Here is a 139,001-nt window from a genome sequence, read left to right as displayed (position 1 = left end):
TTACGGCGCTGTGCCTCTATAGAGCGCTTCATTGCTTCTCTTTTGCTAAGGAGTGTCTGAGGCCTTAGAGAAGTAGGTCGTTTATAATTCTTTCCACGATACATGATGATTGCGTAACCCTTGTTCACTCTTTCAACCCCCACTAATATTCCACCACTTTCTGCCTCTAAGGTCCGTGCTTCTTCGTGAACAGTTTCAAAGTTTCTCTCTTTAGATATTATCTTCACAAGTTCCCTGTACTTCCAGTGAAGATGCATGTTCTCAATTGTTCCATCAAAAACCCCACGTCTACCTGAGTATGGAAGAGAATATGCTTAGCAAGGCCCACTTCTGTATGATATTTCAAGCAGTTTGCATATGCCCTTCAGTTTAGTCTTAAGAAAGAAAAAATTGCATGCCGTCTGAGTTTAAAATAACATACACTAGATGGCAAAACTCACCCATTAGTAGGAAAGCCTTCATTCTCAGGGCAACCTTCCTTAGCATATATCTTTCCTCTTCAGTTATACCCTCTTTATCTATTTCAGGTGCTTGGGTGACCTCTGCCTTCTCAAGCTCTGCTAGAAGTTTCTCTGCCTCTTCTTTCTTTTCTAATGCCTATCCATGAGAAAGATGCTGTGTGTAACATGAAAAACAATGGGACAAGAAAGTAGCCAACTGTAGCACCTTAACAACTCATACCATCGACAATTTGACGCTAGTTCTCTTGATAGTTGCCTCTGTGGACCTTAGCTTTCTTTCTTCTGAGAGGAGACCCCTTTCCTCGTCATTGGCCCCATCAAGTTCACTTTCAGAACCACATTCTGTATTCCCAAATTTAAGCTCCAGTGTGGTTGTTGCGGAAGTACTATGTTTTGTCCTTTCTTTCTCCCCATGAATTCCATGCTTCCTCCGCTCTTCTATTGCAGAAGAAACCGCAGGTGGCAGAAAATCTTTTCCTCTGTATAAGACAAAAAATTCCGAATCCCGGGAAAGCAGTGATCCTCCTGTCAGCCGCTGCAACAATTGTCTTTATTTAAAAGATGTCCGTAAAGATATTTTATCCAAATAAAAATGTTATAAAGAATAAAGTTCCACAAGAAGTTTTCAAATGAGTAGACTGACTCAAATATTATCTTTGCATAATAAATCTGTTTAATACAGTCGAAAAACCAGAGTGGTTAAGTCAACGGATTTTAAGATGCTGCCTAAGGTGCCCAAAAATAATTATTTTTATCTCGCTACCGGGAAAAACAAACCAAAGAAGACTCCATTTCAGTATGAAAAAAGATGACTTGAAGCCACCAAATTGATTCTTTTAAATACAACACCAAATATTACTTATAGAATGGGAGAAAAGGGGGAGAGGGGGGGCGCGGGGGGGGGGGGGGGGTGGGGGTTGGGGAGGGGGGAAAGCGCAGCTGAAATTAGAAATATAGTCACATTGATTGCACTTTCTTAAGATAATTTGGATGCACAAGCTTTAAGAAGAGTTGGAACTCTTCCAGAGAACCAAGAATTGCAAAAACATAGAGCATCATCAAAAAACTAAAATAAATGAAAGGCCATTGCTGTATCAATATGCCAGATATTGAAGCTCTAATGACTCTGAAAATTCCAAAATGAACATGGATTGGTCAATGTGAGAGAATGCTCCTCTGTAATGAAGCATCAAAATGTCAACTGGCACTGAAATAATGGATGGGTTATCACTCATTGGTTTTTCTGTCACGTATAGTCCACTGCCTAGCCACAGATCACTGTTGAAGCACTGATAAATCATTTGAAACCTGTTATTTACCAGCATTCTGAGACAAAAAAAGTGAAGTTTTATAACACATGGAAGAGATTGAACATGTGTCAGAAGGAAGGATACCAAAATCAGTAACCATTTTCCTAGTGTTGCTAGTAGAGCCGTACATTAACAAAAAACTTTTTGACAGCATATCTGTCGGAGATTATCCTATTAACCTGTTTGGACTGTAAGTTTTTCAGTCATTAGCCAATCACATAAAATGACCATGAATTATGCATCATGAAACATATTTTACTTTTAAGAAAAAATATTATGCATCAAACATAATTAAGGTAAGAGCAATTTAAAGATATTAAGTTTAAAAATATTTCCACATCATTACCAACCTTCAGCTCTTCAGCCATCATCTCACTATTAGTGTTCTGTACTCCTCTCTTAACAGCAATTTTGGCAATCTCACATTTCTCCCAGAGCTTGACAATGGAAATAGCCAATCCTTGAAGATTTCTGTTTCTGCCTGTTAAAAGGAGAAAAGTCAGTAAGTTTAGGTTGACCAGCTATAACCGTTGTGGTATCAGAAGCCAAACTCACCTAACACAAAGTGGCATGGCAAGGGTCGACCAAGTCTTTTTAAAATGGTCATTTCATCATTTGTTAATATAGGCTTCACACCATATGGAAGAAGGCGGAAAGGTCTCCTGTATCCAGGAACAATGGCAGGTAGAAGATCAGCATCAACAGGAAGAGGGTCATATCCCCACCAATCAGTAAAACGTGGGCCCAACCCCTCTAACAAGCGATCAGCTTCTTCTGCAAGCTGTGCCTCACCTGGCAGTTGAAATCGTACTCGATTTGGCATACCAACACCTTGTATTAATTTTGGTTGAGACATTTTTTTGGTAGGACTTGTTGCAGCAGATTTTACATCATTTATGCTGGATGAGTAGCTCTCCTTTTTATTATGTCCTCCATCATCCATGTTCGAATCCAGTAAAGCATCAGCCGAGTTGTCATTTTCCAAAACCTCATCCGATAAAAAGTAAGGATACTTATAATTGGCCCCCCTATACAACACTATCTTACTTCCAGACCTCCAAACAACCAGACCTCCAGTTTTCCTCTGAGAATGTCAGAACAAAACCAAATTCAGACAGCTACACGACATAAACCTCATATTCTAACAATTTAATTGTGGATATCACAAATCTAACTAAAGTGATTATTGCATGTCAAACTCAGTAAACGCATACTGTGAAATTCTTTAATGATCAAAACAAAACCCCATCCGCATTTAAACAGGTAATCAAAATATAAATGAAGTTTTGTCATTCGAGATAGTCTCTCTACAGCTTTCACTTCCTCTCAAATTACCATTAACCCTGAGGAAGACCAAATACTTAATTGGCAAAGATGCCACTCTACACCCAAGAATACTAGCTAAACCCCCTACATTCCCACATCGCCTACCGGAACAAGCTCTGATTCAATCAAATTAATCTTCAGCCTGGACACCGCTTCAAAACATAAAATATAAATAAATAAATCGCTTTGATTTTAATTCAAGAATTAACAGATCAAATCCAGTAATTATAAAATATTTAACAAGAAAGAGTGTCCGAAATTCCAAGAAAACACATTGCTTGTCATATCACTAGCGTCGAGTTATTCCAAAAACTTAGTAAAGTCATAGAGTCGGTACTCAAATTCAGAATACTATTCCAATAACACGTAAAATCACCAGTTAATAAAAAATCATCATTATCATTTAATTCATATTTCAACAGTGCTCAATTCAAATTCAAAGTCATAAGCAAATTAAAACAGTGAACAATCCAAAAGGGAAAAATGGACCTAACCTCCAACAAATCATGAGTCCTCTTCATGTTCAACCTACAAAGATCCTCGCAAACGATCTTGACGACCTCGGTCTGCCGCCACCGCTCGTGAATACCGTTCACGATACCTTCTGTGACCCCGGCCTTCCCGATCTTCAGCTTCTTTCTCGTCTCAATCCCGATCCTCCTCAACCTCCTCAGCTCCTCCTCACTCAGACTCAGCTCCGCCAGCGTCGGCGCACTCTCCTCTCCCTTCCCCTTCCTCTCCTTCCTCTCCATCACCTTCTGCACCATCACCTCCCTCCTCAGCGCGTGGTATCTCGTTATCGCCGTACCAGTGCCCGGCTCCGGTACCGGGTTCTCTGGCGTGGACCAGCTCGTATCCATTGTGTTCCCGACCCGGCGTCTCGGCAACCGGTTGGGCAGAGGGATGAATATTTCTCCAGCAGAGTTCTCATTTGGGCCTGAACCTGGGCCTGGGCTCGGGGTGTCTTCGGTGAAGCCAAGAGTGCGCAGCTTCTCGGCGATGCGTTGGATGGCGGATTTGGGGAGGGTTTGGGTTTGGGCGTCGGAGGCGGAGCTCCGGATGAGGAACTTGGGGGTTCTAGGGAGCGGTGACGGGAAGAAGGTGAAGGGAAAAGGTGATTGGTCTACTGGGGGTTTTGAGGGGAGCGACGGGTAGAGATGAGTTACAGTAAGAAACATTTCATGGGGCAGAGGCAGAGGCAGTGCTGTGCGAGTGAGGATGAGGGGGGTGTAAGGCTTTGGGTTTAAATGCGAGCGATTACCGACTGTTTAACGGATAAACGACCCACTTCCTATCTTTTTATCACGTGAAACGTGCGTGCCCTTCTTGTCCAAAACGGATTTTCATTTCTAATAATTTGTATCCAAATTGCTAGCAAATGTGGATTTATTGCATAAATTACTATCGACTTAAACAGCAAAATTGTTGAAAATCTCAATCCTTTAAAAATAGCGTTAAGACCCTAGTAGCAGTAGGCATTTAATTTGACCGAGCCTTTCAATTGTAAGCTTATATTCTTCCGATTCTCAATAACTAATGTCATATGCTCCTACCATTTATTATAAAAGCTTAAACTGATAGAAAAAAATAAATTTAATTATTTTTTTAATATCTCTTAGGCGTAAACTCAAACTCCATTTTAAACACTTGAAATATTTAATTGAAATAAGGTAAATGACAAAGTTAATGTTCGAATTCATAACATTTACCTCTGATACTATATTAAATTACTATTTATCTCAAAAGTTTAAGCTAATAAAAAAATAATAATTATTTAATTAACGCTTTAACAATAATCACATTGGCAAAGTTTGACGCCATGGTTGATTCATTGAAGGTGTTATTTACCTCTTATTCTGCTCATGACATGTATTAATTGGAGACTGTTACTGGTGTATGTTTGAAATATTCATTTTGATCTCTATTTTAGCGTCGCATATTTGTTCAGTTGAGATGATGTCTATTTTGACGGTGATGATGAGGTGAGTTCTCCATTATATTTCAATTCTGAGGTTTTTATACTTTACCATTGATGGAGCGATTTCAGGTTAAGAATAATTTGCTACCAGCAATTTCTTTAATGGCCAAGCTCTGAACGACTCTATGTATTGTAATGAGGTCCTGTAAAACAAAATTAAGATTAGAAGGTCTTCAGTTGTGATCGAAAATTTCTTGATGTTTAAGTTAGCATCTTTATTTAAAGATAAAAAAAATAATAAAAATTCGCCTATAATTATTCATGAACGTATTAAGTGAGATATGCGAAAAATGAGACGGAGTGAGGGTGGATAAAGAGAGAGGTGTGAGAGTGAGAGATATACAATAGAGAGATAAGGGTTGTAGGACTGGAAGACTTAGAGGGGGGAAGACGTGTCTCTCTCTAGGTCTCTGTCAGAAAACTTTTTTTTTTTTTTTTTTTTTTGGAGGAAGGAGAGAGAGATCTTCGAAAGTTTGACCGATGGGAGTTTTAGTAAGTGAATGATAGTTAGAGGTAGCCAAAGGTAAAAACACGTACTCATCATAGCAAAATGTAATTACCAAAAAAGAAAAAAAAAAAAAAAAACATGGAAAACACGAAATTCTGTACACCCAACCCCAAAAAATACCTCTAACTAGTCTGTACACTCAGGGGGTACCTTTATCTGTAACGCTTATCATCTTAAAAAAATGGAAAACTTTACTTTGCCTATTAAACTTTCACTCAATTTTATAAATTTTTGAACTTTTAAATATTTTATTTTGAACTTTGAATTTTCAATTACTTTTAATTAGAATCAATCCATTAATTTTAGCTGTTAAAAATATAAAAAGATCAAAATGCCATTGATTTTTATTTATTTTTTAAATAAAAAATAGTTTTAGAAGTTAAAATTTTATACAAAAGTCAGGGATATAAATATTATGTAACGTTTAAAATCTGAAGGATGGGTCTACATTGAGAGTAATTGAAAGTTTAGGAATCCAAAATAAGAAATTTGAAAGTTCAGGGGTTTATAAAATCGAGTAGAAGTTTAGAAAGCTAAAGTAGAGTTGAGATTTTCGGCTGCCTCAAGCATCAAACATGACCTTTTTTTTTTTTTTTTTTTTTTTTTTTCTTTTTTTATTGGAGAAGAGAGATATTAAAGGAAAATTCAAATTTAAGGTATTAGTACTAAATTTAGGATGATAAAATTCATTTTAAGTGATACCGTCCCTAAAGGGTTAACCTTCCACCCATAGGTTTTAATTTTAAATAAAAAAATAAATTTTGAGACATTAGAAATGAAATATTAACTTATAAAAATTTAACAAAAAGAACAGAAAAAAAAAAAAAAAAAAAAAAACAAAATCTAGCAGGACTAGGAAGAGAGAGATTTTTTTACAATTTTTTTTTTTTAATAAAACCATATCAAATTTTAACAGACACTTGTCTGACTCTTGAGAGCATAATAGCAGGACTCAGCCAAAATAGGAGCCAAAGTGAAATCTTTTCCAAAAAAATCATATAACTTCCTCGATGTATAGCCACGTGCCCTCATCCTGTGAGGTCCGTGTTGCACACAAGACTCGTTAAACTTGTGGCCAAGAAAACATAAAGAAACAGGAAGCAGAAAAAAATACAGCTTCACATTTTCCTTCATCGTGTCGGTTTTTCTCGCAGCTCTATCCGACGCAGGCCACATCCATGGCTTCTCTCTTAGCTAACGGTACTATTTCAAGCTTATCTCCCCAACCCACCTATGAATCACCTAAACTCCCAAAAGGGTTTCATCCAAGGCTCCAGAATCCGAAATTCCCAAACCCCAAAACCCCAACTTCAAGGCTCTTCAAGGTCCGAGCAGATGTCGGGTATTCGGGTCCAAGTTCTTCTTCTTCTTCTTCAGGTATGTCCTCGATTTCAACAACAACAACAACCAGTAGTAGTGAGAAAATCCAGGAAATTCTTCGTAACGTTGAGTACGACAAGAAATTTGGTTTTAATATAGACATCGATTCGTTTTCGATCCCTAAAGGGCTTTCGAAGGAAACAATCCGACTGATTTCTTCGCTTAAAGAAGAACCAGATTGGATGCTTGAGTTTAGATTGAACGCCTATGAGAAATTCTTGAAAATGAGAGAGCCCAAGTGGTCCGATAACCGATACCCTTCTGTTGATTTCCAAGATATTTGTTATTACTCTGCGCCCAAGAAGAAACCCACTTTGAATAGCCTCGACGAGGCCGACCCGGAACTCGTTAGGTACTTTGATAAACTGGGTGTCCCTTTGAATGAACAGAATCGATTGGCTAATGTTGCTGTTGATGCCGTTCTCGATAGCGTTTCGATTGCCACGACGCACAGGAAGACTTTAGAGAAGGCTGGTGTAATATTTTGCTCGATATCTGAGGCTATTAGGGAGTACCCGGATTTGATTAGGAAGTATTTAGGGAGAGTAGTGCCGAGTGAGGATAATTACTATGCAGCTTTGAATTCGGCAGTGTTTAGTGATGGTTCGTTTTGTTATATTCCGAAAGACACAAAGTGTCCAATGCAAATTTCAACTTACTTTCGGATAAATGCATTAGAAACCGGGCAGTTTGAGAGGACGTTGATAGTTGCGGATGACAGGAGTTTTGTGGAGTATTTGGAGGGGTGTACGGCACCTTCATATGATAGAAACCAGCTTCATGCTGCTGTGGTGGAGTTGTATTGTGCTGAGGGTGCGCAGATTAAGTACTCCACAGTGCAGAATTGGTATGCTGGGGATGAGGAAGGGAAGGGAGGAGTTTATAATTTTGTTACAAAGCGGGGCCTTTGTGCTGGGGCTCGCTCAAAGGTATCTTGGACCCAAGTGGAGACGGGGTCTGCCATTACTTGGAAGTATCCTAGTGTTGTTTTGGAGGGAGATGATACTGTTGGTGAGTTCTATTCGGTAGCTTTGACGAATAATTATCAGCAGGCAGACACGGGGACAAAAATGATACACAAAGGGAAGAATACTAGAAGCAGGATTATTTCTAAAGGTATCTCGACTGGGAATTCAAGAAACTGCTATAGGGGTCTTGTTCAGGTTCAGTCTAAGGCAGAGAATGCCCGAAACTCCTCTCAATGCGATTCCATGCTTATTGGTGACAGTGCAGCTGCCAATACCTATCCATACATACAGGTATTAGGATTGATTTTTCACACTCATACTAGTATTTTGTTTCATATTTTGTTCGATGAAGTTATAACAACTTATGAGTCACATAGGAATAAATTACTCCACCTAGGATCAGATCATCCTGGACAGGATGTTTGTATTATCCTGTGATTTTATTTTGTTTCATTTTTTCATTTCATGTTTGAAGAAGTGGAGGTAGTTAAGAATTTGATATCCTTACTGCTCTGAATGTTGGGGCATCTCTTTCGATAATTACTCAAGGTTCCTGCCAGGGACATGGAATAGAGATTTATTTCCAGGTCCATAGCGCAGGGTGGTCTCAGGAACTCTTTATATGAATTCATACCTCAAAACAACAGAAAATCGGAAGTTATTTTACCATATAAGCATTGAATAGAAGACAAATTAGAGCCATTAAGCTATTAATCTTTACAGATGTGCATAGTAGCTTTGGTTCTTTCTCATTTTCTTCCCCTTTTTCATTTTATATTTCATGTAGTCTTGTATAAACCTTCCATTCTGGTCTTGGGAGGTCTGAAGCTTATGATGTGGTGTGCTGACCCAACCAATTATAGTCCTTACATTACGTGTTTTCAGCCTATTGTCTACCCCAATTATGGGTCATACACCTGAAATGTTCGTTGAAAGTGCATCTGACTTTGGACAATTTTTTCTTATTCTTTTTCTCCTGGGTAGGCAGCATACAATTATGGAGTTATTATAAACTATCAACGAAATAAAAGAACTGAGAAAATAGAACCTTGTGTCAAGTATCAGTTCTGTAATTCGAATTTCAGTTTTTTTCCTGAGTAATTTGACAAATCCTTTGGAGGTTTGTATCATTTTCACTATTGCACATGCTGTAATAAAGAATTTATGTATTTATTTCTATAGGTAGCATTATGTGGTTTTTTTTTATAAGCATTATCAGTGTGATTTCTGTGGGCAGTAAAGCAAGATTTTTATTGACGAGATTTATGAAATTTGCAAGCTCAAGGAAAAAACAATTTGTAATCGGTGGAGGCTTTTGTGTGTGCGTGAGTGAGTGATGGAACAATGTTTTGAGATGGAAATTAATTCATTCTGTGCAATTTACTCTGGTTTTGAAATATTGCTGCTTTTGTATCAGAGGAGTTTCTCTCTACATTTATTGACCTCATAATTGGGGTACACTTTAACATTGATGCAGTTATTAGAAAATTGTAAAGTGCATGAGCTAGCAAAAACTGTAAAATATGTCATTGATTTGTTGCAAACTATGGAAGGCTCTTATTGAAGTGGAAAGTGCAAAACTTTTTATCTACTTGCAAAATTGTAGATTCAGATACTGTGTGAACTTTTTATGATATCTCTCTCTTTGAGATGACACGGTGAACTGGTCATTCTAGTCATCCCTTTGGAAAGGGCAGAAAATAAATAGATAAATAATTGAACTTAATTTTGGTAAGCTAGAATGGATTGATGGAATTATAACATTTCCATTAGTCCCCTCTAAATGTAGTTGCCACAATTTTCTTGTGTATACAATTGTGAGACTTCTTGTACCTAGAGTTAGGACAAGAGACAGAGACAGCTAGGGAAAAGTCTGGCTATGATGTGAATTACATTGCTAAATCATATTAGGAAAAATAGTTGTTTGTTTGCAGTATTCTGATAAAGTTTTTCCCTCACCTTCTCTCGTCTTCAAGTTATGTTTAGAGAGTAGAAGTTTTACACCGACTTTTTTTTGTGGGTATATATACTGAATGATTCGTTTGACAGGTGAAGAATCCCACAGCTCGCGTTGAACATGAAGCCAGTACCTCCAAAATTGGTGAAGATCAGCTATTTTACTTCCAGCAGAGGGGAATTGACTATGAGAAAGCCATGGCTGCCATGATATCTGGGTTCTGCAGGGATGTGTTTAATGAGCTTCCAGACGAGTTTGGTTCTGAGGTGAATCAACTTATGAGCTTGAAGCTTGAAGGATCAGTGGGTTAGGTAGCAGGTAAGGTTTTAGTCAAAAAGCTCATGTTTGTTGTTGGAGGGAATTTATGTCTTTTTGTCAAGAGGTTTTAAGATTGCAAAAGTCTCAGATGTCTTCAAGCAACTATTTGTATTACACACTGGGAAGAGTCTGGATACTGTGTACATAAAAATATTACTTGTTTGCTTCTTGTGTAATAATATTGTCTGTTTTTATATTAAATAACATGAAAGTCTTCATTTATAAATCTTGTACAGCCGTTTCATTGGCACTGGGTTTCAAAATTAGCAATGACGTAGAAGAAACCTCTCTGAAAAAGTGAGTTTGTGAGTGAGTTTCTTTTCAAGTCATTTGAAGAATCATGACTTGAGAGGAATGTCCTATTATCTACATTGTGGTATTAGAACTATCTTCATGGATTACCCATATAAGTTTTATCTTGATTCCAAATGGATCTTGAGCCTAGTTGCTATTGGACGGTGACGGTGAGGTTGAGGAGGATAACTCAAATGAAATGGATGACAGCGATGCAGAATGATCAGTTGGCTTAACATTCCTCGCTTTCTTGCTTGTAGCACAAAAGCGTGGATTTTTTATCTCACGTTTCTAATTTTTGCACTTTTAAATTAGGAAAAAAATGCAAAATCAGTTCATATGATTTATTTGATTTGCAATTTAATTTGCAATTAACTCCTTATAGTATTAGAATGAACTCAACGGTAAGCGAGATATGCCAAAAAAATAATTTAGTTCCTACAATTAAATTTTGTTCATTAACTTAACAAATTATGATTGCGTGAAACGTTAGAACCAATAAAATTGTGATACTTGTCATATTTAAGACAATGTTACACTAACGAAATCTGTTAAATTAGTGGACAAAATTTGACTCGAGGAATTAAATTATTTTTTTTACATACCTCAAAGACTTTTTAGTTTAGAGAAGTGTTAGAGAGCCAAACAAATGAACTCAAAAATATTTGGTGGGATTGAGCAAAATTCATCTGGATCCAGAATAATTCAAGTGGCCAATAAAACAGTGGGATCTTTTACAGTTATCCTAGCTCATACAATGTTGATCACCCAACACAACATTCTCGGTACTGGAAGAATTGAAACCTGAAGTCTTGACATATCTCTCATATCAACACAAACTTCGTAACTGCATATTCATCTCTTCAAGAGTAAATCATTATTCTTCCCATTTCCAATGATTGTTCTAATATGTCTGTGAATCAACCAATTTGGCATTGAAAAGCATATACATATTGATGGCACTGCTAGCATAAAGAGTTTACAATATCATTCCCTTCATCGACAGGAACTATACGAAAGTTGTTGTCGACTGACGGAAATAAAAATTTAAGAAAAAGAGATGCATTTGGCAAATTGAAGCTGTTGGCCAAACAAACAAACATAAAATTTGATTAAGGAAGCAAAAAGGACATGTCTTTGAGCACACATATACAAGACATCACATGAATCAACCAACATGCTGATTTTGAAGTGTATATTGTACATCCTCGGATTATTATCGAATAAACAATAATAAGGGTGCTTGTTATGAATACAAATTACCAACAACTTATTGTCTTTAATTATTCTTATCAGACGATAAGATGGAACAACTGTAACGACATAAAGAGTAATCATAACTGTCACATCTTATTGACAATGAATTGATTATGCACACTTCACAGTAACATCCAATGCACAAACAGATAAGAAAGTGGCAATTAGATGAGCATTCACAGAATGGAAGTAAGTTTGTTCCTGTACATGGCAGAGAGACATGTTAGGGAAAAGAAATGAATCAGTAAATATAAAAATAAGCACTTCAAAGCATATGAAACTCTTATCAATTCTGATGGATTATTTGGCAGTTGTTAGAGTGAATATATGCATGTTCGTTGAATAATATGGCAATTTTCTAAGAGTGTAAACCTTCTAGATGAAGGCTAGGCGCTATAACTGTCAGAATATTCTTGTACAAATGTCTAAAAATGAAGAATGAAGAAGAGACTACTACGTAAGAAGAACTCCATTTTATTTTCCTAAATTTTCCATTTAAAATTCATAGATTTCATTACATGGTATCAAGAACAACCGTGTACCAAATAAATTCTTCTTCTTCCTTTTTTTTTTCTTTGTTTATTTTCTTTTTCATTTTTTTCTTTGTTCCGCAACAAGTTTGAAGGATCTTCTTTGTTGCATCTTTATCACCATAGCCATGTTGGTTGAATGACGTTGGCGTTGCCACTGTTTCCTTCACTAAGGCTGTGGGGATGAAGCTTAAGCCTACCTCATTTGTGCCCTCATAAGAACCTATGACATTGATTATTATGAGACATTCTCTTCTGTTGCAAAAATCTCTTCTATTGGATTTTGATTTCTCTAACAACTAATCTTGATTGACTTTTGTATCATCTGGATCTAAAAAATGTTTTTCTTCATGATGATCTTCTTGAATAAGTATATATAGAGCAACCACTCAGGTTTGTTGCTTAGTGTGCGTAAATTGAAGAAAACACTAGATGGTCTCAAGCAATCTCAATGAGCATGGTTTGGCAAATTTTCTGATGTGGTGATGGGAGTTCAGTCTTCTTTAATGATCATTCAGTATTCCATTTGCATACAAATGTTGGGTATTTTCTTGTGGTTTATGTGGATGACATTGTGATTACTCGGGATGATTCTCGAGGTATTGCTAGAATAGAACAATATTTGCAGGAGAAGTTTCAAACCAAAGACGTAGGAAAACTTCGGTATTTCTAGGGCATTGAAGTTGATCGATCTCCAAAAGGGGTTAATCTATCTCAGAGAAAATATGTGCTAGACTTGTTGGAGGAAAAAATACTTTTGGTGCTCATTCTATTGATGTTCCTGTGAACCCAAATCAGAAACTTTGAAAGATGATGGAGAATTGTTTGGTGATCCTAGCAAATATAGGCGACTAGTTGAAAAGCTGAATTATCTTACTATTATGCAGTCAATGTCGTGGGTCACTTCATGGAAACACCTAGAACTTCAAATTGGGATGCTGCGATTTGTATTATATGATATCTAAAGAAATTCTCAGGTTTTGATATTCTATGTAGGAAGAAAGGACATCTCAGGGTAGAAGGATTTCACTGACACAAATTGGACAGGATCCCCTTCCGACAGAAGATCCACTACTTAGTATTGTACATCGCCATAAGTAACCTTCTTTCTTGGAAGAGTAAAAAACAAACAATGGTTGCTCAATCTAGTGCAGAGGTAAAGTATAGGGCTATGACTAATATGACTAGCGAATTGACATGGTTACGCCATTTCCTTTAGGAAGTTGGATTTTCAGTTCCTACACCTATTCCTCTATATTGCAATAACCAGGCGGCTATGCGCATTACTTCTACCTAGTGTTCCACGAGAGAACAAAGCACATTGAAGCTGATTGCCATTTCACTCAAGATAAAATATTGATTGGAAGTATTTCTACACCTTTCGTGAAATATGGAGATCAACTTGCTGACATGTTTACAAAGTCTCTTTGTCGTGGTCAATTAAAGTTTATTTGTTCAAAGTTGGGCTTATATGATATATATGCTCCAGTTTGAGGGGGGGTATTATGGTATATATATGAATGTATGGAATAATATGTAGTTTCCAAAAAGTGTGAGGAGTGGTATGTAAACCTTCTAGAAGAAGGCTAGCTGTCTTACTGTGGTGTCCTCCTATAGCTGTCAAAATATTCCTGTACAAACGTTTATAAAAGACTGAAGGGGGTACCTAATAAGAACAACCCCATTTATTTTCATAGATTTTCCATTTCAGTTTCATAGATTTCATTACATAAGTAAAGAAATTAGAATAAACTTTGTAGTATTTTCGTATGTGATTGCAATTGCAAACATGATATCATTGCTCTAGTACTCACTTTTTGGGATGCAGGTACTCATCCACCGGTAGAGGTTTTGGACCACCAAACCAATCGATCAAAAATATATTCTCGATTTCTAACTTGAAGAACTGGAAGTTGTGATCCTTAGGCCAGTCTGCGAATATATATATGAAAAAAGTCAGTATAGTTAGTTGCAGAAAGATAGAAATGGAGAAAAGGTGGCATTGGCAACATGTCAAAGTGACTGACAAACCAGAAGTGTCGCTAATGTATAAATTCTTGTACTTACCCTTCATCTCCACATGCTTTGAGAACAAGGAACTTTTAGCAAATTCCGCTTCTTTGGATTTTTTATCAACTAGCTTCAACTGAAATACAACGGAGGGAAAATTTCATCCAAGTTATTCAAAATAAAAACTCTTTCTAGTAAATTCACCAAAGGCCCCTTTTTTTTTTTGGAAAGGGGGGTGGGGATAAGGTGTTGCTAATCAATCTGAACTAGTTGTGTGTATGGTAAATAATTTACAAAGACAATGCCATAGAATAGCAAAACGTTTCTTCACATGCTTATAGACACAATATTCTATCAACTTCAACAAGATTTAATAACTTATATTCCACATATATTTATTTTCCTACATGATATTCTATGGAAGTTTATCCAAAGCTGTCTCACAATTGGGTCGCAACACTGTATATGTGGTAAGATTTCCATCAAGTCAATGAGTGGTGTCTTTTTGATGAGCAAGGAATAATGCCTGTTGTGGCCAGTTTTCAGAAAGTTGGATCCTCTTTCAAATGACACGAGTTATTATAAATTTTATACAAAATTAACAAAGCCTTATCCTAGCCATTGGAAAGAGACAATGACTAAAAAAGGCCATTACCCGGTGTTGGTCCTCCCATATGAAGTCAATTTGCTGGTTTTGATTACATGCAAGTCACCCTGAGGTCAAGGGATCAGGGGATGACAGAGAACACCCTAATGGGCATTTCTTAGAGTGCAGCACATGTATAACAGAATGTTGTTTGTGCTAAATACTGCAAATCCTGTTCATTTGACAAGTGATGGAGACTAAAAGGCCTAATAATTAGACAACAAATGTTTATCTTAGTAATTGCTATCTTATACAACATGTTTAGCGTCCTTATTTTTTTCTTGTTTGGGGGGGGGGGGGGGGGGTTAGTCACCTGGTGTCCAGTTCTAATACTTGTCTATATATATGTATCATTCTAAAGTCAAATGACTCAAAACCAAAAGAAAAGAGAGAAAAAAAGAAGTGCAAACGGGAAACTAGAGCGACAAGCAACAAAGTTACAATTAATGTGGCTGGTCATAGATTAAATTAGACAAGTTTGATTTTGCAACAGACCTTGCCAGTAAGTGTTATTTTTGCACAGGTGGGATTCTCAGGGTCTATCTTGCCGCAAGTTCCAATAGGGTATTCACTAATCGTGAATGAAGCCCTCTCGTCTTTCATTGCATCTTTGGCAGTTGGATCAAGAGTTGTCAAGTAGAAGTATGGGATGCCAGTACCTTTTTTAGGTAGCCCATCACTAAATGAAACTACATTCCTGCAACGTATTTGATGCTGTTATATGACTAGTTCTAGATATGTGAGGTGGATGCAAACTTACTGCAAAGCAAGGTGTAAAACAAAAAAGAAAATGGAACTATGCACACTTACATATCAACTCAATTCAGATGATACAAAATTTTTACCCTATTTTATGCTATCTCCTGACATGAATACTAGAGGCAATGGAGTTTCAAGTTACTGGTGAGAACGGCATATGTTTTAGATAATGCATCAGGCAGAAATCTCACTCATACGATAATCCTCCGATGCATAATGCGTGACTGGCACTTGAAACCATGAGTTTTAAGGAATATCAAACCCCCTAAGACTAGCATCGACGTTTAACTACAAATGTATCTCATCACAAATTTAAATTAATATAAGTTGCAACTTATTTAAGATAAGCATAAGATAAGATTAATTGAAAATTCTTTTTTATTGGATCTCAAGCCATAAGTTTTCAAATCATGAACAACTCATTATGTATCTCATACGTGGAAAGACCTAACCTATTTCAAGCAACACGACAATAATTTCCAAACAAAGTAACTGAATTTTATGGAGCCTGAAAATAAGAAAAAGGCTTTCTAGCATGTAGAATTAGTAAAAGCTTACCCAAATGGTGCTCCTCCCAAATCACTTGAGATAGTACTGCAAAATAAAAATGAGAAATAAGCTTTGATTTCAATATCCAAACATCCTAGACTCCTAGTACAAATATCATATTACAAATTCACAAGTCCGTTGAAACAGCTGGGCTTTTGTGATCTAACGATGAAACAATAGAAAACTTCTTATCTTTATCTTTCTTTATCATACTTAAGAAAGTCTGTAAAAGATCTTAGTGTCTTCCAAACTAAACAGTGCATCAGCACTGTAGTCAAGATGACATCGCTAATGAACCATTAAATCAACAACTTGACTGAAAACTCCCTTAGTCCCATGCATTTTAAGTCACTCAATGACTTTAAGCTTGCACTCTATGTCTTCCAACACGACCATCCGAACTCACAGGAGCAAGGAGGTGAGAACCTACCCAAAAGACTTTGTTGCGAAGAATAGAATCTATGCCCAACAGGTAGAAAATTCGTGAAAATAAGAGAATTACAGAACATTTCAACAAGAAAACAAAGGAAACACAGGGAGTTAATAACAGAATACAGAATTCAAACAGAAAGCTGAACAACAAATTAATGGTAATGGCAAGTTTATTAATCAACAAAAGTCTAGCAAACAACTGCTTGCTCTCATGGTACCCTTTCGATTGATAATAAACATAAATTGACTTTTCAAACCGATAACTGCAAAACCCAAGAATTTCATCACCAACCAAATTGGGGTGACAATCACATAGCAAAAAAACCAACATACTAAAGAAACATAATCAATAAAAACATCGAACAGACCAAAGACGGAGCCCCAGAAAGAAATAAAATGTCAAGATAGGCATCTAGAGAGAGAGAACGTACTTTAAGACCCCCCATGAATTCTGAGAGACCAACCAACGAGCAGTGGCAGCAGCCTCCTTCGGGTCAGGTTTCTTGACTGAGAAAAACCGTCCCTGTGCGGAACCTTGAAAACCCACGAGAAACAAGACCAAGGAAAAGACATGAAGATTGCGAAGAAGGCCTTTGGTGCCCATGTTCCTATTTCCTCAGATACTGTACTCTGTACAGATTAAAGCACAATAAAAAGTATAGGAGGAACTGAAAAAACGTTTATACGCAAGAGTCTTTCTTCTCACTTCTCACCTTGGCTTTTCTACAAGTCTGTTGCCTGACAGGAAAAGGCCACAATTAGACAAAGCGGGGTTATATCCACTGCAATCGAGTGCAAGATATACAGGGTAAATAGTAGGCGATATATTGTGGCTGATGGATCTGTTGGCTGTGGGTTTTGGTTGAAAAGGTGTGGACTTTATAGAAGACTTTGCTCCAAATCTCTGCAATGGATTGTAGAAAGCGAACGGAAAAGGGACAACGCCCCAAAGTCGCGGGTCACCAAGCATGGCTTGCAGTTCTGTCTTTAATCCGGAGTTGTGGCGCTATCTTAGCCGGCTCGCCGTCCGGCTTGTACGATAAGGATAAAATTTTCAAACAATACAAGTCCGGCTCACGTGTACCGTCTGCATAAATGGTTAGGCATTTCTTTAAAATTGGTTCAAATCAATTCTTTTTAATTCGATATATAAAATTGTGATGTATTTTTTTAATAAATAAGAAACACTTTGTTTTTTAATAGTTCTAAAAAAAAAAATAATGTCACATATTACACTTTTATCATTTTGGAATGATTGGATCAGCTCTTGTTAACAATTTTTTTTTTTTTTTTGTTACATGTTCACACAAGGAAAGGAGCGGAAATTCAAACTAATGGCCTTCATTTCATAAGGCATGGTTCACAGCCGATTGAACTATCCCTTGGGGTTGTTAACAAAAATTTTAAAGGGCGATAGACACTTAACATCACTCATTAAAAAATGGACAGAAATTTTCTCAAAATCAGTCTGGAATAAATATTTTTCAATCCATTTAAAATATTGTTAATTGTCTATAAACAATTAAAATGCACATTAAATTTTTAAGATCATTAATAATAATTTACTAATTTAGACTAACATTTTAAATGTTTATAAACATTTTTACAATATTTTAAATGCATTGCAAGATATTTTCTCTACTGACTTCGAAGAAATTTCTGTCCCCTCCTCTTTGGGCAAGCCACTGGGGATTTCAAAAGATCGCAATCCTCTATAATCATCCAAATCACCAAAAGGGTAACTTAATAATTATTCACCTACAAAAAGAAACTCATCGTTGTAGAGACACTCAAATAACCGAAAGAGCAGCTTAAGAAATAACCAAAAGGGTAACTCAATAATTTTTCAAATGCAAAAAGAAACACATCGTTTTACAAACATTAAAATAACCGAAGGAGTAACTCAATAACTCTTTTTATTCTTTCTTTACTTTTTTTTTTATTAGCTTATTAACTTTAAAATCCAACGTTAAGGCAAGAAGAAAATATTTTAAAAAGAAAAATAATTTTATATATCTCATGAAACTTTATAAAAGTTGCAATATATTAAACAAAATTCCCTTGCAAATCATATATATTATATATAACCCTTTTTTAGACTTGACTCGAAGAGGGTGTAGCAGTGGATTTTGTACAACGTACAATGAAATGAGAGATGGCAGCTAATACTTTTTCCAAAAGTTAATGATATTTTTGTTTTGGATTACATCTACTCATATACAGTAGTAATTATGGTTAATAACTTTGTTGGTATTTGGGTGTTAATATTTTTGTTTTTAAGTTTAAAAAAAAAAGACAAATTTAATACTTCAAATTTTGAAAAAGACTTAATCATCATTTTTGTTAATTTTTATCCATCATTTTGGCCTTAGGGGTGGTTCTGTCATCCCTAGTGGGGCCTACGAGGGTGGCTTCGCCTAGGGGGTGGCCGAAACCACCCCCAAGGCCTTTTTGGTCGTTGAGGGTGGCCGAACTATCTCAAGGTTCAGCCACCCCTAAACCGGCCTTGGGCCACCCTAAGGCTTTGTTTGGTAATGGGGATGGGGTTGGGCCAAACACTGTTCATCACCATTTCCCAAAAAAATTAACATCAAAACATTTTAACTTTTTTACTTTTAATATCAAATCATTCACTTTTTATTATTATTTAAATAAAAAAATCACTACAAAACAAAACTTTTTCACTTTTCCATACCACTTTTTCATTTTTTTTATACCAAACATTCTTACTTTTTTTCATATCAATCTACATCAACTACAGTGTTTAGGCCATCCCATTTGCCAAACACACCCCCTTAAGGTCAAATTGGGGGTGGCCAGCCACCCCTTGCTGTTAATTAGGATAGATGAAAATTAACGAGGGTGATGGTTTAGTGTTTTTCAAAATCTGAAGTACTAGATTTGTCTTTTTTAAAATCTAAATGTGAAAAAATAAAAACATTAAAATTCAGGTACCAAAAAAATTATTAACTATAGTAATTATAGTAGAGAGATGCTTTTATTATAATTTATTTAAAAAAGAAAAAAAGAGAAATTTATTATTTCTTTTTTTTTTTCTTGTGTGGGTTTTTTTAAAAAAAACACGCCGGAAGAAGCCCAATCCAATTACAAAAAAAGTCATAAATCCACCAAATCCACACACGATTTTGGATTTGGGCTGTGTTGAATATTGCTGAAACCAGGGACAGCATACGGTTTGCTAATTTATCGGAACCTGCATTGTGAATCGTAAAATCCTCAGAATACAACCGTAGGAATCAAAGAAAGTCATTCTGACCTTTCAACAACCCCAACCTCACCATCCCAGAAACCAAACGTCTGGATCAAGATCTTCATAGAGAGATAGGTAGAAACCCGGTAAAGAGAGAAAGTAAAAGAACAGAGAAATTCAACAATGGGGTGGTTCACGCACACCATGGCAGGTAGTGGATTCATTCTGATCGGCGCATGGGAAGCTCTCACCTCCTCAAATTCAATCCAGAATCTAGTCGAAAATTCGATTCCATCCTCACCTCTTACGTCTATTAGCGCGCCACCGCAGGCTTCATCGTCGAGAACCAAGAAGAACCCATCTTCCTCATCTTTGACCTTCATCTCCATCTCTGTCTTCTCCTTGTTTTTCATCTTGAACTCTATGGTCTCCTTCGTTGACGCGCTCAATTCCAATGACAAAGTCGGCTCGGCCCTCCAACTGCAAGTACTCGCTATTGGGTCGCTCTTTTTGCTGTGTTCCGTTACGGGTTTCTTGGTAAATTTCACGAATTTAATTCCTATGCCTCATTCGATGCTTAGTTTGATTGGTCTGTTCGCTTTCGCGGAAGAGTTTCTGTTGTTTTACTTGCAGAGAAAAAACACTAGTGGGATTGAGAACCGGTACTTTGATCTGTTGCTTGTACCTATAACTGTTTGTTTATTTTCAACAGTGATGGAATTGAAATCCCCAAAGTCAAATTACCCAAAATTGGCTCGTGGGGTTGGGTTAATTCTACAGGGGACATGGTTTGTGCAAATGGGTCTCTCTTTTTACACCAATTTGATCACTAGTGGGTGCTCTTTGCATGAAAAGAGTAGAGGGAATTATACAATTAGGTGCAAGGGACACCCCGAGTATCACCGGGCAAGAGCGATCGCCACGCTTCAGTTCAATTGCCATCTCGCTCTTATTGTGGTTTTGATTATGGGGGCGTACTCGGTTATTGTGCGGAAATATGGAGTTCCTCGCGATTTTACACAGTATAGGCCGCTTGGTGCAGAAATGCAGCAATTTACTTTGGATTCTGATGATGATGTTGTTGAAGAAATTAAGGAAGAGGACAATGTGGGGAAGCAGAAGGTGGGTGTTGTGGAATCGGGAATGAATGGTTACGGCACTCATTAGTGAGGTAAATCTTGTCGAATTTTGAGCTGGTGCATGTAATGTTTCAATTTCTCTCTATTTTGTGTAAATGAATTGAGATGGCGCTTTTACTGGATTTCAGTGTTGTAGTTTTGGTATAGTTCTATGTGCTTGAGTTTCTTGTAATGAAATCCATACATCATACCTTTTTCCCGTTTGATGTGATTTGGATACTAAATTGAGTGGTCTCTTGTGATTCATGTGATTTGGTATAGTTAGAACTTCTTTTTGAATAAGCTCATCTGAGCTGGTGCATGTAATGTTTCAATTTCTCTCTATTTTGTGTAAATGAATTGAGATGGCGCTTTTACTGGATTTCAGTGTTGTAGTTTTGGTATAGTTCTATGTGCTTGAGTTTCTTGTAATGAAATCCAAACATCATACTTTTTTCCCTTTTGATGTGATTTGGTATAGTTAGATATTCTTTTTGAATAAGCTCATCTGTTCCATGGATATTCAATTCTGCCATTCTATTTAGTGTTTAACTCTGTAGTTGGTATTATCAAACCAAAGACACCACATTTATTTCTGAGATGAAATAGAACACCTTCTTCTGTTGGATTTGTGAATTGCCATCAATTGAAGTAATGTTAAGAAACAAATTTTGCCAAAAAGGGATTAGATCCCGGTAAAACAGATCAGCCTTATTCAGTTTCTATGAGATACACAAAAGCCTTAAAAGTTAATGGATTAAATTTCTTCCATATTGCTGTGGTAGTCTTTATTGCTAATGTGGCTGTTATATTCAATAGCAGTTGGTTTGTCTATGACTATGTTGTTTGGTTGAATTGCTGGTTATCATCCATAAACATATTTTAGCATAAAAAAGTGAAACTTAATAAGGTAAGAGGAGCCACTTAAATCAGTTTCTTAAATTAGCTGTCCTGATAACAACACAATGCATTTGGAATAACAAACCAAATTGTTGGTTAATATCTGCATTCTGCAGCAATTAGGAAAGGCACCCTCAGAATCGCTGTATGTATGGCCAAGCAGTGGGCAGAATACTATTCTTTATGGAAGTCAATTAACAAAAATTGCTAAATGGATGTGCGTTTCATTTTTTAGAAGAATGAAAAAGGTGGTTATATTGCTTCTTATTAAAAAAAGAAAAGTGGTGGTCTCTGCTGTTTGTGATTTTCTTCTTGTGTGAAGGCTTCTGCTGATTGTGTTTTTCTTGAAAGTCTTCTTATTTGAGGGCTTCTATATTTGTTAATGTGTTTTGAGAGTATGTTATTTTGTTTTTGGGTTGGAAGGTGTTCTAATATGATGTAAATATAAAAATTGTTGAATAATGACCTATGCAACACTGGTATCCCATTGAGCTAACGTGGCAGTGAAACCCATTAAAAAAAAAATACAACTACCCTGATCAGAACCTACCCCAAGAGGTTATTGCCTAGAGATGGCTGTGCAATCATCCCAACAAGGTGGAGATGGTCGCACAACCACCCTATCAAGCTAGAAGTGGTGGTGCGACCATCCCATTAAGTCAAAAGAGTCCGACTGCATGACCATCTTATCTATTTAAAGGCGACCACCATAGAACCACTTTTATCATAGTATGAGGTGGCCACGTAATCATTTAATTAAGGATGGTTGCATGAATACTCTAATCTAAAAATAGATGCAAAGGGGTAACTCAATCGGCTGTGAACCACGCCTAATGAAGCAGAGGTCACTAGTTCGAATCTCTCCTCCCATTTCCCTTGTGTGGACATGTCAAAAAAAATAAAAATAAATAAATAAATAAAACTAGATGCAAAGCCTCCTCTCCATTTTTATTTTTATTTTTTTAAAATATGAAATCAACATTCATTGTTTCAAAAATAAAAGTAGATGCAATCCCTTCGTTCAGCCATTTTTAAAAGAAGAAAAAATAATAATAATGAATTAGTAAGGTCACGTCAAAATAGTAGAATAGTAATGTAATATTGATATGGTATATAACATTAATCGTCTTCTAAATAAACACAGTAAATACATGTATACATTTTTCAATTTTCTCTCGCATCAACAACTTTTTCAATTCAAAGCCCAGCTTTCAAAACATAAAAAGAACATATAATTGTGCCCTCGTCTGACAACTGGTATTTTTTACAAGATTTTTAAATTGACGCAAATTTAATATGAAATCAACATGTTAAAATTAATAGGTATAACCAATTTAATTAAATAAATTATATTAAAATTAATATATATACATATATATATATATATATAATTTTATATTTATATTTCGATACGACTGAAGTCATAAAAGCAAAAAATATTTATTCAACACAAACGGGTTATTATTGAAAAATATACCCATTTAATTTAAATTAAATAGATTAAAATTGAGGTATAAATTCTCATGTTCATGTTCATGCTGTGACTAGACAAATGCCCGACGCACAAAATTGCCGCCAATAGGCTCGTCTCCCTCTGGACCCTCTCCCGAACGATTTCCGAAAAGAGACTCGTCCCTCTAGCGATTTTACAGTTCTAGAAGATGGTGTCGCAGGCTCCGAATCTGGAGTGCCGGATGTACGAGGCGAAGTACCCGGAGGTGGACATGGCGGTGATGATACAGGTGAAGAGCATAGCGGACATGGGGGCCTACGTCTCATTGCTCGAGTACAACAACATTGAGGGGATGATCCTGTTCTCGGAGCTCTCGCGCCGTCGGATTCGCAGCGTGAGCAGCCTGATTAAAGTGGGGCGGATCGAGCCCGTGATGGTGCTGCGGGTGGACAAGGATAAGGGCTACATCGACCTCAGCAAGAGGAGGGTCTCCGAGGAGGACATCCAGACCTGCGAGGAGAGGTACAATAAGAGCAAGCTCGTCCACTCCATCATGCGCCACGTGGCCGAGACTATGGGCATCGATTTGGAGGTATACGATAACAGTTTTGATTGTTAGGGTTTTGTGTTTTATTCTGGTTGTTCCGAAAGATTGGGCAATTTTAAGAACAGAGGAAAAAGAAACAATCTACAGCTTCGGGTCTGATACCTATCTATTTGGTTTTGAGGAAAATTGAGAGAACATCCTCACGAAGATTTATCATATGACTCGTATTTAGTTGATATGACTATTGGTTTTACTTTTGGGGTTACTGTTTTGTTCTGCTTGAGTTCTCCCTTGTTTGATTATTTGCGTTCTGAGAACACTGAAGAGAAGTGACATAATAGAATTTGAGTATGCTGTTTTCTATGTTTCCTGAGCTTTCAAAAAAGAGAAGTTTCCCTCTACCAAGCAAAATACTTATAGGCCTGGATGTCTATGGGGGAAATAATTGGGGGAAGGGTATTATTGATTTAAGAAAGAGATATTTGGGGGTGCGGGCCTGTTGGGGGGATGTTTAATTGAGAACAAGGCAGGCAAGTTGTGAAGGTGGTCATGTGACATCCTGCTGTGATTCTACAATTCGATTTAATATGAAAGTGAAGGGCAATGAAATTGATACTCTGCCTACAAGTATTCTGGCTAAATTACCATTGTTTTCTGTTGGGGGCAGTTTCACTGTTGCATCACTTGCTTAATTGGTAGATTTCAATATATGGTAAGACTGGGCATCAATATCTATCGAGGAGATTGACACTTAGTTGGAATTAGAATCATTCTACTGCCTATTTTTTGGGTGGTTCTTTGTTGGCAACTTGCAGTTGCTTCCATGGATGCATCACCATGTAGCATTGACTATGCATTTGTGCAAGAGAGAATGCATTACTGGTTGAACCCATTAATGTGCACATAAGTTCTCCAGTTTTTGTTTAAGCAGTGAATTTGTTTTAGGATGAATTGCTGCTTGAATCCCTTATAACCAACCTGCCATTATGTGCATATAAGTTCTCCAGTTTTGGTTTATGCTGCAAACTTGATTTAGGATTTTCTGTTTGTTTGCATGTGTGTGTGGGTGCATAAAATACTCTGTTTATTGGGCGTACAACAAATTGTATTTTTATATACCAGCATGAGATCTTGCTCTATCCTTTATAATATTTTCAGCCATACCATGCAATCCTTTCTTATATTTCATAGTTGTTGCCAAGCTCCATAAAGCCTGAGATCTTTTTCTGGTTTGGTACTCAAGTATTTTCAATATCGCATGTCTAACTAAACTATTGACTAATGGTGGTGCTTACATATTGTTCCAATTCTTTTCATTGGTTATTACTAAATGGAAGTTACCTGTTTAGGATCTGTATATCCATGTAGGCTGGCCTTTATACCGGAACCGGAAATATGGTCATGCTTTTGAGGTAAGAATTTTCACTACTTTTGGAGTTAATTTTTTATCTTCTAAATTTACAGTTGGGGATCTAATCTGTTTCATGCGCAGGCATTCAAAGTAATTGTGACAGATCCTGATTCTGTTCTGAATTCTCTTACCCGCGAAGTCAAAGAAATTGACTCTGATGGAAGGGAGGTAAATTTTGCTGTGTTTAAGGTGTTATTGCACAATCTTCGTGTTGATGACTAAAGCCACTTTTCATATTGTTTTTCAGGTGACTAGGGTGGTTCCTGCTATGACGGAGGATGTGAAAGAAGCTCTGGTAAGAAATATTAGGAGAAGGATGACCCCACAACCTATGAAGATTCGGGCCGACATTGAAATGAAATGCTTCCAGTTTGATGGTGTTCTTCACATCAAGGTCTTATTTTTGTTCTTTTGTTGATCTGTACTTATTTTTAGACAAAAAAAATCTTTTTAAGCTATTTTTAAGTTGCAAAGTGCTATCCTGGTTACACATGTTCTAATCTTTGTCCCTGTAGGATGCCATGCGGAAAGCTGAAGCTGCTGGCAATGATGAATGTCCTGTGAAAATTAAATTGGTTGCTCCTCCACTTTATGTTCTCACCACTCAGACTCTTGACAAGGTTTTGTGCAAATCCTCACGAGTGTTTTATTTGATATTATATTTTATTTTTAGCCCTGTATCCTATACAAAATGAGGGAAATTTGATTGTTATTTAAACTAGTCATCTAATCAATACGGTGTGCATCTGTGTAAACATTACTTGAGGCAAGGGAATGTCTTGCTTCATTCTAACCGCTTAAAAAAAAATGGAAGAAAAGAATTCTGTCTCAGTTAATTTGTGTGTTTTAATGTTGCGGTCAAATATTACGATTTGGGTTCACTGGTTGTTTTGCTTTGTTACATTTTGAATCATTCTCTTCTTTTCATCCTTCCCCCTTACGCCAATGGGAAGTTCTTAAGATTACATCTTGTAAACATGCCAACTCTTTTACCAAGCTGGGTCAACCTTTTTGGAGCAGTTCTGTAGTATTCTACTGGTTTTTATTTTTTGGGTTGGGGGGGGGGGGTCCTTATAATTTTCTAATGAGATAGACTTCCTTTTTTGGATTGGCCAGGAGCAAGGAATTTCAGTTCTCAACAGAGCAATTGAAGTTTGCACTGAAGCAATAGAAAAGCAAAAGGGGAAACTCGTCGTGAAGGAGGCGTCCAGAGCAGTGAGTGTTGCTCTTACTTTTAACATTAATGTTGATTTTGCTATTTGTTTTGGACATCCAAAGGACTTTGAATTCAGTTGTCATCTTATAGAAGAACCCCAGAACTTGATGTATTTTTCTAGACACTGTAGCTTCGCAATGTTTTTGTCCAAACTCCAAATAGATTTTTCCATTCCCAGCAACTTGCTATTCTTCTTTTTGGGTTTAATATGGTGCATTAATATAGGTGAGTGAACGAGATGATAAACTACTTGCTGAGCACATGGCCAAGTTACGTGAGGATAATGAAGAAATTAGTGGTGATGAGGATAGTGAAGAAGAGGAAGACACAGGTATGGGAGAAATTGATGTGGAGAATGCTGGTTCTGGCATTACAGACTGAGATAGCGTAGAGAGTTACTTTTTTACTCTAAAGAGTACAACCAATTTCAAAGTGATCTGTCTTTTGAGGTATTTTGCCAATTTACCAACTACTTTTGTAGTTTTCAATTACGAAAGCTTATAATGTATTAAGTCAACATAAACAAATTGTGCTTATGCGGAAACTCTCTTGCATTTTTGAGTATCAGTATCAGGTTAAAATTGACATATATAGTCTTATATTCATACTTTAACATGTATGAATTGAGTTATATTCATACATGAATTACCACTCCTACTCCCAAGCATGCTAGAATCTTTGACCTTAATCAGAAGGGGCAACTTGCTGGAAAGCATTGCATTCCTGTATCTTAAGAGTGTTGTCTTTCTACATATATTTGTTTCTTTTGTTCCTAAACCCATCAAGGAAACATCGATCTTCTAGCGGGAACAATGCAAATAGGGTGGGGAAAAAAGAGAGAAAAAGATAGAAAATCCTTTTCGTTCAGCCATCCCGTTTTACGGCCTGAAACCGCTTTGATTCAAGTCTGGAATTTCAGAACTTCTTAGGTTTGCATACTTGCTAAAATGATCAAACTCGAAAAGGAAAATCTTTACTAAAACAACATTCTTTTTCAACACACCGGTTTTTTTTTTTTTTTTTTTTTTTTTTTTTGGGTATTGCATATTGGTCCCTAGCAATATGAAACTACAATTTCTAATTTTAGACTTCAACTTTTAATTTTACAAATTTATGATACGAGTATATATACCAACATTTTAAATTTAATTTTTCCATTCATTTTTCTCTCAAATAAATAACAAAATTATCATTCTTATATTAAAATTAAAAAAAAAAAAAAAAAAACTGGGATGGTTGGAGACTCGCAAGCTATTTTGAGTGTAATTAAATATCGTTATGCTTATCCTTCTCTCCTATTCATAAAACTCGTTCTAAAATGTCGAAGAAATATGGGTTATTAGCGATGACAACAAAATGTATAATTTTTGAGCTGTCGTTGATAATTTGGTTGCTAATTAAAGACCAAAATTCCCGTACAACTCTTGAGCAGAAATAACATATATAAGATAATATCATACGCAAAGCAAAAACGAATATTAACAAAGAAGGGTGTTCAAACTCAAAACAAAAACATCATTTACAGTTTTCGTTCTCCAATTCACTCCTACTTTTGTAACACTTGCACAAAATTACGTACAAGAGCAGGCTCAATGCACTTAACAAGGCTAGAAGCCAGTAGTATTTGTCAAGGCAAGCTTCATTCATGTTGTCCGAGAACCAGCTGTGCTTTCCTTTTGAACTGGTAAAGATCTCGACGAGTGAAATTGATATGGCACTCAAGAAGCTTCCCACGCCAAAAACACTTGTGTATAGCGCAAACCCCATTGTTCTCATTCTAATGGGAACTTCATTGTAGAAGAACTCCTGCATCCCAACAACAGTGAAAATGTCTGAAATTCCCAAGAGAACGTATTGGGGTAGCAGCCAAAAGATGCTAAGCGGCACCGTTTCTGACTGTGAGTCGAGATTTCCCATTTGTCTGCTCATCTTCAGCCTCGTTGTTTCGACAATTGCAGCAATCACCATGGCTATGACTGAAAGAAACATCCCTATCCCCATTCTTTTCATCACAGTAATACCCTTTTCATCACAAGTCACCACCCGAGTTATGGGGATCAGAATTTTGTCATATAAAGGCATTAGAAGAATTATAGACAATGTAATGGCGCTCTGCAGCGTAGCTGGTGGGATCTTGAAGTTGCTTCCAATGCTCCTCTTCATTGTCATGCCTTGTTTGGTAAAGAAGGTCGCAGGTTGTTGGAAAATTACAGCAAACATCAGAAGCATTGTCCATATGGGCAAAAGCCGCAGCACTACCTTGGCATTTTCATGTACACCATTTCTGGCCGGGTTCTCTTCCAACCCCTTTGTGCTGTCAAACTCTTCACGACAAAGAGGTTTCTGATCTTGAAGCCTGCAAACAAGCAAGAATTTTCATCAAACTAAGAGGTTTCTGTTAAACTTTGTTTGGCGGTCAGCCCATTACACAACTGATGTAGAATAATTTCAACAATCTCCCATTTACACATCGAGCCCTGCGTTGGAGCAGAGACAACTCGTTTCTTCTGTGGGCTATTGGGCTGAAACTTGTCGATTGAACCTGGACTCTGATACCAATGTTGAGAGGTCTTGAGCCTCTCTCAACCCTAAAAGTTAGCTCAAGATGTAAAGTTTTTCCTCACATTTATAAACTGATTACCGGCCTCTTTCACAACCGATGTGGAATAACCCTAACAAACTTATAAGAAGTCGATGAATTTAACACACAAAAAAAAAAAAAAAAAAAAAAACAAAACAAAAAAACTTACTCTAGCTCGACCTCATCAGATTTGTAACTTGATAAGGGGATTCCACAGCTCATAAATTTAGATTTGGTTGCTTTAAAAGCTTGAACTATGCTCTCAAAAGGCTTGTTGCAGTAGATAGCCTCATCCGCTTTATACATATACAGCCGGCTTCCGCCGGAGAAAAGTGCAACCGATGTGAGCATTGCTATCATGGGAATGGCAAATCCGAGTACCCAGCCAAAGGTGTCTTGGATGTAGGACATAAACGTGACACCCATGAGGCTTCCACTGCAAACGCCAAAATACCACCACTGGAAGAATAAACTCTTTTTTTTAGATTTCTGATCGTCTTTGCTGCAGGGCAATTCCTCATCCTCGTCAAGTTGATCTGCTCCGAAGGCTTGCAGAGACGGGTTGTATCCACCTTGGCCTATTGAAATTAAGTACAGAGACCACAAGAGAAGTGAAGACGACGACGTCGTTTCGTTCCTTGGAGACCATGCCAATGCCAGCGCTGTTGATGTCAATGCAATAAGCCCCTAAAAGTGAAAAAAAAAAAAAAAAAACATATATACATCATGAAAAAACAAAATATAATCATTTATGTGGATTAAAATTCCTGTAATTAGGGTGCTCAAACACCCGACTGAAATTAAAGGAGATTGTAAGGCTCACTTGCTTTTTCTTTTACCGATTAACAATAATAATAATAATAATAATAATAAAAGCAATAAAAAAGTGTTGGCTTTTTGTAAAGAGTAGTCTTTGCTCAAATGGCCAACCTTCTATTTTGATACCATTAAACAAAAATATCCTTGACATAACTATGAACCACATGCAGTATCCCTTCACCCCACTTGCAAAGATATGGTGGAAAAAACAGTACTGATTGATTGATAGTGAAATTTAACCATGCATAAAAGAAAACATATTTTTTTTATATCTACGAATATATTAATCAAAATTAATTAAGTTACCCGCCATCTTTTTAATTTATATCTGCGGCCCCATATGTGGTCTAAAATTATAACAACTTTTCTTGAATGAAAATTCATGCAATCATGCACGTACCATCATCAGTCACATTAATGCCATTATAATATCCTCAAAATTGTCAGATCGTGGGAGCTAATCTTTGTAATTAAATAGGCTTAATTTTGGTGACAGAGTTCTGATTAAAGAAAAAAAAAAAAAAAAAAAAGGATTTCTCTTCTTCATCATCACAAAAATAAATCTATATATATTAACGACCACAAAAAATATTTGGCCTGCGAATCAAACTCTAAAGGGGATAGTAATTTTAATTATAATTCAATATATAGGGTGGTGATGACTCAGGCTCCATCATCATAATGCTTCATCTAATCATCTCTTAAAGCCTCTAAATCATCAGCCACAACTTAATAAGACGAATCCAAGAAAGTAAACTTGCATTAATCTCCATTCATGCCCACAAATATCGCAGCAATAGCAATGTTACATGCATGAACAGCAACAAAGATCGATGAACAAAAAAAAGAAGGATTTATTATGGAAGATGAAAATATAGAGGATGGGGTGAGTACTCACAGCAACATAGAGGACAGCAGAGGTCAATATGGTGGAATAGCGATCCCAATAAGAGTCGGCAAGGGGAGCCACAAGCAATGGCAGCATGGAGGTAAAGCCGCACCAGCTGTTGACCGTTTTGGCCGCAGAAGAGTTGCTCATATTCATAACATCTGTGAGATAAGTCACTAGATTCGATGCCACCCCTTTGAATGCCAGCCTCTCCATGCCAGCTAGCACTATTCATTTATTCACCATAAAAAAAAACCATGGGTTAAAATCAAACACATATGAATAATTAATTAAATCATATAAACAAATAATTAATTACCTATTAGGAGAATGCATGAGTTGCTGAGCCTGCGGTTTGCTCTCTGATCTCCAGCCATGAGAGAAATTAGAAGAAAGTACTAGCTAGCTCCGGGATTGAAGAGGCAAAGAAGAATTTCTATTTTGTCATCTGTATGCAAAGTACGTAGCATCTAGTGATGGCTTCATCGACCAGGATGCAGGAGAAGCACTCATTATTGGCTGATAAGGGCGCTGTGTCGTCGTAAAGCTTTTCTCTTTATGGCCTTAATGGGACACTAGACATATCACTAAAAAGCTAAAGCTCTCCCAACAATGGTTGTATTATTTGACAAGAAAAAGCTAATCCCACTACCTTTTCATCCGTTTCCACATATGGTGTCACGGCGACGTTATCGAGAACGAAAACATGTCGACATGCAATACCAAACAGAACCTCATGCACCCAGTTTGATTCCGTGAGGCACCTCTATTATGTGCCACGCCTCGTTGCCACGCTGTATCTTTAACACTTGGGATGTGTACACCTGTAATTCCGCGAATATTTTTAAAGCTCGGAGCATAGGGTTCGATAATGTTGTAAACTTATTCTCGTCATATATGGAATTTTTTGTGCAAGTGAAGTCATGTAACGCCAATATGAAAACATGCAAATATATGTAAGAATTAAGATCACCAACTTGTAGTAGGAATTGTTTTCTTCTTCTTAAGATGCCTAGAGCTAATTAGCTCGATCGTATATGAGAAATCTCATCAAATTAATTGTCATTTACTCATAAAAATGGCAATTAAATCATACCACATAGTAAGTCATGAATTGGTCAGAAACAATTTCAATTTGTGTATGTATATATACTTTATGATTTTCATTTTCTTTTCAAGGGCAGATTCAACACAAGAAGAAACAAGAACACCAACAAAAATATGAAAAAGGGAAAAAGAAAACAAGTTACTCTTTCCACCTTGGCATAATGTGTTTTAAGTGATTGATATAAAAACTATTCAAAATATATCACATCAATCAATATAAATTATAAATGCGATAAATAGGTATACAAATTATTATTACTCAATGACAATACTTTCACTTTCAAGAGAGGATATACGCAACTCATATGACAAAGTTATATATATATGCAGGGCAGGAAAGAAATGATGATAATACTTTCACTTTCAACTTTCAAGAGTACTGGACGCAATTCATAAGACAAAGTTATGAGTAGGCCAATTAACACTGCAATAAATTTTTCGAAAACGACCAGAATAGGAAATCAAACTGCTTTTTTACTGTGATGAAGCCCCACTGAACAAAGACCCCATTGGATCACGGAAAACGCCATTTTTATCTTCAAAGAATCTGGTATCTGTGCTGTCACAATGTCATCTTTCCAACTGATAACCATGCATGATGCATCACTTTCCTTGCTGCTTTTGCCAATCCAATCCAAACCATAATAAAGAGCAGACACCAGCAGATAAAAAGCCAAATTACCCGAATGCGTTTCTGACTGATCATCCCCTTGCCTACGTTACGCTAATTAAGAAGTACTACAGAATACGTTACATGGAATGCCGGAGCAGACCACGCACGAACGAACACACACCATCCACATGCAAACACACAACAAACACGCTGTTTTTACACACATAGAGAGAGAGGAGAGAGACAAGGAGATCGAGAATAGCACTAGCTACACCAGTGCTAGCTGACGGGAATGGGCCAAATTACCAAGCTACCCCACAAGATGGACAGCTGGCAATCTTAATCAGTGAGCATCATGCCTTTTCCGATTCACCGAATCACTCCCCTAGCTTGGTGGTTTAGTGAGATGGATATCACTTTGTCATCCTGTGCCAGTGCGACACTGCGACCCCTTAAAAAGAACGTGTAAGAAAACATAGCGGTCACCGGTTCGTACACGAAGCCCACTTCGTTTTCGCCACGTAGAAGACAATGCTTCCCGCGAATTGTTTGGGCCTAGGTGGCATCTCGCTATTGGGTTTTCTGAAGACTGGAACCCTTTCGAATACATAGGAAGTCAGCATTGCTGTAGACACAAGTTCAGTGGACACGTAAGCAAGGAACACCAAGTTCGTACACTCAATATCTTTTATTTCAATTGGCCAGTCTTCTTAGACACAATCTATGCAATCTTCCAACCATGTAAAACAGATTATTAATTTGATGTGGGGACTCTCAGTTTCCTAAATTTTCTCATAAAATACTTTGGAGCAATAATGTTTTTACAAATTGACATGACAATTTACGTAACACTTATAATCAAATATAATTTTTAAGAAGTGATTATATTGTAAGTGTAACATGAATTTTTTACAAACTGGCATGATAGTTCATGTAGTACTTATCGATCATGTTAGTCTTAATCAAATTTATGAATTTGTAAAAAATTTATAGTAAAGATTGTAATACTCTTATTGTTGGGGTTATTCTACATCGAATGTGAAAGGGACTAGTTGTCACTTTATAAGTGCGAGTGAAAACCCCATCTCTTGAATCAACTTTTGAGATTAAGAGAAGCTTCTACCGCTGTGTATCTGAAATTAGTGTTCACCCCAACACTAATCAACACTGAATTTTGTCATGTGGTCCATGAAAATTGTATTTATACTAGAATATTCGAATATCCTTTTAATATGATTCATGTGAAACTACTAGCTTATAATAATAATAATAATAATAAAGTTATTTCTTATTAGAATCCATTATTTTTATTGACAAGTGAAGCACGCATATACTTAAACGAATTTAAAACTCAGAATCTGATCCAGCTACTTTATGCTCCATCGTATTCTGTAAAATGCCATTTGATATATATATATATATATATATATTTCAAGTTTTGCTGCAAATGTTTGTCATATTTCAAGAAGTTACAATTATACTAAATAGATCATGCATGGAGTGTTTGAGAAGCATTAAATCTTGTTAAGGAATTCGATTCATGTCAACATAACTCGCCATTATAATTGGCAAGCCAACTAGAGTATATACATTCTACTTTAGCAATGTTGCGTGAACAATAAAAGTGCTTCATTATTCCTCTCTGATACGGAAGTTTCAGCATGTTATTATTATTATTTTTTTTAAAAAAATAATAATTGTTCAGGGTATTTAATTAGATAATAAAAGGGGATGCTAACTAACATGGGTAATCTAAGGACAAATTAAGGCCTAAGGGCATATTGGATGTCAAACGATTAGAGATGATGAAATATGAATCCCTCGTATGCCGAGTGGTGCAGCTGGTGCACGCTTATGGTGCATGTCAAGGAATTTGGTTAATTAGGAGAAATCCTTTCAACCCAATTAATCTATTAAATAAAAAAAAAATTATATTTCTGTTAATTCTATTAAAAATGTATATGAGAGAATCATAGGATGTCAATTTAATATATTGGATTTGAGAAATTTAATTTCTCCAACCTAATTTGAAAAGAAAAATTTGTTCAATCCAAATAAAAGATGATCTTCTAGCAGGCTAAAGAATATTTAGAGAATATATTCTTTTATCATTGGGGGGGGGGGGGGGGGGGGGGGGGGGGGTGCGCAGAGAGAGAGAGAGGGTGAGAGAGTGATTTTGTTACCTCCTTTTATCATTGATCGTCTACAAATTTAGAACCGAGAAAAGCTAGCTAGCTTTGATCATGGAGGCCAGATAAGGAACTCTGTTGCTTTGACCTTCGACCTGTTTCAATGGTTGTTCAATATACATGGAAGTGATTATTTAAGGATGTTCCGATTCTAATTGACAGGGTGGAATTTTGAAAACCTCAATATTGGTGAACATTCACCAAAAAGTGGAACATGCAGTTGAAAATTGAAATTGCATGAGTAGTTTTGTTTCAAATGGCAGGCATATATCTTTCAATTCGTATGATGTCGTACGAATTGGTATGTTTTTGACAATATTTTGAGGGAAACAGAATCTTCTTCTCATATGCTATCACGTCTGACTGAACCCCAGTTTGTTGTGATGCATATTATTACGAGGGCTTGGTTTGTCTTCATATATATATATATATATATCCAAAACACCACCAAACTATTGCTCCCAGAAAGTTGAAGGGATCAATGCCAACTAGCAACTATTGTTGAAGGTCTTTGAAGTGGTTCGGCTGTCCCTTCAACCTTGAGAGGATGATCGGTCATCCCCAAAAGCTTTCAAAGAATGATTGGCTATTTAATGTACGCATCTCTATGTTATTGATTTTTGTATTTTTTGCTCAAAATCGAGGTCATTTGAAATTTTCAAGTAAACATTATGTACATTTACGTCACATACGCCATTTTCAGTTCATTTTAATGCCAACATCTAATGGATTGACCAAATTAATTGTAACGAATTGACAATTTTAGGGGGCCAAAGTGTCATAAAAATGGTACTTTGGTATAGCTTCCGTCTTTAATTTGCAAATGGTAGCTTAGGAAAATTTGGGCATTCCAAGTTCAAATTATGCACGTGTAGCTCACGTGGGCCTATTTCTATTCATTTTAATGCCAACAGCTAATGGAATGCCCCATTTACAATGAAATGATAATTTTAGGAGGTCAAGTATCATAAATAATAGTTTGCAAAGGGGTGTTGGTTTGAAGAAACTAAATTTTGTTCACTTAATTTGGTGTAACACACAATACTAGCCATGAAGGTAGATCCAAAAAAATCGTGGAATATGAAGACTTTTCAAATTTTATATAGATAAAAATAAATATTCTAGAGATTTTGAATTCCTAACAAATATCTTAGAAACTAACTGTTGAGAGAGCTGAAAAAGTGAAAGATTCAAGGATTAATAGAGGTATGATGATCATCGGCTGCCAGCTAGACTGAGACTTTCATAAATATAATCTTGGAAAAATTATACTTTACCTCCTAAAGTTTGAGGCGATTTGCAATTCGATCTTCAAAGTTTCAATTTTGGCAATTCATCCTCTCAAAGTTCCAAAATTTTGCAATTCGACCAATATTATCCCAAAATTTTCATATTGCTTATAATTTTTATTTTTTATTTTTTATTTTTTATTAAAAAACAAAAAAAAAAATTGTGGGTGCAAAAATGGCCAGATGGCAGCCACCCCAATTTTTTTAAATTTTTTATAAAAAATAAAAAATAAATAAAAAATTAGGGGCAATATGGAAACTTTTGGATACAATTGGTCAAATTGCAAAAATTTAAAACTTTGGGAGAGTGGATTGCCAAAATTAAAACTTTGGAGGTCAAATTACAAATCACCCCGAACTTTGCGGGGGTAAAATATAATTCTCCCTATAATCTTTAAAAATCATATTGCATTAAAAATAATATTTTGTTATCTATATATTAAAGTAATATAATTAACCTACAAAAATATTTTGCTTGATGGTTATGGTGTTAATAAACTTATGCTATATGTAAAATTTTGATACTTTCATGTTAACAATCTTGATCATTATTTATCAAAGCTTATCTTTTTCTTTAATATTACGTTTTTTTTTTTTTTTTTCATAACTCATTTAAGAGATCGTTGGTTTATTAATGATCTACACCCTAGAGTCTACTAAGAGAGCAAATAACTGTCCCCAAGAGGTAGCTCAATCAACTAGGACCACACTTAATGAAGTTGAGATCACTAGTTCAAATCTCCCTTCCCCTCTTGTGCGGACATGTCAAAAAAAAAAAAAAAAAAAAGAGCAAATAACTATAAGAAAATACTATGCTTTCGGTAGACCTTCATTTGTTAAAATTTTATTCTTCTGATTTTTGTTTTCAAACAAAGAAATAAAAATAAAAATCTCCCAAAACACATTAATAAATATACCCGAGGTCCATTTGTTAATCACAATTGTCTCTTCATAATTTTGAAAAATTTATCAATAACCGGTAAGTAACATATGCATATGCAAAAGGAACAAAAAGAAGCATGACAAAATTGAACGTGCCTTTATTAGAATAGAAGTCTTAAGAGGATAAGAAGAATCATAAAACTACACAAAAGTCATAACAAGGGCGGAACTAGAACTTTTAGTTTGGGGGGAGGGGGTAAAATTTAATTTTTGAAGGTCTATTTTAAAAAAACAAAAATAAAAATTTGGGAACCACCCTTTGACTTAGCTGCCCCCTCCCCCCCAAGCCAAAGGGTGGCTCTGCCCTTGGTCATAGGAGTTATAGTAATAACGAGAAGTTACGTGAGATATAAGTCACTTGAAGTAGAAGAATTTGTAACATGTGGATGTGGTGGATAATTGTTAAGGTCTAGAGTCTTAATAAGTGTACTTGTAACGTTACGTATGGTTCAATATAAATAGCTAAAAGACAATTCCTCCCATTGATTTAATGGGAGTTAAAACCCAAAACATTGTGTTGATAAAAAAATCTAATAGCCTTTCCATTGCACTCTACCATTTAAATCCATCTTAGCCTTTCATTACAACCATTGGAATATAGGCACTCCATTTTAATAGAAAATTGACTTGACGATTGTACATTTATTCGTCTATGCATATATTGTCTTCAAAGGCCAACCAACCAAATCCATTTTTAATATGGCAACTTGCCAAAAGACAATTACCCAAAAGCCACCACTGTCCACTGTCAAAGTAACTCTTCGCTCAACTCACAGCTTTTTGTTGATTCTAAATTGCCTTGCCTAGAGCCATTTTGCCTTTTATTCTTTCACCAATATTTTATAGGATAAAGTTTTTTCTCCCATTTAAGTTGAAAAAAATTCATCAAATTCAATCTATTAAATTAACATATATCTCACATATTTTTTTAAAAAATTCACATGCTTTAAGAACAAATATTGCATGCTTTGTTAATCTTATTCGATGGCTCTAATGTACTTAATAGGCGGGTGGGCTCTTTGGTAGGTGGGCCTCAAAGGCTTTTTAACAGTTGGCAATTCAATTGCCATTGAGCTCGAGGAGCCCCGAATTGAAGGCCTTATGTGCCTTTCGGCGACTGGATATGTCACAGACTCACAGCGTCAATTCGTCGTTCACCGTGGTCCATGGTGAACAGATCAAGAATTTATATGATGACAAAATAGATGCTGGAAAGGCCCTGATGGCTGCACAGATGTAAGTAAGCCCATGATGCAGCCATGGGCTTGTAATTGAGACAGCAATCCCACTCCCACTGTCGTGCGTGAACATGGGTGATCAAGAAGGCTGTTCCAAAAATCAAACACCCAGTACATTGAATACAAAAAACCCGTTTTCTACAAAGAAATGGGAAGAGGAGGAGGACTGATCAGACTTGGCAAGCTAGTCAATAGTCTCAATCAAGACCCAGAGAACAAGGCAAAGTCAATGCAGAAACATTCTCACTACTGATCACACATCTGACGGTTCTAATCATTCCAATCAGCCACCTGGTCCCACCCCTTGAATTCGAGTCTAACTGCTCCATTACTCCAAAGATTTTCTCACAATAACAAAAATCAGATTCAAACGCCTTTCTCTCACAAGCTTCATAACATCGTCCACCATGGCCGACCACCACCACCACCAGCAACATCGTCCTCACCGCCTCTCGCTCCCACCGCGCGGCGCCACCGCGACCACCAATTCCACCACACCCACCACCGTGAATAGACCGTACCCTCTCTACCCATACCCAACCTCAACCCCAACCCCAACAAAACACCGCCTTTCCTCCCTCTCTTCCTTCAACTCCAGAACTTCCACTTCCACCGAGTCCTCCCTCTCCTTCCTCTTCCTTCTCCTCTTCTCTCTCCGTTCCCTCTACTCCCTGCTCCCTTTCCTTCGCTCATCTCCTTCCTTCTCTCTCTTCCCCTTCACTTTTTTCGTCTCTCTTCTCTCCTTCCTCCTCACCCTCTCCTTCTCACTCTTCGCCTCCAATTCCTCTTCCAAAAACCCATTTAACCCGAAGCATCAAAGCCAAACCCTTTTCCCACTGTCCTCGATCACGCAATCTCAGCGGAGAGTTTTGGTCGCCAAATCCGTTCTTTTGGCTGTGGTTTTTCTTCTTCGATTCCAAGCGCTCAGATACTGTGGCACAGCGGCGATGATTCTCGCGGAAATGTCTGGCAATGTCGCAGCCCGGTTCATTGCCGAGGGGAGAGATCGGAGTTTCGGTGACCGGATTCGGTACCGGTCGTCTAAGGTTCGTGGGTTTTTCGCTTTGTTTTTCGGGCTGTTTTTGTTGTCTATTAGTTGGGATCGGATTGAATGCTTTCCATTTTCTGCTTCTTTGGTCGAGAAGTGGGGTGTTTCGGTGTTTCCGAGAGAGAATTGTGTGAGAGTTTGGCCAATGTTGCTGCCGTTTCTGTCTGGGTTTCTGGGATGCTACGAGCGTGTTTCAATGAATTGGGGGACGATTAGGCAACTGGGTCGGAAACGGGTTAGGCTGATTTCGTTGTTTTTCACAACAATTGTTCTTTTTGTACCTGCTGTTATTAGTATGCGCATGTTTAAAGCTGAGGGAGATAGTGTTTCCATTGGGAATTTGATTTGGCCTTTGGCAAACACTGTTGTTTTCGGTGTTCTTTTGAGTGAAAACTATAGTGATGAGAAGCTCGTGAGTTCTAAAGATTTTCGGAAGGAGTTTTTGGTTACATTTGTTTGTACTCTTGTTTTAGAGCTGTTCTATTTTCCAGAGCTCTCGCTTTGGGGATTGTTGAGTTGTGGTTTATTGCTTTATGTGGCTGTTTGGGAGTTAGATCCTGTTGATTCGAATTATCTTGAATTGGGGGTGGAGTCTCCCGAGTTATTTACTACCTCGATTAAGAAAGTTATCTGGCATATTTGGAGTGAGAGGAAGTCCCGTAAGATTGCACTTTTCCTTTTGATCAACACGGGGTACATGGTTGTGGAATTTGTTGCTGGGTTTATGAGCAATAGCCTTGGGTTGATATCTGATGCTTGTCACATGTTGTTTGATTGTGCTGCTCTGGCAATTGGGCTATATGCTTCATATATTTCACGTTTGCCTGCGAACAATCAGTTTAATTATGGTCGTGGGAGATTTGAGGTTCTTTCGGGATATGTCAATGCTGTTTTCCTGGTTCTGGTTGGAGCACTAATAGTTCTAGAGTCATTTGAGAGGATTTTGGACCCTCAGGAGATCTCAACTAACAGTCTATTGACTGTTTCAATTGGAGGGCTTGTGGTAAATGTGGTTGGTTTGATTTTCTTTCATGAGGAGCATCATCATGCCCATGGTGGATGCTCACATTCTGATTCTCACTCCCATTCCCACCATCATGACCAACATTCTCATGACCATGTTGGACATGATCACAAGGGATCCTCACATTCTCATTCTCACTCCCAATCCCACCATCATGACCAACATTCTCATGAACATTTTGGACATGGTCATGAGGGATGCTCACATTCTCATTCTCACTCCCACCATCATGACCATGAAAAATCATGCTCTGACCACAATGACCATCATGAACACCACAGTTATAATCCCAATGGCCGTGCTGATAATTGTAAAGATCACATTAGTGGGACAACCAACTGTAACGATCATCTTGAGCATGCTCACCAACATGACCATGATCACCATCATCATCATCATCATCATCATCATCATCAAGTTGACAACCATGTACATGAAAGCTTCCCCGATAGTTCTTCAAGAAGCTCATGTAGTCATTCCTTTGAAGGCCACAATGTGGCAGAATCTCATGGTCAAGGAGCAGGTTCCCACACCCATTCACACTGTTCAGATACTAAAAGTTGCTCCTCCACAGGAAATCATGGTTCCCAATCAAGAAAACTTCCGCCTGGTGGAGAAGAACCACAAAAACAGCATCGTCATGTTGACCACAACATGGAAGGAATATTTTTGCATGTTCTGGCAGACACATTGGGAAGTGTTGGAGTTGTCATATCGACCCTTTTAATTAAGTATAAGGGATGGCTTGTTGCTGATCCTGCCTGCTCAATATTTATTTCAGTCTTAATTGTATCTTCAGTTATCCCATTACTTAGAAACTCTGCACAAATTTTACTCCAAAGAGTTCCTAGGGTGCATGAGCAGGATTTAAAAGAAGCTCTAACTGATGTTATGAAGATAAGGGGAGTATCTGGGATTAGGAATTTGCACGTATGGAGCTTTACTAGCACAGATGTTGTGGGGACACTAAATCTTCATATCTCAAAGGAAACTGATAAGGCTTCTACAAAGGCACAGGTGTCACGGATATTAGATGGTGCCGGAATCAAGGATTTAACATTGCAGGTGGAATGTGTTGGGTAATTAGTCTAGTAACTTTTGACCTAGTTTTCATCGTCTTTCGAGAGTATTTACAGTGAAAGTAATTTATCAAAAAAAAAAAAAAAGAAAAAGAAAAAGAGTATTTACAGTGAAAGTGAGAAGTGATATGTCATGATCAACTTGTCATCAACATCTTTCAAATGTGCTGTTGGGCTTGTAGAGAAGCGCGGATCTTCAGTGCCAAGGAGTTGAGACAACCTGGGTTGGGTTTTGTAAGCAGTAGCAGGTGTGATGGCTTCTTATAAGATCATTATGTTTCTTTCCATCAGTCACAACAATGATGATTCCGTGTTCTTTTCAGTTGGTTAACATCCTAACTTTGAAAAAGTTATTTGCCTATACGATTATTTGGTCATGTGGAATTTTGCACACATGTGAAAGAACAAGCAGAGGATGCTGGATTACTTGGGAAACAAGCAGAAGATGCTGGATTTGTTGGGTATGTAACTTTTTGCTAGTATAGGTATACTTTTGTAGTTCATGTCCATGGATCGTTTAGATCTTACTGTTCTATTGATGTTGTAATTTTGAGTTGTGACACTCCTTTCATGACGTACTCTTGGAACCCCATCCAAGCTGTGTGGAAATATATAGTTTTTAACAATTTTGATTATGCATACTTCTGACTCTATTGAATCACCAGGAACCACTCAATATCAATATCCAATTCAATTACTAATCACATATAACAAACTGAACCACAAAATGTATCATAGAAGTTAGAATAATAACCAAATCTATAGAACTTACATTCATCAAAAGCACTTACCAAATCCACTTAAAGAATGTGAACCACATTCTCAGCGCTAAGCACATAACAAAGCAACCATAAGCTTTGCTGATTCACCAAAGGCCCATCTGGCCTTGGACCAAGCCAGGCCCACTCGAAGGGAAGGCCCAATATTGATTGATGGCCCCCCCTTGGTTTTCGAACCACAGTTTGAAGCCCAATGACTCTTCGGGCAGTCCCAAATGAGTACATCAAAGGAGATCTATACTTCTTGCAAGTCTTTGTATGGGAGTCTCCACTATCAAGAGGCTCCCTCAATCGAAGGATGTTACCTGTCTCAAGAGTCACATTACGAAAGGTTTTTGTGGTTTATGATACCTATGCTTAGCTAGCATGCCACAATTATGGTAATCATTTGATATTCTTTTCATATATTCTATATTCACCTTGTTTGGTAATCTTGACATATATTATGACGAAAACTTTACTTTTCTAAATTACCACGCCTTTTTGAAACCTTCATTTTTCAGGAAACAAATTATAATAATGAGGGCATTTTTGAGAGCTTGTGTTAAAAAAATATTACGTGTGGCTCATGTGACACAGTTCCCATCCAAGTTGATAGAAAATACTAAAACAAAGGGTTAACCCTTACTCTTAAGAAGTTTGAGGAGGTACTTACAAAATAATAATAATATATATAGTTTGAGGAGGTGGTGGGATATCATTTTTCAAAGTCTTGAAATACAAGTGCAAAAGTAGTAATAATTTGGAAGATAAATCTATTTTCCTCATTTAATAAAGAAAGACGTATAACGAAAATCTATAGATGAGGAGAGAAGAGGGGCTATGAAAAGGGAAGGAAAGCTTCTCCTTTTTTTTTTTTTTCTTTAATTGAAATGAGAGAGTTGCATGTAGCAGAATAAATGTTGGGAGATTATAACATACGATATATCACTAAATTTTTTTACGACAATTCAGAAGAGAAGACAAAAAAGAAATGAGAAAAGATGAACTCTCAAAATAACTTACACCTTTTAGAACCCAAGTAATTCTTTTTTTTTCTTACAATAACAAATTTTCCATTTACTTGAAAATTATTTTTGTTAACTAGTATTTTTTCTCCTAACCAAATAGTGAAAAATAAAAAAGAATAATTTTTTGATGCATGTGAGATGGAAGGACTAAATAGAAATAAGCCAAGTAAAATCCAACCAGACGACGTCGTTCTTCATGTTCGTTGAATCGTATATTAGCGTTAGAATCACCTCGCGTGGCAGAATTCATAAAGCTGTGTCACCGTCTACAACCCAGACAGACAGCTCGTCACACCCACTACCGTCTTTCTGTTTGATCACCCTCACTGAATTCGAAGACCAAAAGGAGGAAAAAGAATCCAAACTCTTTGACTTTAAGCAGCGTTAATAGTCCGGGCCCTGCATCATAGAAAACACCTTCAAATTCTTTGAAAGAACTGCATATTGAAGGCTACGACAAGCTAACTAAGAGTTTCGGACATGGAGAGCTCGGAGGAGAAGGTGGTCGCCGTGATCATGGTGGGCGGACCCACCAAAGGTAATAGCCTTTGATTTTCCTTGAATTTTTTTTTTTTGGGTATACAATTATCGTTTTTTTTTCTTTGTAGGGACTAGATTTCGGCCTCTTTCATTCAATACTCCGAAGCCTCTATTCCCTTTGGCTGGCCAGCCAATGGTTCATCATCCCATTTCAGCTTGTAAAAGGGTTAGTTTTTTTCTTTAACTTTCCCATTTGCCGTTGTTTGGTTACCGAGAATATTTGAGGAAAATTCATTGCTTTATTAATTTAAAAATCCCATCTTTATGCCCCATTTGGCTTTTACTGAGTTGAGAAAAAGCCAAATGGAATTTCGATAAGGAATATTAGTTTGTTGTTGTTGAATTGATAGGCAGGGCTGTTGATCTCTATGTTGTAGATACCCAATTTGGCCCAGATTTTTTTGATTGGATTTTACGAGGAGCGGGAATTCGCGCTATATGTGTCTTCGATATCCAATGAGCTGAAAGTACCAGTGAGGTGAGTAGTGCCTTGATTTGTCATGATCGTATGGTGGTCATAAGGGTTTGACTGTGTTGGAATTTGGATCTTCAAAGTGGTTTCTTGTTGATTGTGTTGAATCTAGGTACTTGAAAGAGGACAAGCCGCATGGTTCGGCTGGTGGCCTTTACTACTTCAGAGATATGATTATGGAAGACTGCCCGGTTTGAGCCACGCTCTTTCTCTCTCTTACTTATTTTCAATATGTTTTTTGGGTCCATTTATCAATCCTAATATTGTGTTATCAACTACTTTGTTGATCTTATTTCTGTAATTTAATTTTTTGAAAAAATGGTTAATTTATTACATGTGTGCTTTTGTCTACATGTTCTTAACGCATACTTTTGTGCAGTCACATATCTTTCTGCTGAATTGTGATGTTTGCTGCAATTTTCCACTGCCTGACATGCTTGGTGAGTTTCACACTATAAACTTTTGTTTTCAAAATCGTATGTGACATGGATTATTGTGGCGTAATTATTATTTGTTAAGTAATGCATAAGTTGTAGAGAATGTAATCGCTGCAATTCTTCTTTTTATCAGAGACCCATAGAAGATTTGGTGGAATAGGAACAATGTTAGTCATCAAGGTTGGCACATGCACAGAAGCAGAATTACTTGCAACATTACTCCCCAATCACAAACCTCTTCATTGGTTTTTCTTATTTTCTGGCTTTCTGTGCAGGTTTCTGCTGAATCAGCGCATCAGTTTGGTGAGTTGGTTGCTGATCCAATCACCAAAGAGCTGTTGCACTACACCGAGAAACCTGAGACATTTGTATGTGCAATGTGCAGTTTCTTTTTTAAGTGCTGTGAACTTAATTGTTGCTTGATAGCCTTAATGGCTTAGTTGTATTTCCTTCACTTCTGGCCGTGTTTTACTTTGGGTTAACTATTTTCATGACATGTAGGTAAGTGATTTGATAAATTGTGGTGTCTACGTCTTTACCCCAGGCATTTTTACTGCCATTGAAGGTGTCTCCACTCACATGGAAGACAGAGGTTGGTATTTATTCTTCACATCCCTAATTAGTTAGGTCTGGTATGCAGTTTTGATTAGCTCCTGTGTACTATAAATGTTCATCATTACAAGGCTCTGCATTTCTTGTTCCTCTTTTTTGTACATAGTATCTACTCTAAAAGCATATATAGTTTCATCTGCAGAGAGTTATTTTTTCTTTGGGTTGGGGCTCTACCACAAGTCAATTCAATTTTCATCATTTCCTTTCTCTTCCTCTCGCTATTTTAGGATACAATTCATTAGATACAGTCATACAGATATGGCCCACTTATTTGAGATCCTACCTTTATCTATGTCTATATTTGATCTTTCAGATCCTTTGGTTTAAAAAACTTTTATGAAAACTGGAGACATGTCATGAAGCATAAGTCAAAATGGCAAATGGTTATCCATAGAGATGGTGATGCACAATGTTCCTTTTCAAAACCCAAACGTGTGTTCCAAATTAAGAAGAAAGCATTGAAATTTTTGTGCTAAGAGTGCGTTAATTTTTTTTGGCATAAGTCACAAACAGATATCATCAGCAATAAATTTACATTTTATCTGATGATGAGAAGTGAGGTTACCTTGGTGATGGAATTGGGTTGGGAAACAGTCTTTACTTGAGCCCTGTGACAAGTATTATTGCAGTCAATAATTTTTCACATATCTGATTGTTTCATTTGGTGTGGGATATGCAAAGCAATTTTTCAATCCTGTTTGAATCTGAATGATTGTTTTGGTAACTGCAGCTAATCTACATCACACGTCCAGCTTTGAAGGCCTCCAATATGTGACAAGGTATAATTTTACTTCTACTTTTGATAATGAAAAACATAATTTTGGATTTTTATGTAACGATAATATTCAAAAAGTCAAAGTGAGAAATGTTTAGCGCACGTGCATCATAACATGCATTACACATTAGATGCATTGCAATGTAGTCTGATTGTTATATAGATGTTGATGTTGCTTGTATTGTTGCAAACATGACATGTTTTGAAGCTGTACTTTCAGTGTTAGTGGAGATTCAAAAATTTATACATAATTATGAGGATTTCCTTCTTGGTGCATGAAAGCAATATTACACTTCACATTAGAAAGTACCGGAGCATTGCTGTTTGAGTTTCATGTGTTGTACAGAATATCTTTATGACATAGTAATAATCCTTGCAAATTTGTTATTATTATTATTTTTTAACTTCAATGACGAATTTACTGAGCTATATATTGCGTTTTTAAAACAATGTTTCTTTTTTCATCTGTTATTTTTAAAAGCTGCAGTTCCTTTCTGTTAGTTCTCACTGCTGATTTTTGTTTCTCCTAACAGAACCCTTCCTACGGGATTTGTAAGACTGGACCAAGATATTTTGTCACCACTTGCTGGAAAGAAGCAATTGTATACATATGAGACCATGGATTTTTGGGAACAGATAAAAACTCCAGGGTACAATAACTGTGCCCATCATTTCCAATTTCTTTTCCTTTATGCCTAAGTTTGGACCACATTTGCCTCATTTTAATCTGTCTTTGATATTACAGAATGTCTTTAAAATGTTCGGGTTTGTATCTTACCCAATTTCGAATAACCTCCCCGCATCTTTTGGCTAGTGGAGATGGTACTAAAAGTGCTACAGTCATTGGTGATGTTTATGTTCATCCATCTGCCAAAGTTCATCCAACTGCAAAGGTAGTGCATCTCATCTTCTACCAAAATATGTATGTGCTGTTGCAGTACGTTATATCCCTCTCCATTAGAAAATGTAAAAAAGAATTAAATCTAGAAATAAGTAGGCTTCAGTAGTCAATTAGTTTATTTATTACAGTTCATTTCCAATGAAAATCCTATAATTTGATTCTTCTCAAGAAAAAAAATCCAATTATTTGCTGACATTTGAAGTGAATGTTCTAGGAGTAATGAAACAATTACCTTTACTGACTGGGGGCGAACCAGGAAAATGATAATTTGGAGGAAAAGAGAGGGAGGATCAAATATATTGTTATGTTTGATATTTAGTTATGCTTGACAAATTAATGTTTAAATGTATACATGATTACAATATAACTCAGAAATATAGCTTCCCTTATACCATTCCCCCTTTTTGCCCATTTAATCTCACTTATCTAATGTTTTATTCTACAATAACTTAAGAACATATTTTCAATTTACCCTCTCTTACGATTTCCATATGAATCTTGTCTGTTTCTTTCTTGAACAGATTGGTCCCAATGTCTCCATTTCAGCAAATGTTCGTGTAGGTGCAGGCGTAAGGCTTATAAGTTGCATCATCTTGGATGATGTTGAAATTAAGGTACAGGACTGGATATATAAATGAGCTAAAAGAAATAAATTCATAACAAGAAATTTTACCTAGAAGCTGGTGATGATGTCTTTTAGTCTTTGTACAATATTTAATGAAATGTTCTTCTCTTGACAGGAAAATACAGTTATCATAAATTCTATAGTTGGATGGAAGTCATCTCTTGGGAAATGGTCACGTGTCCAGGCAAGTCCACTGACTAGTTTTATCATCTTCTATACATAGCTTTCCCCAGTATCAACTGAGGAGGTTTATAATGCTTATTGTAGAAAAAAGAAAAACTTTCAGTTTATAGAAAAAATATTTTTTTGAAAAGGTTGAATAAAGGAAGCTTCATTTTAACCTTTGTGTCAAAGTTTACACCTAAGTTACGTTTGGTTTACAAGAATGGTCTTAGGAATAGCCATTCCATTCTTTGGTTGCACATCAATACCCCGGAATAGCTATTCCCAAGAATAGAATAACATTTTCTCGAAAAAAGCCTTTTTTTTTTTTTTTTGTTCTGTATTTTTGGAAATTTGATTCAGGTCCAATGAGAAAATTTGGACATTCTTCTCTTGTCACTGAACAAAGAATATGAAAGGTCATTTCATTCCAACTTCTTGCATTCCTAGTAATACTCACTTCAATTCTTAAGAAATCATCATTTTAGTGTACCAAACGTGCCATTAGATACAATTAAAGGCCGATTCAAAAGAATTGGTTAATTAGCAATGTTGTTATCATTGTCATGCGCTCAAGAACCTTACAATTGTCTCAGTCTTGTGCATATTAACAAACCGTCTAATCCCCTCAAAATTTTGACAAATCCATGTTGCCAACTGACTGGTTCAGGCTGATGGAGACTACAATGCAAAGCTCGGAATTACGATCCTCGGTATGCATCTTGTTTTCGTCCTATATTTGAATATTACTAATTTTCAAAGCAGAAATTCTAGTGTGCTTGGACCAGTGTTGATTTTGGTTCTTCTTTTATTGCAGGAGAAGCAGTGACAGTGGAAGATGAAGTTGTGGTGATAAACAGCATTGTTCTGCCAAATAAGACCCTTAATGTTAGCGTACAAGAGGAGATCATTTTATGATATTGAAGAGACACATCCCACCATGCCTCCTAGTTTTGTTTTCTGGTTTTTTTTTTTTTCCTCTTGTTTTTACAGTGAAACTGTATAATTGAGTTACAGGAACAAGTAGACAACATTTTTTGCCGGCCATGTTAATTGTGATGTCAGCTGATTGCTCATTTGTAGACTTGATAACTATTTTGAATGAAAAAGTTCTCTGATTTTTCTGCCAACTTGGTTTCTGATATCTGAGAATAGATTACATACTGATTTATCCCCTACCCGTCTCAAGTGAAATCTGATCTTGACTGAAGATTCATGTTCAGTTCAGTTGCCTCCTGAAACAGTGACATTCAAGCCCTTCTTGATGGCACCTTAATTTCGTCAATTGAAAATTTTAGTTGAATGAATCCATGCCATTTGGTTATTATCAAGAAAAAAAAATCGAATCCAACCTGTTAATTTCTTGTAGAATTCGCGATACGGGTTAAAATTTGTCGGTTTAAATGTCTTGCATTAGGATTTGGAGATATATGTATAAAGTTATATATGTCAACTTTAACACAACTCAGACAATTAAATAAGTCAAACTCCTCAATTTTAACCCGTTAATTTTGTGTAGGGTTCGCAAGTCATTTCATTTTCATTTAATGACTTTCTAACTACTAATCATCCACGCAGTTGTAAAATCATGGTAGTAATTTCTTTCAATTTAATGAGGGAAAAAACAGCATAAAGAGTTATCAGTATCGACATGATCTTTTTACTCTCCATTTATGAATGCTGGCCACTTCGACCTCAAGAAAAAATATATTCAGGGAAAATTCAAACATATTTTAGAGTATATTGTAGTTGCAAAAGAGGTAAAACATAGATGCTACTGTATCCGAGTACTTACAAACGAGTCACAGATACGAATTTCTATCATGTATCTAGTAACAGCAAATGGGCACCAAAAATATAAAGCCGAAATGCTTAAATCAACCTCCTCAGCAAGGGTAACCCACCCAGTTCATTGACAACGTCCTGCCACTTCTAAAAACTGTGTTCATTGACATGTTCAGATTTTTGAGTGAGATAGCAGACCATCGACAGTTCATCCCCCTGGAATTGATGGTGTTATATCTAGAATCATTCTTCACAGATCCAGAAAGAACTAGAATCAGCAAAATCAGTGTCTATTCATTGGTGCGGCCGTAGGTCCAACTTGTAAGCCTGTATTTCCATGGGGGAGATGAGGACATGTCCATCTTGGGAAACATCTCCAACCTGCTCAGAATATCCAAGAATATCTGTGTCTTCATGCAGAAGATTCAAAGAAGTTGCTCTCGCATTCAGTACTGCAAGCCCCTTGAATATGTAAAACAGATTCACCGGCTCATCAGCAACTCGAGTGCACTGTGATCTGCCCTTCCGACAGTATGAAGAATCCCAATGGCGCCTCTGTAAGATTAGAACGAACCTAGAATCTGCAAGTGGCTGTTGAGAATATTTTAAAGGCCGAGGAACCTTGAAGCTCACAATATGCAAGTCACATGGTAAGGGAGCAGCTAAAGGAGAGAAGGATCTGGGGGGTGGCTGCACAGATAATTCCTGCGGCTTCTTTGCAATGAATGCATGCAATGGATAGTTCAAATGAGCACCGACGCGATGAGAAAGAAGAGAGGGGCTTAAGGGAAAAGGCTTGGAAACTGAGCTTAGAGTGGAGGAAATGTTGGATTCCACAAGGATGTGGAAGACTACATTCATTGGACGATTATCCATCACTCCTTGCCCAAGACCACGTCCATCATCTCTTACCAATCGGCGATCAAGCATAATCTCTAACCATCCTTCTTTAAGGCTTGCCACACCCAATGACTGCCGAGTATGGACAGAAAATCGCTGACCATTGGATCCTTGCATGAATGCAAGAGAAGGCATAGGGTAATAATTTCCCTGCAATGGGATCTTATCATATGTTTCTCTGCGGCTCATCTGGAAGCCATTTAGATCAGAGTGAAAAATCTTTTTGTTATCAATATCTGTCTTGTATCTAACTATTAACTCCTTGTCATTAAAATCCTGGCCAAGAAGCTCAACATGATATTCCTTCTCAATGAGCAACTCTTGTATAGTGTTATCTCCATTATATAGACGAGTGCTATGGGCGATGGGGGTTTGCTCCCATGCTGTCCTGGGATAAGAGAATACTTCCTGCATCAAAGGGCCCTCCGTGATCACCATCTGCCCACCAGCTTCGATAATAGATTGTGCATCACCATTAGGCTTGAATAGGTAAGCCCCGCTTCCATAACTAGAGTACATACTGATTTCTTCACCCACAACATTTTGGGAACCATTTTTAAAGCTTATTTTCTGCAAACAACCGTTCCTGACATCAAAGTTGAGCGTTTGATGCCGGTTCTGGATTTCAGCTACATCACCTTCTGCTTTTGAGCAAGCATATGGAGTGGGACAAGATAATGAAGTAGACTTTGAGAAAAATTTGAGTCTTGCTGGTTTTGCCTTCTCACATCCAACAAAGCCATTAGCGATATAATATGTTTGCAGCCCCAGGGCAGGAACAGAAACTTTCCAGTGGACACGATGCCTCCCAGTAAAAATCTTGCTTTTGTCGTACTGCAATTCAGGAGAAATTTGGCTCGGAACACATGTCCAGTTAGAGTCCAAAACAGTAACATCTGGCCTGTTAACTATAACCATCACAACCTCTTCTCTTGTTTGCTCCAAAGGATTAAAAAAGACCACCGAGTGATACGTGCCTTCACGAGCATTGATTATCTTATGCACTGGCTGAGCATCATATTTAGATCTCACCTGTTCTGGCTCAAACTGAGAAGGGTTTTGATCAGATTTCTCGTGGCGGATACCAAGCAGAACTTCTATACCTTTAGACATGAAAAACTGCAAATCCTGCAAAGAAGTATGCATCCGAGATCCATAGTCCTGAACCACATGATCCTTAGCAGTACCAGTGACCCCATCATGATGCTGGAAAAGAGCTAAGTTTCTTCTTGCCGCTGTCAACTTGTAGGAAAACCCTGTGGGCAACTTTTCACATTGTGATCTCTGGCAATACCCAAGCAATAAAGCCATCATCATTTCCGAGGCACGTAGTGTTTGCTCTAGTACCCGATCAACAGCCTTGAAGAAAGGCCTTGAAACATAATAGCCACTCCAATAGTCCTGTTGCCTATCTGCATAGGTAAAGAAGTCGCCAGATAAAGAAGGAAAACCTCCAACCTGACCAGACCCAACCTCACCAGGAGCCGAATAATTTATTCTATCAGCCTCCTCGCGTAAGGCTTCAAAGTAGTCTTCCAAAGTACCAAACTGTGCCTCCGCATTTAAACTTGGATTGGAATTGATATGATCAAATAACATTTGGTAGTTCCTAAATTGGGCTTCTGCTTCGTCAGTGCTGATGTAACGGAAATCATCTCCCAGAGGAACAAGAAGTGTATTTGTCCGGTATAAGGTTGATTTCTTCCTATATTGATCTAGTAGTTTTTCTGCCCTCTCCTGAACATTTTCTCGATTGGTCTCCACTGGATGCTGTCCCCATGGGCAAAGTTCATAACTAAAGCCATGAGTTCGAGCAAAGTCAAACTGACAACAAATAGCAGGTTCTGGCCCACACGTATGTGGAATATCATATGAATAAAAGGGCATCATGTGAACAAAAATGTCAGTAGTTTCCTCCGTGTCCCAGCTCTGACGCCATATGTATTCCAAATTCTTATGCAGTGCAAGTTCCTTCTTCAGCTCATAATGGGTCCTCTGGATAAGCATGTTCTCAAAACCCATACGACGGAGAAGATATGCCATGGTAGGTGAGTAACCAAATGGATCTATTGCCCAAGCATTTTTAGGAACAACCCCAATTGTGTCATTCAACCACATATTCCCCTCTGCTATCTGATACACGAATTGCACAAAGATCAGAGTAGCAACTCAAAATGGGATAAGAAACTTGAGACTTATTCCTGAATGAAATATGACAACCACCCACACACACGGCAGATCAATTCCTTGACCATGGAGATTAGCTCTCAGGAACATTATATGTATAGTCCCCACCGTGCAAATTTGTGTATGGCATATTACATGAAACTGTGTTATATTGTACTTTATTAAAAAAAGAATCTGGATAACCAAACACACAACAGCATAGAACGTAGCAAACCACACTACAAAAACATAATAATACCCAAAACTAAAATGGTCACTACCCTCACCTGTTAATTGAGTTATGATGTATTAATGTTTCACATGACCTATCCCACAGGAGAGGAGAATTATAAGAGACTAGTAGAATATAAACTTATAACACCATAACAAAATAAATAAAAGGCTATTAACAGCAACATGTTCTCACAATGTATGAACAGTAGTCCAACAAATCCAGCATCAGATCATGAATAAATTAAAAGCACAACATAAAATCAAAAGAATGTGTTTCATAATTAATAAATTTACTTGGCGGGGCTCTAACTATCAAGTGATTCTTTCAAACCATACAAAGAGCATTTCAAAAAAAATAATAATATAATAACACACACACACACACATAGATATATATATATATATATATATATATATATCAAAGCAAACAAAATTCTAGGATTACCATTAGTAAGTCGTTACTCCTAGTGTCATGAAGTTAAAATACAAGTATTTTACGTAGGAATTAAACTCCAAAATCCAAATTTATGTCCATCTTTCCTTCTTAAAGGAACTTTACATTATTAGAGAGAACTCTATGGTTATCTTATCAAAAAATAGAGAGAACGAGGGGTTGAAAAAATCATTCCAGAGATGATTGTTTAGGCCCTTGAGGAATATTATGTAATGGAATATGTCAATAAAACTTTTTGTATACTTTATATGTACTTAGGTCTCTCCTTTTGCTAATAAAGATTTCCATATTACTAATAGTAATAATAATAAAAAGAAATATATGTCAACCTCAAGATACTTATCAAAAAAAAAAAAAATATGTCAACCTCAAGATGCCCTGAACAAAATGTGAATTACCTAACTAATCAGAACTGCAATTAATGAATGAAAGAACACATGTCCATGAAGAATGCTCAACACATCTCCAGTAGAAGAAAACCTAAGAAACATAAACAATTGTACCAACTATGATAGGAAAAGCTTTCAGTTTACCTGTTCAATGATGGCAAAATAATGTGAATTAGCCTGCATCCATAAAGAATGACGCGGTAAGTCAAGCTTCCAGTTCATTAGAACCAAAAAAGAAAGTATCTTTTCAAATATTAGGAAGAAAAAATTCATAGAACGGACAAATAAACTTCTCCACAATTTTAAGGTTATAGGAGTTCAAAATCAGAACTAACCATATTTAAGCACAGATAAAAGGCCATGAATATTACCTCATCATTCATTACCCAGCCACCTCCAACAATTTCAATCTGCCCATTCTTTACTAAATTAGCAAATGACTCTCTTTTGCTCTCTGAGGCATCCCTCCACCATCTCTCCAAATAAGACATCTCTTCCCATATAAATTTACGCCGAGGATCCTGCATATCCAAGTCCACAGAATTTTAATGAACCTCATAACTCAACATACTCTAAAAAGGGGGAGGAATTGGTTCAATAATAAACAAAAACCAGGCTTACTTTCTGTTCCCATGATATTGCAGTCCCAAATAACTACTATTACTAAGAAAATAAATTCGTTGTGATCCCCTAATATTTCATTTAGCCCTTAATAACAGCAATAAGTTCACTATCTAACAACGCCGAAGTATCAAAAACTAAGATTAACCCACATAAACCTCTTTGTCTTCCCTTGATCCCTATACAGAAAAATCCAAACAGTAAACCTTCTTGCTTATTAAACCTCTTTGTAACAGCAAAAAGTTCATTAATTACTTCACATTGAAACACACACGTCATAAACACATTTCAGTACAAAACCAACCAAAACATCAAAAACTTCGGAACCCACCATTTGATCCATCGATTCGACCACAATTCAACCCAGAAAGGATAAGAAATCAAAACCCACTTCACCTTAGAAAGCGTCTCAACAATGGTATCAAGTATGCGCCTGGACTGCCTCTCATAGTACTCCTCCACCGTGAGCTTCCAACCCGGATCGTTATGCGAATGGGGCACCACAAACACCTTCAACTTCTCTGAGTCCCACTCGTCCCCCTTGTAGCTCACCCTCCACCCTTGTTTCCATGGCCCACCATCGATATCCAGGAACTCAATCCTGTCGTACAATTCCTTCGTCGTGATGTCCACCGTGGAGCTGAAAACAGTGTCGTTCAAAGCGTCGGATTTTCGGTAAACGGGTTTCCGGGACTTTGGGAACCGCGGGGGCCGGGACTTGAAGTGCGACGAGATGGGTCGGGGCACGCCGTAGCGGAGCACGACGATGAGGAAGAAGAAGAAGGAGATCGTGAGGCCGATGGTGAAGAAGTGGGTGAAGATGAAGTCCCGGAGTGCCAATCGCCTGCGGGGCTTTCGGATGTGCTTGGATTTGGGGTTTGGCGGAGCCGAGAAGGGAAGAAGAGTTTGGGCCCAGCCCCCACGCCGGGTGCTGAAAGCCATTACCGTTGTTGTTGTTGTTGAAGAACGAGCTCTGTTTCTATCTGTGTGTGAATGTTTTCTGGGTGAAGTTTTCAATGTTTATGTTTACTCGAATGCATCCGATGAGAAATGTGGGAGGAGACTTGACTTGTCTTTTGGTAGAGCCAATAACATTGGAGGAGCCCATTTTGTGCCTTTCCTTTTCCAACTTCTGAATCAAGGAAATGAAATGGGCCGTCGGATCCTGGGATGGAGCCCATTCTTTACTGCCCATCTTTTTGGTGTTGGTACTTCATTTGTTATATATATATATATGTTTCATGAGATATATATTATATAGCATTGCTAATTTATTATTGATTTTTTTTCTTAAAAAAGAGAAGGCTGATTTAAATTGAAGAAGCAACGACCAAGAATACTAATAATTAATTCAAGGGCTTAGAAATGCAAATGATTTATGATGCCTGCTCAGGTGCAATGTTCCATCAGCATAGTAGAACAATGATGAGATATATAGCATTATTTTTGTTTTGAGTTTTGTTCTTTGAATAATGCTGTAAACATGTAATACTAACCCACCTTAAACAATTTTTGGATGGTCGGCTACACCCCATAACAAACTAAAGGTGATTGAATCATTCCAAAACATACTTTTGAGATGGTTTTATCACCTTCACCCTGATCACCCCAAAACATGCTTCTAAAAGAGTTTGATCACTTTTTTACCTTAAGAGCTAAAAATTGTTTTAATGTTTAGATTGTTTGTTAGTGATTTTATTTGTTTAAAAAGAAAAAAAAAATTAACAAACAAACCCTAGATTTTTTTTAAAATATTTCTTCAACCTTAAATTATTAACTATTATTGTAAATTAATTTTGGTAGATAGTGAGACACCTTACAAAATGAGTGTTGTTAGAGGTGGTACAAATTTTTTTCAAATTACCATGATAATTTATATGGCAACATGAAGTTATTTTCAAAACGACATTTCAGTTGATGTAATATTTGCTATATAACCGTTTCTAAGAAGTAACTCAATTGGGTAGAGATCACGCATTTTGAAGCGGAAGTCACTAATTCGAATACCCATTTTTTTCTCGTGTGGACATGTCAAAAAAATACTTGCTATATCAATTATTAAATTTAATTATAATTAAATTGTATGTGAAACATCTTATTAATTCATAAAAAACATATTATAATAAAACTTGAAATACATGTAAAAAAAAAAAAAAAAAAAAAACTGACGTATGTAATAGCTCAGCATTTTTCTCCAGGCCCACCATTTCATATGAAGCAACCAAAGTCGTGATTACCAACAATGCCCCGCCACCAACCCAGGAAGCAAGGCCCAAGACCAAGAGGGGCAAAACCGTAATCTAAAACTTGACCGCGCTTATAGATCTCAATTTGAATTCCCGCGAGGCAAACAACCATCGAATCATAGAAACAAGTTGATTTCATTTTCTAGTGGCTATTGCGACGAATGTCTTCGTTTGATTCTCAAGAGCCCGAAACAAGACCACCCGTTTACAGCCGCAAAGATAAGTCTCTAGGACTCTTGTGCTCAAAGTAACTACTCCTCTCTCACTCGCTTTTTTGTGTTAGATTTTGGTTCCAGTTTCTTTCTTTTTATCTAGTTTTAATTTTGGATTTTTCGTTTTATTTTATCAGTTTCTTGAGGTTGTATGGTGGAGAAGGCGTGGGACCGATTGAACTCGTTGAGGCAGCTGGCAAATTAGGTCTTGATCTGATCTCTCTGATTATTAATTCCCACATATTTCTCTCTTTTTTTTTTTTTTTTTTTTTTTTTTTTTTTGTGTAATTTTTTTGTTGTTTCGTTTAATTATCTTCTGTTTGGTTGCCTAGAAAATTGAATAAAAGTTAGTAAACCTATATGTATGTATCTATGAAGTCTGGTTATCCAGAAATGGAAAAACCCATAGGAACTAAGTACTTAGCGAGAATTGACTATTCGTGATAGGCTTTGTGTTCTTGAGTCATTGTTAATGAGTGTTAAAGCCGAAGATACTGAGTATTTTTTTTTCCATCATTTTCTCGGTACCCAAACAAGGCCTTAGGGTTTTTTTTTTTTTTGTTGATTGCATCTATTGAAAGAATTTGAATCTGCAGGAGTTGAGCGGCGCCGCATGTACGACGTAGTCAATATATTGGAGAGTATCGGAGTAAGGTTTTTAGTTTTGTTCAACGAATAAGAATAAGAAAAATTAAAAGACTTGGATTATATTGCCCGAGTTGATTTTTCTGTATTTGAATTTTTTAGATTATAGCAAGAAAAGGAAAGAACCAATACTCATGGAAGGGTTTTGGAGAAGTTCCTGGGATTTTGGAGGAGCTTAAGGTAAATTGTAAATGTTGTTTTGTTTCACCAAATTTTGATGCTTCGGTTGAAAACCATGACTTAATTTCTATGTTGCTCCCTTTACAGGAAGAGGGTTTGGGAGAAAAGTTCAAATACTCTGGTGTTCTCTGCAATTCAGTTAAAGTATGTCAGTATTCTATCTTGGTTTTCCTTTTAAATTTTTTTTCTTTCTGAGCTTTTTGAAAGTTTGTTTGTTTGATGAGAAACTGCAATAAATAATTCAGGTGTATTTATAGTGCTAGTATTTTCATTGATTAGTCTCTTACTCAATTTGGTCTTATACAAATTGGAGGTCTGGTTTTGTTTTTTCAATTTTTCTTAATTTTGGAATCACGACAGCAAAACAACATAAGACTCAGAGTTTAGACACCTTTCGTTTTCCTCATTTTGGTTGTTTGATATATGCTGATTAGGTTTCAAAAGATAACGAAAATAGAGTGTCTTCCAGTCTCGAAAATAATTTGGAGGACTATTCTACAGCATCATCGAGAAGCGGTAACCTCTTTTTCCTTTTTGTTCTGTGCTTTGAGTTTGCAAAGTAAATTACTAGCAACTGTACTCAATTTTGAGTATGGGATGGTTTAAAGTTTAAAGTAGGCATGATCCACTTTTACATTGACTAACTTGGCATTGATGTTTATTTCCTCTAGACAACAGAAGGGACAAATCTCTAGTGCTTTTCACTCAGAGTTTTATCAAGCTTTTCCTTTGTTTCGATGTAAGCCAATTTTTTAAAGTGGTTTTCCTTCAATGGCTTTTTCTTTTAATATTTGTTCAGTTTTACACTATTTCCTTTTTTCGTTAGGTGGATTCGATCACTATCGATGATGCTGCAAAGGCATTGCCGGGTGATAAGCATGATGCAAGGGCTTTGAGAAGTAATGAACCTTACCATCTTTATCGTTCTGTCAAAAGAGTCTAATAAAAATGAAAGAAATTAACTTAACACCAACTCTCCTTTTTGTAACACCTGTGCAGCAAAAGTTAGACGACTGTATGATATTGCGAATGTTTTCTCTTCCTTGAATCTGATTGAGAAGGTAAAAGGATACTGAGAAGCACTTTTCTAGTTCATGGAATGACTCCCAGTCATGGTAGTGCGTTTATCTTTCTCATCATTTCTCAGTTTTCTTAATTGAACCCAGATTTATGACCCAGTGAGTGGGAAAGCAGCATTCAGGTGGGTGGGATGGAAAGCAAAACCCAAAGATGGATCTGACTCTGATTTGGATCTAAATGAAAAAAAAGAGAATGTTTGGGATTGATATAACAAATTACAGTTCAAAGAGAAATAGGTTGGATTCTTCTAAGGTGGAGTCTTCTATAAATTGGAAGTTAAATCAGAAGGTAGATATGCCAATGCATAACAGACAAGGTGACTTGGAAATTGTACATGAGAGGATCAAATTGGAGCAGCATTCAAAACACAGCTCAAAGGGTATAGTATTTGGCCCTTTTGCACCTGAAAATGTGCCCGGTTTCAAAGATCCAGAGAAGAAAAGATTGATAGAGGTTCAGGAGAACTTGAATTCTACTTATTATCCTCAATATCACAACCAAGGTGATTTATATTTTCTACTTGATAAATATAGCAGCTCTACTTTTTGGATACATATCATAAATTAGTATAGTACTGAAGAAGTCTAAGAACAATTTACAGGGTTGGTTAATTAATGCGTCAGAGGTTCTTCCTTTATCTTATTCTTGTCTTCACATGTCTAGTGTTGATTTAACCAGTGGCAATTATCAAAGATATAATGAATTTACATATGTTCGTTATGGTCGTTGGTAGTGGCTCCATCCTCCATCCATAACTAAACTATATTAAGAAATGGCCTTCAAACTTGATTTTTGTTCTGGGTTTGCTTGGCAAAAACAAAAACAAATAAGGTAATTTTTTTTTCCTATTTTTTTTTCTTCTCATTTGGGAATCTTTTAACTGAATCAGGTGTCCACTTTTCTCTAGTATTAGGTTTGGAATATAATTCATTGGTACACTATTCTAAAATAGTGACTTTGTCATACTGTTTATGTTGGCAACAACCTGAAATTCTCACTGATCTGCCATCCCCTAATTGTGCAATATTCTATTTGTTCTATAATTGTAACTGGGGCCATTGTGTTTGCATGTTATGAGCACTAAAGTATACCTGTAACTGTTGCAGCAACTAAATAAAAGATGGATTTTGTTAATGGTTGTGGCAGCTCTGCATGACCTCTTTGCTCATTACATGGAGGCGTGGAAGTCATGGGTCGGAGAAGTTGCTGGGAAGCAACAGATGCAACAAACATTCTGATCCACATATCCATTTTTTTTTAACTGTACATGATCACCTACCTACACATTCTCAACAGTGGATTGCTTTTCTTTTTTACTCCTGTTCTCAATAAATAACAAGGCTTTTGTTGGATGTATCTTCTTAATGCACCCAGCTGGATGGCCATCACCTAATGTCATACACTGAACATCATAGGACTAATGTTTTCCTGGATGATGATAGTGTCCTTCTCAATTCATCATATTGTAAAACTTTCCTAATAATCTGTGGATATTATCCTACTTCTTATCAGGAATTGAATTTCTAATTGCTGATATTTCGACAGGTCGAAAACCGAATATTCCGGGAGCAATTGATGCTCCATGACAATCATTGGGGCTTTATTCTTGGCGTGGAATGTTGTTTTCAGACCCATATTTATGGGCAAATGTTGTAATGCCTTCTTGGTGTTAACACACACTTTTCATTATCGTACCATATGTACTATGGAGCCCTAACACATTGTCATTAGCATCCTTCCAGCTCTGAAGAAAGCAAAGGTGATCACTTGATGAGAAGAATGCAGCAATTGCAGATGGGTTTTGCAAGGTTCTTTCTGCAGATGCATCAGAAGCTAATAATTGGCGAGTTTTTGTCTTGGATCAACAGGGGTGCCTTGGCGATAAGTTATGGTAATCAACAGTAAATTCTGAGAGTACCCTCCACCTGATTATAGCTGATATTCATGAAGTCTTAAAGTGGCTATCATCATTCTCTTTATGTACACGCAATAATGATCACAATCGTCCCATTATTCCCTAGTATAACTATAAAAAATCTCATTCTAGTTTTAGATATTTTGGTAATTAGCATTCCTTCAGCTATGAGAACACGTGTTTCATGCTATTCACCCATGTGGAATATAACTTGCAGTTTTACTAAGATATAAATAATAAGAGTGCATGTTCACTCCGGTTAAAATAATAAAATATAGTCTCAAGTAAACAGTCTTTAAGGGGTAGTTTAATTGGCTATGAACTATGCCTTTTAAAGCGAAGATCACTAATTCGAATTTCCTCTCCACCTTCTCTTGTGTGGACATGTCAAAAAAAAAAAAAAGTTTCAAGTAAACGCCCTATTAGGTATCTCTCTTTCAGTTTTTAAATCTTAAATTGACTTCTTAAGTTTCTTAAAAATTTCAACTGAATCATTCTCTTATGTTTTCAATCCAACTTAGTAATGTTTGTCATTGTCACGTCAGCATTTTGATACATTATGTTAAAATAAATTCTAAAAAGAAAAAAAAAATGTTTTAGGTATTCTAATATTTCAAAACAGTTGGGAGTTTTTTTTTTTTTTTTTTTTTTTTTTTTGAAATCGAAACAGTTGGGAGTTAGGACCTACCAAAATGGCATTGTCGAGAATCTTTACTCGAAATAAGGAATAGGGTCATAGTCTTATAGATACTCTGATACTCATACTCATCTGGTTACAGTATCAATTAACAGAAGTTTTGTTAAAAATCAGAATATTTGTGGTGCTAAACAGCTGTGGTGGAGGCATCCGAGTAATACCGTCCACTTGCCACTTGGTGGTTGGTCCACTCCCTGAGTTTTGTGGTTTTACTGAAAGAAACTGGACCTACGATACCGACAATTATCCATTTTCATTTTCTGGTAATTTAACTTTATTGTTTTTGTAGGTTGATAATGATCATAATCTAACTTTATTTATTGTTATTCACTGTCGAATAAATGAAAAGTTTTAACGAGTAAAATCCCAAAAAAAATAAAGGAAAAAAAGAAAGTCCTAGAATGTCGAATCTGTAATTAAGCAGAAAATCATGACCAAAATGCTTCACCTAATCGCAAGTAACGAAAACAAACAAAAATCTCATGGGGCTAAGATCAATGGGATATAACGAAGAAAGAAAAGGAAGTATTCGTTTGAAGCCGTGAGAGCAGCCCGTCGAGGCATCACCAACAGAGAGCCAAAGCCGTAAGGCTAAAGAGAAGTGCTCTCGCCTCATATCTCATCGAATCAAATTCATGGCTGCCTCAGCTGCTCGAGCTTTCATTATCTCTCGCGTAACCGACCTGTCGCTCAGGCCACTCCACCCTCCTCATCCACCGCCGAAACCGCCTTTTCTCTGTTCCCGCCACCACCACAGGCGCCGTCTAACTTCGCCGGCATCTGCCGTCAGCTGCCTGATATCCGGCGTAGACGGCGGTGGCGTCTCCGACGATTTTGTCTCCACTCGGAAGTCTGGCCTCGACCGCGGGTTCTCTGTGATCGCGAACATGCTCCGGCGAATCGAGCCGTTGGATAACTCCGTTATCTCCAAGGGCGTTTCCGATTCCGCCAAGGACTCCATGAAGCAGACCATTTCAACGATGCTAGGCTTGCTTCCATCGGACCAGTTCTCCGTCACCATTAGTGTTTCCAGACGCCCCCTCCATCGCCTCCTTGTCTCCTCCATCATCACCGGGTACTCAATTTCCATAATAGTTCCTCCAATTCTCACAGTTGCTAATTGTTAAAAAAAAGTAAAAATTAAAATTAAAAAAAATTGGATTGATTGGATTGTATTGGATTTGGTTTAGGTATACGTTGTGGAACGCGGAGTACCGGATATCGTTGATGAGGAACTTTGAGATTTCTTCGGATAATTCGAAGAAGAGCTCGAATTGTTGTGAACGGTGGCGTGAGGTTTCGGAGGAGGAGGAGAAGGAGAGTGAGGATAGGGATAGTGATTTGAGTATTGAAGGTTTAGAGAGAATAGGGCTTCAAGTCTTCGGAGATTTGCCGCCCGAGGCGTTGGATTACATTCAACGGTTGCAGTCGGAGTTGTCTAATGCAAAAGAGGTCAGCGTTTTGCTCTGTACATCACATAACTTGAGAATTGTTGCTAATTGGATGCGTAATCCAGAAAAGAGGAATTTCTGGAAAACATTTTTTGAGATTAGGCCTTTGAGAGGTGAGAATTGATTGGGATTTTTTAATCTTGAACGTAAGATTTACCTGTGTATAATCCTAAGTAAGCAAGACTCTTAGAGGTTACTCCGCCTCTAGGCCGGCAAGCTCGCAAATTTTGGTCTACGTGGTTGAATTGAAAGCATTTCCCCAATGAAAAACCTTCAACTTTTTCTCTTGATTTGCTTCATGGAATTTGTCCTTTCCGATTAGCTTATGGTTGCAGGAAATTGAATTACAATCTTGCCACTTTGATTAAACATGACTTGATTCTTTTCTTTTCTTTTTTCAATGCATCTATTAAGTATCATAATTATTAGGAGACTGGGGGAAATTTCATATTATATATGTACAAAAGATGCTTGATTATAGAGCATAATTTGTTATAGAGTTCCTCATTTGGTCTTCAAGATTCTAGCTATTGCTGGTCAATTAAAGGCACTGGGACAATCAACGTTTTCATCTGAGCAATTTTCTCTTGAAAGAAAATCTGCGCATTGGATCTAGAGCTTTTCTGTTTTCTACCTACTCAATCACAGTAGCCCTGCTTTGCATTTGCGGACAGCTTAATGGCTGTGTTTTTGGGGGCAGGCTACATTGGCATATCTTCAATGATTCACCCTTTAATGTAGTTTCTAAGCTTAATGTGCTATCAACATAACTTCTTGTTGTCCGTGCACTTTGCTTCTTTGTTTTTTAAATGCTGGGTTAGTTCTACCAGCCATGGACAAATTGTAAACTGTAAATTACTGAATATTCTTCATGTGAACTATTCGAGATTTGATATCAGCTTGTTCTGGTTGACTTGCCAACATTTTCTTCTGATTGATTCATATTAATCAGCTCAATTGAAAAAAATTCATTTGTATTTGAAAAAGAGTGTAACTTTTCATTGTGCCTCACTGCATGTTAAGATGTCAAGGTGCTTGATACTCTTACTGTAAGCTGACTGGTGTATATTGTTTCAGGAACTTAAAGTCCAGAAGCAGGAAAATTTGCAAATAGAATATGGCAGAGGAAATAGGAACAATTTGTTAGAGTATCTGCGATCCTTGGATCCCGATATGGTAATGACCTAAAATTCCTTTAGGACTCTGCTATTCCATTGATAATAGTGCTTAATTTTTTTTTTCTTTCTCATTTTTACCACCTGCTTTTAAGCCTCTATTGTCTCTGAACTGGCTTCTTTTCATACTTGATTTATTTCAACAGGTAACTGAACTATCTCGTCCGTCATCGCTAGAGGTCGAAGAAATAATTCAACGGCTTGTTCAAAACGTATTGCGTAAATTCTTCAAAGATGAGAGGACTTCTGATTTTATTGGAGATTCAGTCAAGGGAAGTACCGAGAACCACCTAGATGGTGATGATGGATTTTGTGACACCACAGGCGCTTCGCGCGACTACCTAGCAAAGCTGCTTTTCTGGTTAGTATTTCTCATTCCCTTCATAAATTGCCCTTTCTCTGGCTTTTCTTCCGGTTGGTTTTGAATGACTTACTTCTATGGACTGATCATATGCACTCGGGCGAGAACACATTTTGATGATTCCCTGATGCAGTATCCAGTAAATGCCCTCTTTACATCGTATTAACTTGATCCCTCCCATCTGGTATCGTATACTAAGGTTCACTTTTCTGCTAACAGGTGTATGCTGTTGGGTCATCACTTAAGAGGCTTGGAGAACAGGTTGCACTTAAGTTGTGCTGTTGGATTGTTGTGAGGAGAAGAAGGTGGGAGAAATGTATATTCTTTTCTTCTTCTTTTTTTGTTTTGTTCTGTTTTGCTTTCTCTCCTGTTCATCGATCTTGTTATTATTGTTCAAATGAAAACCGTGTAAGAGTACCACATTTAGTTCTTGCTTTTACTTCTTTCATTTCTCCTCTCTCTCACACACCCACCCACCCACCCACCTATCTCAATCCATTGACTCTGTCCCCCCACCTTCTGAACCTTCCCACCCTATCTCTCAGCCGCCCATTGATTTCAACAGTTCTACAGCAACAAGGAAATCTTCTCTTGTTAATGCAAGCAATTCATGTATTGAATAATAGTTAAACCGGCAACCCAACACAAATAAAACCAATCACTTTTGGGTTGGCTTGGTTTGGCTTTAGTAATATAGTTGAGTTAATCAGGATTTGAGAAATTTTCAACATAATGAGGTCGGGTTGGATTGAAAAAATCACCAAAAACCGACCCAACTGAATCCTCGGAAACTACTGACCAAAATCTTTCACGTAGGTCACATTAGAATGCTACATTTACTGTTTTTATAGTCATGGATAAATACTATCTGTAATTGAATTATTCCCTGCCACTGGGAAAGGTTGAGGTGGTAGTCTCTTTTGGTTTTGCAAGGTGCGAAGCAAAAACAGCAATGAATTTGGGCCAAAAAGAAGATCAACAAGGATCTCTGTAATCATGAGCAGGAAAAAAAAAAAAAAAAGAGAGCAGGAATTCTGGGTTGTTCAGATCTTCTCTCGAGTGCATTTCATGGAGTTTAACCTTTACAGAAAAGATGTACTTGACTCACTTTGGGAAGTATGGGGTTTTCCCCATTCTATGGGACAGAACTCGTGCCAAATAATATCAAATTACAATCTTGATTAGTATTTGAAGATTGGGATTTCATGTGTAACGGAAATATAGGATGCTGCCTTGTTGGTCTTCTCATGCTTCTTTGAACATTAGGCTCCCCAATCAATCGAGATGCAAGAACCATATATGCTACAAGCATGCCACTTTTTTCTCCTGACCAACTTAACAACTACATTAAAAATAAATAAATAAATAAATACAAATATACCCCAAAAACGGCCATTACAAATACATAAAATTGAAACTTCAAATAAAATGATAAATGGATCCAAACAAATTCAATCTCATAATTTCTTGACCGAAAGGCCATGGAGAGGGCGGTTGGTGATGCAATCCGATGGTCAGACCGTTGAAAAAGGGTACGTGGTACACTGAGGGGACGCCGCTTGTGCCTTGCACGCCTATAGAGAAGGAAGGGGATGAAGAAAGGGCAAGAAAGAGGGAGAAGCAGAGACTTCTCCCACCTTCCCGTCTGCTTCATTGATGGGAACTGTTATTGAGAGAGAGAGAGAGAGAGAGAGGCGGGGGATTTCTAAAGTGAGCTGAATTTTTCTCTTTCTCGCTATTAGGATGACAAATGACAATACGTATCACACTCAATTCATAACCAGTTTATACGTGTAGGAGTGTTTTTAAGTGTAACAATTTCACAAGAAAATAGTTTAACTGTTTCTGATTCTCAGTTGTGCTCAACCTGGATGTAGAAACAATATTCCGCAGATTCTGGATGCTTTTGACAATTAAAAGTTCGGATTTGAATTTGATGTCTTGAACATATCAGCAGATTATTAGGAACTTTGACAAATCGATGATGGGATTGGATTTTTCACGAAGGTTTTCCTTAAATATGTCGGCTTTGAAATTCTGGAAACAGAACACGTAACGGACTCATGATACCGACAACAGATGTTGATAATGATAGTTTAGCCAACAAGAAAAGCTGCCTTTGCTTTCAAATATAAAATTCTCCATCAATTTCACTACAAAAATTTGATCTCAACCAAAAATCACTAAACTAAAAAAATCAAATGAATGATCTGGTATACATAATTTCATCCGAATATGATGAATCTCTTCTTTATACACAAATGAATTTTCTCGATTGTAGGACGAATCAAAAGAATATATATATTTATATATGTCCGGTTACTGCTTTTTTTGTTTTCGGAAATGGTGGTGGATTTTGTAGAGATCGTAAGGAGCCCATAGATAATCAACTGGGCATGGCGTCCTCCCATCAAGCCTTGCCCATGGCTTCCCCTTGCCGCTCCAGTGAAGCAAACTCACAGGACCTGGATGCAAAGACCTGCAATTACTCACCACATTATCCCCACCAAGCCCATGCTGGTTCCATCTATGATCAATGGCCTCAACATCTCCACCAAAAACCAACAAAAACGGCGGAAGAGAACCCAGCTCATAAATCCTCCTCTCTTTCTGAATTTCCATCCATTTCTCGATCTTCCTCGTGTAATCACCCTCTCTCCACCTCACCAAATCCATCACCATCACACCCGTGTTGAAATAACAAGGCCTTTTCCCTGCAAAAACCTCGGAAAACTCAGGGTCCGACCAAAATTCGTCGGAGAAGTAGTTGATGAAATTCGCATGACAATATTCCGGAGCTCCAATTGTTCTTGACCCAGTTAGAGAAACACCCCAGAGCTTCTGAATGTCATCAACAACAATGATATCGGAGTCTAGGTAGATTACACGCTCAACGCAGGGCTCAAGTATATCTGCCAAGTAGCTTCTTGCATAGTTCAATGGGTTATCAAGGGCCTGACGAATCGACGACGATATTAGATTGTTGACTATACTTTCCTTGAAATTATAAACTTTGAAATTCAGAGAAGGGAACGTTGACCGGACAATCCGGGTAAGTTCAGGCAAAGTGACCACGCCGGAATCGGAGGCAATGAAGTGAAAGAATATATTTTCCGGGCAAGAAGCGTGCCTGAGAACAGAATGAACAGCCGCAACAGAGCCCCTTAAGTACTCCAAATCAATAGTCATGGCGATGTGAACAAGCGAAGGGTCGCATGCAAATGGCTTACACTTTCCGGCCAGAACGACGGCGCATTTGGGTTCGTTTTTGTACTCCGGTGCCTCTGAGAACTGCAAAGACATGCCCAACTCAATGTGCGCTTCATTGGGAAATGATCGAACTGCATCGGTAGAGGATAGAAGCGTGAAAAGTAGAATGATCAGAGCACAAATAGCTCTAGGAAAAAACATTAAATCAGAATAATATCAACTGGGTTTGTATAAGTCGTTTGGAGGAATATAAATGGAAATGAAAATAGAACAGAAACCTCTGTATTCTGTATGTATACAAGGGAGAAACGAAACTTCTTGGGAATGGTCAAAACGCGTACAAGAAGAGGCAGGGGAAGCCAAACACGGCTAGGCTGGCTCGTTTGACTGGTTATACTTCTGGAAGTTTCTTCGTCATTTCTGGTTTTAATTTATTTTATTTTTCAACTTTTTTGGGTTTTCGTCATCCTTCTATTGCAGAGGCATGCGATCACATGTTGAACAGATCCCATTTACGCGTTGATCATGTGCTATCTTTCAACAGATTTTAATATGGTTAGCCTCTTGGTAATAATGATTTTTCCTTTTGTCTCATGCCGCCCACTAGCCAAAAAGAAAATGAGCAGGTCAAGTCACAAAAATTGACTATTGGGCATGGACGTTTTTTTTTTCAATATTTGAGACATCCCATGAAACCCATGAAACTCATAACTCATGAAAGTCTATACAATTACGCCAATGCGATACAAGTTTTTTACGAAAACCAAGATTGCATGCAGCATGCTCAGCTGTCCACGTTTCCAATATTATTTTGGTAACGTGGACAGCTGAGCATGCTGCATGCAATCTTTTTTCTGATTCTTTCTTTCTTTCTTTCTTTTTTTTCTTTGTTTGTGTTTTCCCCTATAGTTTAAAAAAAAAAAAACTAATGTTGACGTGGCATAGAGGACACATGGCGGCCACTAAAAAACTTTGATGTGACAGATCGTTCAATTTTTTGATGGAATATAAACCGGACTAAAAAAACAATGAAATAATTGCAAGTACCACTTAGAATAGTTTTTAAAACTCTCGGTAACCATTTGATAAATGTTGTGGTTTATAGCACTTTTTTTTTTTTTTTTTTTTTTTTTTTTTTTTTTAATTTTAATTTCAAAATAATGTTGATGTGATATAGAGGACACATGGCCAGCACTAAAAAGCTTTGATGTGACGGGTCGTTAAATTTTTTGACAAAATGAAAACGGAATTAAAAAAGACAACCAAATAATTACGGCCCCGTTTGCGAACAGCACGGGGCCGGCACTGTAGCTGAAACGACATTGTTCCAACTACAGTGCCATCTCACAAGTGTAGCAAAAATTGACTTTTCAATATATATATATATATATATATATATATATAAAGCAAAATATTTTTTTTAAAAAAAAAAAAAAAAAAAAAAGGAGAAAGATGGGGTGGTTCCAGCCACCCTTTGGCCAAAATGGGGTGGCTGGACCACCCCATTTTTGGCCAAGGGGGAGCCACCCCCTGGCGGATCTGGGGGTGGTTCGACCACCCCCCGGGCCACCCCCTTGGAAAAAAAAAAAAAAAAAAAGGATCGGGTGCATTTGGGGGTGGTCCGGCCACCCCCAAATGCACCCGATCACCCGATCTTCCCCCCCCCCCCCCCCCCTTTTTTTTTTTTTTTTTTTGCCTTTTGGGGGTGGCCAGACCACCCCCAAGGGGTTGGGGCATACGGCCGGTATGGGGTGGCCAAAACTACCCCAGCCCCTTGGGGGTGGTCCGGTCATCCCTAAATGCATCCGATCCCTTTTTTTTTTTTTTTTTTTTTTGGCCAAGGGGGTGGTTCGACCACCTCCAGATCGGCCAGAGGTGGCTGGAACCACCCCATCTTTCTCCTCCTTTTTTTTATTTTTTTTAATATTTTGCTTAAAAAAAAAAAAAATTAATATTAAAAAGTCAATTTTTGCTGCACCTGTCAGATGGCACTGTAGCTGGAACAGTGCCATTCCAGCTACAGTGCCAGCCCCGTGCTGTTCGCAAACGGGGCCTACATGTTCCACTTGGAATAGTTTTTAAAACCGTGGGTAACATTTGATACATGTTGTGGTTTATAGCACACCCCCACCCCCCACCCCTCTATGACAAATGTTGTGGTTTGGCTGCTCTTTATTAGATTAGGCGGCCTCTTTTAGCTTTGATTATTAAGATAGGGCCCCATTGGGGTTGGCCCTGTCATAATAGTCTCTACATGACCACCCCATTGCATCGTCTTCTGCTTGATTAACAACATAAAGAACGATAGAGGCTTCATAAAATGCTCAACCAAGTCAGAAATGGCAACAATGAAGCTTAACACTACTAGATGCCAAGTGTGATTTGTCCTTGCTATAAATGAAGATATCATGAGCCACAGAAAGTAGTTGTCGATTGGTATTTGGCTTGTTGGTGGAAGGTAGGTCTCGGGATCAAATTCCGAAATAGAAAGTGCTTAAAATTATTGTCATACCATCAGCCAAGTATTTGTTAGTGTTTTGTCCGTCTAAGCCATTCATGTCACTAATTCTTAGCAAAAACCTTGGTCACGTCCAAATAAGAAAGTCTATTCGGACCAATTTGTTACTAAGTTCTTGACAAATCTCCTCTACCATATAACAAAGCCTTAGTATAACTCGAAAAGCAGTAAACTTGACAAATTCTCTTCAATTCTCCTAAAACAGTATGAGGATGCAAAGGCTGAAAATTGTAAAGAAGATTACTTCTAAAACACAAATCTCACCCTTAAGGGTGAAAAAACGTAAACCAAGAGAAATCCAAAGTAACTAATTTCTCAAAAGCCTTCTGAAATTAACTAACTTTCCCAAAACCAAGAGAAGCCGAAAAAAAAAAAAAAAAAAAAATCCTAGTATATATATATATATATATTATTGTCTTGAACCAACAATTAATAGTATAGAAAAAATGAAGCAAAATAACTGTACTTCGTTTTATATTCTCAAAGTCTATAGCACCTCATGTATTAACGTAATCGCTTATGTTTCTGACATCTACATGCGCAAAACAGCATACAAGAGTGAATGACTCATAAAGTCCATTTCAGTGCTTGGAATGTTTCGAAACCCTATCAATTACTCACGTCTTCCTCAATGGAAACTGAAGTTCTAGAATCAAAAGACCATGACTACCAAATGAGAGAGAGAGAGAGAGAGAGAGAGGGAGAGCATATACATGGCATCTCAAAGAGTAGAAACCACCTTTCTAAGACCTAGTGCTCATGCTGCGAGAACAAGAAACTCGGAAAGGAGTGACCCCTTCACTGAAGCACATATCAACATTTATATGATCATACTGCTTTCTGCAGCCTGGGCATCGCCCATCTGCCTCCATAATTCTTTTGTGACAGAAAAGGCAAAGCCGGAATCCACAGGAACATGGTAGAAAGCTGGAGTCTGTAACGTCTAAATCCTCATAGCAGATAGGACACGAAGAAGGCTGGTGGGACATGATGCTTTGCCATGCCCACGTGATGGCTCCGCGGCCACAATGCCATTCTGACTTCACTGGACAACTGTGCTGCTTGGAGAGAGTCGGCAGAGTCGGAGGACGGAAAGCATCGTCAGGTCTCCATGCCCGACAATTCACGCGTGATTCAGGTACCACTTTGACTTTCCTGCTCTCTGTATCCAAAAAGCCCACTCCAGGATTACTGTCAGATTCTCCAGTATTACAAGATTCAAGCCTAGTTTCAGGTTCATCAGGGGCCTCTGAAATTGGGTTATGCTGATTGTCCTCTGCATTCAAAGCATCTGCAACCGCCTCCCAGTCATCCAGGCACCCATCATCCTCTTCTTCCTCGCTGAAACTTCCAGAGCAACCACTGCTCGTGCTACTGCTGCTGCTGCTCCCACTAAGACCCTTCCTTGAATCATTGTGATCCAAATTGCTTCCAATTGGGATGTTCATCAGGGACTCCAACTCACTGTTATGGATACTGGAGCCCTGCCCCTCATTATCCTCTCCTCTTGACCTCATTTCCAAAGTTTCCACTGATCCACTCTGCAAATTGGCTATTTGCGTGTGTGATGGGGGAGACTCACCCCTCCCATTTGAATCCACCTTGCATCCCTTGTTTTTGACTGCATTACAACCACAAGTCCATTATCAACAAACGGACAATGCAAATGGTAACTTTAATCAGTTTTGCCAAGCCAATCCACAAACCCTATATTTATCACACATCTTTGACTCCTAAAAACATAAAAGATCATAAACTCACTAGTTCGTTTCACAACTAGGATTGAGCTTGTCACCAACTGAATTAGAGAATATGATCAGCTTCACAGGACACTCTAGAACTTTGACCAATCTTCTCTCTCCTGAACTTAGGGCTGTAGCCAAAGTTGTTTGAAACAAAATTTTACCCTTTATTTGACAGAGGAAATGGGAGAAGAAAAAGAAAGGGTGAAAATTTAGAATTATGAAATTCCACACCGTTAGAATTTGGTGTTTCAGACATCTATCGTGATAAAAATAAAAATAAAAAAACTGTGTCAAATATTGGTGTGTATAGTAGCCAAAGAGAACGCCTTACTTCAACATTCTAAAGAAGAACACGCATATTAAACCTTTTAGTTAATACAAAAACACAAAGTTCTACCGTTATTCATGTTTCACTCTACATGGTTCTTCCACATCCATGAACAAACTCTAGAAAATAAAAATACATATCTCCTACATACTTTTTTTGATAAGTTCTCCTACATACTAAACCATGCAAAACAGAAAACATATGAAACAGACATCCTCTCGTGCCTAGATTTTCCAATGTCTACATTGAAACACAACGCTAGTGTCAGGCCAACTAATTAAGATTCATGTTCTTGGTTTTTAATTTCCAAGAGAGATCTCACGTCAATTAAGCCAATAGTGTTATTGCAACATCATTTGAATGAGCCCCAAAAACAACAAAGTTCAAAAAATTTGAAAATTTTATTCTTTTCCTAGATTATTTTAGCAACCAACCAAATCAAAAGGGAATTTCTCCGGGAGTTCATAACAGATAGTTCAACTCAAGATAAATCAACCACACTATCTCTATTATTCAAGTTAGATCCCCATAAATATGCATCTAACAACTGTTAATTTTTTTTAAAAAAAAATTTTATTTTATTATATATATATATATATATATAGAAAGATAAGAAACAAAAATATCTTAAAAAAAATTAAAAATTAAAAAATTAAAAAATAAATTAAAAAAATTAAAAGATCAAAAAGAAAAGGCCAAATTTTGACACCAATTTTCGATGAACAAACATCGTGCATAGATATTCGCGCCCGAATTATTAATTTATTATTATTATTATTTTAATTCAAAATAAAGAAAGCTTTCGTAGTATTCATAAAACAAAAAATTGAGGAAAAAAAAAAAAATCAAAGGCGTACCTTGAGAAAGCCATTGCTCGCGTCGAACATCGAGCTTGCTCTGCTTCAGTTTCTTGTTCGTCTGTAGAATCAAATCACAATCAGAACGAGCTCCGATTATTCAACAAATAAAAAAACCCAATCACATTATAAGGAAAAACACGGTTAACCTCCAATTCCGTCGCCGAGATAACAGAGAAACACAAAAACGAAAAATGAAATGACAAAATGTCGCAACATATATATAACAATTATTTTTCTTCTCCGGCATTTTCTAGGCGACCAAACAGGCCATTAGGGAGTTGGTGATATATACCCTGTTTTTCTTGCAGTGGTCTCTGGGGACAGCAACGGAGACCGATTCGGAACCCATAGAGTTCGTGGACGAAGAGGAAGAAGAACGATGAAACGGATTGCCAAAAGCCCTAAATTCAAAATCCCAGAGAGAAAGAGGATAGGGAGGGAGTGGATATTACGAAAGCCCCTGTTTCTGCGTTCTCTCTCTCTGTCACTCCCTATTTCTTCGACGCCCCAAATATTCAGCTTTGCCCTGTTTTATTTGTATTTGCTATTTGGTTTCTTGTAGCAGATTCAGTTACCATAATGCCCTTGAGATCTGACTTTTTTACAACTCCCTTCTTAGACCTACATTAGAAGTTCGTTTTTTTTTTTTTTTTTTTTTTTGGAAGTTATCCTTGCATAAATATGAAAACTGAACACTAAGTAGGATTTCTTTTTTTTTTTTCAATAGACTAAATCATCCATGATTGCTAGCTCAAATGGAAAACTTTGTCGGAATAAATATTTTCTTTAAATTAGGTTGAAATTTTTTTTATTAATTTATTATATTGAACTAATATCTATTCTTAAAACACGTGATTTTTATATGCCTTTCTTAAAAGTACATGAAAAATGTGATCTATTCTCTCATGCTTTAAAAACGATATCATTTATATATTATGTAAAAGAAAATTTATCCCTCGTCATGTTATATCCAAATATAACGGGGACATTTGATAATGAAAATAGTTAATTGAGGATATTTTCTAATTGTGTGCAATAGTCAAAAAAGAGGAAATATTTTCTAGTTAAGCACCCGAGGAAGAAATAGAAATAGAAATAAAAATAAAAATGGTTTTAATTTTTGTTTTAATAGTTTAAACTTCAGGAGGAAATATTAGTTTTTTCAACGCATTAGGGGTATTTTGGTAATAGCGAAGGCTTATATAGTTATTCTGTTATGATTAATTTTACCTGCTTGAAATGGCGTGACAAAAGAGGCATGCCGAACGTGGAAGCCTCTACGAGTAGACCGTTCAATTTTGCAAGGACACGTGGACGGCCAGATACCATAGACCGGCGTACGAGGATCGAGACTGGACCCGCTATTAGTTTGTCTTTTATTATCACCGTTCGTGGGCCACTATTGCTGGTTGTTGTGAACCAAATTCTCTACACTCTGTAGAGTGTTTGAAGCAACAACCAACCAAAAAAAATATATATATATATCTGACCCAAAAAAATAAAAAAAGACACTAGAAAAACAAAAACAAAAACAAAACAAAAGACTAAAAAACATAGTAATTGTTCGGATAAAACCCCAATTCGTTTTTATTTTCGGATAAAATCACATCTGGCCAATAAAATTGTTCGGACAATTTTTTTGAGATTTTTTTTTAAAAAAAAATTCAATTTATTAAATTTACATCTGTTTTAGATCATATAAATTCCTACATATATTTTTTATAATATTAACAAATTACATGCATATTAATTCTCCCATGCTCTAAAAACAAATGTCAATTTAGTTTAAAAAAAAAAAAAAAAAAAAAAAGAAGTTCGACAGCCAGGTGCAGGAGATCTAAGAGATTAGACACACACCAGTTGCGACCGAATCTAATTGAATTACTGGGATTAAACTATGTTTTTTTTACAACACAAACACCTATTAAAAAAAAAAAAAAATCAATGCTAGTTAACACATCTACCTGAGCTGAGATACAACGTTTAGACAATAAAACTGGCTTCAACACCTAAAATTTATGGGTTTGAATTGTGATTTCCAGAAAAATGAGGAAATACGCGTATCCCGGGCTCAAGACGAGATACATACTAGCAGCATAATAACAACTGGATCTCTAACCCAGATCCATCATTTGACCCATAGTTCAATGTGGGTTTAGAAAGAAAGAAAGAGAGAGAGAGAGAGAGAGAGAGAAATGCTCCTATCTACAAAAAGAACAATGGCAAAACCAATCTATTTGTACAGAATATTTATGCATCAACCCTATTTACACAATGGCTTTAAATGCCACTATTTTGACCTCAGCATGATATATTCCCGAGCCATCCCCCCTTCAGTAGTCATTTGGCAAATAGGTGTAGACATAGGAGTACAATAAGACAATACAAGAGTGATGTTGCCTCATTTTATCACGCCAAAGACCTATAGACATGCAAAAGCAGGATGAGTCTCCAATTATTATGCGATGCTTCGGAAGAACTCTTCATTATTTAAACAGTGAATCTCATGCCTACCTTGAGTGCTTTTTACTCAAAACCAAGTGGGCGCAGAAAGGACCACTATGAGGATGATAAGAATCTGCGGAACCGTTGTACTCTTGCCTCGTTACGACACGGAGAAGTCTCTTTTGATGAATTTTTTCTATACCTTCTAGGACGGAAGAAGAAATCCTCTGTGTCCAGAACATAGGAGATCTGCCACATGATACTTCAATAAGTATGAAAACCAGATCAAGCAAACTACACACATGCATAAAATATGCACATAATTTTTCTAGTTATATTTTACTTTTCTGAAGGATACTCACTTCAGAAAAGAGAAAACACAATGCAGGTAGGTTGAATGCCATCCGATGCCATTAATCATTAAACAACACTTGAGATAGGATAGCCTTATTAACTAATATGTAAGATAATATAAGAAAGCAGACATTATTATCGATTTACTATTTCCTAGTAGATACCTTCGACGAATTGCAAGTTATCTTACACTCCAAACCATTGACTGCATCAATACCATCCATGCCCGTGCATAAAGCAGAATAATCATCTAGGCTGTCATATTTTCGCTTGTTTCTGCAAATAACAATCACAACCAACAAGTTACACCCTACTGATTAACAAAATTTAAAAAACAACCATCTTGAAATCAGAGCCGTTTGTAAGCATATTTAAGCTTCTTTCTGCAAACATCAACATAGTCTTAAAAAAAAATCCTTAAGTTCCTATACTGTCCGTTCACCATCTTCAAAGCTCCGATCAGTTTTCTCTTCCTCCAAATACTCCACATAAGGCAAGACAGAACTGTCTTCCATATAATATTGTTCTGACTTCTACCAAAAAACCCTATCCAGCAAGCAAAAAGATCTACCACTCCAGGAGGCATAACCCATGGCAAGTTGGCAACCCTACAAGGCTAAGGATGGTATCTCACAATGTAGTAAAAGGCGATCCACTAACTCCTCACTCTTCTTACACAAACAGAACCAATCAACCATGGTAACATGCCGCTTTTTAAGATTATCTATGGTTAAAATCTTGCCTAAGGCAGCCAACCAAGAAAAGAAAACCACTCTCAAGTGAGCCTTATTCCGCCAAATAAGCCATGTGCTTTTTTTTTCTTCTTTTTTCCCAATGGGATCTCATTGAGAACCCAGCAGTCTAATAGTACCCTCTAATTGGAGCAAATAAAAGATACATTACTGAAATGTGTAAATCTGAACTGCAAGATTAGTACCTTTGCAGCATAATGCCGTGTGGCTCCTTTTTCCCAGGAAAGACTGACAGATAATCATTATATAGATAAGCTGCAAAATTAGGATCCATGGAAACTGCAAACACCTCAGGCTTTTGACTCATACTGTCCATGAGCTGGATGGACAGCCGGGAGGTGGCAGAGGACTGCATAAAAAACAAAAAGATGACATATGTACAAAATAGTAATCTATTATTGAAGAAAATAGGACATGCAGTTATGGTTAGGAGGGGGATTAAGCACCAAGGACTTACACATTCCAAACGATAAATGTTCTCCTCATGAAGGAGGACACATGCATTTTCATAGTATACAGAGTCAATTAACTTCCCAGGTTTCCGGGATTGTTCGTACTCGTATAATTGAAGAAGCTTATTGTCAATCTCATCAGTCGCAACAGTTTGAAGCTGCAGCAAGAACTACAATTCAGAACCTTGGCTGATAAACAAGGGATGACCAAGTGAAAAGAGAAGTGAGCAAACCTGTTTTACTAATTTATAGATTAACTTGTCTAATGTGAATAACACATATGACTGGTTTCCGATGATAGCTCGGCATTCATCCTCAAATTTTGCATTATCAGCAGATCCATCAAGCAAATTGTACAGGGAACTCATAAATCTGCAAAACATATGCATAATGCAGCCAAAGCTAATATGAATAAGTATTATTTTATATATAACTAAAGATGCAGCACTAGGGTACCTGAAATAGAGATCTGTAGAACTAGCATCATTTGACGTTCTCCATTTCATTTCAGCACCCGTTGAATTCATTTTTGCTGATGAAATCCTTTCATATAGTATCTGGCAAATTCAAAGAGGGTACATACTCTTGAGCACACTGAGAAAACAAACAAATAGGTATCTTACCAACACTAAATAATAATGTTTTCTTACTTGATGAAGCCTAAAAAGTACAAAAAAATCGTCATTCCCATAAAAAACTCGAGAATTTTTTCTTTCTTTGTCAAGAAATGATGCTTGCACATGCTTTGCGAGAGGCTTCACAGACAAAAGGAACCGTTCTGACAATGGCAGCATGCCATCCCCTCCAGCAGTATGTCCATCAACCATCCCCTCAGCCTCACCTTCACTCTCAGCCTTGCCATCAACTTCATCATGTTCTACATCTTCCTCTTCATGCTCATCTCTGGAACACTCATCACCACCAGACTCGCTGCCCGAGACATCTTCACCAGCCTCAGAAACATTTTCACTGTCCTCATCATCAGCATCCACATCATTTTCTCCTCCAGCATCCTGACAATTTATCTCCTCTCCATTCCTGGCGTGGTATTGCCTGCTTTGTTTTGTCTTCGGCATAGCCAGCTCACCAGAATCTCCAAAGACAACAAAGTTATCTTCCTCAAAATCACCATTAGGTGATAACTCACCCTCTTCTTTTTCAATTTTTGAGGGCCTAACAGATGCTTCAAGACATCTGTTAACATTGGTGCCTTCTGCAGTCACTCCATTTGCCAATAAAACTGGTTTGGCACCATCACCTTCCTGAAGCACCAAACAGACGCATACTAACATATTATCATCAATAAAATAAACACCCCTTTTAAACCCCAAAAAGAAAAAGAATATCTATGTTATTGATGTCATATCCTTTAGCTAAGGCAAGCAAACTAAGAAAATTGTCAAAGCGTAAACCCATACCTCCAATGAAGGTATAGCACCGGCATTAGCTTTGGATACATGGTCATCTTGATTGACAGTGTGACTAAGTCTGGATGGAGTTGCACCACACCCTTGAAAAAAAAAAATCCCAGTATCAGCATAATTAAAGCTTTTTAAAAAAAATCCTTAAAAAACTAGGTCATATGAAGGACACGAATTTTGGAATTAATCTTTAAATACATACCTGAAGTCACTTCCAAGCTGATTTTGCCATGACTAATATCTGCTCCAGTTGCAAATGACGCATTTGAATTGGCTACTCGTTCACCAGAGGCAACTTGTATGTTTAATCCTGAAAATTTCTCAGTCACATCTATATGCTTCTGCTCTTTTTCTGGCCAAAGAGTATTACAAATCGTATCATCTCTACGGACATGATCCATATCAAGATACTTATTTTCTTTAGCTAAGTCTCCATTTGCTACAGTCCTGCAAACATTCTCATTCATAGCAGCTTTCGGTGGCTTAGAATTCATTATAATAGCATCACCACCAGGACTTCCATCACTTTCTCCTATGCTTGATGCAGTACAATTCATAGGACGAACCTTAGATTTTCCTACATCTTCAGTACCCTCTACACCATGAGGCCGAGGAGGAACACCAAACATTGGCTCCAAGAAGGTAGTCCAAAGTCTCATAACCTTATTAACCTGTTCTTTGGTTGAGCAAACCTCTTCACATGAATATTGGACAAGTTTATACAAGTCTTCATGAATGCCGATATCAGAGAATTCAAATTCCATATGTGGAACTATGGGTTGCCTGTTTCCAGCAGCAATAGCCAGAAGAAAATCATCCTCTTTTTGCTTTGTCTCCTTCAATTCCTTGATCTCAGCCACCAAATCTGCATATTAGAAAAGGAGGAACTATTAGAATAGGAGAGCCAATAAGAAACAACTATAAGCAGTTTCTTTATATAAAAACGAAAGATTTGCAAGCCATCTTTACATTAAAGCTCACTTACATCTTGTGCTCAAGTTCTTCGAATCTTGTTGCTTGAAATAGAAGCTGCGGTGATCAAGTGACTTATAGTGATTTTTAGCATATACTTCAGCCCAAACCTTGTTAAAATCAGAGCGGCATCTTGTCCACTCCTCTTGCTTTTGCTTTAGGCGAGTTAGAATAACAGGCTGTGCTACAGATGGATTTTTTCGCAAAATATCCATCACATCAAGCCCATGGTCACCATATAAACGTTCAATACACCTTAGATTTAGAGCTGCAACGACAAGAGGGTGAAAAAGGAGAAGTAGTCAGAAACAAACACAAGTATGAATCTCAAACAACAGGAAATAAATTAGAATCTCAAACAACAGGAAATAAAATAGAATCTTCAAATTTTATTGGCCAATATTTCGCTAGTAAATACAAACCAGTGAAGTGATCTTCAATATGGAAAGGAGTCTCCAGATTGACATTATTTTCATTGATGCTGTTCAACAATTCCTCCACGCGCTTAGCAGCTGAACTGACAGACTCTAACAACATATCCAGCTCAAATCTGAAGTATAAAGATTTGGGGGAAAAAAAAAACAGAATTATCAAGTTCCATCCTTGGAAAGGTGAAAACCAATACCCATAAAAAGAAGATAATGCATTAATAAGAAAATGGAGAAATACAGTGAAGAACTATATCAGATCTCAAAACCTCATCTTCAAACTCCTTCTCATCCAGAATAATACTTAAGCGCCATAAAATTCAGATGCCAATGTAAATAAACTCCCCATAAAACATATCACATTCTACATTAAGAAATAACATGAAAATCCAGGACTGAGGAAGATCTGCTACCAAGTCTTTTACCTATCATCTTCGCATCTGAATAGACTTTCTTCATACTGATTTCTACGCATATGTTTAAAAGAGTAGTCCTCACTTCCAGAAGTCACTGATACCCAATGATCATTCAATACTTGAGCACCAAGCTCTGACCTCTGGCTTGCAAAAGGTATTGGATACTGCAAAGTGACAAGCACCAAGGAGTTAAGCTTCATTAAAGAAGTAATTTATTATGTCTACAAGAAAGCATATATACACAAAAATAAAAGTAAAAATCATACGTCTTCTGGCAGAAGCCTATAACTGGGGGTACAACGTTCACAATTGGAGAGGTCAAGCTCTTGAATGGATTTATACAAATACTTCTCCCTGGATCTTTCCTTTTCTTTAGCTCCATCAGTTTCGCGCTTATGTTCTTTATCTCTCTCCTCTACCTTCAGCGATCTGGGTAAATGGCCATCACTACCCAGTGATTCTGCAATAAACAGGTTAGTTACATCAGAGTTCACAGAAGATCAAAAGAAAACAAAAATCGGTAGAAATCATCAAGGAGGTTAATTATGCCATTTAAAAGAACAAACGTTTCCTCCAAGTACAAATATAAGAACAAGTGCCAAGAAATTAATGAAATCTACAATTCTATGACAGAGAAGAAGGGATGGATATGTCATTTTACATACTTTTGTTAATAACACCAGCAAGAAACCCATCTGCAATGAAAATATTGATCAGAAACAACCTGATGGATAAGGACCTAAGAGAAAAGATCTTAACTAATGGCAATATTCAACAATTACCAATATTCTCACAGCGCTCCAAGAAATCATTTAACCCGTCCATAAGATCAGGATATTTTCCAAGTAAATCAGTCACCTGAAATGGACAGATTTTGAAACAACATAACTTTAAACAAGTGGCAATAGACTTTGTCATTAACTTGTACCAGCAAGGGTCAATGATCACATTGCCAACTAGAAGGAGCGAAGACAACTATTTTAACAATCAATAGCTTTATGACTTATACAGGACATTTACCAACAGTTTGGCTCAAATGGAAGCTAGTGTCTGCATATAAAAACTAGAAAAATAAGTGATAACTTTATTTCTGCAACACAACTGTTAGAATGTCAGATATATAAGAGAGATCTTCTACTCTATTACTCAATTACAATTCAAGCAACCAACTGTAGTATCTTGATAATACAATCATTAATTTAAATAAAATTTTACAGTTTGATCTATTATACACAAAAAAAATGCAAAAAGGGAGAAATAAGTCATGAATATGATGCTTTATAGTTTCGTACACTGAGCTATTAACTATTTTGCGATTGTCTAAGTTTCAGCATTTTTATGCCTTCTCTGCAGCTAAAGACATTTAGCATTTCAGAAAAAGACATTCTTCTAGTAATTCAAGAGGTATATAGATGAACTCTGTTGTTTTGATTACAGCTTCCAGAAACCACCCTATATAACTGGCTGCCCAGCAGAACATCCTATTTCTAATTAAAACTCCTAAGAAATTTAGCTAACATTTAACAAAACTACTGAGAGTTACAAAAAAAACACTATACTAACAGAATGAACAAAAACTTATACAGGGAGTAAAATGTTGAACAAAATAACCAACCTATAACATATTCAGTGAGATTGATCTTGACATATGAATCCATTAAGCCGACAAGACACATCCAATTCAACACCCCCCCCCCCAAAAAAAAAACACACACACACACACAATTTTGTAGAATTGACAAGCAACTGCAACAGCTAATATCATTAACCAAACTAGCAGCTGTAGTTAAGAGGTATAAGCAGATGACAAAATATGTGATTAAAGGTGCACTCAATGTGATTTTTAAAATCTGGATAATTGCAGAAGATAGTGTAAGACATACCAGATTTTGTAAGTCATTCCTTTTAATTATTCCATTGCTATATATATGAAGGCACTTCAAGAATGCCTGGTAGTCATCTGAACTGCCCAACTTCTCCTTAACTTTCTCAAAGAAAATGAATCCTTGGTTGCACATGCCTGGAATGAAACGTAAGAAACCAGAAAATCATGAAGCTGACATATGTATGTTAACACCACTAAAAGCCCTTTTTTTTAGGAACAACTAATGACCTATTATTTTCACACTATCAATGTCCCAAGATCCCAATTAAATATTGGACTAAGAAAAATTAACAAGTACGCCTAGTCGGGTTTCCTTCCCACACATACATAAGTTTTCCTCATATAACGTATATTCTACTGAAGTTTAAAAACACATTATGGATGACACAATGCAGACATTGCCTTTCACAGGTTAAGGATAATCAATTGTATACATCTAAATAGATTGTTGACATTGACTGGCAAACCCTATGTCAGCCCAAACCAAATATGATCAAGTATAAGAAATGGCAGTCCATATCACAAGCATATCATGTGATACGTAACAAAATGACAACTGCTGCTTCAAGTAAAAGCCAGAAAATCAAACTACAAAACCAAAATATGCAACAAATATAGATGCAAGCTTGTACTTGTGATTGTTCAATCAAACACCATTATTGACTCACTCTTTAAGCTATCTTTGTCATCATAAGAAGGAAAGTTTGCATTTATTCCAAATCCTTCAACCTTCCTGCCAGATTTTCTTTTGTCAGGAAAGCGCTGCAAGTTGGAGTCTCTGTTGTTATCATGATCAGGTTCTCTATCATCCTGATCACGGTTTCTCCTATCCCTGCTGTCCTTCTCAGCACGTTTTCTCTGCTCCTTGTGCATTTTCACTGTTGCTTTGTCATCATCTAGCTCAGGATGATCAATACTAAGATCACGATCGACATGGGAAGTCTCAATCCTATCCCGCCGAATTCGTTGCTGAAAGAAGTAGATTTTTTTGATCACTATTAAGAATCAATCAAAAAGAATAAAAAGGAGAAAGGGAAAAGGAAGGCAGAAAAAATAACCTTGTCCACATGCATTTGCCGCAATGTGGGTGTGGCAGAGCTACGCTCAGTGAGGCGCTGAAATGAGTTTTGGACAGGTGGAGCATTATGTGCAGTATCCGGCAGAAATCTTGTGAACTCGTCCAGCAAATCTGGATGATCATCAAAAAGTGTGGCAACCTGAAAATTGATCAACAAACACCACCAAGAAAACTAAAAATAAGAAACCACTAACTTTCCAATAAAGCAAAACAGCAGAGCAACAAACACAGCCATAACATTTACCTCACTGTAGACCTCATTTATGTCCTTGTGCTCCTTCCGGTACATATTCAAAATGTCAAGGAATGCTTTATAAACATGTTCATCATTTTGAAAGCGCTTCTGTAGGAAAACATTCATCATTAAACTGCTAGGAACTAAATTTTAGTTAAAATTCAACATCAAAATGATATATATGTTCACCTTTATCTTGTTTACAAAGCTGATTGCTTCTTGAAATTCAACCGTCTTCTTTGGTGGAGGAGCCTCATCGTCGTCAAGGGTTATCTCATACCCCTTCGGCAAGAAGGTGTTAAACCCAAAAATCAACCTGTTATGCCCTTTAAATAATTCCTTCACTCTTGCAATGACACCAACAGTATCAGTTCTGCGAGAGACAAATCAATGGCATAAGCTGTTAGCTTTTAGATGCAACATTCCATTTAATCAAAGAAAAAAATTTCATAGGTGCAATGCATCTACCTTTGAGCCTTAAAATCTTTCATGACCTCAAGGAAAGTGTCATATTTTTCCCTTTGGTCTTGAAACATGTCCTTCACTTCCTTGAGGTAGGTTAAGGCATCACTAGTTGTTAGTTTCTGCGAGGTACCACCAAGACCACTACCTCCTCCTCCTCCTCCTCCTCCTGCTGCTGCTGCTGCTGCTACACCACCGCCACCTCCTCCTCCTCCTCCTCCTCCTCCTCCTCCACCCCCTGGGACTTGGGATTGCCCATTGCTTCACATCCAGAAAATAATTACAAACTCGAACAACATTAGAATAACACGGAGTTATCCCAGATTACTAAAATATATAGCACAGTTATTTCATACATACAACATATTCAAACCATCCATACTTGCTGTCTATGAGGGCACAAAATTTTATGATCTTCAGCAGATGTTTAGCCAATTTCAACAGAAAAATCATTCTTGGAAAAATTATCTTCCCAAAAAATCCAAGTTTCCAATTTCATCAATTAACTTCGAGATTCTCTCACGAAAACTCTCCTCCAAACAAAACCCATAAGAAAAGGCAGAAGCCATTACAAAATTAACCAACTAAGAGCACGATTCAGATAATGGTAAAGAAAACCCATATCTTTTTCCTCTCAAAACCAATAATTAGTCGATCGAAGCCAATCAGATAACAAACCCCAGACAAATTCAGCAAACACCCTGATAAAAGATCACCAAGCAGAAACATATTAACAGGTGAAAGATACAGAAAATACAGCATAACCACCAACATGACCAAGTATTGCTTACATACACCCGCCTTCCCATGAAACACTTTCTAGCAAACCAAGCAGAACTTATAATGAATCAGAGCAATTCTAGAGAGAAAAATAGTGGGAACAAACAAACAAACAAAAACCAAAGCTAACAGAGAAAGGAAACTTACGAGTCCCCACGCGAAGAACCAAACGGGCGCTTAAATTGAGAAGGGCCAGCATAGACGTCATCCTTTAATCTCTTCATCTCCACCAGAGGCAAACAAACTAATCCCACCACGAAATCACAAATCAGCAGAAGACGAAGAAACTAAGACACACAAAACAGCAATTTTTTCCAAACTCAAAGAAGAAGAGTGAACAGATCTCCTTCGGAGACAAGGGATATATAGTTTGATCGCAAACAAAGAAGCAAATCATGAAGAGGAAGCCATATATATATAAAGGGAGGTGAGGAAATTTATGTTGAATGGAAAAAGTTTCGGTCTTGGCTTTTGGTACGCGAGTCTCCGTGTCACAAAGAGAATTGGGTGCGTCTGGGTGCTCTCTGTACCATGCTTCTAAAATGCCGGGGATATGAGTATGTGACTATCCAAGAAAAGAGAAATTTATATTTTTAGCTCATATTTATACTATTTTTTTCAAATAAATAAATTCCATATTTATATTTTGAATGTTGTGAAACGATCACTCATTCCTGCTTGAAGGAGCATCACTGCTAATCTCCCCTTGTCCATGTCTTCAACGGATGAAATGCCATTATAGTAATCCTTAAGAAAGGAATATCAACCTTTGATCACCTTCTCTTACCATTTTATTTATTGTCTTTAAAAAAATAGAAATAATTACTCATTTTGTTTTTAGGGTATCAAAAATACTAAACTAATCTCTAAGGTAAGCTATTTGTTCGAGATGGTACTGCCATCCGTTATTTGATATAAATTATAAGATGCACACACGATTTTACGTCACGATCAATTATTGATTGTATTGGTCTATTCTATTGTCAAATTACAATTTCGCCTTTATATTTTTTTATTTTATTTTAAATGCGACCTGCCCTTACTGGTTGGAGACTGTATTGATAAGCAAGTTAATTTTTTTTTAAAAAAAAAATAATAATAATATATTATATAATGATGAGATGAATGTTTTATGTAGCAAGATTAGATTATGTGTGTATATACAGGGAAATGTTAGGTGTTCTTCTAGTATTCTTTTGGTGTTCTCCTAACTGTGATGTGGCTTTTAAAATCACCATTGAATTTGAGATTATCATTATTGACTTTTAATCAATTGGTGATTTTAAAAGGTACATCACAGTTGGAAGGACATCAAGAAAACACTAGAAGAACACCTACAATTTCTCATATATATATATATATATATATATATATAAAGATTTGTAATAAATTCATTTTTTACATGCATAAACAAATTTGTGTTATATTAAGAGTCTAAGACATACAACAAAAAAAAATTAAATACTTAAAATTACAAGATATATAAAAGACAAGATAATGCATTTATATATTTAAAAAAAATAAATAAATAAATAAATAAAAAAAAAAAGAATCAAAGAATGAGAATTGATTTCTAGTGAAAAATAAGAGTGGTTACCTCATATGATGGTGATAAAAGTTAAAAGTTTTCACCATAGCGTGTAAAATGGGCATTATATTTTTCTAATAAAAGATTTTGTTTATACAATTCGCATCAAAAATCCAAATTTAGACGGTAGTTTTAATATTTGTTGTATGTTTTGGGCCCATAGGAAATCCCAGGTCAACTCTCAATAGTCCATATTTCTAATCTAATTCTTAATAATTATCAAAAATTTTTAAAAGAACCAACTTGTTAACAATAATTGAAATCAATCTTTCTAAGCAATCAAATTATAGTGCAAAGTATATGAAGCTTTAAAAGTTAACCATATATAACCTATTCTCCCAAATTATATTCCTTTTTTCTCCTTCTAAAAAAGTGGATATTTAACTTGTTTTGATGATACATGACACTTGTATCATGCGATTTTCTTCCATCTTTTTGTTCTCTAAAAAATTAATAATTTTATCACTTGTGACACCAAAAAGATGGGAATAATATTTTCTCCATTTAGGGTTAGGACAACAAGGGGATTCATCAAGTCTCCATTTTCATCCTTTATGCGGACATATAAAACCAACAAAAAATAATAATAATAATAATAATTAATGACCGAAACCATAAAAAACAAGAGGGAAATCATCGTGTGCCGACCAGAGGGAAATCATCTGTTGTCTACAAAACTTGTTGGTACCAAGGAAGAAGACATGAATAGGACCTGGACCGGCGGCGAAAACATAAATCTCTTTTGGAAAAATCCATTCTAAAAACTCTTGCAGAAACCAACAAAGCCAAAAAATTGGAGAGGACACACGAAGTAGAGTAGACGGCCAAAGTGGTGAAGGAGGCTGGGCGCTGTTGTTGGGGTCTAAACAAAATATAAAACAAAAACAAGAAAAAAGGGGAAGGGAGGAAGGATGAAAAAAACCATTATTCCTCCCTTTTGGATTGCACCGGAAGAAAGCTAGGGTATGCTATCAACCGGTGCAATATGAGTATAATACAATACAATACAAGGTGTAATAGAATTTCTTTATTTAGATAGTGTTTGGACAATCTAAATTCCCAAACTTACACATGTTCGAATTGACAAGCCCCAGGCTCTCTCTCTCTCTCTCTCTCTCTCTCTCATATATCAATTGTTTCCTAAAAGGAATATTAACAAATTATTGGATTCATTTTTTTCTTTTTCTTTGAATTGTTTGACCTTAATTTTAATTGCCTTTGAAGAAAAGTTGTACGTTGATGCCTTCCTAGTACAATCCTACCCAACAACGACGCAACCGCCCCAAAAAACAATAATAATAATTAACCGTGTGCAGTTCAACTAGGTCCACCTTAACAACTACCAATATTTTTCATAGGCTAAATTTCAGAAATTTCCTCTTTATGTCCAATAATTTACATCATAACCCTATTTTGTATCATCTTGCTTTATCACAAATGCAGTTGCTTTATTACAAGAGGGAGAGGAGAATTCGAACTAGTGACCTCCGCTTCATTAGGCACGATTCCAGCCAATTGAACTACTTCTTAAGGACAATGCGGTTGCCTGCTATGACCTAAAAATAGCTTTTAATACAAATATTAATTAATTAGCACAAAGCTTTTCAGAACTTTTTTATTTATTTAATTCAGTATATTAAATTATAATCTAGTGAGCATGTGAGAATTATGTGCTCAAAAGATAGATATTAATTTTATAAACCGAATAAGAAAAAGTTCTTAAAACTCAATGTAGAAGACAATTTTGTTCACATTTATTAATTATCAAACAAAATAAAATAAACAAAAAATAATAATTTTTTATTAATCCTGCAAACTTCCATAGATCTTACCGATGTGATAATTACTTTTCTACTTTTCTTGGTAGTGAGATGATCATGCTACACGGCTTCTCTTCTTATTGGGTGCAACCGTTGAAATGGACTGACAACTGAAAAGCCTAGCCGGTCCTAGATCAGCTACCCTATAAAATGGGTTTCTTATTCAATCCCGGTGAATTTGAACCGAATCCATCAATTATACTTGTACAAATGTGCAATAAACTAAAACCGAAATTTTATTGCCTAACCTCACCTTGGACAATTAGGTAATTTTTCAATTACCTAATTGTCTGGGTAGGTAATTGGAAAATTCAATATTTATTTAAGCAACTAGATTTCACATAGATTCTCTCATAATAATTGTCCAAATTGATTGAGCACGTAATTATTGTGGATTTCCATGCAAGTTGTAACCTTTTGGGTTCTTTGGGCTAAATCTTTTGCAACAAGCCCAATACATTCAGCACTAGTAATGAGATGGGTCCATGCTTCCTAAGATCAAGAAGGCCCAGAGAGTACTTTCAACACCATGAAGCCTCCCAAACAGGCCTGCCACCTTCTTCAAAGTCTTGGCCCAATTGAGAGCCCTACGGCTCCCAGAAATAAAAGTTTAAATCATTAATTCTTTCAATAATTTAAGGGCCTGCTTGTATTGCTTTTGAGGAATTAAAAAGTGTTTTTAACACTCAAAAATTTCGTTTAAAGAATAATGTATTTATTTGGTAAAAAAATTAAAAGTGTTTTTAAGAGTCCGAAAATCCCTAAAATTGTCAAAAAAATACTTTTGACAAAAACTTAAAAATAAAGCAATCTCAAACAGGCTCTAAAATGCTTTTAAATAATATTTTAACAGTTTTCTAGCATGTGAAATATTAAATATTGTTATTATGATATTCTATTAAATTATTAATTATCTCAAAAACTTAAGTAATAAATTTAACATTTAATAAATATTGTAAAAAATACCGAAAATAGTCTTTAATTGGTTTAATTTGTTAGAGAAAAGGTGGTGAAAGTTTTGATGGTACAAGGAGAAGAGTACAAATTAGCACAATATATTAACTACAAGCAAAGTTTGCATTTTGAAAAGAGTATCACTACTCTTTACACTCATTTCACACCGGTACATATCCGGTACATATGACATATTTTAAGTAGCTAACATTAAAATACATCACATTAGCCGGCATAAAATAGGTGTAATAAATGTGTGAATTGTAGTGTAGCGTTACTCTTTTGGGAAAAAAAAAACTTCTGGAGCATTGCATAGCGTCCACTGCTGGTCTGTATATTTACACAAGTAAAGATACCACAAAAACTGCTCAAAAGGAGAGAGAAGGGACAGAAGTTGACTCATTATGTTCATTGTGCATTTTCACCCTTGCTTTTTTCATCTTCCAGTTCAGGATGATCGACACTAAGATCACGATCAGCATTGGAAGGAATGATCCTAGCCTGCCATATACGTTGCTGAGAGAATTAACAGAATTGTTTGCCCACCATTCATAACCCATTGAAAAGAATAAAAGAAGGGGATTGGGAAAATGGAGGCACAAAAAATAACCTTGTCCATATGCATTTGGCTCTGCTCATTTAAAGGCTGAAATGAGTCTTGGAGATGTGGAGCATTATGAGCAGATTCTGGAATAAAACTTTTGAACTTATCAAGCAAATCTGGATGGCCATCAAAAAGTATGGTAACCTGAAAAGTGATAAAACAAAACCACTAGATTCTAATAAAGCAAAAGATGCAAAGCAACAAACAGAGCATCAAATGTATTTACCTCACTATAGATCTCGTTTATGCCCTTGTGCTCCTTCCTGTAGCTATCCAAAATGTCTAGGAATGCTTTATAAACAGGTACATCATTTTGAAAGCGTTCCTGTAGGAACAAAATTCATCATTAAATCACTAGGAACCAACATTAGCAGTTGGAACTCAACAGAAAAACAACATTAATTTCCACCTTTATCTTCTTCTCAAAGCTGATAGCTTCTTCCAAATCAGCCTGTAGGAACAAAATTCACCATTAAATCACTAGGAACCAACATTAGCAGTTGGAACTCAATAGAAAAACAACATTAATTTCCACCTTTATCTTGTTCTCAAAGGTGATAGCTTCTTCAGATTCAGCCGTCTGATTTGGTGGAGGAGCTTTGTCGTCGTCCTCAAGGATTATCTCATATCCCTTTGGTATGAAGGTGTTAAACCCAGAAATCAAGTTGTTATGCCCTTTAAATAGTTTCTTCACTGTTGCTATGACATGATGAGTACCAACCCTGCAAGAGGCAAAAACAATGGCATAATCTGTTAGCTGTTGGTAGATGCAACGCTCCATTAATCAAAGACATGAAAGCTTCACAGGTGCAATGCGTCTACATTTGAGCCTTAAAATCTCGCATGAGCTTAAGAAACACGTCATATTTTTCCCTCTGGTATCGAAACTCGGCCTTCACTTTCTTGAGATAGTTTAAGGCATCAAAGGTTGTCAGTTTCAGCGAGGTACCTCCTCCTCCTCCTCCTTCACCACCTGGGATTTGGGATTGCCCATCGCTTCACATCCAGAAAATAATTACAAATTTGAACAGTATTAGAATAACCATGATCATCCCAAATTATTAATAGCTAGAGGCTAGAGAATAGTTTTTACCATACATACAACATATTCATGCTATGTGCTCTGTATGAGGGCACAAAATGTTATGATTTTCTGCTGTTGCATGGTCAATTTCAACAGAACAATAATTTTCGAAAATTTTTTATCCCAAACAACATCAAAGTTTCCATTTTTTTCAATTAACTTAAAAAAGTCTCCAACTTTTCCTCGAAATAATATCCGTTAGAACAAGCAGAACCCATTACAGAATCAACTAATGGAAGAAAACCCAATGATTAGGTAAGTGAACTGAAACAGATTACAACCTCCATTTCGAATAAATTCAGCAAGTACCAACGGTGAAAGAATCACCAAGAAAAAAACATTAAAGGTTGAGATACAAACTACATCATAACCACCAACTGACCAACATGACAAAGTACGCTAATCTAGACCCACCCCGGCATGAAATACTTTCTAGCAACCCAAACTAAACTTAAGGATTCAAATAAATTCTTGAGGGAAAAAGAAAGATAGAAAGAGAAGGAAACTTACGAGCCCCCACGCCCACGCGAAGAACCAAACGGCTGCTTGAATTGAGAAGAGCCAGTGTAAACGTCATCTCCGAACCTCTTCATCCCCACAAAACGCAAACAAAGTAATCCACCACGCAATCACAAATCACCAAAAAACAAAAGAGCAATTTTTCGATATTCCAAGGGGGAAAAAAGAAATCTCGCTTCTCGTCTGGGGGGAGACAATGGAAAGGTCGCCGTAGCACAGGTGCTTTATCGCCTACAAAGAAGAAACCAAGAAGAAGAAATCAACGGAGGGTGGGCTCATTGTGTTAAGTTGTGTAGTGGCGGCACTATTCTCAGGAGTCAGGACAGATTTGCAGGCTGAAGTGGCCGAGCGAATTCAAAATGACTTCGGAAGTTTTTTTTTTTATATATATATATATTTTTGTCAAAGAAATGACTTCGCAAGTTGGTTCGCTCTGAAAGGAATAGTCCACATGTTACCTTTCTGAGAACTAAGCTGTAACATTTGGAATAATGCTCCTCATAAACTAATAAAAAATTGTTAATATCTCTTCAAATATGAAAATACTTTTAATAAAATAAAAGATTCTAAAAAAATAAACTAAAACTAAAGATTAAAAAAAAAAAAACAAAATGAGAAGAAAACCTATGACATAATTGATAATTTCTTCAAAATTTTAATTAGGACAATATACTCTATAATCGTCCCAAGACCGACAAAAAAGAAACTAAAAATATTATTCCACTCCTCTTAACCAAATGAAGAATTGGTCCAACCACTCCCATGGGGGCCACTTGATTTTATGAGCATGAAGAGTAGAATTGCCTTGATTTTATGCACGCTTAGGTTTTCTTCTCATTTTGTTTTTTTTTTTTTAATCTTTAGTTTTAGTTTATTTTTTTAGAATCTTTTATTTTATTAAAAGTATTTTCATATTTGAAGAGATATTAACAATTTTTTATTAGTTTATGAGGAGCATTATTCCAAATGTTACAGCTTAGTTCTCAGAAAGGTAACATGTGGACTATTCCTTTCAGAGCGAACCAACTTGCGAAGTCATTTCTTTGACAAAAATATATATGGGTTTGATCTGAATTTATGGAGTTACATTGTCTAAGGGTCTTTGAGATGGCAATAGATTTACCATCGTTATCACCTATAGAAGTGAAAATGCGGTTTTTATTAACTGCCTTCTAACCGCTAACCATTTTAACTGCTAACCGCCTAGTTGTTAGCGGTTAGTGGGGTTTTTAAAACCGCTAATTGATATATATATATATATATATATATATATATATATATATATATATATATATATATTACTTAAGGTAAAACTACGTAGTTTTACACTTCTATATATTCATCTATTTCTCTAACCCTAAACTTATTTTCTAAATCACTTGACACTCCGCCTCTGCCTCTCACGCTCACGCTGTCACTCGTCGCTCGCTGTCTCTCTTTGCCAACTCGCCTCGCCGTCTCTCGTCGCTCTCTTGGTTCGGAACCGTCCTCACCTTGTCATCTTTGATCTCAACTATACTCTTTGGCCCTTATACTGGAATCAATCTTCTCACCCCTTTCCCACCTTGTGCTCGCTGGTTTGAAAACGGAGACTAGCATGGTGTGCATCGGTTTTTCCCTCCGACAGTCCGTTGATGCTCAGCAGGGCGATTTGCAATTTTGTGTATTTTGGTGAAAGAAATGGGGCGTTTGGTTGCCAGCTCAATTTTATATATTTTGGTGAAAAAAAGGATTAGCGGTTTCCGAATGCGGTTAGTATAACCGCAACCGTCCTTTTTACCTCTAGTTGCAGTAGTGTTGAGTTTGACATCTCACTTAATTGCTTTATCTGAACTGATTCTGAACTTGAATTTTGACTATTCTTCGAGCTTGGATTCAAAAAAGTCTCATATGCCCGGGCTTTGCAAATGAAAATCAGTATTGAAAAGAAAACGAAAACAAAAAATTCATCTTTGACTGAAAGCTAGGTTTAATTAATTTAGATGCTTCGGATGTGAATTTATAGATTAAACAAAAAGAAAAAATTACAATAAAATCTTGATGATGCGGAAGATTTTATTCCTGCTTTGAAGTTCTACATATGATGACAAAACAATACTACATGTTGCATGGGAACTAGTAAGTCTCTGGTCTCCTTTGGAGACTCACCAAGGAGTAGTAAGCCCCATTGGACCCCTTGGCTATCCAAGATGAATGGGTGCTTAACCGGTGCGCCACCACCACGCTAGTCCTCCCCACCATCAGTGGCGGATCCAGACAATTTATATTGGGGGTGCTGTTAAAATTTTGTTAGTGTTCTAAAAAAATTTTTTACCCTAAAAATTTAGTAATTTACACAATATATGCATCACATATATATATATAAGTTCATAAATATGTGCTCAAATTGATATATTAGAAATGTAATATGTCGGCACTATATCAAAAAGACAGAAATACCAAAAAAAAAAAAAAGTATCTAGAACTGCACTTTACGTTCTCTTAGAAGTACAAAATCATCAAATATCGAATTTAAATCAAAGCTCTCAGCAATTTCCCTTTCAATATAGAGAAATGAACTATTTGCAAGAAAATCATCTTCAATTTTGTTGCAAAGTCGTGTTTTAACAATTTTCATTACTGAAAATGCTAGTTCGGTAATTACTAAGATATATTCTTCTTTTAATTTGATCAAAGCCTAAAGAGGCTAAACAATATCATAACAAAAAATGTCCCCAAGAGGTAGCTCAATCGACTGGGACCACACTTAATGAAGTGGGGGTTACTAGTTCGAATCCCTCCCCCCTCTTGTGCGGACATATCAAAAAAAAAAAAAAAAAAATCATAACAAAAATATAACACTTCCAGAATAAAAAAAGTAAGCTGATTCTTACACCCTAAAACACAAAAATCTATACTTTGCAGTTCATGACCACCCACGAAATGATAAAAAAAAAAAAAAAAATGCAAAACTCTACTTCTCTCCCAGTTGTGTTCACCATCAGTCTCCTAGCAGCAACTTGTATTCATATATATATATATATATATATATATATGAAGGTTTTATTATTGAGTTCTTCTTCTACTAACTATTTCTTCTTATTTTCTTGGTGTGCATATAAGGTCAGAGCGCCAACATGCAAGTGGCCACAAAGCAGGGAAAAGGAAATTTTTTTTAAAAAAAATCGTTGCACCCCCAAACACCAACGTGGCTCCGCCACTGCCCACCATCACGCGCTCCAGCGCTTCCTGCACTACCCTCTCCGACTGACTATCAAGCTGCACTCCTCTGTCCCCACACAACGTGTCGTACCCCTCCTTCAGGCCCACGATGAAATCGTGAGCGTTGGCTAGTGTGGCAGCCTCAACGATCTCTGTTTCATCCACCTTATCGGACGCTCCATAGGCAATGTTCTGTCTTATGGTGCCAGCGAGACGTGTTGGCTCTTGGCCAACAAGCGCAATGTGCTTCCTTAGCGACCTAAGGTGGAACGACCTTATATCTCGACCGTCGATTTTAACCGCGCCTTTGAGTGGCCAGTGGGTCATAGAATCTCTCAATTAACCCTACGATGGTTGATTTTCCGGACCCACTTTGACCCACCAACGCTGTTGATTTCCCCGCTTCGATGTTGATCGAGAAGCCTTTGAAGATCATCACATCAGGCCTAGCTGGGTATGCAAAATCGACGTCACGAAGTTCTATGCGGCCTGTTATCTTCTCTGGCTGGTAACCTTCTGGGTCGTCGGGCTAAATTCTTGTGTAGCTGTCCACCACAGCAAAGACCGACCCAACTGCATCTGAGCCCTTGTCAAGGTCCGAGGTCATGCTTCCAACATCGGCAATGACACGGCCCGTGGGCCGGGCATGTATGTGTTTTTTTTCTAATTATGTATGTTAAAGACAAATATTGCGAGCATGAGAGAGAGACCCTCGACCATAAACCCAATTGTTGAGACTTGAGAATACGAACTTGAAAGCAGGATTGGGGTAATAAAGCCCAAACTACAAAGGCCAATACAAAGATGCATGGTACACCTGGCCATGGCCATCTAGAGGGATCTTAGATAGTTCAGCCAGCTGAATTAGGACACTCTCCCATTCAAATATCTCCGGTTAGTTATATTGAAAGGTATTTTTGTTCCATAAAAAAGTAAAAAGACAAAAATACTTATAGAATATAACTAATTGAATATTTTTTAGTTTATTTGAACCGTAGAGAATTCTATTCCAGGCCATGTCAATATAATGCATGGATACATGGAGAACGACAAGATTGCGACACATAGGACAACTGTTCTGCGATTTCATCCCAACCGCCTCGCAATTCCACGTAGAGAATTTGGCTGCGTCCATAACTTACCAATCAGTCGTAATTATGTGCCACACTTGGTCAAGGCCGTGATTTGGCGCCACGTCTAATTAATGTCATACCCCCTTTCCAATGAATGACACTTGACCAAGGTCGTACCCGTTAGTGCACTCCACGCAAGAAGATAATATATTACCATTCCAAGTAAGTTCACATAACCCATATTGATCACATGCACAACCTCAGCTCTTTACTTTAGTTATTTACCCTATTTCTTTGTTATTTTAAACATTGAAAAGTTCTCTGACCGATAAACCCTAACAAGTTTCTTATTGTTTCTATGCATTTTATAGGTTTTCGCAGGTCAAATCTTACTGAGCAATCAAATATATCATCGCTATGTATGTTTCTTTTACTCAGTTTAAACTACTAATGATAGTACGTATCATGTAGTCTCAATGAACACTTCAAAAAATCTGACGACCTACAACTCAAGTAGCTAGCAAAATAGACATATCTTAACCAATTATGGATTTATAGCAGCCCACGATTAATGGTCTCTATGTCATTAATCATAATGTTGTCATGATGTAATTGACATTTATGATAAATGAATTGCTTATCTTGTGATCTTGTACAATTTGCAATGGTTATGTAAACTTCAAGATGCGGGAATCCCCGAAACAATGCACACTTGGTAATTTAAATATTGTATATATGCTTATTTTTCTTTGTCCAAGAGTACTGCATGTGACTGATGTTGCTAAAATGGCCCTATTTTAGCGCACACCAGTTTATTTTATGCATTAATTATTAACTGATTAGAATACTTTAAATTAATTGCAGCCACTTATTAATTAGAACACTCAATGGAGAAGAGTACAAAAGTAGGATGAAAATCCATAGCCAGCTAGCACACTAAATTAAATAGATGCAAACTTTGCATTTTGCAATCTTAAGCATGCCTTTTACTCTCGGCCTATATACATTTACACAGAAAAGATAGATAATTACTACAAAGAATTATTTAAAGCTTAAGCAACCCGTAGTGCCATAATGTTCCGAGTTTCATCAACCTTTTCTGTTTTTTTCATCGCAACTTAGAAGTTAGTTGAGTGGCCAGATTGCTCCTCGCGGTTGGTCTCCGGTCTCCTTTGGAGACTAACTAGCGAGTAGTAAGCTCCATTGGGCCCCTTGGCTATCAAAGATGAGTGGGTCCCCTTCTCCACGATCCTCCCTTTGTCCAACACAGCAATCATATCACAGTTTTGTATGGTGCTCAGCCTGTGCGCCACCACCACGCTAGTCCTCCCCACCATCACGCGCTCCAGCGCGTCCTGCACTACCTTCTCCGACTGACTATCAAGCGCGCTGGTCGCCTCGTCCAGCAATAGCACCGACGGGTTTTTCAATATGGCACGTGCTATTGCAATACGTTGCTTCTGTCCCCCTGATAGTTGCACTCCTCTGTCCCCACACCACGTGTCATACCCCTCCTTTAGGCCCGCGATGAAATCGTGAGCGTTTGCTAGTGTGGCAGCCTCAATGATCTCTGTTTCATCCACCTTATCGGACGCTCCATAGGAAATGTTCTGTCTAATGGTGCCAGCAAAAAGTGTTGGTTCTTGGCTAACAAGCGCAATGTGCTTCCTTAGCGACCTAAGCTGGAACGACCTTATATCTCGACCGTCGATTTTAACCGTCCCTTTGAGTGGATCATAGAATCTCTCAATTAACCCTATGATGGTTGATTTTCCGGACCCACTTTGTCCCACCAACGCCGTTGATTTTCCCGCTTCGATGTTGATCGAGAAGCCTCTGAAGATCATCACATCAGGCCTAGCTGGGTATGCAAACTCAACGTCACGAAGCTCTACGCGGCCTGTTATCTTCCCTGGCTGGTAACCTTCTGGATCATCGGGCTCAATTTTGGTGTACCTATCCAAAACAGCAAAGACTGAGCCGACCGCATCTGAGCCCTTGGCAAGGTCGGAGGTCATGCTTCCAGCATCGGCAATGACACGGCCCGTGCTCACCAAGACCATAAAGGTCTCAAAAAGAGCTTTCGCTGAGATGTAACCTTTGGAGATAAGCTTGCCACCGTACCAGAAGTCTAAAGCCCAGGTGACAGTTGTGAGGCTTTGGGAAAAGCCGAGCCCAATTCCTGCGTACCATGATTGTTTAATGCTCTCTTGGCGTGGGCCTTCTTGGGCCTTTTCAAGCATTTTCAGGATTCGGTCTTGGGAAGAGAAGGCCGTGACAGTTCGAAGGTTGGTAACAGCTTCGGCAGCGAGCTTGCTGCTTTCGTCTTGTGCTTTGATGGCCTTACTGGACATGTTTCTGAGTAGGACACGCCTAGTGTAGAAGCACACAATGATGATCGGCTGGACGGCTATCATGACAATGGCGAGCCTCCATGCAATGACCAACCCCAAAGTGCACGCTACAATTACTGCTGAGAAGGTTTGTACAATGAGGGCCATTCTGTCACCCACCAAGGATCTCACCTGCAAAGTGGTTCTACTTAATTTGTAAGCTGACATATTCATGCAAAACATAATGTTTTTTCCGGCACATCAAATTGCAATGCATGGGTTTAATTAAGCATTAATCCTCCCCAAATTTAACTAAATTTTTATCCCTAACTCATAAAATTTTAGTTCCGCTCATGTACGTAGTGACACAAATATATTTTAAGGAAATTTTTTAAAACGGGGGGCCATATTATGCCCCCTTGATTCCCTCCAAGAAAGATCGAGACTACTAGAGTTATATATGTCAGTCTATCTACTATTATAGGTTCAGTAAATCCTCAGCTAGAGCCAGCTTATTAATTGATTAAGATACTGATGAGGGTGAGTCTGGTGAGTATCTTAGTTTGGGCCGTGATTCTAAGCACGCGGGTGTGCTAAGCATGCCAGGCTATTTTTTAATATTAAAAAAAAAAAAAAATTGCCGGCGTGCATGTGTTTAGCTTCACCCCTCTTAGTTTAATGTTTCCTTTTGTGGACGCAGGTCTATGTTGCTACATTCTTTGACCTCAGCACTAGAATAAGGTTCTATTGTAATCCCCTATATGGATCCAAATAGAAGAAGTCAAATTAGTAATATCTTCTTACAAAAAAAAAAAAAAAAAATTAGTAATATCTGATCATTTTAAAATTTCTGTGAAAACTACAGTTGAACTTACTTAAGGCAATAGCTAGCAATTGGTTTCAATGAATAGGTGGTCCTTGGCTTCATCGATTTATATGAATACTTTTGATTACCAAATAATTTTTATAATTATGTAGAAATTAATTAAGGAGTACGTACCACATTGGCATCTTTGGCGAGTCTAGAGCAAATGGAACCACTTGAATTCTCATCCTGATCAAACCACCCAACTTCAAAAGTGAGTATCTTGGAAAGCATTCTCTCTCTTATCCTTTTGGTCAAGTATTCTCCCATGTATGCAAAATTATAATGCTGGATGATATTAATGAGTAGAGAGAACACAGCCAGCCCTAGGAAACAGAGCGAATATATCATTGTCTTGTCCTTAATCTCATCATGGCTTTTCAAGAAATAAACGGATATCATGGACCCCATTGCAAAAGCATACACTGGCTGAACCGCACCAAACAGCACAGCACCCAAACACCCTAAGCATGCCTGCTTCCACTCTGGGAGATTCAAAGCTAACAATCTCCGAAATGATGGCACTGGAAACTTCTTATCTTCTACGCCATCCTCCTCGGCAAATGAAACCCGGCTTGGCCCTACTGAGTTGGCAGAACTTGACCTGCTCACTATAGACAGCCTGCGACTGCTCGTATTGTTGATGTCCGTGTTTGATATGGAAGATGAATTCGCATAATTGGCTTCTTCTGGGCCTTTATGTTTCTCTGTCTGTTGAAGACGGACAAGGGAAGTGTAAAGACCGCCTTCGTTTTGGATCAACTCGTCGTGAGAGCCTGTCTCCATGATTTGGCCATTTTGGACAACGGCAATCAGGTCCGCATTTCGAATGGTTGACAAGCGGTGAGCAATGACAATGGTGGTGCGGCCAACTGCGGCCTTGTCGAGGGCTTCCTGGACGACACGTTCGGATTCTGAGTCTAGCGCGCTTGTAGCCTCGTCTAGGAGGAGAATTCTCGGTTTCTTGATTATTGCTTTCGCAATGGCGATCCTCTGCTTCTGTCCCCCCGACATTTGAACACCTCTCTCGCCAACCTATTTGGACATAATTCGCTAACATTATTAATTAATCAAACAAAAAGGTCAACCTATATTTTGACTTTCAAAATGGATTGAGATTCTTGGAATGTCCAAATTTCATCCAATTGTAAGCTATCCTCATTCCTCCAAAACATTTGTTAGATCCTAATCTCATCTTTAGTTTATCGAATCATGCAAAGATTTACTTTTGAAAATGTTTAAATGTTACGGTTATTATATGATGGTTGATGTGACAATGCCATTCGCCTTTGAATTAGTCATTATTTTAAGAATATATATATATTTTAAAAGTTGATGGGCATTGTCACATCAACTTGATGAGATGAGTGCAATAGTATAATATGTAACATTTTTTATTGCGTAATGTTATAGTAAGACAAAATGCTACATAATCAAATAAAATAAATGTAAAATGAGAGTGTAGTATGTAGCATTAGTCTAAATTAAATTAAAAAAAGAAAAAAAAAAAAGTACTCCAATGATGAAACTATAATCTAATACAATTTACAGTGACCAAAATCATATTTTGAGCTAAAATCATGCCATGCAATTATCTTTTAGTTCGAATTAGTAAAAAGGTTAAAAGAAAGTCCCCAGCCCCATGGCGGCCCATGCATGTACTTTATAGAGTAATCGGATACATTCCTACCCTCTCAATATTTCACAATTGGAGGAACTACCCGCCGCTTTATTCAATGTTTCAACTGGTCCGGCCGACACAGAAGGGAAAGTACAAATTTACTTCTGACAAGGATGTGAATAATAAAATATTTTACGGCACAAAATGGGACTACTGTATATAGTCCACATGGAGAAAGTGAGAGAGACATATGTATGTAGATGATGATTATCCAAAGAATCTTTGAGATGATATCTGTGATTAGGTGGAAGAAATTAACATGAATGTATATATATAGTTGACTGTTGAAAGGGACAAGAAGGAAACAGACCTGGGTATCGTATCCCTGGGGAAGCTGACAAATGAAATTATGAGCATTAGAAGCTTTGCCAGCCTCAATAACCTCTTCCATGGTAGCATCCTCCTTTCCGAAAAGTATGTTCTCTGTAATGGTGGTTGCAAACAGTGCAGGCTCTTGGCTCACCAAACCCATCTGCGATCTTACCCACTTGAGCTGCAACTTGTCAATGGCAACCCCATCGAGAAGTATCTCTCCCGCAAGTGGGTCATAGAATCTTTGCAACAGTGATATCACTGTGGATTTTCCTGACCCACTCCCGCCCACCAAGGCCACGGTCTTTCCTGCTGGAATCTCCAGGCAGAAATCTTTAAAGATAATGCTCTCAGGTCTTGACGGGTACGCGAATTCTACGTGTTTGAATTCCACGTTGCCTGAAACATGTTCCAAAATTTCACCTTCCATGCTGTCGGAATCAATCTTGGGGACTCTTTTTATCACTTCCATTATTCGGTCTCCGGCTGAAATTGCTTCGGAGAAGTACTTCAAGTTGGATAAACCTGCACCTAACGATCTGTTCAACGTACACGAACATGAAAAACAAAGTGTTAGCACTTAGCTAGTATTAAATTAGTTAATTAATAAAAAAAAAAAGGAATAAAGTTACCCATTTTAGGATTTTTTTTTTTAAATGCAAAAAGTACAAAAGATCAAATTAATTGATCGAGCAAAGAAAGGGCATATATGCTTACAATCCACCAACGGCAATGGCAGCGCCAACAACGAAAACAGTGCCACCGCGGGCGCCATGGTACATGACCAGTCTGCTACCGTAATAACACATGAAAGACCAAATAGCAAAAACGACACCGTTGCTTCCGATGGCCAAGCCTTTAGCCAAGCCCTGCCTCAGCCCCAGCTTCACCGACCCTTGCAGTGCTACAGAGAACGTTGAAATTGTCTTGCTTTCCCCAACAAAGGCATATACGGTTCTGATGGACGATATTGCCTGCTCCGCTATTGTACCCGCCTGATTATACTCTTCCCTGATCTTCCTCGCCAGGCCCATTAGGGTCCTCCCGTACATCAAACCAGGAATCACCAAAAGCACAATAAATGGAAACCCCACAATAGCTAGCCTCCATAGCAATAGGAACGCTGCTATATAGCTTCCGATGAACATCGAAGCATTCATCAAAAAATTTGGTACCTGATATATATTCGAAGCTAAAATCATTCAGTATTCATTATTATTCTTAAAAAATTTAGTGGTTTAAATTACTGTTTTTGAATATGTTTAAAATTAAATCAAGGACCTTTTCGCTTATAACATCTTGGATAACGAGGCTATCGTTAGAGACACTCGTTATAACCTCCGATGTGCTTGTCACATGCAAATCAAAGTAACCCACATCTTGCCGTAGCACTGCCTTCAAATATGTGGCTCTCATTCTTGTGGCCTGTCTCTCGCCAGTTCTGGTCCAACAATACCCCTCTGGAAAAAGAAAAAAAAAAAAAAAAACAAGTAATAATTACCATTTAATGTTTGATAAGTTCTGGAAAAAAAAAAAAAAAAAAGCAAACAATAATAACAAAGGAAACAAACCCACCTAGGAAACAAGCTACGAATGACCCACAAGCCAAGTACATTAGAGCCACTGAATTCTGTCACCCACAAAACCAAACCCAATTAGCTTTTGCTTGTGTTGAGTGCGTAGGTGTTTGTGTTTGTGTTTGTGTGTGAGAGAGAAAGAGGTAGGGCGTATGGAGGGAGAGATACCTTGTTGATACTCTGCGTAAAACTCTCGGTTAACGAACTTGATGCATCGCCGATATTGTTCATCAACTTGCTACTGATGTACAACACCAGCGGCGTTGAGAACCCATCACCAACGGACCCAAGGATCCCAAGAGCCATCAAACACAGGTCTACACCATCCGCGTGCATGAATATGGAGCGTATAGAGCCCTTACTCTTCTTCATGACCACACTGTTTTTTTCCTGTCCCATTTTCCCACTCTTTCACGGGAAACAAACAGTAGTAAGATTCCCAGACCACTTACGGCGGTTGCTCTGCCCCTTATCGATCTGTTTCGAGAAGGGTGTCTCCCTTACATTCCCGGTAAGGAAGCAAATTAATAGGGTGTTGTATTTATAGGTGCGTGTGTATGAGGGAAAAGCCAGAATTGGTGAAACAAGAGGTGGTCAGAAAATTAATCACATGTGGACGTGTCTAGTGTTATTAAAAATAAAACTTGATGAGTGAGAGGATCGCGGTTGACTTTAATGCTCTCTGTAACAAAAGCGTCATTAATGACGATAAGTGGCTCTCTATATGACCCACTACCAAAGCCTCTCTTTAAAATATTTGCAATGTGTACGATACCGGAATATGTGGTGGGGTTACGGACCCAGCCGGTGTTTTTTTTTGGATTTTCCTTTAAGATTTGCAAGGTGCAATAACTCTAATATAACTGTTCATTTAAAATAATTTGTTCAAAAATTATCACCCCTTCTAAAAAAAAATATTGCATCTCATGCTTACTAGTTGTCTCACCTTGCCTGTAACTTTTCTCATTTGCTGTCTCTTTTACTTTTGTCTCTTCACGCAAGATAACTGAACTCTCTGCTTCTTGTTAAAAGGAGATGGTTTGACCACCTCTATATATGATCGGATGATGATAGGCAATGGGAAGGGCAACGGGTGAAAATGAAATGTAAAATTTATATAGTAATTTTTACGAGTAATTTTAAAAGTTTTTTTTATATATTTTTTTTTAAATTTCTTTAAGAATGATGTTGCTAATAAAATTTAATAATGATTAATAATAAGTTCAATGATAATTTTAATAGTTACATAAGAAAAATAAGAAAAATTTGTAATATTATTTACTTTTTACACTTATTTTTTATTATTAATGTGACACCAGTGTGATAAATTTCATGTGTGAAAGAATGAAACTACTCAAAATTTTATAAAATGACTAACGTGACAATTCTTGAATAGTTCATTTGTTCAACTTTTCATTTAAAATGAATAACTCGAATTAAAATTATTACATCTCATTAATTTATTCCCTAAATATTGGGTGAGACGTCAATTTTTTTGTTTTTGTTTTTTTACAGTTAGTTGTCTGTTCTGAGAATCTAATGCTCAAATTGTCAGCATGTATCACTGTTAGGGATTGGGGGTTATATTAATTATTGTACGGTTAGTTGTCTGTTCCAGAGAATCTAGAGCCTTAATTGTCGGCATTACCGTTAGGAATTGGATTTAGTAGCTAGTTGGTAACTTGGAATATGACTTTCAAAGGAATTAATTTACAAAGTTGATAATATATATATATATATATATATATATATATATTATGCTGTTCATAAATCATATATTTGATTATTTCGGGCTTCAATTATTCAAAAGTATACAGCATATGCCTTTTTTTTTTTCCTTTCTTCTTTTGCATTTTTAAAGTTATTGTCTATGGGTTTGGAACCGTAATTCAACACGCCGCGTGCTAAGCACGCAAGGTAGCAAATTTTTTTTTTAATATTTTAATAAAAAAAAATTTTGTTAAGCACGCGGACGTGCTATTTATCTTCACCCATGGGATTGTAGGCGGTGGCATATTCCATAGTGACGATAGATAACAGTAAAACCACATTGATGTGGGTGCATGTAATTTTCTAACCTGTATTGTAGACTTTGTAGTGGTGGTTTGTTGGTACTTGGTAGTACCTCGAATAGACAACTCAATAAAAATCTTCTGCATGTGTTGCCTTGCAATCCCATTCAAAAATATCAATTTATAATTCTACATAAAATAAATATCTGCATGTATCTAGAGCTCAGGAGAAGAATTAAATATCGCTGGTGTTAGGTATCCCTTGTAACTTATGCAATTTGTTTTATTTTTTTTTTAAAGGTAATTATAGAGCACTGCAAAAATCAATAGTTAATCCATTACATTTAGACCCACAATGAAAATTCTAAGTCCACCAACCTAAACGACAATTCTCCGTAATTTAGAATACAAACAATTATCATGTAGTGCATATATAAAACGGCCCTTGAATTCAAGTAAAAAAAAAAAAAAAAAAAAAAAAAAAAAACTATACAACGAGCCAAGAGCTTCTCACGAATTTGCCTCTCGGACAAATATAATTGACACCAACCAAAGCGCACATAAGAATAGGATAGGGCCGTATATATGTCGTATATATCCGGGTGAAAAAAATGATCCCGTTCTTTTTAATCCTAGCACTGAATGGGACAAGTGCTAAGAAGTATAAAGAGACGGTAAGGTTCATATACGAATTATCTAGTCAATTTATAATCGAAGCTTCATACAGTTATTTAAAAAATTTAATCTCTTTCAATAAAAAATTATCATGTGATTTAACTTTTATGAATATTTTCATAATTCATTCACTAAACGTGAATACCTGGTTTTTTTTTTTTTTTTTTTTGACTTTGTGAGATTAAGATGTCACATGTACCACCCTACTTCATTTCATGCATTGCACATGGCACGCCTTATCACCATTAATGGTGCTTCAGATATAACTTTCTTATTCTAGACCCTTCCCAATTTCAGAAAGAATTTTATAGTAATAAATCATCATCGGAGGAAGTAATGGACTTTCCCAACACGCTATGAAAATTGTGCAGTCTAAAAACCATGCACCGATATGCATATATAGGATTGAAATTCATAGCAATTGGTCGTTCAAATTGCTACTAATTCTGATAGCACATGAAACAAAATTGCAGCAACCTATTTATTCAGTAGAAGCGTCTGAAGTATATATCATTAACACATCAAATGAAGACTCATAATTTCTTTTGACAGAGAAAACAACAACCTGGCAAACTCTTGCCGCCAAAGCTTGGAAGAAAGAGACGTAGATAGACTCGTGTACGCAAGGAGATGGATGAAATTAGTCCACGTTTACTTTTTATTAAAGTCACATGTCACTAAGTTTGTGAGAGGCACTTCCAACCGTAAACTCATGCCGCAAGTCAGACCAAAAGTAGTAGTAACCCTTTCTAGGAAAAAGGAAATGCTATACTTGTAGGTAAAGAAATGGGAAAAGGGTAAAGAAAAAAAAATACTCGATATTATATTTTAATCTTATAGTTGTTCAGCAATGAAGACGTGGTATTAATTTCAAATTAATTATTAAAGTAATTTGTTATTTATATCTAAGTTAGTTTGGAGTGCCAGATTAACATTATCGAATGAATATTCTAAAAAAAAAAAAGAATTTTTTCATCTAGTGTCTTTTTTTCAGTGACGCAGAGAGAAACTCGAGGAAGAGGGTGACGTACTTGCATACGCGCGCGCTCGTCAATAAATAAATAAGTAATGGTGGAATAGTTATAGCTAGGGCGGTGATATATATGACGTTAACCCAGCTTGCCTGTCCGTCGTCCTACTTGTTCTCTTCATTGCGTTAAACAATCTCCAACTTGTCTGTAACAATTTGTCTATTATATTTATCTTTTTTTTAATTTATTAAATAAATTTAATTCCTTGATCATGATTTGACTCCTCTGAAAAATCTTGATTCTGCTCCCTAACAACAATAAATATTGGAAGAAAGGAAAGCTCACGGCCTTTCATAATCAAATATAATTAGGCCCATTGAAACTGCGTTTGAAAAATTTAAAAATAATTTTAATATTTAAAATGTTTAAAGGAAAAAGTATTCGTTTGATAAGAAAATTAAAAACGTTTTTAATGGTAAAAAAAGCTTAAAAATGACCAAAATGTACTTTTAACAAAAGCTTAAAAATAAAGTTTTTGTCCAAAAATTCTTTTTGACTTAAAAATTTTATTTCTTAAACACAATTCCAAATAGGCTCTTAGCCATATTAACCATGCGTATGTCTATGTCCCAATCAAGCTACATATATATGTTTGAAAAAAACCTAATCACATGTATTCAGATTGAATTTAAGGAAATTTCTTGGAAAAAAACCTTTTTTAATTTTTATTATGTCAATGTGCAACACGAGTCCTGAGATGTTCGTTCCAACAGGGTCATTATTTTTGTTTGTTTAAAAGCAACCTCATTATAATCCGGAGCCACCAGATTGGAAAGAAAAAAAGAAGGAAAAAATCTCATTCTACTAACCAAGCGTTAATTGAAAGCTCTCAAAACCCTCTCCAAATTTGGGATATGTCTGACTTTCTCAAATATTCTAATATTCTATGTTGTCATCCCACAAGCTTTACAGATCGAACATTGTAAACGCATGCCATGACGTTTATGTTTGATATGATCATGTCGTTAACTTCCAGCCATATATTGTAAAGAACAAAAAAAGTTAGTTAAACAATCTGAAAACTAACACAATTATATACGCTACTGATTTAGGAATTTTGTATTCCTTTTCGAAGTGCAGGTAGTTAAAGAATCAAGATTTAATTTGGCAGTTGAAAGTGAGAAGTTGGTCCGATTTTTATTATTATTATATATATAAACTTTTAGAGTAACTGGAAATATAATATGGTATCAAAAGAAAGGTATTGAATTGAAACTTTGAATCTGCATTATATTGCTTCACTTGAGAAATAACACTAATTATTTAAAACTTTGAATTTGTCAAAGTTAAATTTGAATGCCTAAACTGTTAGATTTTGGAACTTTTGGTTTAAGATTATTAGGAACATAAAAAAGGATTATAAAAAAAAAAAAATGAGGCACAGCCGCACAGGAAAAAAAAAAAAAAAGAGCTCGACAATGAATTACCTACGTACGTACGTTCAAAGTGTTACTCCTGCATTTTAAGAATGCAAATAATATCTTGGATGGTCATAAGCAAATTTATGAAATTGTCAGTCGGCCGGCCATCTATATATGTTAATGAAAAATATTGTAGCTAGTGATCTACGTACTCATGTTATATACATACCTACCCCTATATATATATAGAGAGAGAGAGAGAGAGAGAAAGAGAGATATGCTGGATAATATATACCATTAGCCAACTCAAGTTGTGAATACGAACTCGAAAGCATGTGATTTGGGTCGGGGCTAACACAAAATGATTAGTTATCCAACTAACACAAAATGATCAGTTATCCAAAAAGCTTAATAAGCTTATAGGAAGAGATAAATTTAATTACTTAATCATTACTTTAACACTCCCCTTCACGTGTGGGCTCAAACTCAGGTGAAGCCCAACACGTGAAATATTTAATTTAAATGGGGAGAGATTTGGCTGAGTTAAAGTTCGATCTCATGACCTTTGGCTCTGATGTCACGTTAAATAACCAGTTATCCCAAAAACTTAAACTTATAGGAAGATATAAATTTAATCACGTAATTATTACTTTAACAAGTAGAACATAATAATAAAACCCTACCAAGTGAAAGGAACCTTGATAGTTCGAATGTCCATCTCAACATAGCAAATACATGGAGAACATCAGGATTGCGCCCACGAAGGACAGCATCCCCACAATTTCATCTCAATTGCTCCTTGATTCAAGACATAGAATCTGGCTACTATATAATTTGCCCGTAAGCCACAATTTGGTGCCATAGCTGGTTAGGACCATATCCTATTAACGAATGACACCTAACCAAGTTCGTATTACTAACACATAAGAAAAGAATACACGATTATTTCAGGTAAGTTCGCATAACCAATATTATATGCACAACGTAAGCTCTCCACCTTAGAGTCATTTACCCTACTTATTTGGTAACTTAAGCATCAGAAGTTTCTCTACCGATAAATTCCGACAAACCTCTGATCGTTTTAACACTACTTATAGGTATTCGTTAGTTGAGTCTGACGGTGCGATCAACACATCCTCAATATGCTGATTCATAAATCAATTGAATTCACCTTCAAGCTGCAGATCGAATGAGCAGCTAGCTAGCCCTAAATGCAGGTTGTTTGTATGTTCCTTTGTCTGTTAATTTCTTTTTTCAGAAACCGCACTCACTCAATTCTTGATGAGTCATTATTAAGCTAAGAAATAACGGAGCTATGTTGCAATCAGCAGCAGACACGTACAGCCTCTGTCCAGGACATGCTTATGCGCAACTCAGTTGTCCAATTATTTGAAAAAAGATTCGGCAATCAATCTCAAATTGCGTAAACATTTGACTAACAAAAAGAAGGTGATAATTAGCGACGGCTTTATATGCCACTTTAGATGTCACATATGTCTCCTGCTAGTTTGTGCAGTCGTTCTAGCAATTGCCAAGATGCTCAATTTCAGAATCCATCCACTGCCTTTATGTAAGTAGATAGTGACGTTTATGATAGTGTACGTGCACTTCTAAGTGTTTCGAAATTTGGGTCTCTACGCTAATCATCCCATGAACTTTGTAAATATCTATCATCAACGGTTAATATTACAAAACCCTACTAACACCGGTGTTGTCAGTTGGTTTGGTCGTAATTAATTCAGTATCAAATATGTTTGGTCGTAATTAAGTTTTATGTCTATGGTTAAATTAGTGTAAAAGTTGATTCAATAAATAAGAATCTAATTTTTGTATGTTATCAAGGATAGAATTAGTGAGAATAAAACGACCATATTTTTTTATTATGACAATAGAAAGTTAACTTAAAGGGATAAAACTTTTTATTTTATGAATATTTTTCAATTCCAATATTTATTAGATCAAAATAAGATTTTTAATAAAAGTTTAAAAATTCGGAACAAAGTAGCTCAATCGTGAAGATCTCATTTGAACAAAACAGTTTTGGTTCAAACGAGAATGGATCGGTTGCAAGCGAACAGATAGATGATCAAAAGTAGTTCTAAATAGCTTCATTCGCAACTGCACGCGAAGTCCATTTGAACGAGAAGATCAAAAAAGGCTTTGTTGAAGTATCGTTTGAACGCCACATGTTCTGAAATATAAATCTTAGATATAAGGCTCACATATCACGACTTCCATATACTAAGAGACGCATTATTCCTTTGTTGTGAGAGAGGTTTATCATCATTCTTGAGCCTAAATAGATCATAAACCCCCCCTAGTTCCTTTTTCGCCAAATCAAACCACATAATGTATAGTTTGCAGCTATTGGAGCTCTGGTTTCGAAGCGAACAAGGTTAATTTGTTCAATTCGTAAATGTGATTCATATATATAGAAGAATGATATGTATGTAATAGAATGAAAAACAATTGTACGTATACAATCGCATTATAATAAGTGATTGTTTATATATATATATATATGATGTCATGCCAGCACTATATTAGAAGTGTAAAAAGATGTTCGTGTCCGCCCCGACCCATAAAATTGATGGGGGCATGTATTTCCTCATTGTGTGGTATGGATTTGTCTCACTTGATCTACTAGTACTGGGTGGACTCGACTGTAGCATAGCGAATGAATTCTTCAAAAAGAGAAGGTGTGATAATCATATATTTGACACGATCATACGGCATCACCAGAAAAATCATTAGTGGATTGATTAGCTTTCTCTCTTCTTCGCCCCCCCCACCCCCAAAATGAGTGAGGCTAGGGCTATTATCCAAGTAGATAGATATCGATTTGTTTAGTTGGCTTTAGCAGGAACCCAATTACCCAAATGGACTTATGACAATGCATTTAAGCGACCCCTACCTATCCAATTTAGATCCCCCCCTCTTGTGCTTTTAAGTGGATGGAACTTGGAGGTATCTCTCATTGAAAAATATGGGAACTAATCGGACAAGTACCTTCTCCACTTCGTTAAGAGCTATTTTTTAGTCAAAATTTGATGTACACTGTTAGATTTGTAAAATAAAATTATTCTTTCTATTTTACTTGAAATAGAGTGAATCATGTTACCAACTAATTACTCTTTTGGAGAGAAGGACCATGAGGTGCATGACGGATAATATATCTTGTGAAATTTCGATGGGAGTGAGGATTAAAGTTGTTTCACATGTAACAAACGCACTTCACGCATTTATGGATAAATCATCACTTATATATTTCAAAACCAAAAGCTTATGCTCATAAAAAATTGATAAATTTAATTATTTAGCTAATATTTTTACACTACACGCCATTGTTTTAGTACTTGAATGATAAATAAATTATAGAGTCAAGGTTAAATTTAAATATTTAATTAATATAATTGAGAATCGCGACTCTAATATTACGTTAAATAATTCCACTTCTTCCGCGAACTTAAACCGATAAAAATAAATAAATAAATAAAATTAATTAATACTTTTGACAATTACTATTTTTTTAACGGTGCAGAAGAACGTACTTAATTCATTACTTATCATCTAGCTAGTGGGTCTTCTTGAAAGAAAGAAGTCGATAAGGTCAAATCGAGGAGAATTCTTGAAAGAAAATGACCGTTTGTACCAGTTCGAGCTGCTTTTACTGTTCATGGCAACTGGTGGTGGTGGTGGTGGTGGCGGTGCTTTACTTACGAGGGAAAGTGATTCGTCTTTCCACATCCAGGACTGAAATGAGAGCGATTTTTCCGGATTTAGAATGCAACAAGCTATATGGCCCTCAATCGCAAAATCTAGTCTTGTCTCTATAGTTGGCAAGCATGAGGGGACCCTGACCCCAATGAGCACTTTGACTGAACGATATTGAGAAGCACCTCCTTTCCTTTACTCTTCTCAAACTTAGAGAGGCGTGAACGCCTGCCTTCTGTACTTGGGGTGCTAAACAGGCTCACAAGTCATAGATGTCAGGCAACTACTTTTCTCAATCCCCCTGCCTTTTTTTTTTTTTTTTTTTTTTTTTTAAGTCAGAGTGAGTGATTAACACCATTGTTTTAACAATATTGAGGCCGTTTAATGAACAACCAAAAGTGAGAGGTTTGATTAGGAGTTTGATCAATCGAATGTCAAATCATAATATTATATATTAACAGTTAAAAATATATCTTCGTAAATAAAATTACCTTTTTTATTTAAAAATTAAACTGATGACATAAATGTCAAGAGAAGTTTTGGTTTATTGGACTAATGAGTACTACCACGTCAATTCAATGCTATGGAAGTAGGATGAAAAATGAGTATTAACATTAGTCCACTCTAGTGATTAATGTTGTTAGATTGTCACGTCATTCCAATTTTTATGATTAACTATGATATAGTTTCTTTCTACGTCTTTTATCAATTTTTTTTATTTTATTTGGTCTATATTTCCTTGTTTACTATACCTAAATTCCTATATAATACCACACATTGTAATACAATCCTATATAGTTCAATATGATAAAGATGTAGCCCTACTCTTGTGTTCTCTATTTATCTCGATCTCCATTTTCGCTCTATCTCTTACATTATATATACATGGTATCAAAGCCACCTTTTTTGTGGCCTTTAATAAACTTCTTCTAGCATTTAACATTGTCCCCCTCTTGGCGTTCTCTTCAACTATTTTCGCAACTATTTCAAGCGTCATTTTTTGTTTGCGACAACATAAATCAAAGGCCAAAAATCTAACATTTCTAATCAAAGAACAATGAAGATGCAACCCATTTAGCAATCAAGTGGGCGTGGAGGTTCACTTTCCTAGGAACGTGGCGAACCAACCAAAGAGCACAAGCCACTTCGATTGCAAGGGAGGTTGATTTTACAAAGTGGTCCACACATGGATAGGGTTTAATTTGTGCATGCATCGACTTCGACAAAGTCGAAAATACTTGTTTCGGCTTTCACGTCTATTGTAGTCGGAAGAGTTGAAAAACCTTTCACATCACCTCTAATCGAACTGCCTATCCCTTTTTTTAAAAGTTAGTTTTAGAGTATGTCAAAAATAGTGAAAAATACATCAAAGACAGAGAGATTATATATGCGTCCTCATCTCGAAAATAAGAGCATTCACATCCGACTCATCAAATGTTTGGCTAAAATAACTATATTTTTTTATTTTAGCTACTCACTTTCTTAAAGCACCCACATCCGGCTCATCATTTTAACTTTTAACTTCTATTATTTCATTTAAATATTCTTTCTCTATCATTTAAATATTATTTTTCTATTATTTCTTTATTCTTTTTTCAACATAGAGCACTCAAGAAATATAAAATCATTTTTTAATTAGTGGAGAGGGAGTGGATGCATTTTTTATTATATATATATATATATATATATATATATATATATATATGATATGCATTGTTGAGCTAAAGTGCTATGCAAATTTGCTGAGCATTGTAGCGCCTCAACAGATGGTTGGGTACTTTGTTGAGCCGGGTATGAATGCTCTAAAGGATCCTTGTCTATTCGTCTATCAATCAAAAATGAAAAGGCAAACGCACTCGGAGATGCAGAAGGGAGAAGAAGCAAGATCAAAAGGAACCTAATTATGGAGGCAGACTATTAAAAAAAAAAAAAAAAAGCCTAATTAAGTGGGAAATGCAATCAACAAGTTAATTTGCGGTTGGGAGACAAGTTTGCAGTTCATTATTGAAGAGCATCATACATAATATGCTGAAATCCATAATATTGAATGCTGCAGAAGGCAGAAGTCTATTGTGCCCATTGGTTAACATTGGCAATGCCTCTCAGTAGCGTCATCATAAACTATAAATGGATTGGTGGCACCGAAGCGCACAAAATGCAACAGGAATTCTGTATTAAATGATAAACATTAATTCTATTACAGTAAAGATGGAGCATCCAGCTAGTGCCTCAAATTGCACAAAAATATATTGCTCCTGATCTCCCACTAGTATTTGTGTTGCCCATCATTACTTAATCTATATTATTAGATCATCCTAATCTTTTATTTCATTTCATATTCAAGCATTTTCAAATAATATTATGCTTTCTCGACAACCCTTTGTGCGGAAACCAAACTTTCATTATACCGATTCGCTGCCCAACGTACTAATTCTTGGCATAAACTCGGGAGCTCGAACATTATTGTGGACTACTTTTCTCTAATTTTTTTCTAAAAGCATTTTGGATAGCTTAGTTTAAAGCAATGCCCACAAACGAGTTTTAACAGATTCTTTCTAAAAGCATAACGTCAACATTTCACATCTCGCTCCGCAAATTTATTATATATCTTAGCTAAACAATTTAACTGCTTACTTTTTTAAAGCACTTAATATTCCGCTCTCTATTTTGGTTATCCATTTTTATCATTCCATTTAAATATTTATTTTTAAAATTTTCTTTATTCTTAGCTTTCTTTGAGAGAAGAGAGGATGTTAGATATTTTTTAAATGCTTTTTTTTTTTTTTTTTTTTCACATTTGGTGAAGAAGACAATGCTCACCAAATTTGCTAATCACGATAGCAGTTCACCAAATATTTCAGCCTTCAGTTCATTTTAATCTCATTTTAGCATTTTGGCTAGCCAAAATAACATTTAAATTATTTTGATTAGCCGGATGAGAGTGCTCTTATAAACAAGCACAATGGTTAACACCTCTAGTTGTATCTGTGATATTATTGAGAGGGAACTATAAATCACATCACTTTGATTTCTTCTAGAATGAGATTTCTTAGAGATTTTCTTAAAAAAAAAAAAAAACAAGCAGTGGTTGTTGATATTGGGGTATCTTTAATTTTTGGAATTGGCAAGAAAAAATTATAAAAAATATGTTAAAAGTGTGTATTAAAAAGGTAGTAATTAATTAATGTAGGCAATTATACATATCATTGCTAAAGATCCTCTTATATGTGTCCTTAGAACGCGTGGTTTCATATGCAATTTTAATATGTAAAGTGAACGGTTCACTTTTACTTCTATTACGTACTGTTGCCACTAACCCTATATTTTTATCACGAATATTCTTTGATAATGTTAATTATTTTTTATATGAATACTTTCCGATCTTCTGTGGCTTATTCCTTCCTTTAGGGATCCTATTCTTTTTATCGTGAAAGTTCATCGTTTCAGAATAGCAAGCGGTACATTCTCTTGGGGATGCTCTCAAGTACGTCTCACCAATCATATGAAATTTAAATTGCCACTTGTATCCCAGCCCACCCAATTTAAAAAGTTGTGATGCTATGATTGAGAACCAAATTAATTGCAAAAGGAATCCCAGATCAAGTATTGCAGGAGCCACTTTCTCATCATGAATTTTCATAAAATTAGTAAAAGTTGGATTAATAGAGACCCAGCTGACTAATTAAGACTCTTTTAGGTGGAATGTGTCGGATATCTAGGGGTTAACTGGTCGACTACTTGTCACAATGGAGTTAAAACCCCATGCTAGCATGCGGCTAAAAATGACTAGTTTGTTTTTAATGTCTTTGAGGAACTAGCTATAGTTTTTTCTTAAAAAATATCTTGATATGAGATAAAGGCAAAATTTTGCCCATATATATATATAAAATATGAGTATTTTGTGTTTATTAATAGGCGGGATTAAATACCTTATTCAACTATGTGTTTTAACTTTATATTTTAAACCTTAGGGTTTAGTACTTTTTATTACATGAGGTTTTTTTGGTTTGTCTAAAGACAGAGATGGTCTTTCATTTGACAGATTGTCACGTCAGCACTAATCACAGTTTGACATGTATATAATTAATTAATTAATTAATTAATTAAAAAAATTTAAAAACATTAAAAATTATATTTAGTTAATTTTTTTAAAAAAGTAAATTAAAAAAAACTTACGGCCAACCCCTTTGGCCATTTGTGGATGGCTGGCCACCCCATGGCCCTTGGGGTGGTTCAGCCGCCCCCAATGGCTTTCCAGCAATTTTTTTTTTTTCTTCAATTGGCCCTCGGCCACCCCCATGGCCAAAGGACACCCCCAAAATTTTAATTTAATTTAATTTAATATAATTTTTTTAATTAAAAAAATTATTATTATTTTTTCACGCGTCAAACCATGATCGGTGCTGACGTGGCATTCCATAAAATTTTAGACGAAATTTTAAGAAATGGACCATCTCCGTCTTTAGGCAAATCAGATAGACTTCCTGTGATAAAAAGTAAACTTTAGGGGTCAAAAAATAAAGAAGTTAAACCACTGGGATGTATAAAGTATTTAACCCTTATTAATAATGTTATACACCACATATTTATCAAACTTTTATCTTTTTATGCTCATGTGACATGATTTTGTTAGTGGCTATTGATTCTTATTTTTTAAAACAATAACAATATAAGAGTTACTATACCTTGTCATGATGTTGTATATAACATTTCTCGTTGTTTATTAATATATTTGTCTTGAGAGCATATAAGAAATGACGGGAATGCTTTTTCGTTCTCCATTATATTTTATATTTATTTAACAAATATTACCAAATAACTCAAAAACACTTTCTGAAAATCTTTGACAAATAGAACAAACTCTAACAAATATGAGCTGATATTTTTGAGCAGCAATTAGGTTTGTGATTTGAGGCCACAGGCCCCTCTGACTCCTCTAAAAAATGCATAAAAATTCAAAATCAGGGCTCAGAGCCAAAACTAAAAAAAAAATAGTTTGGAGTATAATTAAAAAAAAAAAAGAAAAAAAAAAAGAGATGTGCTATACATCATTCCTCAGTCCTTCTTTCAACTTCCTATTTCTTAAAATCATCATTAGATTTTTTATGTTCTGTTTAAAGAATAAAGTTATTTAGTAGACTCTCCTACTATTTTTATACAACTATAATGACATAACAGTAAAAATCTGTGTTTAAACTAACGGGAGCTTATAACAAGAAAAAATTAATAGTTAATTTTTACTATTACACTACCGTATTTATATAACAATACTAGAGTGTACTTAATAACATATATCATTTTGTAGGAACCAGGACTACTACTGTCCCATCAATACACCTAATTCCTCCCCTAGGGCCCACTTTCTAATTCCGTCCCTGTTTGCGATGACTCAGGGGAAAAAAACAAATAACTTGGTCTATGATAAAGAAATGTGGCTGCTTTAACATTATATGATGAGCTTGCTGAAAGGTGGGCTAGTTAGGAGGAGTGTGATGAGGACACAACTTCGGCTCTTTTCAAGCGTGCGTTTACTGTTGTTGACCTTAGTAAAACGCGGAACCAAAAGGAAGATAGATAGCCAACTTTTCACTTCCTTTTGTCTTCTTTTGGCTTTTCAAAATGAGACGTTTCCTAGGTAAAATGAAGAGCCAGTGGCAGTGGCATCTTGCACACACAACATGACAACCAGAGTACAAAACAAGCGTGCCTGGTTGAATGCCGATTTGTATGAATTGACGTTGGATTTGACGGCGAAGCTACCGCCATTGCTCGTGAAAATTATGTATATACATACATTTTTCTCCAGTACCATGAGTAACATTACTATAAAAAGAGGAAGCATTTTTCAGGAACGATGTTGTCTATTTATATTGACGTGAAACATTATGTGAATGCGCATGGCTATTGGTCCACAGTTTCTTCTGTCCGCCAATATCACATTCTCAAAAGAAAAAAACACCAAAGGAAGAAGGTGGGATAATATTACTTGAACGATTTGTCTTATGAAACATTTCTTGAGAGTTTGAGATAGAATAACACTTTTCTTATGCATGAAATTGAAAGCATGTGGTATGAGTAAAAGATGGGATGCTAGCTTCTTCTTTAACCACATACAAACATATATTATTAGCAACAAAAGAAAGTTAATAGTTTGGAAATAGCACCATTAGATTCTTATAATTAGGAAGGCCAAAAACATTAATAAACTTAATTTTTAGGCCGAAATATACTTAACTATATATAAATTTGTAACTAGAAGCAGAGAGGGGGGGCCATGGCCCTTACCTTCCCCTCCCCCTCTTCCATCCTTGACATTTGTTCCATGCATGATAGTTGTAAATTAGGTGGTAGACAATTACCCATTTTTGTCATTTGCTTTTATTCATTTTCAAGTTTTCTGTGCACACTGTACACACACATCTTTATGATTATTTCAGAGACTCATACGCTCCTTATTTTTATTGGGATCCAGATTTGTTGTTATTTTATGTACAAAAAAAGGTTAAGGATAATAATGGGAGAATAGTTAAAAAGGATTCAGACAGAAAGAAATTAAACTCTCATACTTTTTATTAACTTTTAATGTTATATTTTGATCAAAATTTAATAATAATTATTTTAAATTTAATTGCAATTCAAAAACGGTGTAAAAAGAAGTACTGTGGAAGAAGCACTGTGAGAGTGAAAATGGCCTAATTAATATTTCTCCAAAACATAAAAACTCTTATATATCCGCACAAAATCCTTTACGAGTGGGTGTCCTGCTCAATATTTTCCTACTCGAATAGGATAGGAAGCCCGAAGCCCCCCTCTCGCGTAACCTTCCCAAAAAGGGTAGGCAGAGGTAACCTTGATCTGTTTTATTGTCTTCTATCCTACCTTCAGAAAAAAGAAGTACACGTTGACGAGCTCAACTTGTGGGATTGCAGTATTGCTACAGATCGACGATCAATATCATTAGATCATAATATTCCTTCCAACTGTGTCGATAGCATTTCCTCCACCACCACCACCTCTGCAATTAATAACAATAGCCGAGAGTTTTGGGAATTGAACAGTTGGAGGCACTTGGTGGTATTATTTGGATCTGAACAGTGACTATTAAAGCTACAGGTGGACCCCTTGACTGAGTGGTGCCCTTTTTGGACCACCTTACATTTATCCAAGACAGCAATAATATCACAAGTCGCATAGCACTGAGCCTGTGTGCCACCACCGAGCCAGTCCTCCTTCCCAGCATCACGCGCGGCATGCACCTCGTCGCACGCCACCTTCTCTCGACTAGCTAGTGTTAATGATAGTGTCAACACTAGTTTGAACTGAGTCAGTTTGGGCTGAGTCAGTTTGTACTGTCTAGTATCTACTGGATTTTTCAAGGAAAGATTTATTTTAGTACTGAATCGAAGGAAGTTATTCCAATTAATATATTAAAAATGTTATTTTTTAAAATTTTTTAAATAAAGCTGTTAAAAAAAAAAAAACTTGTTTCTTACATATTTAAATGACATAATAATTTTATAAATTGAGTTAGATGAGTTCATTCAAATCTAAATCAGATGAACTCTCTTAACTTTTAAGTATCTGTATAGATGCGACCATTCTAATTAAGGCTTCGTTTATTTTTGCATAAATTATTTTTTAAATTTGACATTCTCATTTTTTTCATGGGCTTTTTCTCGCAATTCATTTTTTGTGCCATTAAAAGTCGTAGCCTGAAGTTCAGAGGAAACTCTGTTTCATTCAGTATCAAATATTTCACTATATATATATATATAATTGTTTTCATATGGCTATGAGGCTTTGGTTTGTGTAATTGTTTTGTTCTATTAATTTTTTTATGTTTTCGTCATCTTTGGAAGTTTTAAAATGGGAGACTAAAATTTTTGATCCTTTAAAGTTTATAAAGATCGGATTCTTCCGAACTTTGAACTACTCTTTTCTCTTCTCCCTCTCTGATCATTAGTGAAATCTCACAATATGTATGTCAGAGTTTCATTTATGTATTACAGAATGTTTTATTCAATGAAAGCTTCTTCAAACTAATTTTACAGCATCATATTTTCGTAAGTCTTTATTTTCATATATCTTATTTTCATTATGTATATTCTTAAATATATGTTTCCAATTGAAGTAGATTCAACATTTCATATTCATATTTATGTTTATATTTTTGTGTATCCTTCTAGATATTCTGTTTATAATCAGCCTCCAATCTTATCTGTAGTCTCTGTCTAAATTTATCATTATGTCTTCAATTCTTCCGCTTATGTGAACTCGTTCTGCGAGTCCCCTTTGATACCAAGAGGGGACTCGCAGAACAAGTTGACATAAGCGGAAGAATTGAAGACATAATGATAAATTTAGACAGAGACTGCAGATAAGATTGTAGGCTGAATATGAACAGAATATCTTGAAGGATACACAAAGATATAAACATAAATATGAATATGAAATGTTGAATCTGCTTCAATTGGAAACATATATTCAAGAATATACATAATGAAAATAAGATATATGAAAATAAAAACTTACGAAAATATGATGCGGCTGTAAAATTAGCTTGAAGAAGCTTTTATTGAATGAAACATTCTGTAATACATAGATGAAATTCTGACATACATATTGTGAGATTGCACTAATGATCAGAGAGGGTGAAGAGAAAAGAGTAGTTCAAAGTTCGGAAGAATCCGATCTGTGTTTACAAGAGCTGAAGCGGCTTTAAAAAAAAAAATTAAAAGCTGAATACTGTAGGTGAACAGTGATCTATCGGGTGAATAGTGCTGAATAGTGCTATAAACAGTAACTGCCAACATGAACAGTACGTGAACAGTTGCATGAACAGTAATGGCCGCCAAACAGTAATGACCATCAGAACAATGACATGAACAGTGCTGTGTTTGGGAACAGTGTTTGCTGTATTTGGGAACAGTGTTTGCTGTATTTTGGAACAGTGATTGCGGTATTTTGGGACTGGGGTTGCTATATTTTGGGCTTCTCTAAGTCTCAATCTTCACCAAGATCATAGGGGTCTTGGGCATCTTGGTAAATGGATTCTACTTGGTTTGTCAAAGAGGAGGACGAAACTGGGCTTTGTTCTCCTTGTTCTTCAATGCCTTCTGCTTTAAGGAGAAGGCTTCTACAAAGGTCCTTGAGGTCTTCTTTACATTGGACCTGGGCCATGGTTTCTGCAATTTCTGTCTGTAAATGTGATTTGCTTACCAAGAATTGGCTTTAAGTGGTGAATGAAGGAAATTCTCTCTGTATTGATGAAATGATTTTTTGAATGTTGTATTTGTCCCACCAGCGGACATATCTGTTTCTTCTGCAAATTCTTTGATCAATTGCATAATCCCATTTGAAGAGCCATGAGATTTTATATTTCTTTGCCATATGGAGTAAGGAAGGAAATTGACTTTCTGCTTCATTAACTCTGTAGGCTGTAGAGAACTGCTGTAAAGCATCTGTAAGTTCTGGGGGTAAAATCTCGAGAATCATCCCATGACTTTGCCACCATCTGTTGAACCAAATAAGGAGTTGACTGCTGAAATTGTTATCAAAACAAAGATACCAGGAATGATTGTTATTATTGTTTTGATAAAGAAGTACTTTTGACCATGCTTCAATGTAATCATAGTAGCTGTATTGAACTTAGTGGCCCTGCAGGACTTTGAGATTAACTGGGTGATCTCATTCTTTTATTGAAATGATCTTTGTGATATACATTTTATCAAAGATTATTCTTTTATGTTATAGATCATATTTGTCTGGGACAGAGTCTTTGGTAATTGATGCTGTTTGGAGTAAAATGTCTCTGTAGAAATTAATGGATTTAGATGGGTGAAATGGAATGAAATTCCATTTAGAAGTGAAATAATTCTTTACAAGATCCAAAGGATTCTTGAGATGACGCTAGTCATGTTCTACAAAAAACAGGTTTTCTATATAGGTTTTTTGGACTTACTTAGATCTATTGGTATAGGTAATGGGCTGGTTGGTATAGAATTTTTGTTGCTGTATGTTTTTTTGAAGAGTTCTGTTGGGTAGGGATAACGGTTGTTGTAGGACATTCTATCAATTGGTAAGGGTCCGGATGACTTGGGGATTCTAAAGTGGATGAAAAAGTAGGTCTTGGGGAGCCAAGAACTTGAAACTTGTTTAACATATTAATGGGTGAACATGTGTCATAAGGGTTTACATTTCCTGGGCTCAGGACTAAATGGTGACTGGGTTGTGACTTGATGGAATGTGTTTTATTTTTGTTTTTACTGGATTGTGGCTTTTCATCCATCTTTTCCCTGCAAAAATTCACGAGTGAGGAAATCAGGTATATAATTTTGATCTCCTTTGATGTATTAACAAAATCAAATATGCTTAAAATTGATTGTCATCTGGCAAAAATCTGTTTACTTGCTATATTTTGAACATCTTTTTCTAAAACATGTTTTGCACTTTTGCAATCGACTCGAATTAAAAATTTTTGGTTTAACAAATCACTTTGAAACTTTGAGATGCATAATACTATAGATAAAGTCTCTTTTTTAATAGTATTATAATTACTTTGTGCTGAATTCCAAATTCCTGACGTAAAAGCTTTCAAAATTGTAGAAACAGACGTCTCCAACATTGGATATAGGGGTATTCTCAAACAGAAAATCTCTCCAGATTCTCCTAAACAAATTATATATATATATATATATATATATATATATATATATATATATATATATATATGTGTGTGTGTGTGTGTGTGAGAAAAATTAAATGCTACACATCCCGAATTTTATTCTCAAATGATGTGTAACCATCGATCCCATAAATTGGTGACATACTTTCAAAAATAATAAATTTCATGAGTTGATGACATATCATTTGAAAACTAACGTTTAGAAAAAAAAAAAAAAAAAAAAGTTTGAGATGTGTAGCACTCTTATATATATATATATATATATATATATATATATATATACGGAGCGATTGGTCTAGTGTTTTCTCTAGGGCTGGAAACTTTTGAAGTCTTCGGGCTGAGTCAGTTTGTGCTGATTCGGAAAAGCCGAGACTAACCCAACAGCGGCCAAGCCCTTTGTAAGCATTGAACTTATTTGGGGCTTAGGTCCTGAAAGTCAAGATACTCTCTCCTGGGCTTGGGCCGAAAACAGTCACCATTTGTTTATGAGATTGATTGAGTATTGAGTATTTTATAATTTATATGTACAATTTTTTGAAAAAAAATAAAAAAATTATCATTGTTTTCAAGTGGGATGATTACAATTTTTGTCACATTATTTTTTAAGAAAAAAATCATATTTATTTCCTAAATTTTTATATGAGTTAAATTTAATTTTTGAACTTCTAATTTTAAGAATATGGTTCTTATATTTTAATCTTTAATGTTTTGCCCAAGTTTAAAATCACAACGATTAAATCTTGTATTGGATGGAAGCTCGGTGAAAAGAGCATTGGACGGCACCAAAGAAAGCAACAACACCATCTTTGGTTGTTTCAGCATAAGGAGATGTGAGTTTGCTATTTAGGTTATCAAATTTTGTGTTTTCTTAAGTAGTGTGGGTCTTTTGTTTTTGTTATTTTTTTTAATAATGATTCGGCACTTACTAACATGACACTATATTGAGGCGCAGATATGCGTCTCAAATGAGACACGTGTGAGTTACATATACAAATGAGATATGATAGGGGCTTAACTGAACCTCATCTAAAACTTAACTTTTACTTACGTGGCAATAAAGCTATATTAGAGTTGTGTCATGTTCGAAATTAAAATTTTAAAAAAAGAGACAAAAATCAAAACATATATCTACAAAAATTGGGTCTTAGATAGGGTTTAGTTGAGCCTCGATCATATTTTATGCAAATTGTTAACTTCAACGATAAAGTGAGAGAAAAGCAAAATCAAAAGACCGTATTCTTGAAATTAAAACCCATATGAATTATTATTAGCCAACCTAGAAAAACAAAATAAAAAGACCGGTATTCTTGAAACTAAAACCCAAATGAATTATTATTAGCCAACCTACTTAAGGTTGGCTAATGAACCTGCGCATACTTTAGCAAAAATGGCTGTAAACTCTAGGCAAGAACAGCTATGTAGAACAGGTATTCCGGATTGTATTAGGCATATTGTAAGCTCTGAGCAAGTTTTGTTGGAGTAATGAAATCAGGAAATTCCACCTAAAAAAAAAAAAACTTATTAACCTACTTAAGGTTTTCCTAATTTTTATTATTTTTTTAAAATATGGAAAAAAAAAAAAGATAAAAATTAAAAAAATAATAATAATAGTTGAGATTTATAAAGTAACCGCGGAGCGAGAGACTGTTACAGCAAGAATAAATAGAGCTTAGAGCAGAAGAAGAAGCGCGAAACCGAAGCTGAAAAGCCATGGCGCGAAGTGACCCTCAGAAGCAGCTTCTAACCCTAATCCGCGACTTCGCCTCTGAAAAATCTCAAGGAGGTACTTTGTCGGTACATACTCCATTTGGTTCCCGAGAAAATGTTGGAAAAAGAAACAAACTCTGAATCTCATGCGCCATGCTGTTTTCGTATTCAAAAACACAACAAGCTGAGTCGAAACGAATCCAAATACTAGAATTAGGCACAGCCGATTGTGATGAGCTTTTTCCTCTGGTCCCTAGCTATTCAAATCTGAGAAATAAATAAGATCATTTCTTCTATCATCCTACATTTTCTCGGCAACCAAACAGATACTTTGAATTCTCTCTCTCTTCATTTTCTGAAAGTAACCATCGATCTTCGTCTGCACATGTTTTGTTATATGCAGAGAGAAGAGTAGTTGGCTTAAAGAAGGGAATCGAAGAGCTTCGGTCTGAGCTCGACGCAGCAAATGCGGAGCTCGAAGACGCCAAGCGCACAAAAGAAACCGTTGAGCAAGAGCTTAAAGGTTACGAAGTTGAATTGGCTAGGAACGAAGTCTCAATTCAAACCTCGGAGGTTTTGTTACTTCGGATTTCGTGTCAATTTGTGATTGAATTTCTGCTCAATTTGATCCAGTCTAGTCAAATTGTTTTCAATGTAATTACATTTGACTTCTTTCAGGCAAGAATTTCTCTGATTCAGGACGAAATATCCGCTGTTGGATCTGATCTAGAAGCTCTTAAGGTACTGAGCAGGCTTTTGTTTAGTCGAATTTTTCTTTGTGCTTCTGGTTTCTGATAACAAGGCTAATTGAATAGTGATTGCCTTCACATGTATACCTCTTATTCTGTTTATCTTTTGTTCCATTGAACCTTGACGTATGGGAAAATGTGATTGGATCATGCAAAGCATAAAGAAGGAGCATTGCGGTACTGGCTTGTCATCTCCACATGATATTTCTTTTTTGTATGGATTTCTTGCATTTTTACTAAGTGCTCTTATTGTCCATTCAGAGACGATTTTATAAGCCAAATGTCTGAGCTCAACACTAAGATAAGGTTGGTCTCGTTTCTACAGATCTTAGCGTTTTACTCTTTTCTTTTCATCTTTTTCATAATCTCCTAACAAAGAAATCCATAAAAATAATAATAATAATAATAAAAAAAAATCAGTATTGTGTCTATTGTCAAAGTGGTAAAGAGAGTCTAGTCTGTGAGATACCTTTTAGCTAGTGTAGTACCTGTGCTTTTATTCAATTTTCAACAAAAGCGATATAGCAACCTTGAGCTTATTAATGCATTAGAATAAACTTCCCTGAACCGCTGTCCATTGTACTATTCAATTACATCATTATGAAATATATGTAGCCTTTCATTTGCATCATACATGATTTCAATGAATGTGCTAGTTTAATTTTAAGTGATGTATCCTGTTATTACTGCTGGGATATTACTGCTTGTTATTGCAGGAAATTCCAAGAAGTAATCGCTTGTAATGTTCACCATGAAAGTGATGTTGGAACTGCCGCAGGTGATGGCTTGTGTACAGTTTTTCTTTTAATGATATCAGGGAAATTGATTACTAATTCATAGCATTTCTGTTCCTGAAATAAAAAGTTTGCAAATATACAACTATTTCCAATTTATATGGTGACCAAGTATCTGAGTTCAAAACCCAAACCTTCTACAGATGGAACTGATTTGTTGGTTTGTGATTTTAATAATTCAGTACCAATCAATCCTGCATCTTGGGCAACTGAAGTTTAAGCCTCGATTGAATTCCAGAAGCTTGTTGAATAATGAAGTTTCTGGATAGAATGGTTTACCACTATTGATTGACAATGTCCTTTTAAATTACCGAAGAAGATATTGGTAATTTTGGAGAAAAGCTTTAATTAAGATACATGTAAAACTTTAAGTCAAAATTTTGCCAACTTTGCTAATTGCATATATCAAAAAGCTCTTCTATTCCTCTCCCCTAATCCCTCATTTTTCCCACGTTCTTCTTCCCTCCCTACTTTCTCAGGTTTTCCAATGTACTTTCTTGCATGGAATTACTTTCATTGTCCTTTTCCTTATCTAGAAACTGAGGAAGCATGTGACGTTGTTTCAGCAGCCAAACACAAACATGTGAAGGAAGTAAATGAAGTTGCATTAAAAACTTTGGAAGATACACTAGCCCATATAATATCTCAAACAACTAAAGAGGAAGAAGAATACCAAGCAGAACAGAATTTTTCAAAGGAGGTGAGAAATTGATTCTCTTCCTAAAAGTTCTGCAGTATGATGCAATTTTCAAAATGCCTATCCTCAAGAGTTCATCCTTTTACATCTATTATTCCTTCTTATATGAAATCTTGTTGAAATTTCTGTTGGAATATAATGTGATAGTACTTAAATTGTCTGGGACTCCCGCAGGTCCAGCAGGAGTTGATTGATGATGAGAAGAAGGTGTCTCTAATGGACGTGATAATTAAAGTAACAAAAGAGTTAGAGGACGTAACAATATATCCTTATGAAAAACTACGTTGGGTTGTACCAATTAAAAGTTCACTGACTTACTGCCTTACTATAAATAATTTCTAGGAATGTAACATGACTTACTGCTTTTCAAAAGGTGAATATTGTCAAGCTGATATGGTCATTGTTTTAATTCATGGGTAAATGATTTCAGGTCAGTGCTCAACGTATGAGCATTTTGTTAACAATCCCTTGCACTTCATAAATCTAATTTCACCTTTTGAAAAACCATATTTGCTTTTAGTACAAGCTGCTACTAGGCACTCCTTCCACGAGTCAATGCTTTTGTTATCAAGAAGATGCAGGGAAGGAAAGAGATGCTAACAAGCTTGCCAGTTACTGACATTAAAATGTTTCATTTTTTAAACTTTTTACCTTCTTTCTTTATTCTCATTTTTCTTATTTCTTGGTCATCTCAACAATCAAAGTAAGCCTTTAATGTTTAATTAAAATTAATTAGCATATAATAGGAAACTATGCTTTCTTTTTTGTGGTCTGAGCTATTTCACTTGTACATCAAGTAACATAGTTTCTGAGCACAACGTACCAAGAATGTTTCTTTGACTGGAAACAAGCAGACTTCTGAATTGGAATTGACGTGTGCTTCTCTCGGTGAGGAGCTGCAGAGGAGATGTATATGTCCCAGGTGTCATCTGGATAATGTGGAGGCTCTGGATGGATTTCTTCAGGCAAATGAAGCAAACTGATCCCTTGTAAGTAGTCTACTTGGTATCACTGCATTCATAGTATTGATCTTATCATATATACACTATAATTGAGAACTTGTGGGTCTACACATTCATGGCACTTATGTTCATATGGAAAACAACTGGCTCTAGAAGTTGAACAAAAGCCCTGTGTTCTAGGAACGACGATTGCCCATTTTGTGCAAAAGGTGATAAAAAAATGCTAGTTGTCTGGAATTGTATTTTGTGCTATAAAGCTTCATTAATATTCTTTCAGCTTATTTCCATAAACGTTTCAAAGAATCCCAATGTTCACACCCTCATGCCCTATGTTTCGCCGGATAATTCCCTATTAAGACATTCCAATTCTTTACATTTCATGATTTTCATCTATCAGATCTAGTTTCCATTGCGAAAAAAATAAGGATCCCAAAGAAAACGGAGAAATTAGTAGAAGACTGAGACAATAGCATATCTGGAGAAGCCAGCCTGCAGCTACATAGGCCAGCTGTATCCATTCTGTTTGACATACAGTTACGCATCTGTGTTGGTGATGCTTCAATATCCTTTACAATCAACTATAGGAATTGATTTAGCCACTTAATCATGTGTCACTCAGTCCCTGCAGTAATTACAATACTTGTGATGACGATAATGTTGATGAGAATAACAATCTTATCATGGCAACAAGTTTACAAATGTTACTGATACAATATACCGAAATGTATGCCCAAATATAATTTCTTGGAAAAACTATTTTGGGGCTATCAGGGAGAACTTACACTTTGATTGGGAGGCCTTATGGTGGGAAAAATGGTGTGCATTGCAATAACTCCTGGACTGGTAGACTCAACAGCTTTATTTGTGTAGAGAATAGGGCAGAGACAGGTCGATGATCAGAGAACTTACTTTCACTGCGAAAATAGGATAATTGTCTTGTTCCTCTCCCATACCATAGAATTCTGTCACACCTGCACCATTAAATGATCTTTTTTCATGGACTGTTCTTACAAAATTAATTTAAAACAACCGAAAATAATTTCCAATTTATACCTACTGACAATATGAGAATGGAAATTTAGTTCAAGCTATAACTTGCAGCCTAGGTTTGGGTGGGGGGCTCATATGGACCATTGAAAATTTTAAGCGAGAACTGTGATTGATAGTTATACCATGCTGGAGTCCTTTGCTTCTCTCCTGATCTGCTTGGAAGGCCACCCGAGTAACGATTATGATTTGAGGAAGAATACTTGTATGTTGGTGCAAAATCTATGTTTCCCTCTTTCCAACCCTGAAATACTCTTCCATCTTCTTGTTCCTTTCGGAGCTGATCAAACTCTTTCAACGCTATCCAGTCTTGCTTCTTTATCAGCTGCCTAGCAAAACTGTCCTCCAAGCATAGCCTATAGTTGAGATCCCCAAACCAGAATATCCGGCTACACCACAAAGTACGTTTTAATTTGTTAGATATCAGTAATTCGTTCAACATAGATTATTTAACTAAATAATTTTCTTCATCCTCTTAAATTTTTCTTTACTAAGGTTTTTTCCCACCCTCCCCTCACCCAAATGCTTAGGTAACCGGATATGTTTTTGATTTTAATTAGTATTTATTTGGAATCTGAAAGAGAAATCTAATATTGAAATTATTTTTTTAATGTTTAAGATGGTTTGATATTTTAAGATGTTAGTGTAAGAGCAATGTGATTTGAGTTGAGATCTTGTTGAAATCCAATTTAAGATGTTATGCTTTTTCTTTTCTTTCTTTTTTTTTTTTTGTTAAAAAAGAAAAAGAAAAAGAAAAAGGTATCGGGTAGGACCACTTACTCATGTCCTAAGATGGTGAGAGGAGGAGAACTGTTATCGTTTTTTTGGGATCGACTGAAAGAAGATCGCCTGAAAATCTCCGAGACTTGGTGATTTCTTCGGACTTCGTCGCCTTTTTTCTCACCAGAAGCCAAGTGGGCAGCAATGAAGCAAAAACTAGTACCTTCAATTGACATGCTAACAGAAACCGCACCTTTATTTCCCAAACAACCCATGATGCCACAAGCAACTGAACAGACTTTCACATTTGAAACGCAATACTTCCTGAGCAATTCCCTTTTCATCCACACACTTACAAAGACTCCAACCATCTTCTTGCTTGCCATTAGCTTGTACTTACTGCTTCCGTTTAGCTTCTCATGTTGATTCCTTGTTCTCTCTCTCATTGGAGTGCCAATACGGCTGCCAACACTTTTCCTTCTGCTCAAGTCGGGGCTTCCAACATAGTTGTAATCCTCACTTGAGATTATATTCAACATCGGTGTCAACCAAGGGCATCCATATTTGTTATTCAGAGTTTTCCCTATAAGCATGTTCCAATTTGTTGCTTCAGTTGGGTCTTCCGCACCTAATACATTTCGGGCCTTCAAAGGTACAATCTCCTGAAATCTGCAAGCGCGCGAAAACTCTTTGCTGTCAAATTAATTACTCTATCACTTTTAACTTAGGAATTAAAGAGATAAGGACGTTAAGATCATAACCCACAATTATTACATACCCAAGAACATACATGTCGGCGGCATCTTTTAGATTCAACCACTCGTCCAAATCTACAGCTAGACTTCCTATTGGAGATCTTCCAGCAACATTCCAAGTACCCACAAAGATTCTGAGGTACCAAGGTATGCTCAGAAATCAAAACAATCATCATTATTTCTTGTTTTATTTCTTTTGCCCAAAAGATAACAAAATCTTACCTTAATTCATTGATTGAAATGCATGGATCATTCTCCGTCGACCGAACAAGAACATTATCCAAGTAATCACCACTCTGATCTTCACCCCCATCTGTAAGAAAATTCAGTACTTTGAAGTCTAATAACAATTAAAATTCCATGAAAAGAAGAAGAAGGATAAGAAGTTAACCTGAAACTTCAGTCAAATGAAATGGGTCACCTCTCTTGTGCTTCCACTTAAGCCATTTGCCAAGACTTCGAGCTCTCGGCTTCTGGTTCTTAATCTCCATAGCTCACTAAACAATCCAGTCCATGCACGCTATAATCACATGAAGATGGAGTAGTACTAGATATGCCTTGTGGACTTTTCGAACCTTCCTCGGACGGAATCTGTTCATCACCTCCGAGCATGGCTGCTAGTTTCAACATTTTCAACACTAATCTGGGTTTTGCTGTAGATGATCATTGTGTCAATCGCTCTCTATGAAACAGTAAGAGAAAGAGACGAGCTTAGAAATTATACGTTATACTTCCCCCGATAACCCCGAGAGGTATGAGAGAGCATACCAATGTAAAGTCAAAGCTCTTGAAAGAAACTTGTGTCCCGTATTTCGTGGTGTAATTTAATGACTGGTTCAGAAGGAAACCACAAAAGATATAGTCCGCACAAAATTTTATCATTTGCTTGATAATTAGACTTGTTAGGTGGTGCTGGTCACGTATGTCTCATGGATTTCTACGTGACAAGATTATTACACGTCAAAGTCAAATAATCTAGTACAGGCATATGTTGCTCTTTATGGTGGACCAACTGAGATAAGCTTATCATAAGCACATTCGATGCGCCTAATAGATCTTCCATCATATGATCGTAATTAAAGCCATTAGGCACCCCTATTCCAACACCAGATAGAATTTGGCTTCCATCCTGTTATTCAATAACAGGACATTTTTTGTTGTGGAATATATATATATATATATATATATATATATATACGGTCAAGATTAAAACTCACTCTTTTTAGCACAAACCCACCTAATGCTTGAAGATGTACTGACCTTCGATATCTCAAACTCCATGAGATATCCCTTCATTGCTTCCAATTTTTGTTAATGGCCAGACTTTACATCTTATTCTCAAGAATCTTTTATTCCTTAAAACGTTGCTCTAGTGGCAATCAAGTAAGCTGAATCAGATTTAGTAGACATTTAGGGTAGTTTGAAGATTCTTGTATATTATTAGAAAATAATGATTGTATTCGGTTAATATTTTATTATATGTTACATTAATTTTTATTGTTTCTTTTAGGTCAGACGTTACAAATTAACAGATCGCTCTTTATTTAAGCGAAATTTCTTATTCCTTGAGGTGTGCTCATGTTGTAAAAGAATGAGCTGGAAATGGAGTTAGGAGAGAAAATTGTTTTTTCTCTTACAAAAGAAATTATTATAATAACTTAATTAGACAGGACGGACTCTTAAAAGTGATGGTCACGAAGTACAGCTCAAAAAAACAATTTTTAGTAGTTTGGTACAATTTTGGCATGAATAATTTTATGGGTTGATTATGCTTTACCAACACATTTGGATTGGGTTTGATTCGATAATCTGTGGTTTTAAAAAAAAAAATTGTACTTTACTCGCATAAGATCACATCCTTTAATAAATTTATAGTTTTAATTCATTAAAATTTTAAAAATAAATATAATTACGCGCTAAATTCTCTCCCTCTTTAGGTAGAGTTTTCCTTTCTCATTTTTTTTTCCTCTCAGTCCCCCACTTCCCACACCCAGTCTTGTTTGTTGATCAATTTTTTTTTAAAAGCTAGATCTACGTTCCTTCGTTAGCTTAGGCCTCCTACGTGCCCGTCTACCGTCCTTGTCGACCTCTCAGCTTTTTGTTGTGCCCTTCATTTCTCTGCCCGCAGTTCACGCTCACATGTGGATCTTATGCGTCCTAAATACTATTCAACACAAAATATATCTTCATCTTTATATCACATTATAATACTTTTTCAAATGAAAATAAAAAACACATTATTAAACGTATTAATTTCTCTGAACTTTATACTTCCCCGTATAAGAGAAGAAGAAAATGTATGCTTACCAAAAAAATGAATAATAAAAAATAAAAATAAAAAGTCACCATGGCTGTCCCGCAATAAGTAATACGAAGAACAGACCACTTGGCCCATATCATTTATGAATTAATGATACCTCCCACTTGTATGATTGAAATTTTTGGTATCCTCAAGAGTATGGCCAAAAGTGTATCTTTCTTTCCTTTGGGGAGAGACTTCATATATAATGATTTGAGATGCTTTTTTGTCACCTATGGTGACTAGACTACTTGATACCTTGGGTTGATTGCAGGAAGTGCAATTCTTAAAATTAATTTTAAAGAAAAAAAAAAATCTTTTGGAGTGATTGCAATTTCTTGACCAAATTACCGCTAATGTTGCTATTCGAGCCGATCAGAGTTATGTTGGGATTCATTTATCCGAATAAGTGATGGAAGAGCTCAAAGTGTGGGGCTTACATTCTCTGACAAATATACCCCATCGGATTAACTGCAAATCGATGAGGAAATTGCAGGCGTCCTCATCCATCCGGTCGGTTCAACCACCAATAATAATAACGGGAGAGGCTGTTAGATTTTCTCCTTAATGCATGCTGTCACATGTGTAGCTTTCATGGGTAGAGACATTCTAACAAGAAGTAGATGGGTTTGCAGTCGTTGCAGATATCTTTCGACCTCAACCATAATGAATTGCATGAGCCTTTTGGCTCGCTCTGCCTTGCTTCTTTTGGGACCACTGCTCTACACATTTCACATAGCCAGGCTCGCTTCCCAGTTCCCACATGCCCCTTCATTTTGAAATCTCTCTAACTGCATGATTTTCACAAGAAAGAGAGAGAAGTGAAATTAAATTTAAACCAGAAATTTTTTTATTTTTTTAAAGCAGCTAATTAGTAAATACTTCTTTCTTAGCCTCTGTTTTGCAGATTTGAAGAGAGAACAAAAACAGTCCAAGGACAATTTCACGGCTCTCATAATAATATGATTTCTTTAAAATAATGATTAATTCACTAAATTTACTATTTTATATTAAATTGTAATTTATCATGGTTTAAATTAAATTTTACCGAGTTAATGGTATATATTTTAAATTGTAATTTAGCCATAAAAAAAAAGGGTTAAATACTAAATTAGTCCCTAGGGTTTCATAACTTTATTTTTTCCCCCCTGGGGTTTCATTTTTATCACAGGAGGTCCCTGTGGTTTTGATAAGTGACCAAATTAGTCCATCCGTTAGTTGACCGTTAGTTGACTGTACGGACTGACACGTGGACCAATCAGATGTCGACACGTGGCACATATATTAATTTTTTTTTAATTAAAAAAAATGTTTTTTTCAAAAAAAAAAAATAAAAAAAATATACTAAAAAAAAAAAAAAAAAAAAAAATCGGAAGAAACTAGGGGTGGCCGAGCCACCCCCTTGGCAATTTGGGGGTGGCTCGGCCACCCCCTTTGGCCATGGGGGTGGCCAGGCCACCCCCATCTGGCCGGATGGGGGTGGCCGAGCCACCCCCAGTGGGAACCGGGGGTGGTTTCGGCCACCCCCTTGGGGCCCAAGGGGGTGGCCGAGCCACCCCCTTTGGCCATGGGGGTGGCTCGGCCACCCCCATCCGGCCAGATGGGGGTGGCCTGGCCACCCCCATGGCAAAAGGCCACCCCCAAATTGCCAAGAGCCACCCCCAGTTTCTTCCGATTTTTCTTTTTTTTTTTTTTTTTTTTAATATATTTTTTTTAATTTTTTTTTAAAAAAAAACATTTTTTTTAATTAAAAAAAAAATTAATATATGTGCCACGTGTCGACGTCTGATTGGTCCACGTGTCAGTTTAACGGTCAACTAACGGATGGACTAATTTGGTCACTTATCAAAACCACAGGGACCTCCTGTGATAAAAATGAAACCCTAGGGGGAAAAAAATAAAGTTGTGAAACCCTAGGGACTAATTTAGTATTTAACCCTAAAAAAAAAATTAAAAAATTAAAATGTTTCTTTCCCTCTATAAATTCCTATAACGGTCACGTGATTCCATAAATGCGTCCAAGTACAACTTTCTTGGTGAGTTAATGTTTTATAGCAGGTTCCCAAACGACAAAGAGGATCGGGCCCTAGAGCCTTTTCCACTATTTAAGAATAATGCCCTTTATTATCTTCCGTCCACTAGGTTTTTCTTGCATGTAAACTTTCTTAACAATTTTATCTTCCGTTTTTAAATTAAAAAAAAAAATTAACAAATAACTCATGATATAAAATATTCCTAAAGGCACAAAAATAATTTTTCGCATTTACATTGCATCAAAATATTTTTTCAAATTAAAATAAAAAATATCATCCAAAACACTTTAACAAACATACTTGCATCATATTTAAGCTCCATTTATTTCGTCGTAAAATGATTTACGAAAAATATTTTTTATATTTTCAGGTATTTGGTGCTACGTAAAATAATAGTCAACAGAAAATATTTTCCCTTTGACCGAAATTGAAAACCATTTTTTGACTTTGAGCATCTCATTCTCAAATTGACGAACCCAGCCAAGACTCGCCTAGGACCCCACTAGGACTTGACCGGGACTCGCCTAGGACCTCTCTGGGACTTGCTTGGGACCTAACTGGACTTGCCCAGGACCTGACCGGACCTACTCGGGACTTGACCGGGACCCACCCGAGACCTATCTGGGACCACGCCGAAACCTACTTGGGACCCGCCTGAGACTTGACTGGGACTCGCCTAAGACCCACCTGGGACTCGTTGGAAAATATTTTCCTTGAAAATAATTTCTTAGAAAACATTTTCCGGTATTTGGGCATGTATGGAAATTCAAGCGATTCCTCGTTAGGTTCCCAATGTCAATAGAAAAAAATTTCTTGGAAAACATTTTTCGGTACTTGGTGTGTACGCAAAATCATATTAAACACTAAATTACGAAAATGTTCTTGTCGAGTCTTGGGTGGGTCCTGCCAGGGTCTCGGGCTGATCCCGATAGGGTCTAGGCGGGGTTTAGGTAAGTTGCATTGAAGTCCTTGCGAGACTTGGTTTGGATACCTAAGACTTGGTCGGGACATTTTCGTAATTTAGAGTTTGATATAATATATATAATTGTGATTTTCTGTACACTCCAAACACCATAAAATATTTTCTAGAAAATCACTTTTCAGGAAAATATTTTCTGACGAAAAACATTTTATATTGAAACAAACGGAACCTATCTTTTGAACATTTTCAATTCATGTACCTTCCTTGTATAGACAGACAAGGATCCTCTCTATTTTAAGTGGAATGTAGAAGAATTATTTCATAGTAAGAATTTAGAAAAATGTGTAAATATCATTCTCTCGTCCCATCACCATTTCACTATGCTAACTTTGCATTGTATCCTTCATTGATTTTTTATTTTTTTTAATTAAGATTGATTTAAAAGTAGATTAACAATTACACGTCAGCATAATAAAATTGTGATGAAATGAGAATATGCTATATAGCATTAACATAATGTTGTTAAATCCAACATTATAAATAATTGCCGCATAATTTAAAAATCCTGTTCACATCTTGATTATGCGATTGAGATAGGGTACTATTTGACCGAAAAAGAATTTAAGGGTTCGCTCACGAGTCACGCCCATCCTCCACCTCGTGATGTAGATATGAGGATGAAATTTACTAACTCCCAATAGCTCTTTTTAGATTTTCATTAAATTTAAAAATTAATCAACTTTTTATTTTTCTATTTAAATACACTATGCAATAGTTTCTTTTATTATTTTTTTTATAATAATGCTTTTTTTATTTAATTTAATTCATAAACATAGAGCATATTGCTCTAACAAAATCATATCATAAAAATAGTGTCCCTTATTCTCTCAAATCAATGCTAGGAAAATAGAGAAAAGATAAAGCATTTTTCTGAATAAAATAAAGTTAAATAGAGCTAAAGTGCAGGTTTTGGATAATGTATACACTCTCACTTTCTCACACATAATTTTCACATTCATAAGTAGCTTTTAAAATTATTATTCGATTAAAAGTTACTTATGGGTCTAAGAAATAAGTGTAAAAAAGTGAAAATATGAAACATTAATTGCGAGTTTTTAAAAGGAGTAAATACCTTTCAGCCCCCTGTGGTTGAACAATTTTATTTTTTGCCCCCTCGGTTTCAATTCGTATCATAAATGGTGTTTGGGTAATGGATAAAAATTGAAATAGTACTTCCATTAATCCGTCGTCCAAAATTTGATGAAAAACCACGTCAACACTATTAAAAAATTGACATGTGGCATATACTAATTAAAAATATTAAAAAATTAGAAATAAATAAATAAATATTTCAAGGGAAAGGGGTTGGCCTTGGTGGCAAACTATCCCTAAAGGCCTTGGGGGTGGTTCAGCCACCCTTGAACCACCCACATACCAACCGGTCTAGGGTGGCCAAAACCACCCTAAGCCAAACAGGGGTGGCCGGGCTAACCCCAACAACCAAAACCACCCCCAAACCTGCAAGGGGTGGCTCCAGCCATCCCATGGGGGTGGCCGGCCACCCCTTAGGGTAAAATGGGAGTGGACAGCCACTCCATGTTTTGTCCAAAGGGGTGGCTGCCAGTCTGCCACCCCTTTCCTCTTTTTTTTTTTTTTTTTTTTAAAAAAAAAAAATAAAAATTTAATTTTCTAATATTTTAAATTTTTAAATTTTAATTTTGTATTTTTAATTAATATATGAAACACGTGTCAAGTTTTTAATGGTACTGATGTGACTTCCGTCAAATTTTGATCGGAATTTAGATGAAGGTATTATCTTCATTTTTTTGCCATTATTCAGATATCATTTATAGTACTACGAATTGAAGCTGAGGAGACAAAAAAAATAAAATAGTTAAACCACGTTAGGCTAGAATTTAAAGAATTTTTCTTGCATTTAATTAAAAAAGAGAAAGAGAATTCAAAGAGTTCGCTGATGGTACTCTAAAAAGCCTATATAATTAATGGTATTATATTAAAGATTGCTTTACACATATCGAAAGTTAGTGACGGGGACAATGAAAATGCTCTTATATATGGTAGTATTTCGGCCAGGTCCACACACTTTTTTGGCCTTTTTCTTTTGCAGGTCCACACACTCTTTGAAAAGGAATAAAACAGCCTTTTAAGTGAATTTTCCCCGGTTTTTTGAAACCCCTGAACTTTCTACTTTTTCTATTTCGATCCCACTCTGGCACCCCCCACCTCAAAAAGGCCCATAAAATGATGGTGGATCGCCATTCCAAATTGGGCTACCCAAGTTGAGGACGAGAATCTCCTACGACTTGAAACAGAAATGTGTCAAAATATTGTGGTCGAAACTCATTTAATAAGCAGTTTTCTTTCTATTCAGTCCGCATCAAAAACAGTTTGATAGTTTGGTTTTTACTGTGAATGGGACTACCAAAAAAACAAAAATTTGACATGACAAATGCCTCAAAAATAATACCAAATATATTATTTAACCCCTAAACTTCATATTAATATAACAATGCACCCTTAAACTTCCGCATTTAACACTTGACCCCCTGAGGGGAAAGAGTCGCTTTAGACCCCTGTTGAAAGTTCAAAATTTGAGCTCCTTCCGGTTCGTAAAAGAACTGGCGTCTACCTTTCTCAGCGTCTGTGACCAAATGCTGCCGAAACATGGCAATGAAAGTTTCCGCTCTCTTATTCAGCTCCTCCTTTGACAGCCTTATTGGATTAGCCTCTGCGACGACGTCGTCTTCAACTCGCTCTGCAGGCTGCTCATCATTCCCCAAACTTCTTTTCTCATACATTTTGTGGCAGCTGTCTTTATGTTCTTCAACTTGTGCTGCTGCTGCTGGCCATGTACATTGCCGCCCACTCATCTTCCTTTCAGTCTTCTTCAGTCCCACATCGTCCACATTGCATTCTTGGCTTTCGTTGGAGGCGGCGCCTGAGCGTATAGACGTGAAAAAAATGGCTAAGAGGACGAGGTTGAGGACGAGAAACACCCACGCGCGCCACTGCTCGACTAGACACGTTATCATGGCGCGTTTCAAACACGCCATTAGAAGAGCTGCGCCAGCCGTGAACAAAACTGTGTTTATGGTATCATCTTCATGCTCTCTCTCTTCTGTTACTCTCTCGCTCTTTATCTTCCTCACCTCCATAAAGATTGGTCTTTTGCAGCCTGCCTTAAGAGGATTTGGCTCTGGCCCTCTGGAGTCTGGGATATCACGCTTTTATAAGGGAAAAGTGAAAGTGCACGCCTGAGAGAATTTTATAATGGGATTTTTTTTTTGGTCTTTCCTTTGGATTATGTGTGAGGCTTTATTTTGAGTGGCAGCTGTGACGATAGTGATGAAAGTGGAGCTACAAGGGGAGACAAGCAGACAATGTGTCTGCATAAGTGCAGCACAAGAGTAGCTCTATGATTGCCCCCAACCGATTAGCTATAAGCTTGTTTTTTTTATCTAGGTTTACTCTTAGCGTGCACGCTACTAATTCAAACAAAGCTATGCTATTTGTCTCGGACTTAGCAATGTAAGTCGAGATCTTCGAGAATTTGCTGTTTAAATTGCAATGATTCAATTCAATTCTACTTGAAGACCTTTTCGTTTTTGTGCAATGTTACAATAACCCATTTCCCGCTCACTAGTAAGGAACTAATATTGTGTACAATTGAAAATTTTGGTTATTATTCTACTCTTGTTTGAACAGAAGTTTCCTATGAGAACGTAAGGTCTACCTGTCAAAACAAGTCATTCTGATAGGAATTCCTTACAGGGTTAGTCTTTTCTCAAGTTCTTTGTCATCTGATCCTTGGAGAGAGAATTGTGGGAGATCTAAATTTGCCCCTAAATCACAATCTCCTCCTACTGCCCCTAAACATGCTACTCTGACCGTTGAGGACACAGAACGTGCCATTAGGGCAATAGGTCATAAATCCCACTACTTAAAAATCTTGCTAATACGAAAGTGTTGAAAATGATCTTGCATTCTCACTAGCATTGAATTGATTACATATATAACCTAGTACTTAATCTGAAATCTTGTCTTTCTTCAAAAAAAACAAAAAAAACAAAAAAAGCACAAACTAGCTAGGAGAGTGTGAAGCTTTAAGAGAAGCGCTACAGAAGCAATTAACGGTTAGAGAGATTACATATTTACATGTAAAGTGGAAATATTCTCCAACTCATGCCTTCAACCAAAAGGAAAACAGATTGTCAGTGATGAAGCAGATTTTTGCCGGTTGATGAGAGCAATGGAATGAATGAAACGTGACGATCCAAAGCACGCTTGTTGGATACATAACTCATCAGAAAACGACCCTACATGTTGCATTGTACCTCTTCAGCAGCAGTCGAGCAGAGAACTTTTCTGTAGTTTTGCTCCTCCTCCTGTTTCTTTGGCTTTTTATATTTCAAATTTCTCTTTGGGTAATACTCATCAGAAAACGACCCTACATCTGAAGTAAGAGATTGAATTGATTGGACAAACAAATAAGATATTACACAATCTGAGCCTTCACGACTACTCTTTGTCTTTGTAAACTTCACATGATGGACTTTACTGCTTGTTTACCTTCAAACAGTAGCACCCACTATCACCCAACATGTGGATCCATCCAAAACGCTTGGTTAGGCTACCACTTTCACTTTGTATTATCAAATTTGTGGATTAATCTGAATGTAAAATGC

At 36.5% G+C, this 139,001-nt stretch overlaps 19 protein-coding genes and 1 pseudogene across 25 annotated transcripts in view; 8 read left to right on the top strand and 12 right to left on the bottom strand.

Annotated features, from left to right (window-relative positions):
• CFM2 (CRM family member 2) overlaps positions 1–4,314 on the bottom strand; it is a 7,758-nt gene extending 3,444 nt beyond the window's left edge. Inside the window, exons 1-6 of the mRNA XM_088516462.1 lie at positions 3,592–4,314; positions 2,327–2,855; positions 2,122–2,252; positions 682–996; positions 441–597; positions 1–292 (exon numbers count right to left, since the gene is read on the bottom strand). The exon at positions 1–292 is cut by the window's left edge and continues 1 nt beyond it. Of these exons, the coding sequence (XP_088372588.1) occupies positions 1–292; positions 441–597; positions 682–996; positions 2,122–2,252; positions 2,327–2,855; positions 3,592–4,275 (2,108 nt within the window). The 5' untranslated portion in view covers positions 4,276–4,314. The remainder of the gene's footprint in view (positions 293–440; positions 598–681; positions 997–2,121; positions 2,253–2,326; positions 2,856–3,591) is intronic.
• A 2,350-nt stretch (positions 4,315–6,664) lies between these two features.
• On the top strand, positions 6,665–10,418 carry ABCI8 (ATP binding cassette protein 1). Its single transcript, XM_059594315.2, has 2 exons — positions 6,665–8,222; positions 9,981–10,418. The coding sequence occupies exons 1-2, from the start codon at positions 6,762–6,764 to the stop codon at positions 10,197–10,199; spliced, it is 1,680 nt and encodes a 559-aa protein (XP_059450298.2). The 5' UTR covers positions 6,665–6,761; the 3' UTR covers positions 10,200–10,418.
• A 1,156-nt stretch (positions 10,419–11,574) lies between these two features.
• On the bottom strand, positions 11,575–17,735 carry LOC132182499 (Pyridoxamine 5'-phosphate oxidase family protein). The gene is made up of 6 exons (XM_088516904.1): positions 17,115–17,735; positions 16,261–16,296; positions 15,439–15,640; positions 14,355–14,433; positions 14,102–14,219; positions 11,575–11,958 (listed from the first exon to the last, which is right to left on the bottom strand). Exons 1-6 carry the CDS (start codon positions 17,285–17,287, stop codon positions 11,934–11,936), a joined length of 633 nt encoding a protein of 210 aa, XP_088373030.1. The 5' UTR covers positions 17,288–17,735; the 3' UTR covers positions 11,575–11,933.
• A 2,110-nt stretch (positions 17,736–19,845) lies between these two features.
• Positions 19,846–21,412, top strand: LOC132181340 (plant viral-response family protein (DUF716)). Its single transcript, XM_059594521.2, has one exon. The coding sequence runs from the start codon at positions 20,078–20,080 to the stop codon at positions 21,059–21,061; it is 984 nt and encodes a 327-aa protein (XP_059450504.1). The 5' UTR covers positions 19,846–20,077; the 3' UTR covers positions 21,062–21,412.
• Positions 21,413–23,464: 2,052 nt separating this feature from the next.
• On the top strand, positions 23,465–27,106 carry LOC132180930 (eukaryotic translation initiation factor 2 subunit alpha homolog). The gene is made up of 7 exons (XM_059593929.2): positions 23,465–23,957; positions 25,262–25,324; positions 25,405–25,491; positions 25,571–25,717; positions 25,839–25,943; positions 26,440–26,538; positions 26,765–27,106. Exons 1-7 carry the CDS (start codon positions 23,574–23,576, stop codon positions 26,918–26,920), a joined length of 1,041 nt encoding a protein of 346 aa, XP_059449912.1. The 5' UTR covers positions 23,465–23,573; the 3' UTR covers positions 26,921–27,106.
• Positions 27,107–27,996: 890 nt separating this feature from the next.
• LOC132181216 (protein NRT1/ PTR FAMILY 5.9) lies at positions 27,997–35,271 on the bottom strand. Of its 2 annotated transcripts, none has more exons than XM_059594333.2 (6): positions 34,732–35,271; positions 31,481–31,652; positions 31,148–31,403; positions 30,838–31,055; positions 29,290–29,807; positions 27,997–28,895 (listed from the first exon to the last, which is right to left on the bottom strand). In XM_059594333.2, the coding sequence occupies exons 3-6, from the start codon at positions 31,203–31,205 to the stop codon at positions 28,055–28,057; spliced, it is 1,635 nt and encodes a 544-aa protein (XP_059450316.2). In that variant the 5' UTR covers positions 31,206–31,403; positions 31,481–31,652; positions 34,732–35,271; the 3' UTR covers positions 27,997–28,054. The 2 variants fall into 2 exon arrangements, with proteins under 2 accessions (XP_059450316.2, XP_088372680.1); XM_088516554.1 differs by having other exon boundaries at positions 31,148–31,391.
• Positions 35,272–38,571: 3,300 nt separating this feature from the next.
• Positions 38,572–41,919, top strand: LOC132182573 (zinc transporter-like protein). The gene has a single exon (XM_059595857.2). It carries the CDS (start codon positions 38,614–38,616, stop codon positions 41,359–41,361), a length of 2,748 nt encoding a protein of 915 aa, XP_059451840.2. The 5' UTR covers positions 38,572–38,613; the 3' UTR covers positions 41,362–41,919.
• Positions 41,920–43,402: 1,483 nt separating this feature from the next.
• LOC132180851 (ADP-glucose pyrophosphorylase family protein) lies at positions 43,403–48,800 on the top strand. The gene is made up of 15 exons (XM_059593827.2): positions 43,403–43,684; positions 43,755–43,852; positions 44,064–44,164; positions 44,271–44,349; positions 44,538–44,598; positions 44,729–44,775; positions 44,871–44,963; positions 45,097–45,187; positions 45,938–45,986; positions 46,516–46,632; positions 46,728–46,875; positions 47,405–47,497; positions 47,624–47,692; positions 48,341–48,383; positions 48,488–48,800. The coding sequence occupies exons 1-15, from the start codon at positions 43,627–43,629 to the stop codon at positions 48,586–48,588; spliced, it is 1,248 nt and encodes a 415-aa protein (XP_059449810.2). The 5' UTR covers positions 43,403–43,626; the 3' UTR covers positions 48,589–48,800.
• Positions 48,801–49,314: 514 nt separating this feature from the next.
• Positions 49,315–55,301, bottom strand: GMII (golgi alpha-mannosidase II). The gene is made up of 4 exons (XM_059593460.2): positions 54,616–55,301; positions 53,970–54,119; positions 53,743–53,775; positions 49,315–52,488 (listed from the first exon to the last, which is right to left on the bottom strand). The coding sequence occupies exons 1-4, from the start codon at positions 55,159–55,161 to the stop codon at positions 49,750–49,752; spliced, it is 3,468 nt and encodes a 1,155-aa protein (XP_059449443.2). The 5' UTR covers positions 55,162–55,301; the 3' UTR covers positions 49,315–49,749.
• Positions 55,302–56,552: 1,251 nt separating this feature from the next.
• On the top strand, positions 56,553–60,634 carry LOC132182678 (E2F transcription factor-like E2FF). The gene is given in 12 exon segments (XM_059595989.2): positions 56,553–56,712; positions 56,815–56,882; positions 57,274–57,326; positions 57,425–57,502; positions 57,590–57,646; positions 57,937–58,018; positions 58,174–58,241; positions 58,329–58,401; positions 58,502–58,563; positions 58,669–58,763; positions 58,765–59,084; positions 60,128–60,634. Coding segments are annotated over 12 exon segments (1,083 nt in total). The 5' UTR covers positions 56,553–56,626; the 3' UTR covers positions 60,169–60,634.
• A 1,059-nt stretch (positions 60,635–61,693) lies between these two features.
• Positions 61,694–65,374, top strand: LOC132182806 (seed maturation-like protein). 5 transcript variants are annotated; one of them, XM_059596151.2, is made up of 6 exons: positions 61,694–62,269; positions 62,385–62,646; positions 63,723–63,821; positions 63,967–64,181; positions 64,401–64,486; positions 65,115–65,374. In XM_059596151.2, the coding sequence occupies exons 1-5, from the start codon at positions 61,830–61,832 to the stop codon at positions 64,474–64,476; spliced, it is 1,092 nt and encodes a 363-aa protein (XP_059452134.1). In that variant the 5' UTR covers positions 61,694–61,829; the 3' UTR covers positions 64,477–64,486; positions 65,115–65,374. The 5 variants fall into 5 exon arrangements, with proteins under 5 accessions (XP_059452134.1, XP_059452137.1, XP_059452135.1 ...); XM_059596154.2 differs by having other exon boundaries at positions 65,083–65,374; XM_059596152.2 differs by having other exon boundaries at positions 64,401–64,497.
• Positions 65,375–66,397: 1,023 nt separating this feature from the next.
• Positions 66,398–67,678, bottom strand: GATL10 (galacturonosyltransferase-like 10). Its single transcript, XM_059595498.2, has one exon. The coding sequence runs from the start codon at positions 67,590–67,592 to the stop codon at positions 66,501–66,503; it is 1,092 nt and encodes a 363-aa protein (XP_059451481.2). The 5' UTR covers positions 67,593–67,678; the 3' UTR covers positions 66,398–66,500.
• Positions 67,679–70,356: 2,678 nt separating this feature from the next.
• On the bottom strand, positions 70,357–73,349 carry LOC132181053 (uncharacterized). Its single transcript, XM_059594098.2, has 3 exons — positions 73,135–73,349; positions 72,840–72,900; positions 70,357–71,530 (listed from the first exon to the last, which is right to left on the bottom strand). The coding sequence occupies exons 1-3, from the start codon at positions 73,189–73,191 to the stop codon at positions 70,653–70,655; spliced, it is 996 nt and encodes a 331-aa protein (XP_059450081.2). The 5' UTR covers positions 73,192–73,349; the 3' UTR covers positions 70,357–70,652.
• A 1,561-nt stretch (positions 73,350–74,910) lies between these two features.
• Positions 74,911–85,050, bottom strand: SNL2 (SIN3-like 2). Its single transcript, XM_088516230.1, has 23 exons — positions 84,670–85,050; positions 83,749–84,003; positions 83,470–83,653; positions 83,290–83,388; positions 83,026–83,184; positions 82,636–82,936; positions 81,966–82,102; positions 80,865–80,940; positions 80,748–80,777; positions 80,349–80,542; positions 80,092–80,246; positions 79,661–79,788; positions 79,252–79,506; positions 78,469–79,131; positions 78,264–78,355; positions 77,496–78,107; positions 77,302–77,402; positions 77,079–77,217; positions 76,851–77,003; positions 76,579–76,742; positions 75,806–75,917; positions 75,357–75,536; positions 74,911–75,264 (listed from the first exon to the last, which is right to left on the bottom strand). Exons 1-22 carry the CDS (start codon positions 84,744–84,746, stop codon positions 75,402–75,404), a joined length of 4,221 nt encoding a protein of 1,406 aa, XP_088372356.1. The 5' UTR covers positions 84,747–85,050; the 3' UTR covers positions 74,911–75,264; positions 75,357–75,401.
• A 4,043-nt stretch (positions 85,051–89,093) lies between these two features.
• LOC132181354 (paired amphipathic helix protein Sin3-like 2) lies at positions 89,094–91,426 on the bottom strand. Its single transcript, XM_059594536.2, has 7 exons — positions 91,083–91,426; positions 90,311–90,484; positions 90,024–90,210; positions 89,898–89,939; positions 89,715–89,813; positions 89,495–89,632; positions 89,094–89,385 (listed from the first exon to the last, which is right to left on the bottom strand). Exons 1-7 carry the CDS (start codon positions 91,163–91,165, stop codon positions 89,293–89,295), a joined length of 816 nt encoding a protein of 271 aa, XP_059450519.2. The 5' UTR covers positions 91,166–91,426; the 3' UTR covers positions 89,094–89,292.
• Positions 91,427–93,206: 1,780 nt separating this feature from the next.
• On the bottom strand, positions 93,207–95,117 carry LOC148586028 (ABC transporter B family member 15 pseudogene; annotated as a pseudogene).
• A 1,119-nt stretch (positions 95,118–96,236) lies between these two features.
• Positions 96,237–102,629, bottom strand: LOC132181353 (ABC transporter B family member 15). Its single transcript, XM_059594535.2, has 7 exons — positions 102,302–102,629; positions 102,132–102,186; positions 101,838–102,016; positions 101,274–101,731; positions 100,555–101,095; positions 98,699–99,598; positions 96,237–97,890 (listed from the first exon to the last, which is right to left on the bottom strand). Exons 1-7 carry the CDS (start codon positions 102,530–102,532, stop codon positions 96,484–96,486), a joined length of 3,771 nt encoding a protein of 1,256 aa, XP_059450518.1. The 5' UTR covers positions 102,533–102,629; the 3' UTR covers positions 96,237–96,483.
• Positions 102,630–123,320: 20,691 nt separating this feature from the next.
• LOC132181221 (spindle assembly checkpoint component) lies at positions 123,321–126,550 on the top strand. The gene is made up of 9 exons (XM_059594339.2): positions 123,321–123,393; positions 123,721–123,890; positions 123,996–124,058; positions 124,224–124,243; positions 124,328–124,372; positions 124,783–124,844; positions 125,427–125,560; positions 125,732–125,818; positions 126,406–126,550. Exons 1-9 carry the CDS (start codon positions 123,321–123,323, stop codon positions 126,538–126,540), a joined length of 789 nt encoding a protein of 262 aa, XP_059450322.2. The 3' UTR covers positions 126,541–126,550.
• LOC132181220 (type I inositol polyphosphate 5-phosphatase 8) lies at positions 126,479–129,843 on the bottom strand. 2 transcript variants are annotated; one of them, XM_059594337.2, is made up of 7 exons: positions 129,433–129,843; positions 129,264–129,354; positions 129,065–129,175; positions 128,347–128,955; positions 127,692–127,955; positions 127,302–127,490; positions 126,479–126,568 (listed from the first exon to the last, which is right to left on the bottom strand). In XM_059594337.2, the coding sequence occupies exons 1-6, from the start codon at positions 129,530–129,532 to the stop codon at positions 127,319–127,321; spliced, it is 1,347 nt and encodes a 448-aa protein (XP_059450320.1). In that variant the 5' UTR covers positions 129,533–129,843; the 3' UTR covers positions 126,479–126,568; positions 127,302–127,318. The 2 variants fall into 2 exon arrangements, with proteins under 2 accessions (XP_059450320.1, XP_059450319.1); XM_059594336.2 differs by lacking the exon at positions 126,479–126,568 and adding an exon at positions 126,585–127,141 and having other exon boundaries at positions 129,433–129,842.
• Positions 129,844–136,659: 6,816 nt separating this feature from the next.
• On the bottom strand, positions 136,660–137,536 carry LOC132182857 (Putative membrane lipoprotein). Its single transcript, XM_059596213.2, has one exon. It carries the CDS (start codon positions 137,469–137,471, stop codon positions 136,848–136,850), a length of 624 nt encoding a protein of 207 aa, XP_059452196.1. The 5' UTR covers positions 137,472–137,536; the 3' UTR covers positions 136,660–136,847.
• Positions 137,537–139,001: the final 1,465 nt, after the last annotated feature.

Source organism: Corylus avellana, chromosome 5, assembly GCF_965113065.1.
Source record: "Corylus avellana chromosome 5, dhCorAvel1.hap1.2, whole genome shotgun sequence".
NCBI classification, from domain to species: domain Eukaryota; kingdom Viridiplantae; phylum Streptophyta; class Magnoliopsida; order Fagales; family Betulaceae; genus Corylus; species Corylus avellana.
This window is presented reverse-complemented; position numbering and strand designations above follow the sequence as displayed.

Coding starts and splice junctions, on each gene's coding strand:
- ABCI8 (XM_059594315.2), top strand. CDS start 6,762: ATGGCTTCTCTCTTAGCTAACGGTACTATTTCAAGCTTATCTCCCCAA. Junction 8,223..9,980: donor ATACCTATCCATACATACAG/GTATTAGGATTG, acceptor TTCGTTTGACAG/GTGAAGAATCCCACAGCTCG.
- LOC132182499 (XM_088516904.1), bottom strand. CDS start 17,287: ATGGGCACCAAAGGCCTTCTTCGCAATCTTCATGTCTTTTCCTTGGTC. Junction 15,641..16,260: donor TTGGGAGGAGCACCATTTGG/GTAAGCTTTTAC, acceptor AATACGTTGCAG/GAATGTAGTTTCATTTAGTG. Junction 11,959..14,101: donor GAGTACCTGCATCCCAAAAA/GTGAGTACTAGA, acceptor TGCCATGTACAG/GAACAAACTTACTTCCATTC.
- LOC132181340 (XM_059594521.2), top strand. CDS start 20,078: ATGGGGTGGTTCACGCACACCATGGCAGGTAGTGGATTCATTCTGATC.
- LOC132180930 (XM_059593929.2), top strand. CDS start 23,574: ATGGTGTCGCAGGCTCCGAATCTGGAGTGCCGGATGTACGAGGCGAAG. Junction 25,325..25,404: donor AATATGGTCATGCTTTTGAG/GTAAGAATTTTC, acceptor TTTCATGCGCAG/GCATTCAAAGTAATTGTGAC. Junction 26,539..26,764: donor TGAAGGAGGCGTCCAGAGCA/GTGAGTGTTGCT, acceptor GCATTAATATAG/GTGAGTGAACGAGATGATAA.
- LOC132181216 (XM_059594333.2), bottom strand. CDS start 31,205: ATGGCTGGAGATCAGAGAGCAAACCGCAGGCTCAGCAACTCATGCATT. Junction 31,056..31,147: donor CTCATGCATTCTCCTAATAG/GTAATTAATTAT, acceptor ATAAATGAATAG/TGCTAGCTGGCATGGAGAGG. Junction 28,896..29,289: donor TCTGATGAGGTCGAGCTAGA/GTAAGTTTTTTT, acceptor GCTTGTTTGCAG/GCTTCAAGATCAGAAACCTC.
- LOC132182573 (XM_059595857.2), top strand. CDS start 38,614: ATGGCCGACCACCACCACCACCAGCAACATCGTCCTCACCGCCTCTCG.
- LOC132180851 (XM_059593827.2), top strand. CDS start 43,627: ATGGAGAGCTCGGAGGAGAAGGTGGTCGCCGTGATCATGGTGGGCGGA. Junction 45,188..45,937: donor CACTCACATGGAAGACAGAG/GTTGGTATTTAT, acceptor TGGTAACTGCAG/CTAATCTACATCACACGTCC. Junction 48,384..48,487: donor GCTCGGAATTACGATCCTCG/GTATGCATCTTG, acceptor CTTTTATTGCAG/GAGAAGCAGTGACAGTGGAA.
- GMII (XM_059593460.2), bottom strand. CDS start 55,161: ATGGCTTTCAGCACCCGGCGTGGGGGCTGGGCCCAAACTCTTCTTCCC. Junction 54,120..54,615: donor TTGTTGAGACGCTTTCTAAG/GTGAAGTGGGTT, acceptor TTGGATATGCAG/GATCCTCGGCGTAAATTTAT. Junction 53,776..53,969: donor GCTGGGTAATGAATGATGAG/GTAATATTCATG, acceptor TTATGGATGCAG/GCTAATTCACATTATTTTGC.
- LOC132182806 (XM_059596151.2), top strand. CDS start 61,830: ATGGCTGCCTCAGCTGCTCGAGCTTTCATTATCTCTCGCGTAACCGAC. Junction 62,270..62,384: donor GTCTCCTCCATCATCACCGG/GTACTCAATTTC, acceptor GATTTGGTTTAG/GTATACGTTGTGGAACGCGG. Junction 62,647..63,722: donor AGTTGTCTAATGCAAAAGAG/GTCAGCGTTTTG, acceptor ATATTGTTTCAG/GAACTTAAAGTCCAGAAGCA.
- GATL10 (XM_059595498.2), bottom strand. CDS start 67,592: ATGTTTTTTCCTAGAGCTATTTGTGCTCTGATCATTCTACTTTTCACG.
- LOC132181053 (XM_059594098.2), bottom strand. CDS start 73,191: ATGGGTTCCGAATCGGTCTCCGTTGCTGTCCCCAGAGACCACTGCAAG. Junction 72,901..73,134: donor ACCACTGCAAGAAAAACAGG/GTATATATCACC, acceptor TTGATTCTACAG/ACGAACAAGAAACTGAAGCA. Junction 71,531..72,839: donor CGAGCAATGGCTTTCTCAAG/GTACGCCTTTGA, acceptor GTTGTAATGCAG/TCAAAAACAAGGGATGCAAG.
- SNL2 (XM_088516230.1), bottom strand. CDS start 84,746: ATGAAGAGATTAAAGGATGACGTCTATGCTGGCCCTTCTCAATTTAAG. Junction 79,132..79,251: donor GAAGAACTTGAGCACAAGAT/GTAAGTGAGCTT, acceptor TCTAATATGCAG/ATTTGGTGGCTGAGATCAAG. Junction 76,743..76,850: donor ACATTTATCGTTTGGAATGT/GTAAGTCCTTGG, acceptor TTTTTTATGCAG/TCCTCTGCCACCTCCCGGCT.
- LOC132181354 (XM_059594536.2), bottom strand. CDS start 91,165: ATGAAGAGGTTCGGAGATGACGTTTACACTGGCTCTTCTCAATTCAAG. Junction 90,485..91,082: donor TCGCGTGGGCGTGGGGGCTC/GTAAGTTTCCTT, acceptor CTGGATGTGAAG/CGATGGGCAATCCCAAATCC. Junction 90,211..90,310: donor CGAGATTTTAAGGCTCAAAT/GTAGACGCATTG, acceptor TGCCTCTTGCAG/GGTTGGTACTCATCATGTCA.
- LOC132181353 (XM_059594535.2), bottom strand. CDS start 102,532: ATGGGACAGGAAAAAAACAGTGTGGTCATGAAGAAGAGTAAGGGCTCT. Junction 101,732..101,837: donor AAGATGTTATAAGCGAAAAG/GTCCTTGATTTA, acceptor AATATATATCAG/GTACCAAATTTTTTGATGAA. Junction 101,096..101,273: donor GCCATTGCCGTTGGTGGATT/GTAAGCATATAT, acceptor TACGTTGAACAG/ATCGTTAGGTGCAGGTTTAT.
- LOC132181221 (XM_059594339.2), top strand. CDS start 123,321: ATGGCGCGAAGTGACCCTCAGAAGCAGCTTCTAACCCTAATCCGCGAC. Junction 123,891..123,995: donor TCTCAATTCAAACCTCGGAG/GTTTTGTTACTT, acceptor GACTTCTTTCAG/GCAAGAATTTCTCTGATTCA. Junction 125,819..126,405: donor AAGAGTTAGAGGACGTAACA/ATATATCCTTAT, acceptor TTGACTGGAAAC/AAGCAGACTTCTGAATTGGA.
- LOC132181220 (XM_059594337.2), bottom strand. CDS start 129,532: ATGGAGATTAAGAACCAGAAGCCGAGAGCTCGAAGTCTTGGCAAATGG. Junction 129,176..129,263: donor ATTTCAATCAATGAATTAAG/GTAAGATTTTGT, acceptor TTGGTACCTCAG/AATCTTTGTGGGTACTTGGA. Junction 127,491..127,691: donor AAGCAAAGGACTCCAGCATG/GTATAACTATCA, acceptor TTAATGGTGCAG/GTGTGACAGAATTCTATGGT.
- LOC132182857 (XM_059596213.2), bottom strand. CDS start 137,471: ATGGAGGTGAGGAAGATAAAGAGCGAGAGAGTAACAGAAGAGAGAGAG.